Consider the following 144179-nt stretch of genomic DNA (forward strand, 5'->3'; position numbering starts at 1 on the left):
CCCATTCCCTTCCTAGTTCCTGTAAAATGGTAAAGACTTATACAGTGCATTTAAATTCTTGTAAAATGATAAAGACATATTCAGTGCGTGTGCACTTCATTTCATTTGTTAATGTATTCAGTTTTTGGAAAAAATGCTAAGACTTATACAGTGCCTGTGCACTTCATTTCATTTGTTAATATGATCAGTTGTCCTAAATATGCTAAAAAATTTTATAGTGCGTGTGCACTTAACTTCTTTTCTTATTGAATTCAGCACTTACAAAATGTTAAAAACTTTTATAGTGCATGTGCACTTTATTTCATTTGTTAATGTGATCAGTTCATGTAAAAATGCTAAAGACTTATGCAGTATGTGTGCACTTTATGTCATATGTTATATTTTGTACTCAGAGCGTATATACTTTGACATTTCTGAATATGTTTTGTACTCAGTGCATGTGCACTCTATTTAATTTCTTAATATGTTCTGCCCTTATCAATCATGTATATACTCTGTGCTGTAGCCTTAGTAAACTAAATAGATTATTAAAAAAATTGTTGCTCCTGGCCGGTCCAATTGACTCACCGTCGCTGCCAAATTTTTGCCCCCCAGTGGAGTGTTATGTAAGAGGTCCATGATTAAAGAATTTGTTGCTAGCGCACTCGAGCTGATGTAATTTCGATGTATTGCTTACGCGCTGCCTGCGACATGCGAGCTATACGAGATTCTTAGACCAAAGAGCAGTGTTGACTGCAGTAGGAACTGTGGCAGTAGGAGTAAGTTGTTATTTGCGAGCAGTCGTGTGTAAGGAGTTGGCTGGGCCGGTGCTGGGGAGCGATGGCAGAGCCTGAGCGTTGTAGGATAAGGTAAAAGCAGCCTCGCGCATATGTAGTATTGTTATATCAAGTCCCATGTAAATGTTTTTAAAAAATAGCTTAATAAGAATCTTTCTCATAAAAAGTAACTTTTGACAATCATTCATTTCAATTTAAAGAATTTACTAATTTCTCAGATCCTTGGTCATACCGATTATTGAAAAGAAAAATCAGTTCTTTCCTTTTATATAAGACAAATCTATCGGCCAGCATTGCACTTAGCTGCGCCAGAAAAATTTGTTGTAGGAGCAGATATATGCGCGTTATCCGGCGACCTAATTAAGGTAAGTATTTTCAGTTTATTCAGAATGATATATCAGGGCCATGACGCAGCACTGCTGACGTCCAAAATTTGCCAGGTTAAATTGACAGTCAATTATTGAAAGGTTATAAGTGAGTCGCAATTTTATTGAGAAATTAATCGCATTGCATTATTGGTAGGTTACGGAATTTATCTGTGGGAGGTTACGCTGAATGATATGAAGAATTATATTTCTTACTATTGGGAGATTAGGGAAATTATTTTGTGGGGATGTTATAAATTGCGAGAATCTGATTAGCAAAGTCAGCCATCTATCGGACTGCTTGTATAGGTATGTCCTGCTGGCTTTGGAATCTGATTGGACACATGTGTAGGCTATGTCTCTGTATTTTCTGCATGCCCGAAACCAGTCTGCGATGCGATCCCTCGAACGGATTTCCTAGGATTTTGCGGCATAATTCCAGAAACCGACCGGACATTTTTAGGCGTAGCTACCGTTTGTCTGGCGCCAACATTGCCCTCTAGTTCAAAAGCCACGCTGCCTGTCCGTTGGAGTTTGTCTAAGAGCTCGAGAATGGTTTTTTCATCGAGTCTTTTGGGGACATAAAACTGATTGTAAAATTGCGACTTATTCCTGTTGGACGGTTTTCTTGGCTGTAGTATTCCAGTACCAGAAAAACACGTTTTTGAGTCGAATACATGATTTCAACCTCTTTCTTTGGTACTCGAACCTCCTTTCGTGTATCAAATGTGCAAATGAGCTGAAGCGCACTATTTGTAGGTGTTAAGCCAAAAACCCGATACCGGCCAGATCACAAACTGGCCAAGGTTTGGTTACTTCAAAGAATCGGGGTAAATCTGACTTTGGCCAGCCATGTCACTAATTGGCCGGAAATTCCTGGCCAAAGCGCACTGTCACTGTATATACTTCGGGAGATCACTGGCTAAATGACACTGCGCACTGTGATGAGGCGACAATGTGCGGTAAGAAGCACTTCCCTCAATTCGAGTGTTAACTGTGCTGTTAACGTGGTAGCTGCTGCTATTCGGAGAAGGTCCTGTGGCTGGGCATTGTTTCTCTTCCTGCCAGTAGGACTGTGAATACAATTACGTTTTTTTACATTTTATTCTGTGAAAGTAGACGAGAAAATGATAACTGTCTAACCATAAGATTAACTATAACGAGTTTCACTAAACCGATGGTTTAGACAGCTGCAAAATGGCTTTCAACAATTGCGGTTGTTTTTAAATATCTTCTTCAAATAACTAAATACAAATTAGGCGGCGATACCAACTTCCATAATTCAACACTCACTCCATCGGGATTCGTGTGCTTTCCATATTTGCAACTGGATAAAACACTCTACAAAAATTAGCCCACACTAGTTAACTGAAAAATTCTGTATCTGTGTCATACATTTATTAAAACGTTAATAAAGACACTTTTAGTAGAGAAACTGTATTAAACTCTTTTTAAGGCGTGAAAATACCTTGCTTTAATAAATCAACCCTGAGTTGGACTTTAAACTTACGTTTATAACCGGAGAAGAGACCGAAAAAAAGGTTTATGAAAATAGTTGGCCCATTTCTTTTAAAAGATTCCCAAGAAGGGACTTTTTACTGATATAATGTGAAGTCACTGAAGCACATTATTGATATGAAAGACAAGATTGTCTGTTCCGCCTTCCGAGACTTAACGTTACGTACCCTCTCAGTTTCTACATTTATATGACACTAAGAGAATTCTTGTCAGTGAACTTGAGCTTAGTTTCGCTTGTCAAAAGATTAACATCTCGCTCTGGGGCGTTTGATTCGACTTGTCAACAAGCCAATTAATTTGGAAATTTGGGCCAAGGTCCTATGGGAACAAACTGCTGAGTTTTTCGGTCCCTAAGCTTATACACTACTTAATCTAACTTAAACTAACTTAGCTAAGGACAGCACACACACCCATGCCCGAGGGAGGACTCGAACCTACACCTGGGAGAACCACTCGAACCGTGAGAAGGTGCCCTTAAACCGCGCGTCTATCCCACGAGGCCAGGCCAATTAGTAGATACTTTATAAAAGTTTTTTATAATCTCATTTTAAACACAGTACCGTGTGAGTTGCAGATTATCACGACTCTTCCTCATTTAACGTGAGTGAATTCGGCAAAAATGAAAAGCAATTGCCTGGACATTTTGAATTCGCTGCCGCACGAAAAAGCGAATAATAGCATAAGAATCAAAAGAGACACTGCTCTTTTATAGAGGACGCAAACAAGCCAAAACAAAGTATACAAAAGAGAGTGTTGACTATCGTCGACTAAGAAAATATGACGTTATTGAAGTTAACGGAAAAGAAAAACTTATTGGCCAGTAACAGGACAGCGCTATTTTGTACTATGGTCATACAAAATAACTGTCCAAAATACTGCATGATACTCACTTGAAAATAGGACATGGTGGTCCCACATAGATGCAAAAGGAACTGCAGTTTAAGTAAAAGAAATGTCACCAAAGAGGTGACTGCTTTGTATCTTCGGTTTTGGAAACCATGTCAGACTAAATTTTCTAATCCAAAGAAAGATTTAGTTTCCAAATAATTTATATTTAAAGAATCTAGTTCAAGACGCCATGTAGATTTGATAGACATGCAAAGTAGCCCTGACGGAGACTACAAGTTCATACTCAGTTTCCAAGATGACTTAACCGAGTTCATATTACTGCGACCCCAGGAAAGGAAAGCACGAGAAGAAGCTGCTCACCGTTTCCTTTACATCTTTACCACTATAGGTGCTCCAAGTGTGTTGCAGTCAGATAATGGCAGAGAGTTTTCGAACCACGTTATAAATGAGCTAAAGAAGATGTGGTCTAAACTGAAATTGGTACATGGAAAACCCAGATGTAGCCAAAGACAAAGTTCCATCGAACGTGCCAACCAGGACGTGAAAAATGTGATAACGACATGGATGCATAAAAATTACTCAGCCCATGGGGCTACGAGTCTTAGGGGCATCCAGTTCACCAAAAATCGTACTTTTCATCATGGAATTCACAATCGCCATATGTGGCTCTGTTTGGCTGTACAAAAGTTGGGCTGAGTACTTCAAATCTGCCTAATGAAATTATTGATAACATAGTGACAGGGCCAGACCTGGAGAAAGTCGAATAAGAAATGGGGGATGCTGTAATCGTAGGACTACTCCCAACAATGAGACTGCTGCCCTGGAGGTCGAACCAGGGGAAAGTCGAGACCACTTACATGACAACGAGTTGGAAATTCATTGTGTAGCTTGTGAAGAGGAGTCTAATGCAGCTCACTGTTGTGTATGCTGCGGCAAAGATGTGCATGCAATTTGTGGAAGAAATAGTGAAGCAGATTAAGAATAAGAAGAAAAAATTATTTGCAAACTGTGTTATAATGAATACGAAATCAGAAGAGAGAAGGAGCGCACAACTCTTGGTAAGCACATGGTGTAACAATGCTTAACAATTAAGATGCAAAATTCTTTTCTGCAAAAGTTGGAGACATTGTTCCCATCCGTGTACCAGGTATTGACAGAGGTCGCAGAGATTGCAGAACCGTTGTTTCAGTTGTTATGAAGTTCTAATGCACTTTCTACAAGCTAGGAAAAGAACATCACGTTCTCACCAACTACATTCCAGAAACGAGTTATCTGTTCTGCACGATAAACAGCTCAATTTTCAATCCTTGGCCAAACAACAAAAATCACTAGGAACCGTATCACCTTTACAGTCACTGACCAGCGGCCAGGAATACAATCACTTTATTAAATGAGACACAAAACACTGCAAATGCAGATTTAATAAAGTATTGTGTAATTATAAATGTCATGAAAGTTTAACTTGTTGTAATAATTGAATATCATTTGTACTAAGAAAGACTGCTAAAGTGAATAGATAGTATAAAGTTTATATTTTTTATAGATTGCTTACTGCTTGAAACTCTACATATATACATATTCATTGACTCTCTATTTAAACTTCCGATTCTGAACGATCTGTCTAAGCTACTTCGCAAATTGGCCGGCCACACCCCGAACTCAAGAAAAGACCGGACACTTTCCGGTCAATTTACAGCGATGTTTGGAATTCCTGGTTTATACAACTTGAAATTGTTCTATCAGATCGGCTTTGTTTCTTTCTTCGGAGTTTGGCCGATCGTCCTAGCCACTTCGCGAACTGTCTGGCCGAAATCCGAAGTCAGAATGTGATCGGGCTTTGACCGGCTAATTTAAAGGGATATTGGCCACTTCGCGACTTGGCCGGTCAGCTCCTGCTATGACCGATTTCGGGATTTGGCCGTGTCATGTGCACAGCTGACCTGAAACCACTGAGGGCTCAATGCATTTTCCTTAGATATCTCTGTACTTGTCCACTGTAACGTCACCGCTTGCTTCCGATAACGGCCAAGTGTATCACTATCACGGGTGAGTGGTTCTTCCGCGTTTCTTAGAAGTAGGACTGTTGATAATTTTAAAATGTCGGTATTGCGATACATCGATATTTAAAGAAATGCCGTTATCGGTTTACGCTAAATCGAAATAAGTATCGATATAGTGGCAAGAAAAATATCGACGTATCTGCCTGCAAAAATATTGGCTGCGCATTGTAAATATATTGACCGTTTTAGAGTTGCATATTGAAGTACTGATTTATTAGTAGATCTTCCGTAAATTAACAACCCAGCAGCCAGCGTATCCCCCTTAGAGCAAGAATGTAAAGGAAAACGGTGGACGTTCATGTTTGGTGATAACCATTTGATAACTTTTTTTTTTTTTTTCAAACACAAGCGCCCAAGGAATTGTGGAGTCAAATTTCCATGGTGAAGCTAATGTTGCAGTTCCTGTGGATGGCACCGAGGATGATTACACCACCATTTCCCCTCTCACGTTTCCGCCCGACGCAACGACCAGTCTTTTCGTTTAGACCTTTATTCATAATTTTCTGCTACAGTTTTTGAAGAATGTTGATGTGAAGAAGTAGCATTTTATTTGGGTTAAAAATTTTAGTACAAACGGTGTGCTGTTTCTTCACATCGGAAATCTTATTATTCCATTCACTCTGAGATCCCCTCAGCGCAATCGGTGTTCTTCTCTTGTGCCACATATACTTGTTTGACACAGTGAAAGATTAAGGTTGAACTGACGAAAGCTTATAAAGTAGTAAGTCTTCCTTCACATATTGAAATTAAAATTATATCCCGGTACAATTTAGAAAGATCAACTGCAAATATTTTCCGAAAACACTGAATAAATATTATATAAAATATAAATATCGACACTCAATATTGCTGTCATGTAGTCGACATATGGAAGTAACGTGAGGAAAAGTTGGCTAGAATATTCGATATTCTTGTGGACAGAAATATCGATAAACGTAATAATCCAAGGAATAATGTAGATAGAGAGGTAAAAATTGACACACGTGCTTGGAATGGCATGAGGTTTTATTAGAACCCTAAAAAAAGAAACAAAGTTCACAACTGGTCCGTCAGATGGCGCTGGACAGCAAAACGTCAGTGACTGTGCATGACAATCGTGTATAAAAGGAGCTGTGATGAGAGAAAGAATTAGATGCGCCAGCAGTCGTAGCATGATACCTGAAAAGGCGCTTTTAGTGGAGCTGTATTATCAGAATGGGGAATGTGCTTGTTCAGCGTTATTTACTATTGCCAAAGGAAGGCGATTCGAACGCGTAAAGAACCGTTGACAAATGCAGCTGTGGCGAGAATGATTTCGAAGTTCGAAGCCACCGGTTGTTTAGACGATAGACCCCGTAGCGGCCGACCGAGCACAAGGCGTAATGCTGCTGAGACAGCGCAGGAAGAAATGGAGACTGTACCGGGTTCCTCTATGCACGGGGAAGTCAGCGTTCGTGCAGTCGCACGTCGCACCGGCATTCCATACACTACTGTTTGGTTGGCACTGTGGCGTACCCTCCGATGCCATCCGTACAAAATCCATCGCCATCATGAACTGATACCCGGCGATTTAATGAAGCATAGGGCATTTGTGATGTGGGCGTTTCAAAAGATGGCGGAAGATGACTGTTGGTTGAGTAACGTGTTGTGGGCAGACGTAGGCCTGTCAGCTCCCACAGCTGCAGAATCTGGGTTACCGAAAATCCTAGAACTGGCGTGGAAACTCCATTGCACGACGATAAAGTTACGGTATGGGTTTGATTTACCTTTTTCTTCAAGGAAAAGCGTGATTCTGGTTTTGTAACTGCTACCGTGACGGGTGAGAGTTACGCCGATATGTTAAAGAATCGCATCATCCCAAGTCTGGCTGATAAACACCTGCTGGAACGTACGATGTTTATGCAGGATGGTGCCCCACCCCATATTGCTAGACGCGTGAAAGATCTCTTGCGCGCGTCGTTTGGTGATGATCGTGTGCTCAGCCGCCACTTTCGTCATGCTTGGCCTCCCAGGTCCCCAGACCTCAGTCCGTGCGATTATTTGCTTTGGGGTTACCTGAAGTCGCAAGTGTATCGTGATCAACCGACATCTCTAGGGATGCTAAAAGACAACATCCGACGCCAATGCCTCACCATAACTCCGGACATGCTTTACAGTGCTGTTCACAACATTATTCCTCGACTACAGCTATTGGTGAGGAATGATGGTGGACATATTGAGCATTTCCTGTAAAGAACATCATCTTTGCTTTGTCTTACTTTGTTATGCTAATTATCTGATCAGATGAAGCACCATCTTTCGGACATTTTTTGAACATTTGTATTTTTCGGCTCTAATAAAACCCCATGTCATTCCAAGCGTGTGTGTCAATTTGTACCTCTCTATCTACATTATTCCGTGATTTATTCAGTTTTCAAATTTATACTGGCTTTTTGATCACCCGGTAGATAACAGGGGTATGTTTTATGCTGTGCGTTACGCTGAGATCGACTCGATGATAATATGGGGCAACCGCCTTACCGGCGCATTTAACTTGGACAGTCCAGACCAGCTAACCTGCAGTGATGTGAACAGCTGTAGTTAAAACGTAAAAAGAGACAACCAGAGAAAATTATAGCTTCGAATGTACGGTAGAACACAGGCAACACATTTGTTGAGGGACCAAAGGGAATGTGTAACATGAACGGATTCTTAGCTAACATACTATTGTAATCAACAACGAAAATAATGAAAATTTCTATCTTAAACGCAAAGTAATTTTTCACCCTGTAGTTTAATACTGATGCCAAGAGTTAGTCAGTCGTCAGCTATTCTCTGATATCCTCCCATATCCGAATCCCGGGAGTACATTACAGTACTGAAACCATCATCTACTTCGTTGATAATGAGGCATCAACAACAGAATCCACGAAGCCACCGAAGCAGATCATTTCCTCCGCGTCTTTTTGACGTGCTTTTCTGCACCCAGTCTGCGTTTGGCAGCGAAAAGTGACAAAGCTTCTTCGTGCATTAGCTCCAGTATATGTGGCCGCTTAAATGTTTAATTTCTTACTAAAATTCCTTTAATTTGGATCCAGAGCGGCTCTGTTGGATTCAGATTGCAATGGTACGGTACCAACTGCAAAAATGAAGCAATGTTCCGTGTGCCCGCTGAGGTTGAAATTGTTTTCCACGTTTCTACGACGTTTACCACCTTGGCTCGTATGAGCCTACAATTGTGGTGTAAAACAATGGACATAGTATTTTCTGTTAAAAATGTAATTCTGTATGTTTACTTATTGTAAGCAAAATATTAATAATCTTTTCTAAAATATTGATAGCTAAGAACTTATATCCACAATGAGAGCTGGAGTTTTTCTTACGATATATAATTAGAAACAGTAAGACGGGCATTTTTCATGCAGAATTATAACTAGATACACGTTGGGTAGCATATTTAATGAATTTTTATATTTAAGTGATACAAATATTTGAAATGTACGAAAATACGAAGAGACCACGGTAAGAACCGAACCAGTGATGCATAGAATAACCGAATACTGTTCTCCAAAGCTACTGATTGTTTAGAGAAACGTCTTTCTGGGCAAACTTCTAAGCCGATTTTTCTGCAAACCTGTGGAATCCTTAAGTATAATCCGTTTCTAGCTATTTTTAACCGTGTCCCAAGTGTGTGTTGCCCAAGAAGGAAGCAATACCTTCACGTATTTTAACAGCAGCTATTAACAGCGCGTCAGTCAAACCAACTACACCAGCCACATTCGAAATGATCTCAAACGGAATGATCAGATTACAAAAGTAACAGGTACGGCAAGCTCTAGATTGCGGTTTATTGGTAGAATCCTGAGGCGATGCAGTCCTTCAACAAAGGAAATAGCTTACAATACTTACGTTCGTCCAGTCTTAGAGTATTGTCCGTCGGTATGGGTCCTTTACCAGTTGGATCCAATTCAAGAGATTGAGAAGGTCCAAAGAAGAGTGGCAAGATTTGTCACTGGTACATTTAGACATAACGAGAGCGTTACAAATGTCATAGAAAGTTTGAAGTGGGACTCACTTGCGCGCTAAACGGAAGGGGCTGCTCTCTAAATTCCGAAATCCGATCTTCACAGGGGATGTAGAGCATATATTATTACCACGAACTTTCAAATCGCGCAACGATCACCATTCAAAGATAAGGGAAATTAGAGCTGTACTGAAGCGTTGACACAGTCGTTTTTCCCTCGCGCGATCCGAGAGTGGAACAGAGGGGGCGGGGGAGGGGGGAGGGGGGGAGGGAGGGAATATGACTTTGGCGCGAATTGTGCCCTCCGCCACACACCGCTTGATGGTTAGTAGAGTATATATCTAGACGTACCGTTACCTGTCAAAATCCTGGATAACCATCTTTTAAAACTCGGACTACTGCGAGACGTTCATGAAGAGTCAGTGATGTTCTGGAAGTTACCGACAGGGATGTGGTGCAATGCCGGCTCGTGTGCCGTGGCCAGTTGCTTTAGCCTTCGCGGTTGAGGACCCATAGCGCAACAACCTGGTCAAGATGGTGCCCCAGATTCTCAGTTGGGTTGAAATCCGAGGGAATGGAGGCCAGGGGAGTAGGATAAACTGATGGCGGTATTCATCGAACCACGTACTTACGCTGCGAGCTGTATGACACGTTGCATTGCCCTGCCGGTAGCTGCACCGTGCCGAGGACAAACAAGCTGCGTATAGGGACGGACAGGGTCTCCAAGGATAGACGGATTAATTGATACTGTAGCGGGTCAGCGCTTTGTGACTCTAGATATTGAGAGTCAGTGGCAGAAGAGAGCAAAGATCATAATTTTTCAAATGTGTGTGAAATCTTATGGTACTTGACAGCTAAGGTCATCAGTCCCTAAGATTACACACTACTTAACGTTAATTATCCTAAGGACAAACACACACACACCCATCCCCGAGGGAGGACTCGAACCTCCGTCGGAACCAGCAGCACAGTCCATGACTGCAGCGCCCTAGGCCGCTCGGCTAATTACGCACGACCCAGGCCATTATTTTGTCAGGGATGGCGGGAGGGAAGCGACACTTTGTAGGCGGTGAGGTGTGAGTGAAACATTGGTGGTTCCACTAATAGTCATTTATTGAGGCATAAGACTCTTTAAACAAATAGAGTAGTACATTGTAACTCACTCAATTCCTCGCGACTGTGGAGCGGCTGAGTCGTTGTGTGCAGATTCCGGCGACAGCTGAGGCTACGACGGCCCGTGTTGCAGCGGCGTGCCGACAGCATGATCTTCCCTCAGTACCATGCCCGTGAATCTCTGCGGCGGCGGCGCGGCCTCCTTCTTGTGAATTCGTTCGTCGCCTATCGAGAAGCGGCTACGGCGTCACTGGGAGTGCTCCGTCCCGGAACCGAACCAGCGACCCTCACGTTCTGCGTCTTCTGTTGTAGTTCATCAGCCTCTACGTTCACAGGTGACCCATTTGGCGAGGCCGCAGTCCCTTCATTCTCAGCAGCCATCTGGGTAGGTACCACACAAACTTCTTCTTCGTAACGTATCGGATGGCATCTTCTCCATTGACGTATTGATGCGGTACCGATATCTTCTTCTGTCGAGCAGCGTTGAGGCTATGTCGTTGTAGCGAAGTATGTCGTATGACTAACGATCGGTCCGTCCGTCCAGGCGAAGTTTCTTCGTGTCTTCTTTTTCCTCTCGAAGGGCCTTCCAAAGGACCACCTTAAAGGACCCCTTCACCCACGTTTGTCGAAGGTATTTATTCGTTGTTTTTGCCAATGTCGGTAAGTTTCTAGGGCGGCGACTGACACTTCGGTCGTTGATCTGTGCTTCTCACGTTGGGGCGAAACGTGACCAATGTCGACGCACGTGTCGGCTTTCCACTGTTTTGCATCATTGCTGTTGTGGATGGGCACTGACCTGTCGTACTCTCCCGCACCGCAAAGAAAAAAAAAACACTCTGAGCACTATGGGACTTAAATTCTGAGGTCATCAGTCCCCTAGAACTTAGAACTACTTAAACCTAACTAACCTAAGGACATCACATACATCCATGCCCGAGGCAGTATTCAAACCTGCGACCGTAGCGGTCACGTGGTTCCAGACTGAAGCGTCTACAACCGCATTGTCACACCGGCCGGCAAAAATGTTCACTTAATCTATACTAAGTCTTTACGTATTTTTCTGCTTTGAACAACGGTAAATAACACATAGTTATCATACACAATTATTACACACTTTTCAGTTCTTGTGTCGATCTATTGTACCTTGCACTATGACGAGATCATCCAGAGAATGCAACCAAAGTATTCCTCAGGATCTCACCTGTTAGCAGTGTGTTTGCTTCCAGACGTTCCACGTCGCACACGGCAATGGCCATCAGTCCGATGTAGCATAAATCGTGATTCATGGTAACGGCCACCTGTCACCACTCAGCTGATGCCTACCTACAGTACTGGCATGCAAATTCCATCCTTTGTCGTCGATGAACATCATTCATCATGGGTGTATGAAGCAGGTACCTGCTGCGGAGGCCCCTACATACCAACATTTTCTGGACGGTCATTAAGGACACAATCTTGGTAGCACCTGTTTCTTCTGAACAGTCAGCTGCTCAACAGTTGCTCGTCTATTCGCCCGAACACATCTCCTTAACCAACCATCACCCTTCTCATCTATGGCCTGTAACGTACCACAGATAAATCGGTGCTGGTTTTGGATAGCGCCTTTCGGCTATCCACAGTATACTTTAACCACGACGGAATGCCAACAGTTCACATGCTTAGCCGTTCTGGAAATGATTCCACCATTCATCCTCAAGCCATACTTTAACCACGACGGAATGCCAACAGTTCACATGCTTAGCCGTTTTGGAAATGATTCCACCATTCATCCTCAAGCCAATGATCATGTCCAATTTGAAGTCAGATAATTCGCTCCGAGTTACAACGACTGCACTGGTTTTCGTATCCCCCGAGACGCGTGATATACCCTACACAACTAGTGCTGCCAGTTGCTTTCTGTAGACGGTTACTGCACGTTGACGTCGAATGGTTGTGGTTATATTAATTTTTATCCACCATGTATAATAGTGTCTACAGAGACTGCGACTTTACACGATGTTTCAAATAAGAACTACGTGTCCAGAGAATTATTAAGAAGGACGTTTAGGGCTTTTATTAGAATAACTTAAAGTTTCAATTACAGTAGCATAGCAATGAGTTACCTAGTAGGACGTAACCCAAGACGGCCGCTCAGGCCGAGCGGTTCTCGGCACTTCAGTCTGGAAGCGCGCGACTTCTGCGGTCCCACGTTCGAATCCTGCCTCGGGCATGGATGTGTGTGATGTCCTTAGGTTAGTTGAGTCTTTAAGTAGTTCTAAGTTCTAGGGGGCTGATGACCTCAGATGTTAATTCCCATAGTGCTCAGAGCCATTTGAACGTTTTCTTTAAACCTAATCCAAAAGCGTAACAACAGTGGTGTATGTGTGCTACAGCTACCGAACATTTTTTGCGTTTTGCACTCGTATTTGAACACATTAGGTTTAGAGTTATGACAAAAGAATTACAGTGTCATGCCTATTCAATGACAATCGCTTTTAAACCCCTCAATAATTTCTGCTGTCCATCTCAGTTTAGGACCGAACGGTGCGGAGGGACTTGCATGCAATGGGCTGAGATGGCTCGCAAAATGTCCCTGCTCACAACTTCCCACAAAGCTGAACGCCTTCAGGCAACCAAACCGCACTGAAACGGGACAATGAGCAAACTGAAGGCATGTTATGTGCTCCGACGTATTGTGTTATTTTGCTTCTTTATAAATGTTCTAAGACGTCGAGTTTAAAGTGGCATAATGAGGCGCGTAATGTGCAGCTTGTCGAATGGGGAATACAGGTCGGATGTTCTGTGTCCTTTTTTTCTGTACTTAGGCCTGCCCTTTCAGGTTACCGTTATCACGAAGCACGACGTTTGTTTCAAAATTTTCGGTAACCGGAATTTTCCCTTTCTTCTACGCGTTCGTAATTGGTTTGCTGTTGACAGTTTCACTTCCAAGATGGCAAGCCCAATGTTCACACGTTACCTGGTTTGACGAACACTCAGGTACCCTGTGGCGTGATACATGAGCCAACTTTAATCCCATGGAAAATATCTGGGACTTCTCAGAACAGCAGCTAAAGCTTAGGAATCAACGTCGTTGTAAGATGGTAGCTGCCTCTACGTGATCCAATCTTTAGTGCAGAACTTACGTATGCCGAAAGAAGCTTGCAGACTGTCTCATCGCCGAATTGAGTCCTTTATCCTAGTAGAAGTAGAGTAATGTTGTGTTTGCGCCATCCTCCTGAGGATGACAAATGTTGTGTCCAGTTGTTTATCGACGTGGTAAGAAGCATTTGTCAAAAATACGGGCAAAATAAATTTTGATTATCAGAAATACTTCATTGCCACAGAATCATATTAATTCTTTTAGTTTTGAAGACATGACGAACAATACAAATTCCAGATTCCTACCTTGATTCTAAATACAACGTCATAATATTTTTTCCTCTAGTTAATATAAACGTGTTCACTGCATTCTGCTCTGCTACCGAGATTTTCATTTCGGTTTCGTGACTATTTATGCTCATAACAGTTGTTATTCACTAACTCCAGTCATGGTACATCACATGGAAGCTTATACAACCTAAATAAAACTTTATTTAAAAGTAATTTACGACTGAATACAATTCTACGACTGAAATAGTCGTAAAATTTTCTTTGCTGTTATACCGATACAAGCACAGATAACACACACTCCACAGTTTCGTGCCGACTACAAATGTCACTTTTTGCTTGTTTAGCCGAAATGATAGTATTTTATGTCCCTATATTGTGCCAAATATAAAGGAGAGTTAATAAGAGATTCTATGTTTTTTGGTTTTAGTTTTCTCACGAGACCAACGAAGTTAGGGGCAAAACTTTCAGGCACAGAACGTTCACTGCTTAGCTTAATGTGGTCATTTCCCTCTTCTTTCTCCTATTAGAGGTTAACCTTCCAGCAACAGGAAAATATTTACCAGTGTTGATGATTACTTAAAAGGAAGGTACAGTTTTCGGTTCATGTTTAGAAGAAAAGGAAGATTACATGATCAATACTTAATAGTTGATTTTGGAACCTTACCTTGAATTCGTATCGTCTGCCTCTAATAAATATAAGTATTGTTATTATATCGTTACAAAACGACTTTTATCTATGAAGTGCTAACGTTTACACGGAAATAAGTACTCTTAAAAGAAAATAATTCGTATCAGATCTTAGCTTATTTTTGCAATTAAGTGGTTTCACCTCGGGAAATTTTGCAATTCAGTAGTTTCGTCTCGGGAAATTTTGCCGTAATGTTGACAGTTTTCCAAAAGCCTTGATTGTGGAACAGAATATTATTCCCTTTCACACATTTTGGTCGTGCTACAGAGTGATGCAATCCGCTTCACCATTTAGGCCAAATGTTTACTGAAAATTTAATAAAACCTAAAAATGAACGTTTAGTCCATAAACCGCCTGCAACTAATATCTACTCGTCATCGTATCAAGATGTTGGTTTTCGTATTATGATGTCGTGTGGTCACTATCATCTTAACACGATGCGACTCGAATATGTGCATTTTGTGAGACTGCAAAGCAACGGTGAAATGTTTCACATCATCATTAGGTACATAACTACAGTGATTAAAGTTATATTGGAGAACAGCAAAATATTTAAAAATTCATGACAATTTCTCTAAGAAATCGGTAAAGACGGTATGTAGTGCATTCATTACTCGCAGCTATTAGTACGATTGTTACACTACTTATTAGTCGTAATGTGAACTCTTCACTGCACTATGTCGAAGCATATGAGACAGTATGCTGTAATGTTTTGATATTCTGTCACGAAGCAGTGATACAGGTTTTTTTTAATATAATGTACGTACAGATTTCAACGTCTTGGAACTTACTGTATATACGTATCAGAGTTGATCAACACGATTCTTTTATCCGATTCGACTAGTGCGATTCAATCTCACATTGCAAATCGGTTCCTTCGATTCATTCTAGACTGTGATGGCACAGTTCTTACAGAATGCAAAATGTTCTACAACTTACTCACACATCGAAGGACATGTCAGAAACTGTCAATGGGGTTAGAATGGAACTGTGTCTTGATAAGATATACCAGACATTGTTTATTTACGAGTAAACATGCATATGACGTTACAAGTGTCATTCTCGATTTACACATGTAATGCCTTAATTGATGAAAGGTCACGTTTGATTTGATAGCATCTATTGTTTTATTTCAGTTAGGGCCGTTTTCGAGATACGCGAAATATAAAACATAATCCAAGTGCTATTGCTCGTGTGTAAAGAAGGTGTGTGTATTTTGTATTGCATCTGCAACAAATAAGAGGCATGATTTATTCTTCATACTTGGATTTATCGATTTTAATAATGTGTATTGGGAGCTATGTACTCGCTGTATATCGTTTCTGTCATCATTAGTTCGTGTATTACTCGCGCAAACTTAGCTGACATCGCGAGGTGGCTGATGGTAGCGATAGTAAATGGGAAATGCCTTTACGCTCGATCCCTTTCAGCCACCGCCAATTGGCAGCTTGGTTTACACGAGTAATATCACTGCCCACGAACTTTGTTCGTTCCGAGCTTCCTTTGTTCACACGCATCTTCCACTTGACTGCCATTTGGCGGTCGTAATCATTCGGCACGACTAAACATGATTCGGAAGTAGCCTTCGAAGCATAGCGTACTAAGAATCGATGAATCGTTGGAACTTGGAATCGTCAAGACTCGGAAACACGCAATCGTTCTTACGATTCTTTTGAACGACGATTCGTCCAAATCCCCATTAGATTCTTACCACTCTTTATTTAGAGTCGTTCAAATGAACGACTCATTCACGAATCGCCACAGCTCTAATAAGTATGTCCATATAAACACAGATGAGGTGCGAAGGGCTAATCATATCGCAGAAAGTATGAAATTATCACTTCAGCGTCTTGGCGGTTTCGTATTTGCTGTTTTCGTGTCGTCTCGTGTCGTGTGAGGACAGTCATAGCGGAAGACAGAAGAACCACCACGAACGGCACTGGAGGTGGGAGAACACTGCAGAAACAACATATATGCTACTGTGATTCCCACATTCCGTTAGTATGGGTAATATAACCATCCTCCTAATTTTCATTCGCACAAAGGGAATCATTGTGGATAATAGGCACAATGACTATAGACTCACAAATAGCGCCAAATAATTCAAATACATAACAAAACATAACAGAAAAAATTTTGTGTTTCAAGATGTTCCGAACCGTTACTATAAATTCACCATACATCCCAGCCCGTCCTGTTCACCATTACTCTATCAGTGATATGTCAAACAGATTGCTTGCAATTATACCTACATCTAATTTATCTAATAACTGTCACTCTACCCCTTTTTATATTCAAAATGTTGTAGGCTTACTTGCGTTTCTTAATATGATTACTCTGCATGAACAGAGAAGCGTATGTTATACAAAAAATGTAATTTAACTGAATGATATTCACACATTTATTAATTTGAGTGTGAATAATATAGGCTGTTTGATTGTAAGTGCCGGCCGAAGTGGCCGTGCGGTTCTAGGCGCTGCAGTCTGGTACTGCGAGACCGCTACGGTCGCAGGTTCGAATCCTGCCTCGGGCATGGATGTGTGTGATGTCCTTAGGTTAGTTAGGTTTAACTAGTTCTACGTTCTAGGAGACTACTGACCTCAGAAGTTGAGTCCTATATTGCTCAGAACCATTTGAACCATTTTTCTTATTGTTTGTTTGTTGTTATGGTCGCCTTCAGTCCTGAGACTGGTTTGATGCTGCTCTCCATGCTACTCTATTCTGTGCAAACTTCTTCATCTCCCAGTACCTACTAAAACCTACATCCTTCCGAATCTGCTCAGTGTATTCATCTCTTCGTCTCCCTCTACGATTTCTAGCCTCCAAGCTGCCCTACAGTACTAAATTGGTCATCCCTTGATGTCTCAGAACGTGTCCTACCAACCAATCCCTTCTTCAAGTCAAGTTGTGCCACTAACTCCTCCTCAATTCTATTCAATACCTCCTCATTAGTTATGTGATCTACCCATCTAATCTTCAGCATTCTTCTGTATTACCACATTTCTAAAGCTTCTATTTTCTTCTTGTCTAAACTATTTATCGTCCGTGTTTCACTTCCATACACAGCTGCACTCCATACAAATACTTTCCCAAACGACTTCCTGACACTTAGATCTATACTGGATGTTAATAACTTTCTCTTCTTTGGCAACGCTTTCCTTGTTGCCATTGCCAGTCTACATCTTCTCTTCTTCGACCATAGTCAGTTATTTCGCTCCCCAAATAGCAAATCTCCTTTACTACTTTAAGAGTCTCATTTGCTAATCCAACTCCCTGAGCATCACCCCACTAAATTCGACTACATTCCATCGTCCCCGTTTAGCTTTTGTTGATGTTCATCTTACCTGTATACCCCCTTTTCAAGACACTGTCCATTCCGTTAAACAGCTCTTCCAAGTCCTTTGCTGTCTCTGACAGAATTACAATGTCATCGGCGAACCTCAAAGTTTTTATTTCTTCTCCATGGATTTTAATGCCTACTGCAAACTTTTCTTTTGTTTCCTTTTCTGCTTGCTCAATATACAGATTGAATAACATTGGGGAGAGGCTACAACCCTGTCTCACTCCCTGCCCAACCACTGCTTCCCTTTCATGTCCCTCGAGTCTTATAACTGCCACCTGGTTTCTGTACAAATTGTAAATAGCCTCTCGCTCCCTGTATTTTACCCCCGCGTCCTTCAGAATTTGAAAGAGAATATTCCAGTCAACATTGTCAAAGGATTTCTCTAAGTCTACAAACGCTATAAATGTAGGTTTGCGTTTCCTTTCTTCTAAGATAAGTCGTAGGGTCAGTATTGCCTCACGTGTTCCAACGGAATGCAAACTGATCTTCCCAGAGGTCGGCTTCTACCAGTTTCTTCATTCGTCTATAAAGAATTCGCGTTAGTATTTTGCAACTGTGACTTATTAAACTGATAGTTCGGCAATTTTCACATCTGTCAACACTTGCTTTATTTGGGATTGGAATTATTATATTCTTCTTGAAGTCTGAGGGAATTTCGCCTGTCTCATACATCTTGCTCACCAGATGGTAGAGTTTTGTCAGGACTGGCTGCCCCAAGGCTGTAAGTAATTCTAATGGAATGTTGTCTACTCCCGGGGCCTTGTTTCCACTTAGGTCTTTCAGTGCTCTGTCAAACTCTTCACACAGCATCATATCTCCCATTTTATCTTCATCTACATCCCCTTCCACTTCCATTAAATTGTCCTCAAGAACATCGCCCCTGTATAGACCTTCTATATACTCATTCCACCTTTTTGCTTTCCCTTCTTTGCTTAGAACTGGGTTTCCATCTAAGCTATTGATAATCATGCAAGCGGTTCTCTTTTCTCCAAAGGTCTCTTTAATTTTCCTGTAGGCAGTATCTATCTTACCCCTCGTGAGATAAGCCTCTACATCATTACATTTGTCCTCTAGCCATCCCTGCTTATCCATTTTTCTCTTCCTGTCGAACTCATTTTTGAGACGTTTGTATTCCTTTTTGCCTGCTTCATTTTCTGCATTTTTGTATTTCGTCCTTTTATCAGTTAAATTCAATATCTCTTCTGTTACCCAAGAATTTCTACTAGCACTCATCTTTTTATCTACTTGACCCTCTGCCGTCTTCACTATTTCATCCCTCAAAGCTACCCATTCTTCTTCTATTGTATTTCTTTCCTCCATTCCTGTCAATTGTTCCCTTATGCTCTCCCTGAAACTCTGTACAAACTCTGGTTCTTTCAGTTTATCCAGGTCCGATCACCTTAAATTCCAAAATTTTTTCAGTTTCTTCAGTTTTCATCTATAGTTCTTAACCAATAGATTGTGGTCAGAGTCCACATCTGCCCCTGGAAATGTCTTACAATTTAAAACCTGGTTCATAATCTCTGTCTTACCATTAGATAATCTATCTGAAACCTTCTGGTATCTCCACGGTTCTTCCATGTATACAACCGTCTTTCATGATTCTTGAACCAAGTGTTAGCGATGATTAAGTTATGCTCTGTGCAAAATTCTACCAGGCGGCTACGTCTTCCATTTATTAGCCCTAATCCATATTCTCCTACTACGGTTCGTCCCCTTCGTTTTCCTTCATCATCTGCAGAGCTAGTTGGCACATAAACTTGTACTACTGTAGTAGGCGTGGGCTTCGTGTCCATCTTGGCCACAATAATGCGTTCACTTGTACGGTTAGTGTTTATAAAGCAGATGTTACGCCATTTCGTAATAGGAGAGTCAGCTAGTAACGAAGCTTTATTTTCGGATATCTTAAGCTTCATGCTATTGCTTGTTAAAAAGATTTCGGCAGTCTTGAAAGTGTTTCACGTAGTGTTATGTTGTGTTTCAGTACCTGTGCCGAGCCCGAATCTCTTACGACACAGAGCGGAATGAAACATCGCTGTTTCGATACCATTCGTCCGTTCCTAGCACAGGTGGACTGAAACAGCCTTATTTTGAAACAATTATACACTTTCTGTGTCTGGCCCGAGGTCGAATCTGGTTAGGTTATCCGAAGCAGGGGCGGAATGAAACACCACTGTTTCGAAACAGTGAACCATAGCCATTCCGAAACACGGAAACAGTTCCACGTATCGATACACTGTATCGGAACATAGAAACAGTGGCCAAGTCTACTGGAAGGTATGAGTGGTGGCTGCTAACAGTTGTTCCGCAATATCAAGAGTCTTCTTATGAGCAGTACCTAGGAGGGGCATATTGTCCTTCGAAATTTTGAACGAATACTGAAGTTATTGTATCGTTGCCCTATATCACCACTGGCCTTTTCATTTTCTGTTCCACTCCCACATAGAGCGAGGGAAAAATTACTATCTATAAGACCCTGTACGAGCCCTACTCTCTCTAATCTTTATGGTATTTAGTTGAAGTGTACGTTGTCGGTAGTTGCATAACTCTAGAATCAGCATCAAACGCTGGTTCTCTAAATGTTCTCAATATTGCTCCTCGGAAAGAACGTCGCCTTCAAGCAACACAAAACTAATAGTGTATTCTAACAATATGGGTTAGTTTTTCCTACTTATCTGCGTTAATTTATATTATTCCACTCTTAGAGCTAGCTGCCATTCATAACACCAATTAGAAACCTTGTCTACAGTTGCTGAACAACGACAATACCTTCCCATACACAACAGCGCCCTCAGATCCGTAGACTTCCTAGCCTGTCCAACAGATCATTTACGTATATAGAAAGTAACAGCGCTCCTGTCATGCTTCCCTCATCTCTGATGAGAGAGAGGAACGTGTGACGAGGGCCTCCCGTAGGGGAGACCGTTCGCCTGGTGCAAGTCTCTCCATTTGACGCCACTTTGGCGACTTGCGCGTCGATGGGGATGAAATGATGATGATTAGGACAACACAACACCCAGCCGGGAATCGAACCAGGGCCCCTAGGATTGACAGTCTGTCGCGCTGACCACGCAGCTATCGGGGGCGGACATCTCTGATGAGAACTTGAAGTGGAGGACAACATACTGGGTTCCGTTATTTAAGAAGTCTTTGAGTCAATCACATCATTGGGGTCCTATTTTGTATACTTGTAACCTGTTTAAGAGTAGGCAGTATGGCACCGTGTAAAATGCCTTAAAGAAATCTAGGAATCTACCTGTCGTCGTTCATCCATGGTTCGAAGAATCTAATGTGAGCAAAGGTCAAGCTGATATTCGCACGAGAGGTGCTTTTTAAATCCGTTCCGGTTTGTGGACAGGAACTTTCCACTCTCAAGGAAATATTAACTGTGTTAACGGAAATTTCCTTTCATTCTTTGTTGTTATTCTCTGCAGTCAGATTGCGTACTATTATTATTCAGGGCCAACCGGTTACGAGACTGCGTAACCGCACAAACAGCAAGTAAAATTAAAATTATTTGCATTCTATTTAATTAAGCCCCAATGCCATATATTATATTCGAATTGAGAATATTTTCAAGAATTCTGCATCAAACCGATGTGAAGATACTAGTCTGTAATTTTGTGAGGCCGTAGTTTTTTTTTTTCGTATGTACAGGAGTCACTTGCGGTTTTTTCCAGTCGCTTGGGAATTTGCGTTGGGAGTGAGATTCGTGTGCGGTAGCGTTCTCGCGTCCCGCGCCCGGGTTCCCGGGTTCGATTCGCGGCGGTGTCAGGGATTTTCTCTGCCTCGTGATGGCAGGTTGTTGTGTGTTGTCCTTAGGTTAGTTAGGTTTAAGTAGTTCTAAGTTCTAAGGAACTGATGACCATAGATGTTAAGTCCCATAATGCTCAGAGCCATTTGAACCATTTTTTGAGATTCGTGATAAATGAAAGCTAAGTAAGGAGTCAGTACTCAATGTAAAAATGAACTGCGATTCCATCATGACTTGAAGACTTATTTGCTTGCACTGTTTCAGTTGTTTCTCTGCACCAATGATGTTCCTTCCATACGGGAGCTCGTGCAATGGTCAAACGATGGTACGTTTGTACCATTCTTCTCCATGAACAATTTCTTAAATTTGAAATTTAAAACATCGCTTTACGTTTGTTGTCTTGTACTGCCACACCAGAATAGTTAACGAGTCACTGGACAGAAGCCTTAGGCCCACGTAGCAATATTACTTGGGACCAGAATTTTCTCGGGTTGTAGGCAAGATCTATTGTTAGAGTATGACGGTGGCATTTCTTGTAAACTTCGCGCATCGATATCTTTACAGAGGCACAAATTTGCGCGCTCTGCTTGTACCCAGAGTGAAACAGCCTTTGTTTCCTATTTTTCGAATTTCTTTGTTGAGTCAAGGTGAGGTCTTATCTCCCTTCATCCACTTACTCGGCACGTACATTTCTAGAGTTTCATTTATGGTCTGTTTAAACTTCGCCCACAAATCTACTGTGCTTATCGTAATGGAACTAGCTGAAAACATGTGTCATACATTTACACTGTACAGCGAGAGATACAAGTATAGACATGCGTATTCAAATACAGACATACGTAAACAGGCAGAATATGGCGCTGCGGTCGGCAACGCCTGTCTAAGACAAGTGTCTGGCGGAGTTGTTGGATCGGTTACTACTGCTACAATGGCAGGTTATCACGATTTAAGTGAGTTTGAAAGTGGTGTTATAGTCGGGGGACGAGCGATGTGGCACAGCATCTCCGAAGTAATGATGAATTAGGGATGGTCCCGTACGGCCATTTCTCGAGTGAATCCGGTGAAATATCAAATCTCCGACATCGCTACGGTCGGAGAAAGATCCTCCAAGAATGGGATTAACGGCGATTGAAGAGAACTGTTAAATGTGACGTAAGTGAAACCCTTCCGCAAATTGCAGCATATTTCAGTGCTGGGCCAGAAAAAAGTGATAGCGTGCGAAACATACGACGAAACATCATCGATGTGGGCTTCCGTAGCCAAAGGCGCACTCGTGAGCCCTTGATGGTGGCACGATGCCAAACGTTTACGCCTCGCCTGGTCCCGTCAACACCGGCTCTGGACTGTTAGTGACGGGAAACATGTTTTCTGGTCAGACGAGTCTCGTTTCAAATTGTACCGAGCGGGTGGACGTGAACAGGTATGGAGACAACTTCATGTATCCATGAACGCTGCATGTCAGCAGGGGACTGCTGAAGCTGATGGAAGCTCTGTAACTGTGTGGGGCGTGTGCAGTTCGTGTGATATGGGATTCCGGAGACGTCTAGATTCAATTCTGGCAGATTACACGCACGTAAGCATCCTGTCTGATCACCTGCCTCTGTTAATGTCCATTGGGCATTTCGACGGACTTGAGCAATTCCAGCAGGATAAAACGACACCCCACACGTCCAGAACTGCCTCAGGGTGGCTCGAAGAACAGGTTTCTGAATTTATACACCCCGGGTGGCACCCACGTTCCCCAGAAATGAACATTATTGAACATATCGGGGATGCCTTGCAATGTGCTGTTCAGGCTAAATCTCCACGCGGTCATACCCTGCAGGATTCATGGAGTCATTTCCCTCCAGCATTACTTCAGACATTAGTCGAGTCCGTGCTGTGTTGCCGCAGTTACGTACGCTCACTGGGGATCTACACGGTATTAGAAGGTGTACCATTTTCTTTGGCTTTTCAGTGTATATAATGTGGTCATTCAACAACATACGATTGAGTTACTAATGATTCGTGCGGCAGTCCTAAAGGGGTTATTTCGGATCTTGACAGGTACATGACAGACACTATTTTACACAATCGTACTGACTTACTTGCAGCCAAAAAACATCCCAACCTAGTAGCGATTACATGAGGTTCAATAATCATACTTTATACTTAAAAAATAATAATTCTAGAAAATCTGCATGTGATATGACTTCAGCAATGTGTAAATTATACTAGCCTCATTTCGAGATATGGACCAGAAGTGTCCTAAAATCATGTTGATCAATCCTATCGAGGGTGCCCTCGTTTTGGTGTTTCAGAGTATAGGAACCCTAAATTGCAGTCAAAGGATCACCAACGACTGAATGGAACACAAAATGAAATAATGACAATTCAGATTTCTGAAATATCAATGGGAGAGCTAAATATATTTCCCCACCAGCATTAATCCTCGCAGTGATGGTAACGGTAATTAATAGGGGTAGTCTAACTAAGGCTGATATGCAGTCGTATGATAATCACAATAACACTGAAGAGGTATTGTGTAAAAAATTGAAGGAATGTGTTATTCAAGATAAGAAAGTCAAACTATTAAAATCTACATATATAACATGACAGTAAAATTATGTCAGATGCAGCAGGTGAGCTTATGAAAATACCACGTCTGTCAGTAAATAATTGTTAAGCTTCTATACAAAGTTGGCACCAGGTCTATGAAAGTCAAAATACAGGCATGTATGCCTCCAACTACCAAGTTACGTCTCTGGAGAACTGTTCGCCGTAGCTTTCAGACAAGAAAAATTATAGTGGCATTGTCAGGAGACCCGAGAGTACCGGGAGAGTACTGAGCCATGATATCGTGTACCAAATTATCAAATCCTTCTAAGTGTATTTTTCCGTTGTCAAGCACACAATACGTAAAAGTACCAACGAAACTGCGTGTTTTGAGCCGTAATATGTGGACGTGGCTTGTTTCTGAGCGAAGAATTCCCTTCTTTTACCTCCTAAAGGAACAGCAAATAACATATAAATCATAATAGTCATATTATACAGAATTAACAAACAAAGTAAAAAAAACTAATGAGACATGATAAAAGAGTTTTGAAATATGTTTGAGGTAGATGACACTATTGAAAGGAACAGAGAATTGTTTTTATAGGTTTTGAGATTATTCAAGGAAGGGATGACGATTTTGAGATTTGATTGATCTATTATGAGACGTTGTTATGGGGACGATGGGTATTATGATGTTGAGTTATGTTTATGATCAATGACATGATGCTATATGAGGAATTTTATTACGCTACATATTTATTATGATCAAATATTGAATAAGTGTCGACAAATATGTATATGTGTAATTAGGTAAGCAATAATGAGTAGTGGTTAGGGACTCTGGTTTGTGGGAAAAATGTTGGAAACCAAAAAATCGTACTTTAAGAGTTATGAAAAGTGTGAACTTTCGAGAATGTGAGTACCACTATGCCGACGAAATTTTTGGACACTGTTATTCATGAGATCTCGTTTCTACACACCTCCCACGTAAATATTAACCCGCTGAAATTTGTTTATTCTGTATCAAACTGTCACTGTATCTGAAATTGCTGTCATAAATATGTTGGTAAAAAAATGTATGTGAGCTTGACGCTACACTGAGCTGGTCTACGCGCTAATTGCCTTGAAACATACCTATTGTTGTGTGGACTTTCAACTTTCCTTATGCCACTTCAGCAACACTGAAGCTTGGCGCACTCTTGCAAGTGCCCCCATAGCTGCAGAAAAAAAGAGGCTGTGACCTCACTATTGACATTTCATTGCCGAATGCACCACAAACAAAACACACTATTACTTGAAAACATATGATTACACTTTGGAACTTGTACTGTGTGCTACTTTCTGTAATGCTTATGAATTGATGAGAAATATTCTTATGTCTGCACAACTGATTATAATTAGTATCTTTCTACGAAAGTTGAGAGAATATTTTTTTACGAAATGCCATATGGCTGATGAATGATGTTTTTATGCTTTGTTTGTACATATTTGCTTATTTTATTTGATGTCTTGTTCCTAGCTGCGATGTGGCATTGGTTTTATAAAATAAAAATTTAATACATATGGTAATGTGAACACTTTCTGTCAACAGATCCATTAAATGATAAATTTATGATACACGTTCTTGAAAAGAAAAAGAGTGCTTGGAAAGGAAAGATCTATAAGAAAAAGCACTGGAAAGGACTAGTAACAGGAATTTCATATATAATTTTCTTTTCAATGAGTTGGCAATTTTTTGATTGAATAAGTTGTTGTGATGCACCAGTTTAGTGATGAGATGTGACATAGACATCAAGATGTGAATATCTACATTGCTGTCTTTACTTTTATATTTTTTCTGCTTGTCCTTTCTAACGCTTACGAATAGAGTACTGCATTTGCTGCTGCTATTTGTCAGGCATTGCTCTACTGAATTTCGCTTTGTATTACTGTGCTAAGCCAATTTTACCACAGATTTACTTTTCTTGTTTGCTGCATATTGCTTTGTATTAGTTGTAATGTTGCATTTGCTTTTGCTAATTTAGAGATACTGCTGCTTGCTTTGCCAATTTGGATTGTTTGTCATTTTAATTGTTCTGAGCTGCTGCATTACCTCGTAGTTTGTGTATATGGGCTGAGTAGATTTAAGTTAGTTTAAGAGGGGGTTTGGTTTAAATGAAAAAGAGTTGTGACGAATTGGGAAGAAATGCATTGAGAAAATGTGTGAAAAAGGTTTCGTCAAAGAGTATTGCACAATGAGGAATGATAATTTTGAAAAAGGAAATGAACAGATGTAAGTAGGGAACAGTAGTTACAGGTTTAGGTACGATTTCCTTGGAATCAAATGATTAGGTGAGAAATATATGAAACCATAAATACAGATAAACAGGAATTTTTCTTTTTCTGCGAACAAGTGTTGAAATAAGAAGAGAAATCTGTGGGATTGGAAATGAAGAACCACGAGTACTGCAGTACTATATGTTACACTGAAAACAAACTCTGTCCTTTCCTTTTGTGTTACTTTGCTATGTGTTAATATGCACCCTTGTGCGTCTGTTTTCCTCCTGTCTTTGTGTGTTTACCTAAGAAGATAAATTTGGTACAATATACTTCTTCTTGTACTAATCTGCGATTACTATGATGAAGAATACTTTTATCCTCAAGTCTAACCTGCTTTTTACTTTGAAAAGATGCTCACATATTATGTATCCTGTTGTTTCCTTTTAATGCTCATGTGTGAAGATAATGTTTCTAAGAATATTCCTATTTTTCATTTATTTATGGATATCATTATTCCTGTAATACTCATGTATATGTTTATGCTACTCCTGTAGTAATGCCTGTATAACTACAAATGTTATCTGTTTTATCATGTTCTTTGCTGTAATGATGTTTTCTTTGCATTTGTAATTGTATTCTTATGCTGTAAAAATTGTAATTGTTTAGACACAACTTTTCCAAGTAAAGTAAATAGTAGGGATTAATATTACTGCATACTCCTGTTGGTTGCAGTATATGTATAAAATGTCAGGGGCGCAAAAGATTTGTGAGCGCGCAAGTGGTGGTTTACGGACTTGCTATATAATCTGCAAGACTCTTCAGTTGTGATTGCGCGCCCATACAGTCACAACAGATGGCTGCTGGCCATCTCTTCGAGGACTACAGTGGGTCTGCACCTTTTGTGGCCCATTACTGAGGTAATTTCTACAAGGCATACTGTGTGTCTGCTCTGTGGTGACCTACCTAACAATATTCTTCCAGACATTGATTGACTCTGCTGTGGGTTTGCTCTGTTGTGGCCCATTACCAGTCTTCCTGTCAGCAGCCAACACTTTGTTTCCACTGGGAGGACAACTTTACTTCTTTTAGACAGCATGGAGGTCCACTGCTTTTTTGTGTGCATTTTCTTTTACTGCTCAGACTTTGTGCATAAAACTGTCATAGTCTACCCTTTTGATGAATGATTAGCTGTTTAAGGAACCACTGGAAAATGCCCAGTGCTGAAGAGGCACTTGTACAATCTGAAAGGCGTGTTGATAACCAAGAGGATCAGGGAATCGGCATCCAAGGGCAACTGGTGTTACACCTCGGCCAGGTCGATCTTTGAAAAGTACTCTATCCGTGCAAGCTTGGCGAGGTCTTCATGTTGAGGAATGGGGTAAGTATCTATGAGAGACAGCGTCGACAGTAGCGCCGAAGTCTCCACAGAGCCAAAGGGACCCATTGGTTTTCCATATGACCACCAATGGTGTCGCACAGACACTGTATGTCGCAGGGTCCAGAACGCCAGCAGCCTGGAGCCGATCAAGTTCCTGTTTTAATGCTGGCCTTAAGGCCACCGGAAAGGGTCGGGCACGGAAAAGGCGAGGCTGCACATCTGGCCAAAGAGTGATAAGCGCCTGAAAATCTGAAACACAAACGAAATCCGTTGCAAACAACGACGCAAAAGCTGAGCACTGATCATCCCGAAAACAAACAGCAATAATAATGACCTTAACTGCATGAGACATTGAAAAGCCGAACAGTTGAAACGCATCCAGGCCAAAAATATTCGAAGCCAACGGATGCTCGAGGACACATAAGGTTAGGAGCCGGTGAACATGTTTATATATCGCCTGGATGATGAACTTCCCAAGAAGGGGATTCGAACCGTCTCCCTAGGCGACCAAACGCCGAGAGGGAGGTCACAACTCAGGAGGGCCCAGTCGGATGTATGTCGCCATATTAAAGGAAGTGGTGGACCTAGTGTCGACCAGAAAACTGACATCTTTAGCGAAAAGGCGGAGCGTGAGGGAAAGCTTCTCCACCGATGGGTCATCCAGTGGGACGGCTGATTGCAGAGCATGTACGGTGTCTTGAAGCCCAGGAGGTTTGGAAGTGGAGTGAGTCAGCGACCACGACACGTCACACAACTTACACGTTTTCCAGCAGTGGGGACAATTAGCTCAAGAATGTGTGGTAACAAGAATTATTATATTTCTCTTGAAGTCTGAGGGTATTTCGTCTGCGTGACATATCTTGCACACAAGGTGGAATATTTCTGCAACAGCTAAATTTTCTTCATTCGATCATCATGTTCATGTTCATGGTGTGGTGAGGCACTCCACAGTGCAAGGTGTCAGTGGGCCTCGTGACCGGCGACGAGGGCCACCGGAGCCGCCGATGCCATAGACACTTCCGACGAATAGGAGTCCCGACAGCGCTGGCCCCTGACGGCCGGCCAACATCAACGTCGCGATGGTGGAACCCGGCACGACGCATCGATCGCCGCTACTTCCAGCCGTGTCATTAGACGCTCGTTAACTGCCTGAGACATTTCAAATGAGTGGCCAATGAAGAGAATCTTTTCCAAGGAGGGTTATCGAGTGTCAACGCAGCAGTGCGGACCTCAGAATTGGGAGCCAGCTGAACCACCACATCCTGGATCAGGGAGTCCGCATACGATGCCTTACACTGCTGACTGGTGCACGTAAAATCGCATCGACAGCTGAGACCCTGCAAGTCCGTGACCCCAGGCTCTGGTACTGGTGGAACTCCTGCCGTGAGGTGACCACATGGTGGCGTTGTGAATAATAGTTTGTCACCAGAAGGCTTATCTCCTGGAAAGAGAGAGCCACAACAGTGCCAACTTGCAGAGATGAAGGCACGTGTCTGGAGAGACCCAAGACGGAAACAACGACCACTGCAAGGAGTCATCCGTGACTTGAAAAGTCGTGAAATGCTGTTACAGCCAATGTAAGAACGTTTCCCTGTCTACTTGAGCGTCATTAAATGGAGGAAACGACGGTGGACGTGGGAAAGCAAAGGACATCCGAGGAGCCGGAGCTGTTGCGGTAGTGTGTCCCTTACGTCAATTTTGTCCATTAGACACGGCAGCAACTGCTGTAAGATGACTAACTGGAGACGCTGCTGCTGCATGAGGTGCTGCTGTAGCTCCAGCAGACAGACCAACTTCGCCTCAATGTTAACAATTACCATCGTTTACCGCGTCGCCAAAAAGTTGTAACCGCGACCATTCTGGTGAAGGAAAGCGCAGCGGGACAGAACGGTAGCGGCCCGCGAACAAACAAGACGGACAAACGGAAAAGGATGACACGCACAACGAGAGACGACCGAGCAAGACACCATGCACAGCAACACCCAAGAAGCAACGGGGTCACAAGCGAAAACCTCACGAAATCAACAACATCCACTAGTACATGGGATTAACCAAAATACACACGATGTCTGTAAGTGAGATATCGAGAGACTCACGCGCATATCAGACTGCCCCATTGAGTTAGGGGCAGGCCCTTAAATACACTCCTGGAAATTGAAATAAGAACACCGTGAATTAATTGTCCCAGGAAGGGGAAACTTTATTGACACATTCCTGGGGTCAGATACAGCACATGATCACACTGACAGAACCACAGGCACATAGACACAGGCAACAGAGCATGCACAATGTCGGCTCTAGTACAGTGTATATCCACCTTTCGCAGCAATGCAGGCTGCTATTCTCCCATGGAGACCATCGTAGAGATGCTGGATGTAGTCCTGTGGAACGGCTTGCCATGCCATTTCCACCTGGCGCCTCAGTTGGATCAGCGTTCGTGCTACTAGCCGCTGGGACCACGTGCTCCACGGTGTCGCTCCCGCATTACATGCGGGCCAAGAGTGCGCGCAGCCATGGCTTACGGCGCGATACCTCTGGTGGAAAACAAGGCCAATGTCGACTGGTGCTCATTCTAAGCCTGCGGCACTTGGTACCAGAATAAGTCCAGACGAACTGTAGAGCTTTTTGTTGTGCAGTCATCAAGGGTACAGAACTGGGCCTTCCGCTCCGAAAGCCCATATCGATTACGCTTCGTTGAATGGTTCGCTTGCTGGCACTAGTTGATGACTGAGCAATGAAATGCACAGCAATTTGCGGAAGGTTGTGAAACGCCTGGTTAAATCCGCAGGAGAGAACAGGTAGTTGGAATTGTGGAAAGGTGCCTAAAATGAGTCTCTGTAAGTTACACTTGATCACGTATAACTTTATTTAGTTGCACAAACATTACAGCGAAAATTCAAATTTACGACGTTAACTCGCGACCGAATATGTCACACAAGCTTATGGATTAAGGGCACAACCTCTTTCATTTTTAAAATGGCTGAAGGCACATGATTTAAAATAAAACGCAACAAATTTTCAAAAGGCAGAAAGCGCAAGGTTTTATCCTTAAATATTTCCAATGAGGCTGAAGGCCCAAGCAATATAAGACTTGACAAGAAAGGAAGTTTAATTATGAAACAGCTGAAGGCCCATGATTTAAAAACACAACCACAATAAATTTTCAAAGGCAAAGGCCCAAAGCTTTATCCTTAAATAATTTTAAAAAAGGAGGCTGAAGGCCCAAACAATTTAAGATTTAGCAATAAGGAATTTTACATTTAAGACGGCTGAAGGCCCATGATTCAAAAGACAACTACAATAAATTTTTACAAAGCAGAATCCCCAAGGCTACGAGAAGACTTACCTCACCAAGGGGACAGGGGGAGTTCAGTATAGTGAAAAAAAACCTCACGTAACTAAAGGACTTCTCCAAAGGAGTCCGCAAATATAAAACTACAGCAAACCATTCTTGAGTTCTGTACGAGTGTTTGTGATTGTCTTCAGGTCGGGCTAGAGAAATATATCAAAACAATTTTTCAACAAGATTATGTTCACCAATTTACCGCTGTTGTGACCGAACATGCCATACAAAGTGTCGACATGTGGGTTTGGCCTACTACGTTATTAGTTTACGGTCTAACGGTATTTAAAGGTTTCGTTTTATAGGGCCATTTTAGAGATAATCTACCTTTAAATTCTTGAATTTCCTTAACAGATATAAATGGGAGCAAATAACTGATTTTAAAACAAAATTGCAGTTATAATGATAACAATGTACTCAGTAAAACTTCAGTGACTAACGTATGAGAACGTCCAGTTTATACGTTATGGAAGATTTGTGTTCACGTCGATGCAAAAATTGTGATTATGATTCCCAAAATAGTTTCAGCGATAACTCACTATCGTCAGTGAATCATTTTTACTCCAAGATACAGGTCGGACTAGAGAAATACATCAAAACAAATTTTCAACAAGATTATGCTCACCAACTTACCGCTTTTGTGACCCAACATGCCATACAGTGTCGACATGTGGGCTTGGCCTACTACATTACTAATTTATAAGAGTCCTACACAGTGGACTACGTTGATTTACAACTATTTTTTGTGGGTTTATGTTTATATTCTGTATATGGAAGTATAGTGAGCTAGGAACACATATTTTTTCCTGGTGTACATTTCAGTCTAGTGAGCAGTTGGAGAATGACATGAAGCGCAAGAGACTACCATAACCATTTTCCAGTATTGTCTACCGTTTTTGATGTTGTGAGAAATAAGGTGCGTTCTGTGCAGATTTTGGAAAAATTACTTATGTGCGTAGCTAAGCGATGTACAAAATATTATAGCTAATACTGTCAATTCTTCAGAGTGTTACCTTGAGTAAAATTCCGTGTATCTTTAAAAATAATTACATGTTACTTGTTAATCTACAGTTCGTCAGTCGTGCTCTATCATGTCTCTTTGAACGGAAGACCTCTTCGCAATGAAACACGTAATATGCTGATGAAATCTTCTCGGGCTTCCATCCGGGTAGCTGAGTCGAAAATGCGCAATATTTCGATGAGTGTCCTTCTCATCATCCTCTGGCACATGGCACTCGTCGAAATGTCGCGGAATTTCGACGCATCTACGTGGACGGAAGGCCGAGAAGATTTCATCAGCAGTATACACCGGGAAAACCTACATTCACCTTTGAAACAGGTGGTATATTTTAACAATTTTCCCTGTATCTAAAATGGAACTTTGAGGAAGTTGGCAACAGCAACTGTTCCGAACGAATTCCTCTCCCGTGCTAAGCTTTACATATCAGAGAAGCACTTGCATTATAAGTCCTCAGTTATTTCCTGGATATATTCCAATCTGTATATTCCTATACAGTTTTAGTCCTCTTCAGCTCCCTCTGCTGCCATGGAAGTTATTCCCTGCTGTCCCTTCTCTTTGTGAATGTTATCCATATATTCCTTTCCTCCCCGATTCCGCGGAGAACCTCCACATTCCTATCCTTATCACTACACATATGGTACGAGGTTCATTCAAGTTCTAAGGCCTCCGATTTTTTTTTCAAATTAACTACTCACCCGAAATCGATGAAACTGGCGTTACTTCTCGACGTAGTCGCCCTGCAGACGTACACATTTTTCACAACGCTGACGCCATGATTCCATGGCAGCTGCGAGGGCTTCTTTAGGAGTCTGTTTTGACCACTGGAAAATCGCTGAGGCAATAGCAGCATGGCTGGTGAATGTGCGGCCACGGAGTGTCTTTCATTGTTGGAAAAAGCCAAAAGTCACTAGGAGCCAGGTCATGTGAGTAGGGAGCATGAGGAATTACTTCAAAGTTGTTATCACGAAAAAACTGTTGCGTAACGTTAGCTCGATGTGCGGGTGCGTTGTCTTGGTGAAACAGCACACGCGCAGCCCTTCCCGGATGTGTTTGTTGCAGTGCAGGAAGGAATTAGTTCATCAAAACATTTTCGTAGGATGCCCCGGTTACCGTAGTGCCCTTTCAAACGCAATGGGCAAGGATTACGCCCTCACTGTCCCAGAAGACGGACACCATCATTTTTTCAGCACTGGCAGTTACCGGAAATTTTTTTGGTGGCGGTGAATCTGTGTGCTTCCATTGAGCTGACTGGCGCTTTGTTTCTGGATAACAAAATGGCATCCACGTCTCATCCATTGACACAACCAACGAAAAGAAAGTCCCATTCATGCTGTCGTTGCGCGTGAACATTGCTTGGCAACATGCCACACGAGCAGCCGTGTGGTCGTCCGTCAGCATTCGTGGCACCCACCTGGATAACACTTTTCGCATTTTCAGGTCGTCATGCAGGATTGTGTGCACAGATCCCACAGAAATGCCAACTCTAGAGGCGATCTGTTAAACAGTCATTCGGCGATCCCCCAAAACAGTTCTCTCCACTTTCTCGATCATATCGTCAGACCAGCTTGTGCGAGCCCGAGGTTGTTTCGGTTTGTTGTCACACGATGTTCTGCCTTCATTAAACTATCGCACCCACGAACGCACTTTCGACACATCCATGACCGCATCACCATATTTCTCCTTCAACTGTCGCTGCATTTCAATTGGTTTCACACCACCCTAATTCAGAAAACGAATGACTGCACGCCGTTCAAGTAAGGAAAACGTCGCCATTTTGAGTATTTAAAACAGTTCTCATACTCGCCGCTGGCGGTAAAAATTCCATCTGCCGTACGGCGCTGCCATCTCTGGGGCGTATTGGCAATGAATGTGGCCTCATTTTAAAAGAATGAGCATGTTTCTATAAGTTTCCAGTCCGGAGAAAAAAAATCGGAGCCCTTAGAACTTGAATGCACCTCGTATGTAACAGATTAATAATTTACCACGTAAACTACTGAATTTGAGTTGCATATTATTTTCCTAGGTACATGACAATGCTCTACCCTGCAACAGAATTTTACATTTAGAAAATCCACTTTCCGGGGTAATTTTTTGTAGTGACAGAAATAGATAGTAGCACAACTAAAGCAAATGCTATCATTTCAAAATGGGATCAGAAACTATGTTTAACACTATTCAGGAGCGGCTGGAGACGGGAGTCTGAAAAGTGTTTCCATTACTGTGCTCTTACTCTGACGTCTCCTGCGTATTACAAATGTGATTGTGTGTGTGCTCTCCTCAAGTGGTCTGAAAGATTAGCGTCTGTTGTTAGTGGTATTAAATTTTTAAATATACAGACGCGAATGGATAATTTTGCGAATCGTAAAAATAGATATCGTGTTTTAACTCACACCTGAAGCTGATATGCACGAACACAGTCACTAACGCAAAATACAGGCAGCCATTCAGTGACACAGTGCATAGAATCTTAAAGTTGGCGCTGTAGACAGAAGAAACCTAAAAGGAAAATGATATCCGTACACTCAGATATATCGCCGAAACTAGTTCGTATGACCGTTTCGCGGATCGTATATAAACTAAAGTGGGTATAATCGTTATAAAAAAATAGCTCATGAACATCGGGTAGCAATAAGTATCTGCAACATAGCGAGGCATTCGTTCCGAGAAACCTGCAAGCTCCTTTCAGTATTGAGACTGCTTTTCGTACTTCGAATATTTACATAGAGGAAAAGTGTCGGTCTAAATTTAGTATATTTGCGCAAGTATTGTACGTCATCCCATCACTCACATAATTGCAGCCACTCCTTCTTTCAGAACTACAAGTCTTAAGAGTTATTATTACAGAGCACTGTGACAGCTCGTTAGCATGCATGATAAGAAAACCGGTAATACCCTTGCTGTGAAGATGGTCATCAAGCAGGGAGTATGGCAGTATATAGGGGAAGGTCGGCGCAGGTCCACACAAGAGGTGTTCCAAACCAACCATCGTTAAGGTACGTCATGCATCACAGTCTCTCCAGTTGTGTTGCGTTTCCACTCTCTGACAGATAGTGAGGGAAACTAGTGTTTCAGCCCCTTCTCTGATAGAAATAAGTTATTGCTACAGGGAACATAGAGATTTCTGCTGTACTGTACCTGTTTGTCCAGCCATTGTGTGTTGCACGGCAAAAGATAGCTTGTACCACCGCTAGCCGTTTTTCTTTCCTGTTCCACAATCAAACAGAACGAAGGGAAAAGAAGCCCTCATTTCTCTTATCTGGGCGGTCCTTATACGAAAGTTGCGTCGGTGGCGGTAGGATCGTTGTGCAGTCAGCTTCAAATTGCGGTTCTCTGAATTTTCTCGGTAGTGTTACGAGAAACGAATGTCGTCTTCGCTCGAAAGAACCTCGTATGATTTCCGAAAACATTTTTGTAGCACTCACCTGATGATAGATTCTACTGGCAACTAATCTAGTAGCATGCTACTGAATTGTTTGGATGTACCGGGTAATCAAAAAGTTTGTATAAATTTGAAAACTCAATAAATCACGGAATAATGTAGATAGAGAGGTACAAATTGACAGACATGCTTGGAATGACATGGGCTTTTATTAGAACAAAAAAAAAAGTTCAAAAAATGTGCGACAGATGGCGCTTCATCTGATCAGAATAGCAATAATTAGCATAACAAAGTAAGACAAAGCTAAAATGATGTTCTTTGCAGGAAATGCTCAATATGTCCACCATCGTTCGTCAACAATAGCTGTAGTCGAGGAATAATGTTGTGAACAGCACAGTAAAGCATGTCCGGAGTTGGGGTGAGGCGTTGGCGTCGGCTGTTGTCTTTCAGCATCCCTAGAGATGTCGGTCGATCACGATACACTTGCGACCTCAGGTAGCCCCAAAGCCAATAATCGCACAGACTGAGGTCTGGGGCCCTGGGAGGCCAAGCATGACGAAAGTGGCGGCTGAGCACACGATTATCACCAAACGACGCGCGCAAGAGATCTTTCACGCGTCTAGCAATATGAGTTGGAACGCCGTCCTGCATAAACATCGTACGTTCCAGCAGGTGTTTATCAGCGAGGCTGGGTATGATGTGATTCTGTAACATATCGGGGTACCTCTCACCCGTCAATGTAGCAGTTACAAAACCAGAATCACGCATTTCCTTGAAGAAAAAAGGCCCGATAACGGCAAATGTGACTTTCTCGTCGTGCAGTAGAGTTTCCACGAGAGTTCTAGGTTTTTCGGTAGCCAAAATTCTGCAGTTGTGGGTGTTGACAGACCCTCGGAGCGTGAAATGAGCTTCGTCGGTGCACAACACGTTACTCAATCAATCGTCATCTTCCGCCATCTTTTGAAACGCCCACACCGCAAATGCCCTCCACTGCACTAAATCGCCAGGTAACAGTTCATGATGCCGATGGATTTTGTATGGACAGCATCGGAGGGTACGCTTCAGTGCCAACCAAACAGTAGTGTATGGAATGCCGGTGCGACGTGCGACTGCACGGTACATAGACGAACTCGCTACAGTTTTCATTTCTTCCTGAACTGTATCGGCATCATTACGCCTTGTGCTCGATCGGCCACTACTGGGTCTGTCATCTAAACAACCCGTGGCTTCAAACTCCGAAATCATTTTCGCCACAGGCTGTATTTGTCAACGGACCTTTACCCGTTCGAATCCCCTTTCTAAGGCGAGAGTATCGTAACACTGAACTTGTACATTCCCCATTTTCATAACACAGTTTCACTAAAAGCGCTATCTCAGGTTACGTCAACATGCTGCGACTGCTGGCGCATCTGATTCTCTCTCTTATTGCAGCTCCTTTTATACACGATTATCATGCGCAGTCACTGACGTTTTGCTGTCCAGCGCCATCTGTCGGACATTTTGTGATCTTTTTTTGTTCTAATAAAACCTCTTGTCATTCCAAGCATGTGTGTCATTCTTTACCTCTCTATCTACATTATTCAGTGGTTTATTAAGTTTTCAAATTCGAACTGACTTTTTGATCACCCGGTATTTCTGTAGTCCGACCTGGTGAGAATCACAAACACTCGTACAACACTCGGAATGGTTTGCCCTATTGTTATATTTGCTGACTCCTCTGGAGAAGTCCGTTAATTACGTGAGAGCTTTTTTCATGATCCTGAACTCCCCCTGTCCCCTTGGTGAGATGTGGTGAGAGGCGGTGGGACCTCCCCAACCCATGAAGTGACGTTTACCCCAAAATCTGGGTAAAAATCCGTGTAAATGAAATTTTTAAAATAAGTTGTAAACATGAATTAGATCACTTTAATAAAAACATGTATTATTTAGAAAGTACACAAACAGTGCTTATAATGCGTGATTAAAATCAATTTATCTTTAATATACCACCCCTAATTAGTATTCGAATGGAAAAATAGAAAAATTATTACAATTAGGCTTCAAGAAAACAGGAACAACTATTTTAAGGATCGCTGAAATATTGACATTTTGTTGTAATATTCTACTACACATCAGCTCTCATTGATCCCTTAGCTACTTTTCATATGAGAGGTAACATAGTTTTTACCTTGTTTTAATCTGTATGTTTCTGTAGCTTTTCAATATCTTGAATTGAACGATCTCTATGAAAATTCTGCCGGGCGGTGTGGCCGGGCGGTTGTAGGCGTTTCAGTGTGGAACCGTGCGTCCTTCCTCGGCCATGGATGTGTGTGCTGTCCTTAGGTTAGTTAGGTTAAAGTAGTTCTAATTTCTAAGGGACTGATGACCTCCGATGTTAAGTCCCATGGTGCTCAGAGCCATTTGAACCATTTTATGAAAATTCTTCTTGGTGACATCCAGCTTAGCCTTCTCCCACAAACGATCAACTTGCTAGCACGTGTGTTTCATCTCGTAGATATGGTCTTTAACAAACGCACTGTAAGAGTTGTGATACAAATGTTGAGTGCGATATTGAAAATTGACACTAAATAACAAAAAGTGTGATGTCATCCAGAAGAGGGCTAAAAGGAATCCGTTAAACTTCCGTTACACGATAAATCAGTCAAATCTAAAGGCTTGTAAACTGAACTAAATACCTATGAATTACAGTTACGAACAACTTAAATTAGAAGGGGCACATAGAAAATGTTGTTGGGAAAGCTTACCAGACTGCATTTTATCGACAGGACACATAGAAAATGTAACAGATGTACTAAAGAGAGTGTCTACACGATGCTTATCCGTCCTCTTTTAGAACAGTGCTGCGCGATGTGGGATTCTTACCAGATAGGATTGACGGAGTACATTGAAAAAGTTCACTTTTTGAATTATCGCGAAATAGGGAAGAGAGTGTCACTGAAATGATGCAGGATTTGGGATTGCCATCATTAAAACAAAGGCGCTTTTCGTTGCGAAGGTATCTTCTCACGAAATTCCAAACTTCCTCTTCTAAACGGGAAAATATTTTGTTAATGTCGACCTACACAGGGAGAAACGATCACCATGATAAACGAAGGGAAATCAGAGCGCGCACGGAAAGCTTTAGGTGTTCGTTCTTTCCGAGCGCTATACACGATTGGAACAATAGAGAATTGTGAAGATGGTTCGATGAATCCTCTGCCTGGCATTGAAGTGTGATTTGCAGAGCATTCATGAAGACGTAGATGTACAAATTCGTGTTGAACAGAATAACATCAGCTTTTTATGCGTTCCAGAATATCACGGCAGACTCACTGAGACGCATTCATTTCTACTGGCGCGGCAGGGAACTCCCCGGATGAAATCCGCCATTTGTACAGCACTTGTTTCAAAATGGGAAATGCCGGACATGCACACGTCCAAACCATTCAGTTCGTTTCAAAGAGGCCAAAAAAACTGGTGGTCACTGTTATATTGTCTATCTTAGGGATTAAATTTGTAAAACAAAATCTGATCCACTATATCAAGGTAAGTTCTATGAATTAAAACATTTTGAGATTTTAATTACCCCTCCCCCAACCCCCATCCTTTCAAACAAAATTTGGTGAGATTTTGCTGGACCTCTTCCCACCCTCCCACTCAGATTAATGGACGTGCCCATTTCAGATGAACCACACTTTCCTAAAATTCTGTCGATGAACCGAAGTCGATCATTCATCTTACCTACTATTGTCCATATTTGCTTTTTCCATTTCATATCGCTTTGCAACGTTGCAACCAGATATTTAATCAATATGCGTGCGTCAAGCAGTATTGACAGATTACTAATGCAGGATTCGTACACTATGTTATTATTTTGCCTACTCGTCAACAGTAAATTTCTTTTTCCGAAGTCAAAAGCAAGGTCTCTGTCATCTCACCAATTAGAATTTGGTCTAAGTCATCACGCATATTCAGTCAATGACATTACCCTTTCGTATACATAGAATCATCATCAAACAGCTGCAGAGTATTGTTCACCCTGTTTGACTGTTTGTGTACATTGAAAATAAGAGTGGTCCTATCACACTTCCCTGGTGCAGTCCTGACCGTACCTTCGTCTCTGATAAACACCTGCTGTCAAGGAAAACGTACTGGGTCATATTACTTAATACGTTTTCAAGCCTCTCACATTTCTGAGTACCTCTTCTCTATGCTCGCATGTTTGTTAATAGTCGGGGATACCGTGTCAAATGCTTTCCGGAAATCTAGGAATATGAAAGCTGCCTATTGCTCTCTATCCGTTACTCGTAGAAGATAATGTGAGGAAAGGGGCAAGCTGAGTTTTGCACGATCGATTCTTCTTAAATCTGCGCTAAATTGAGTATAGGAGGTTTTCTGTCTCAAGGAAAAATTATCACCTTCGAACTGAGAATCTGTTCAAATATTCTACTGCAAATCACTTTTAAGGATATTGATAGGTAATTTTGCTCGTCCGTCTTTTACGCTTTTCATGCACAAGGGTCACCTGTAGTTGGAACTTTACGCTGGGCGAGAAATTTGCAATAAATGCAATCTCAGTAAGGGGCCGCTGCCGTGAAGCAGTCTCTGCAAAACTGATTTGCGATTCCGTCTGGTCCTAGCAACTCATTTACTTTCAACTCTGTGACTTGCTTTCTGCGCCAGGTACGCCTATTACTATTTCCTCCACATGGGTGCCTTTGTGACGCGCAGACGATTGTACTTTTGTACGGTCCCTCTGTGTTAATGACTCTTCTTCTTAAACTTCAGCGCTCTTTTTGTTGTTTTATGTAGCCACACGCGTCTGGTTAACGAATGAGTGGACGGAAGCTTCGACCCGCTTAGCGATTTTACGTGAGACAAGAATTTTCTCGAGTTGTCGTAAAGAACTATTGCTAAGTTTTACAAGTGTACCAATTTCTATTAACTTTAACCTGTCGTCATTTGAGCATTCTTTTTTGAAACGAGAGTGCAGCAGTCATTGCTTCATCACCATTTTCCGAATTTTGTTATTAAACCGCAATGAATAAAACCATTATGCAGCGATACCGGCACTGTCGATAAGAGTGCATGTTTGTAGCTACAGTGTCTAAAATATTTCCGCTGCACGAGCGCCGCCGAACTGGCTGTTCATACAATTTTCGCGAAACGCTTTCAATAGCACTTAAGGAGACTACCTGTCTCAACAACCTGAAATTAATCCATAGACATCTCTGTCTATACTCAATAGGTTAAATTTGCCTCCAACTAATATTGCATCATCTTGGTATTTCTGCGTTAATAAGTGTAAACTTACTTTAAGTGATTCTTAAACTGTAGGCCGGCAAAATTATCTGATAACTGAGTGTACCAAGACCTGTTGCACGCATCCAGATGAACTCTCACTCAGGCTCAATTTCAAAATCATTAGACACAAATTTTTGTCGACTGAAACGCATTCTTCGCCTCCTGTCTATTCCATATACGTTGTATGCCTCCATAAACTTCTCACAGCATTTTACTCTACTGCTTTCTGCTACAGCGATGGATTATCAACAAGCAGTATCGGTTGATCAGTTTCACATAAATATTGATGGAACAAATATTTACTGAATTGTCGTCTCCGAAATTGTACTAGTACGTTTTGTCACCACGTTGATATTGAAATAAGTTAAGACTTTGTTGTTGTAGTTGTTGTTGTTGTCCTCAGTCCTGAGACTGGTTTGATGCAGCTCTCCATGCTTCTCTATCCTGTGCAAGCTTCTTCATCTCCCAGTACCTACTGCAACCTACATCCTTCTGAATCTGCTTAGTGTATTCATCTCTTGGTCTACCTCTACGATTTTTACCCTCCACGCTACCCTCCAGCGCTAAATTTGTGATCCCTTGATGCCTAAAAGCATGTCCTACCAACCGATCCATTCTTCTAGTCAAGTCTTCTTTTCGCCCCAATCCTATTTAATATCTCCTCATTAGTTACGTGATCTATCCACCTCATCTTCAGCATTCTTCTGTAGCACCACATTTCGAAAGCTTCTATTCTCTCCTTGTCCAAACTAGTTATCGTCCATGTTTCACATCCATACATGGCTACATTCCAAACAAATACTTTCAGAAACGACTTCCTGATACATAAATCTATATTCGATGTTAACAAATTTCTCATCTTCAGAAACGCTTTCCTTGCCATTGCCAGTCTACATTTTATATCCTCTCTAATTCGACCATCATCAGTTATTTTACTTCCTATATAGCAAAACTCCTTTACTACTTTAAGTGTCTCATATCCTAATCTAATTCCCTCAGCATCACTCGATTTAATTTGACTACATTCCATTATCCTCGTTTTGCTTTTGTTGATGTTCATCCTTTCAAGACACTGTCCATTCCGTTCAATTGCTCTTCCAAGTCCTGACAGAATTACAATGTCATCGGATAATCTCAAAGTTTTTACTTCTTCTCCATGAATTTAAAACCTAATCCAAATTTTTCGTTTCCTTTACTGCTTGCTCAATATACAGATTGAATAACATCGGGGAGAGGCTACAAACCTGTGTCACTCCTTTCCCAACCACTGCTTCCCTTTCATGCCCCTCGACTCTTATAACTGCCATCTGGTTTATGTACAAATTGTAAATAGCCTTTCGCTCCCTGTAATTTACCCCTGCCACCTTCAGAATTTGAAAGGGAGTATTCCAGTCAACATTGTCAAAAGCTTTCTCTAAGTCTACAAATGCTAGAAACGTAGCTTTGCCTTTTCTTAATCTTTCTTCTAAGATAAGTCGTAAGCTCAGTATTGCCTCATGTGTTCCCACATTTCTACGGAATCCAAACTGATCCTCCCCGAGGTCCGCATCTACCACTTTTTCCATTCGTCTGTAAAGAATTCGCGTTAGTATTTTGCAGCCGTGACTTATTAAACTGATAGTTCGGTAATTTTCACATGTGTCAGCACCTGATTTCTTTGGGATTGGAATTATTATATTCTTCTTGAAGTTGAGGGTATTTCTCCTCTCTCATACATTTTGCTCACCAGCTGGTAGAGTTTTGTCATGACGGGCATTCCCAAAGCCGTCAGTAGTTCTAATGGAATGTTGTCTAATCCGGGGGCCTTGTTTCGACTCAGGTCATTCAGTGCTCTGTCAAACTCGTCACGCAGTATCTTATCTCCCATTTCGTCTTCATCTACATCCTCTTCCATTTCCACAATATTGTCCTCAAGTACATCGCCCTTGTATAAACCTTCTATATACTCCTTCCACCTTTCTTCCTTCCTTTCTTTGCTTAGAACTGGGTTGTCATCTGAGCTCTTGATATTCATACACGTGGTTCTCTTCTCTCCAAAGGTCTCTTTAATTTTCCTGTAGGCAGTATCTGTTTTATCCCTAGTGAGATAAGCTTTTACATCCTTACATTTGTCCTCTAGCCATCCTTGCTTAGCCATTTTGCACTTCCTGTTGATGTCATTTTTGAGACGTTTGTATTCCTTTTTGCCTGCTTCATTTACTGCATTTTTATATTTTCTCCTTTCATCAATTAAATTCAATATTTCTTCTGTTACCCAAGGATTTCTAGCAGCCCTCGTCTTTTTACCTACTTTATCCTCTGCTGCCTTCACTACATCATCCCTCAGAGCTACTCCTTCTTCTTCTACAGTGTTTCTTTCCCCCATTCCTGTCAATTGTTCCCTTATGCTCTCCTTGAAACTCTGTACAACCTTTGGTTCTTTCAGCCTATCCAGATCCCATGTCCTTAAATCCCCACCTTTTTGCAGTTTCTTCAGTTTCAATCTACAGGTCATAACCAATAGATTGTGGTCAGAGTCCACATCTGCCCCTGGAAATTTCCTACAATTTAAAACCTGATTCCTAAATCTCTGTCTTACTATTATATAATCTATCTGATACCTTAAAGACTTTGTATCAGAATTTATTTCTTTGGGTTGTAAATTTTACTTTCTAGCTCCTTACGTCTCATAAGAGTAAAAAATACCAACTACTAATCTCAAACTTTGGTTTTAAGAATAATCCAGTAATATTTTGAAAGTTACCCGATTCCAATCGGGAAAGCTGGGAAATTTCTTTTCCCTGTGTCAAATATCATCGTACTTATTAAATTTCACCAAAATACATAATGAAACGTGGACACATGTAAGTTAGATGTCAGCAAGTTTTTGAGACTTTGGGCTGTGTTCTAAATCACTTTCGGAATCTGTTTCCAGAGGTAGTATACCAATACGTTTTCATCACACTGTCACTGGCGGCGATATTCAAATTCGTGTATGCCTTTACAAGGGTTCACTTTGCGCTTCCGACAACGACACTATGTTTTCTAGATGAGCGTTAGTAAGATGCACCCTGGAAGAAACCTAGCGTCTCACAACATCAATGTTCTTCACAGTAACCTTGAAAGGTACCACATAGTTCTCGCCCTTATAATTGCCCAAACTACGACGACAAGGTAATTTCCAACAACTTTCTCCTTCTCGCTCAGCGCCCTTGGAAATTTCCTCTGTCGCAAGGACTCATTTATCTATTGTGCCACAAAAAAATCGGCTTTGAACTTTGCCTCAGTTTGAAAAAGACCCCCAGGATGTATTTGAAGGCCGCCGACGCCTGGGTATGGCCTCCAATAAACTGCTTCATCATGCCCAAATTTATGTGTGGCGGTTTCATCAACAGTTCCTTCGGATCTACCAGTGGTTTCCACTTGACATTATTCTTTCATACGCAAAATTTATTTCTCGCTGGTCAGTCTCTGCCCTCCCAAAACAAAGAAACCAGACAAACGCAGCAAAACCACGGTTGAGGCCAATCACAATTCTCACCATTGATTCCCAGCCATAGTGATCATATTTGCTAGAGTCTATTCGTTAAAATAAAATAAATGAGCCTTAAAAAGAGATTAAGAACTAAAACAACTCTCAGGCTCTGTGATGAGTTGTCAACGAACAGGCGCCACTAGTTTGGACTGAAATTTAGTTTGACCAAGTCAAACAAAACAGTCACGTCGTGTCAGAAGCGAGGAAAAAAAGCTGGAAAATGCTTTGAGATGCTGTTTCTGTTCCAAAACTAGCACTCTTTCATCTACGAGTCCCACTGATTCATCTCGATGTCAGAAGCTCAGCATCAGACATGGTAGGACCAAAGTCTCTGATCAAGTCCTTACAATCTTCCTACTTAGGATGGCAAGGTTGTCCCTCCTCAGTTGAAAAATCGGAATCTACAACTTCTCTTTCAGCGTGTGAACTCTGTTATGAATATAACCGATGCACGGCACTTTACAGGTGGCCAAAGTGCGTTTTACAGTGCTATACAGATCTTACGAGATGCTCGAACGGAGTACATTTTTGCCCTCATCTTCCTAAAATGTCCGCACTGGTAGCAAAATCCATCTCGAAACATCAGGGGGATTTCATATTTTAATAATCCAGCTAAGCGTGTGAAGGGAACGAGATAAACTGAACTAGTGACTTTAAAGGCAGACTATATTATCAGAAATGTACTGAAAAATAAAAAAGTAAAATAAATTACTAAATGTCAACGTTTTCAAACGATATGTAGGACAATGTGGGTCTGGTGAGATACTGTTAATGCGAAATGAAAACTACAGCTGACCAAGGACCAAACGTCACTGTTTGCTTTGAGGGTATTTTTCGTAATGAATCCACCCTTAGTCGAACGGAACGTTGATGCAGAAGATGTCAAACCACACCAGTGCACTGAGAAACTTTTCTGCTCCTTTTTCAAATATAAGATACTGAAATCAACACTGTCAAGGCTTTGATGCAATGAAGAATTTTTACATTGTTTCGTGTCTGTCAATGTTCTTCGGTAGCTTTAATTATTGTACAGCTCGTAGTGTGTCTCCCGATACCCAATTCATATGAATCGTGGTTGAAATAGATCGTTAAGTAGTTCTTGATTTGATCACGCCTCCTTATGCGCATTCAGTGGTGCCTATGCGATGAGGATGACACGGCGATTGGTGGGAATAGTTGAGCCTTTAAGGCCTCTTATTGGGGAGTTTCCGTTTGTACGTGAGTGTAGATGACTTTTATTTTAGCAGACATTGTATCACTAGGGTCATCAGAAGAAAGTTCCAGCCTTTACCTCCTAGCCCCCTTCCTCCTTACAAAAACAAGTCGCCAGCTATCCAGAAAAAAAGATTTACAAAGTTTCAGCTAATGTTGATAACGTAATTCCATGCCCCATGGATTAGATATTTGGGTTCTTTCTAGGATACACCTACAGTCTCTCCTCGAAATATGGAAAGCACTCGATCTGCAGACGTAATCATGCATTCATTCACAGAATATTTTGTTACGTAGAAGTTTTTATCGAACAAGCGTTTGCTGAACCTTTTAGGTTTAGTGATACTTGAGGTGCTTGACACACTACCCCCCCCACCCCCACCCCCACCCCAGTAATCAACTTATTCTTTCTCTTTATTCATGAATATTGCGACCGATGTCTTTTCTTTAAAAGTTCAGTTTTAACTTCTTATCAGGCAAAGAGAACGTTCTCTTATTTTTTTTGCAATGGCTTAATTATTCTGGTATTAAAGACACTTTATATTACTGACAATATACCACGTCTCATTACTTCTGTAGGGAGGTTACATCAACTAGACAATAGTTTCTCTTGCTAAACGATTCCTTTCGTCACAGTTAAATTAGTATCCAACTCTCCCATGTCGGCAATCACCAAATTTCTCTAGAATTCCTTCTGGTGTCAGTAACTTTGCTTGTTTCTTGTACGCTTCTTGCTCCAGAACTTTGCTTTTTCGACTGCCTTGTTTCCAGAATTCGTGAACTACGTTACCAACTTTTCTTTCATTCGCTGCAACTGTTGTGGTTGGCGTGTTTATTCTTCAGCTATCTCCGTCACAGCGATTGTTGCCTCTTGCTAGAGAGCGTAGTGTTTTCGTGTATCCACGTACAGTACCAATTGTCATTTTCATTCCAGTATTTTGTACTAGAACCTGGGTTTCCTGTTTGAGTATAGTCATTGTACATCGATGTCAGCGTTTATTGTCTCATGATCCATCGGGATATCCTACTATAGTGTAATCCCTCACCACAGCGACAAAATTGTAAGACTAAAGAGAATTTGAAGAAACTCCTGATTGTTCATTGCGCTTCATAATGACAGGTAATTTATCGTAGCTTACTAATTGCAGTTAGCATAGCGTTTTAGCGAACATAAGGGGATTACTTTTATTTGCTTTATAGACATTATCAAAATAAAAAATAAGTAATGTTGAATGTATCACATTAGTTTAATTTTCATCTTCCTGATACATTTTACTGCATGTTAACATAGTATAAACAGCCCGACCAACAAAAACTAATAAATGATAAAAGTTCAATATACATAAATGGTGGAGAAAACTAAATCATACGTCACGGGTTGAGAGGGTAAGTGATGGCTTACTACATCGAGACAAATTTACAAAATAGCCCAATTACCAGCTGGACCTCCTTCGTCCTGGATACATATAATTATTTCCTTAATATGAGTGTCATATAACCGATGTGTGCTGAGGGAAGCTGGGCTACGACGGCCCTAGATATCCTGGATACTGATTGCAGAAGCGAGTTAACGAGCCGTCTGGTACCAGACAGATTTTGGGATCTTGCTGGCAACAGGAGTATCTCAACATCGCACAGTGAATAGACATGTGCCATGTCTGGACGGACATTATAATGCTGAGAATTGACATACGGACGCAGGAAGTTAGTAACGTACACTTGTGGAATCAAAGTTCCCTCATCACTGCCAGGGATGTCCTAAAGACATACCAGAACGATTAACATAGCAAGATGGCAGCAGAAACACACAAGCACCACCTCAAAACATTGGCAAGGCAGCAAGTTTTTCCAGGTTGCCTCCATACTCGTCTACGAATATCATCTGGGACACTGCACAAACTCGATTCATAGTAGAACAAATTCCATCTGCAGTTCACACATAACCCTCCCAACTCCACTCCGAGTATTTCCATTTGTCTTGTGGTGTTAAGAGCAGCCTACGCAAGCGACAGTAATTCTCTAGCCTGGCTGGTGCTAATCCTCACCAGTGTTGCACAAATAAAAAAACACTGTTCGAACGGTCCTTGAAGGTACCGACCGATAGCCGCTTGAACCTCAGCCCTCGGACGCAGACACAGTGAGGCATGTAGTCACTAAACTGCTCTCCCCGCCATCTTCGTGACACTCTCTGCGACAAGGTTGAAGTTGGATCATCGATTGGTGAGTTACGAGTGGCTCACACACATCTAATTTCTTGCCAAGGTCATTCAAAACATAGCAGTGAAGCGTTAAAATATGGACCTGGAATGTGAAGCCCAATGAGTGTCGAACTAGGAGATATAGATGTACATAATTTATAGTTTTGTCGACCAGTAACCCGCTCACGAAAGGAGTGCCATAGATTGCGCTTGTTCGACCGATTCCTCAGATCTGTTCATAAGTCGGGGACTCCCACGAGATGTGATGCTTCATATTTTGTTTGCTTTCACTTCCCCTGTGCTTCAGTTACGTCGTAATCGAATGTCATAAATATATTGGATGTGTGCACTTAAATGGCCCACAACGACGAGTTACTAGATCAGCCCTGGGCAGAGTCTAAACTCAGAAATGAACAAGTTCCTAGGAAACGACCAATCTGGGCCACGCTTCCGACAGAAAAATATGTCGGGAGGTTTGGTAGTAGAAAAAATCGTAAACATCGTCTAAAGGTGTCATGAACTATAAAGCTGGAGAGCAACGTTCTGCTCAAATAAATGTCCTAGCTCTTCGGGCTATTGTCTTACCAGTTAGTCCCCATCAATTCCACTGGAACAACACAGTAGACTATTCCACAAGGCTAGTCATTCTTCACGTGACACCAAAGTTCTGCTCCTTTGAATAACAAATATCTGTAAGCTTTGAAGAAGATCGAAATGAGTGGATAGAAATGTTGAGTAAATGTAAAATACTCATTGACCAGAGCTTATCGTTAACAGAACTGTAGAGGTACTGCTATGAGCGTTTATTCCTTCCGAAGGAGCGATTAATAAAGGTTACAGAAAAGGGCTGAAATATTCCAAGGAAGTGATTTTCAGGTACAGGGTGCTGCAACTGCAGATAAAGGAAATCTGAATGAAAATTAATTTGCAATTTATCAATTGATGTCGATATAATGATATGAGAAAGTAAATAGAATAAACAATTAAAGCAAATGGTAACGATCGGGTTACAAGGACGAATCAAGAACATAAAGTTAAATATAACATGTCAGTACTGACTACGCTGACATACGTTTGTATAATGAAACCTTATAAAAATATTTTTTCCTGTACAGTAGAATAAAATATCAAAAGATGTCATATCTATGTACAAGGGACAGAATAATTCGAATACCTTACACAGTATATCAGTGAAGTATTGTTTCTAGGTTATCTCTTGTGTCTTTAGTTTCACCCATGACGAATTACAACTCTTTCAGTCTCTCGCACTTAACATTTACCGTGGTAGTTTTTCCGCTTTTGCCATGTTTCCTCTTCTGTCTACAGGAACTACACTATTGGCCATTAAAATTGCTACACCTAGAAGAAATGCAGATCATATGCTAGTATTCATTGCACAAATATATTATACTAGGACTGAGATGTGATTACATTTTCACGCAATTTGAGTGCATAGAACCAGAGAAATCAGTACCCAGAACAACCACCTCTGGCCGTATTAACGGCCTTGATACGCCTGGTCATTGAGTCAAACAGAGCTTGGATGGTGTGTACAGGTAGAGCTGCCCATGCTGCTTCAATACGATGCCACAGTTCATCAAGAATAGTGACTGTAATATTGTGACGAGCCAGTCCCTCGGCCACCATTGACCAGACGTTTACAATTGGTAAGAGATCTGGAGAATGTGCTGGCCACGGCGGCAGTCGAACATTTTCTGTATCAGGCGGTCGTGCATTATCCTGCTGAAATGTAGGGTTTCGCAGGGATCGAATGAAGGGTAGAGCTACGGGTTGTAACACATCTGAAATGTAACGTCCACTCTTCAATGTGCCGTCAATGCGAACCAGAGGTGACCGAGATGAGTAACCAAAGGCATCTCATACCATCACGCCAGGTGATACGCCAGTATGGCGATGAAGAATACACGTTTCCAATGTACGTTCACCGCGATGTCGCCAAACACGGATACCATCATGATGCTGTAAACAGAACCTGGATTCATCCGAAAAATGACGTTTTGCCATTTATGTACCCAAGTTCTTCGTTGAGTACACCATCCCACGCGCTCCTGCCTTTGATGCGGCGTCAAGGGTAACCACAGCCATGGTCTCCGAACTGATAGTCCATGCTGCTGCAAACGTCGTCGAACTGTTTGTGCTGATGGTTGTTGTCTTGCTAACGTCCTCATCTGTTGACTCAGGGATCGAGACGTGACTGCACGATCCGTTACAGCCATGCCGATAAGATGGCTGTCATCTCCACTGCTATTGATACGAGGCCGTTGGGATCCAGCACGGTGTTTCGTATTACCCTCCTGAACCCACCGATTCCATATTCTGCTAACAGTCATTGGATCTCGACCAACGCGAGCAGCAATGTCGCGATACGATAGACCGCAATCGCGATAGGCTACAATCCGACCTTTATCAAAGACAGAAACGTTTTGATAGGCATTTCTCCTCCTTACACGAGGCATCGCAACAGTGTTTCACCGGGCAACGCCTATCAACTCCTCTCTGTGTATGAGAAATCGGTTGGAAACTTTCCCCATGTCAGCACGTTGTAGGTGTCTCCACCGGCTCCAACCTTGTGTGAGTGCTCTGAAAAGCTAATCATTTGCATATCACAGCATCTTCATCCTGTGGGTTAAATTTTGCCACTGTATCACGTCATATTCGTGGTGTAGCAATTTTAATGGCCAATAGAATACACATTAGTTATCGGACAGACATTTATTGGTTGTCGTGCTTTGTCATGTAGCATTTGGCAATCTGTGTCGCATTTGATGGCTTCACTAATTAGGTCTACCTGTGTACCATAGTTCCCAAGGGCGGGCATAACAATTTCGTTATCTATAATGTCACGTCAAATTTTAGCCACATCGAACAAGCATATTCTATTTTTTCTCTAGTGTCATCATTTTCAGCTAATAAATTCTGGAAATTCACAGACACAATTCATTAAACGTTTTAAGAGGCAGTAGCATGCGAATGTGTGTAAACGAAATTATTGAGGCAAGGGAGCTACTGTATAATAATAAACTAATAAACTTACAGAGCCACCTTGGGTGGAAAAAAATATTATTTTTGAAATACTTGTCAACTGTACATTATCATTCTTTGTCTTTATACAACCAGTTCCAATCAGATTTTCGCCCATCTTCAGACATATGAAGCGAATAACAGTTCGGCAATATTATGTTTAGGTACTCTAGAATCTCACTTCCTTTCGCTAATATTAGACACACTTCCGAGATACATGTTTACTTCCAGAATGAGATTTTCACTCTGCAGCAGAGTGTGCGCTGATATGAAACTTCCTGGTAGATTAAAACTGTCTGCCCGACCGAGACTCGATCTCGGGACCTTTGCCTTTCGCGGGCAAGTGCTCTACCATCTGAGCTACCGAAGCACGACTCATGCCCGGTACTCACAGCTTTACTTCTGCCAGTATCTCGTCTCCTACCTTCCAAACTTTACAGAAGCTCTTCTGCCAAACTTGCAGAACTAGCACTCCTGAAAGAAAGGAAATAGCGGAGACATGGTTTAGCCACAGCCTGGGGGATGTTTCCAGAATGAGATTTTCACTCTGCAGCGGAGTGTGCGCTGATATGAAACTTTCTGGCAGATTAAAACTGTGTGCCCGACCGAGACTCGAACTCGGGACCTTTGCCTTTCGCGGGCAAGTGCTCTTGCCCGCGAAAGGCATAGGTCCCGAGTTCGAGTCTCGGTCGGGCACACAGTTTTAATGTGCGAGGAAGTTACATGTTTACTTGATTGGACTCATGTCGTAATTTTACCGAAGTAACATACACGCCTGAATACCAGATCTGAGTATTACTTATATGATTGGCTTCTTTACTCTTATTCGTGGTTTCGTTCTGCCGGTTAGTGTGTTGTTTTAACTGCGCTTCCCGTGCCTAGTGGTGTTTCGTATTCGTTACTGAGTAGACTCCCGAACTTAGTACAGGCAGCTAAAATCTGTCTCCATGAGCATTGTATGCGTGGCGGCAAACTTACAGGCTTTCCCAAACATCTTATAACAATTACTGCGACACAAGATGCCAATGCTCTTATTGTAAGAGTGAATAGGAATCACACAGTCACAAAAGTATCGTAACTCTGTTCTGAAACTGTAACCACAGCCTAAATTACACATGTACAAGAATCTTGCTTTATCACATCCATTTATGCCAGTGGTTCCTACCCCTTTTCCCAGCAGGGACCACCTTGATTTCTTTTGTTATTAGCAAGGACTACAAGGTTGAAATCCGAGTACCCGTGGTCTAGGGATAGAGTCGGCCTTTGGCTGTGGAGCGGTGCGGTACGTCCCGGCCGCTCCGTGTCGCGTTTCCGGGTGTGTTGTTGTTTACCGCGCCGGCGCGCTAGTGTTACGTATTGCCGTCACGTTCCTGACACACGATGGCTCTTTCGTATCGGAAAGCCACGATCAAGCTGCAGTTCGACACAACGTACTCTAGACTCAAGGCCCACGAAGTAGAGCGTTTTTTACGCGATGTGGTACATGTTGATCCTAACGAGCTGATCGGTATCCACTTATCTGTTGTCTCCAGCGTCGTGTATCTTAAGTTCACTGACGACGAAGCATGTGACAAACTTCTCAGACGCTCGACGGCAGGTTATCGGTTCTGCCACTCAGACGGAAACGTGGGTGTGGTGACGCTTGAACGTGCTGGATTGGGAATCCAAAATGTGCGCGTGTTTGAGCTCCCTTTTGAAGTTCCAGCGGATTTGGTCACCCTTGCTCTTCGACCCTATGGAACAGTTCTCGGCCACACGGCCGAAAAATGGAAGACCTTCGACACCTACCCTGTCCTTAACGGGGTGCGACAAGTCCGTATTGACCTGCATCGCCATATTCCTTCGTATCTCACGATCGCTGGTTGCAGGGCAATAATTATTTACGACGGTCAGCCGAGAACCTGCTCCGGTTGTGGCCAGACGGGACACATGCGTACCGAATGCCTGCAACGCCGTCTCGTGCAGACACCCTCGACCGACCAGATTCGTCCGTCGACACCGACCTCTCTGCCGATTACGTATGTTGCGGCGGCGAGACGGGAGACGCCAGCTGTATATGACGACCACACTGTATTGGTGCGAGTTTTGGAGGACCCTGCAGTAGCTTCCACGGAGCCCCAAGCGTCTTTCAGTGCTGATGCTACTGATGTCCTTTCGTCGGACCCCGGCGCACCGTCACAACGGCTCGCCGACGGTGCGATGGAAGTTGAAGCACAGGATGCAGCGTCCTCCCCTTGCCCTACGTCGGAAACAGAGGCGCGGCAGCGTAAGCAGAAATCACCCAAGCGTCATAAGAAGCAGCGCAAGACAACCGACGACGTAGAACAGCCCGAGGCGACACCGCTGGATGACGAGGTGCCTCAACCGCTCCACCGCGCCGACACAGGCGACCCTACCGTCTCACACGGTTCGACGTCTTCTCCCACTACCGCTGGGTCTGGACCACATGGGGATGCGGGAGATCACCGCAGCTCCGACACCGGGGATGCACCCTTGCCTCCGTCTGCCTCTCGAGATCCAGTGGTGTCAACGTCCCTGGGCGACTGGGCGCAGGAGATGGAGTTGCAGGATGCGTTTCAGGACCAAGACGATGCACCGATGCCGATGGCAGCGTCTACGCGGCCGGCGACAGACGCCTAGGGCGGCATGAGCACCTCTCGTCGCTGCCTAGCACTTCGCAAGACCGGCGCTCCACGTCACGACTACTGCCCTCCTGTCATACCATGGTCACCTCCCGAGACTTGATGGACCAGGCATACCGCCTCGCCACGATCAACGTCAATGGCATTACATCTGATGTCAAGACCCGTATGCTGAAGGATACGTTACGCGCTGCGGATCTGGACGTTGTTTTCCTTCAAGAAGTCCGATCAGGACTCTGTCTCGATGCCTACGGATATTACGCCTACACTATGCCTGCAGATGTGGGCGGCGGAGGTACGGCGATTCTACTGCGGGAAGGGATAATGGCCACTGATGTCTCCTATTTACCGTCGGCCCGGGGGGTCGCACTCACGATTGGTACAGTACGTCTGGTGAACTTATATGCTCCTTCAGGCACTGGCAAAAGGAGAGAACGACGCACCTTTTTTGCCGAAGATATAGCCCCGCTCTTCCAGGGCAATACCGACCACTTGGTAGTAGGCGGCGATTTTAATTGTGTGCTCCGCCCATCCGACCAGGAGCCACACTATACCACCTGCCCGGCACTCCAGGCACTTGTACAGGACTTGGCCTTGTTGGACACCTGGATCATCCAACACGGCGACCGTCGAGCACACACCTACTTTACTAGTCACTCCGCGAGCCGTTTGGATCGAGTCTACGTCACCCGCGGCCTACGATCGGCCGTTGTCGACGCTGAGATGTGGCCGCAGCGTTCACGGATCACCTCGCATATGTGTGTACTCTCACCCTTCCCCGCCAGCGCGTCCGCCGAAGTAGGGGTCCGTGGCGCCTCAATGTGGCCCTTCTTGATGAGATAAATTGCAGACGCGCAGTCGAGTCCACATGTAGCAATTGCCACCGGCGTTTACCCGCCTACCGTTCTGTACTTCAATGGTGGTTACGGTGTGCAAAACCCGCACTGTGCCGAACATCAGTCAGCTATGGACGCGACCGAGCGCGCTGGTATACTGCGACTACTGATTTTTACTGTACTGCGCTCCGTGAACTGGCTGTACAACCGCCGTCGCCAGAGCGACAATCAGCAGTACAACGCGTCAAGGCACAATTGTTTCGTATTAACGCCGTACGTCTTGCGGGTGTGCGGGTGCGAGCGAGGACGACTGATGATGTTCGTGGTGAACGACCTTCCCTCCACCATATCATTCAAGAACGCCGAAGACGCAAGAGGCAGCTCATTACCGAGGTTGAGACGGAGGATGGGCGACGCGTTGACGCACAAATGGATATCGTCCGAGCGTTCACACAGTCATATAAACTTCTTTACGAGAGGGAGTCCCACATGAATGTAGGGGTCAGGGAAGTCCTATCTGACCTACCAGTCTCTCGGAACCTACAAGATGATGCTACGCTCTTGTCGGCGGTGACTTTGGAAGAACTGCGAGAGGCTCTGTAGCGTGGCTCTCCCAACAAAACGCCTGGCCCTGACGGCCTCCCTCTTGAATTTTACAAGCGGTTCTTTGATCTCATGGGCCCAATGTGGGTCAGGATGTACAGTGAACTCCTGGACGCCGATTTTCAGGTGCCATCTGACTTTACTGAGGGTCTCTTGATCCCTGTGCCCAAACCCGGCGGAGGCCGCCACCCTCTTGATTTTCGCCCGTTGACAATGCTAAACACTGACTATAAGCTGTTGACACGCATGCTCCGTGAGAGGCTCAAACCTACGGTAATGGCGGCCATTCACACTGATCAAACCTGCCTCGGGGGCGACACTAATGTGTTTACGACTTTAAGCACCTATAGAGACATGGTGGCGCTCATGCAAGCTTGCCGCCTCCAAGGCGCTCTTGTTGCGCTGGACTTCGACCATGCTTTCGACCGCGTTAACCATGGTTTCTTGCGTGCTGTTATGGAACACATCGGTGTCCCGCGTCTGACGACGTCTGTTGTGCTTCGATTGATCCATGGGGCTGTCACGAGGATTATGATCAACGGCTGTCGGTCCGCCCCCGTCCGTGTCAACAGGTCCGTCAGGCAGGGTTGTCCTCTTTCTGCCATGCTCTTCGCCGTTGCCCTCGAACCAGCTCTTCACGGACTACGGCGACGCTTAGAAGGACTTACCCTCCGTTCCGTAACCTTTCGATGTGGTGCATACGCCGACGATGTGATGTTCTTAGCACGGTCTGGTGACGAAATACACACGGCGTTTTCCTGGCTCCACCAGTACGGGGCGGTGGCAGGCAGTGTGCTCAACCTTCGGAAATCACGCTACATGGAGGTAGGACGAGGAATGCCTGCAGGTCTGGCCGTACCTCTGACAAAGGTCCCGATGCTCAAGTGTTTAGGGATATCACTCCATCGACAAATACAACGCACGGCGGCCTTTACGTATCGTATGGTCTTACGACGACTCCGTTTAGAGACTCGTCTCAATAAATTCAGATCATTGAACATTTTGCAACGCGCCCAATACGTCAATGTGTACATGGCTTCTCACCTTAACCATTACGCCCATGTACTGCCGATAACGGACACGATGGCTTCCAGGATACAGGCAGTGTTTGGACACGTGGTGAACGATGGTGCTGTTTTCAAGATCCGTTTTGTTACGCTTACTTTACCCTTCGACAAAGGCGGTGTTGGACTCACTCACGTCAAGCACAGAGTGCTGGCACTGTATCTCCGTTCCATGAGGCGACTCTGGCTTTCACCAACAGCCAGTCTCCCCGGCCTACTGATTGAAGAAGTGGCCCCACGTACGGTGTACCCACCGGTACCAGTTGGACATTTATCGCCCTCGCTGTCACATATTAGAACGTTTTTCGTAGAGCATAGCTATGTGTTGCGGGTTATATCGGAGACACGGAATCCGACAGCGAAGACTTATTATAGTGCTCTCCAGCACTGGACCCCGGATAACGACATTGTACGGCGCCACCCTACGGTCGACTGGCCACGGGTATGGCAAGCCATCCACGCGCCGTTCCTGTCTACTTTCGTGCGGTCGACGTGGTATGTGGTCGTTAACGAGAAACTTCCAACCCGACAACGGCTGCATGCCATTCACCTAATTGACGACCCTGTGTGCCTCCGTTGCACGACGTTAGACACGGACGAACATAGACTGAACTGTGGCCCCGCGCGTGAGTGCTGGAAACTGATCCGCCAGATCCTGGCTTTCCTGCTCCGCCGCCCCTACGTTTCGATTTTACCCCAAGAACTCTTTCATCCCGACGCGGTCTATTTCCCTATGACCCGGATGAATGCGGTTAATTGGGTACGAGGAATGGCTATACACTACATATACCGCGATGGAGACAAAGACGTCCTCGATTTATGGTACTATATGATCGACGAGTTTCTGGTCTTAACGAACAGTCAAGATTACCGGAACCTTTTTGCGAACTATTTGGGTTCGTCATTCATGGACCCACCACCCAGCTGGGGTGTGCCGGGTGTGAGAAGACATTTACTTGTAGATGTGATCTTTCCACGATTCCCCTATGGTAACAGAAACAGTCTCTGACTGTGTGCAGCGGCCCCGGGCGCTCCAACGATTGGTGGCTGGTGATGTCCAATGTAATGACGACCGCCCGTTCCTGGCCGTTCCTGGCGGCGAGCAAGATGGCCCTTTTTAGTTCACTTTATTGGCAACTTTTTGCGCATGGCTGCCTTGTTTTTTTTATGCATTCTCAAAAAAAATGGATAAGGCATCGGTAAAAAAAAAAAAAGTGGTTAAGGAATTGGACTCGAAATCCAATGGGGTCTCCCCGCACAGGTTCGAATCCTGTCCGCAGCGAATATTTTCACACGTTATAAGGGACACGATTCCATGTCTACTACATAATCCAAACATTGTACGTGGTGGTACATTCTGTTGTAGTTGTAAATCAGTTAGAAATACCGAAAACGTAATACAACATATTGGACGTTCGTAATCCAGCTTCAAAATCTGTTAAATAACTCAGAATTGTAAAATACTTAATGTAGCTCACCATAGAATTAACTAGTAACGCAGCGAGGATTTAACGAAAAAAAAAAATACGATAGTTCTCGCTGTGATCGTCGCCAATCCGTTGTATTACAGAATGCCGCCAACCCACGTCTGGAAATATTTTTACATAGTATAACGTTTCATTTGCTTCAAACGATTAAAGATTTGTCTGCCATTTCTATGAAATAGTAAAAGAAGAAGGAAATTATAGTAACAGTAATAAATTAAAGACGTAACAACAGTTGATAGTTATCAATTGAAAAAAAAGGGATAGCGTCTTTGATTCATAATCAAAAACGTCTTCACTCCCGGGTTCGATACCCGCCACTGCCTAAATTTTGAAAAATAATCAGCATTGTTCCGGCATAAGAAATCAGCTTTATTCTGCCAACGGCCTTGTCAAAGAGGGCGGAGGAGCGGATAGAGGTTCAGGGCACTCTCTTGTCCTACGGGTGGGAAATTGCCCCTAAAGGCGGAAGAATCAGCAATGATCAACGACATGAGGATGCAGAAGGCAATGGAAACCTCTGCATTAAAGACACGTAACGTGTATCCGCAGGACATGTGGCCTGTAGTTGAAGAAGTGTCGTGATGATCTCTCCATTGGCAAAATATTCCGGTATAGTCCCCCATTCGGATCTCTGGGAGGGGACTGCCAAGGGGGACGTTACCATGAGAAAAATATTGAATAATCAACGAAAGGATAATTTTCTACGAGTCGGGGCGTGGAATGTCAGAAGCTTGAACGTGGTAGGGAAACTAGAAAATCTGAAAAGGGAAATGCAAAGGCTCAATCTAGATATAGTAGGGGTCAATGAAGTGAAGTGGAAGGAAGACAAGGATTTCTGGTCAGATGAGTATCGGGTAATATCAGCAGCAGCAGAAAATGGTATAACAGGTGTAGGATTCGTTATGAATAGGAAGGTAGGGCAGAGGGTGTGTTACTGTGAACAGTTCAGTGACCGGGTTGTTCTAATCCGAATCGACAGCAGACCAACACCGACAACGATAGTTCAGGTATACATGCCGACGTCGCAATTTATGACACAAGGCGCTGTTAATGCCGAAGGATTGTTTTGTCATGACGTCCCTATATCGGAGTGTGATCGTAACATATTTCGAGGGCTATCCGTACAGAAACTGACGAGCTTTCCACTGATTACTTTTTATTCCGTTTTGTAGTACCTAGCTGTGATTAACAGAGTCTGATATAGGAACATGTTCACTTACTTCTTTTGCATAAGACATAAATTGATAGGAATGTTGAGGGCTAATGGACAGATAAACAACTGATGCCGTCAAACCACTAAGTTGCCAAATAGAATTACTGACACCTCCGAGAAAGACAAATGAAAGCGTTCAGTTGACTGACTCATGCTGTGCCGTGACGTCAAACGCTTGCCCTTCCCCGGAACGCACACGCAATATTCACTGGGCCCGTCGCATTGCGCCGCCCGTGTAACAAGCGACTCGTCATTTAAAACGAATAAAAGTTTGAAATTTTAAATCTTTTTCAGACCGTATTTTAGCTCATGTGGACCACTCTTGGTCTGTGATCACTGGCATCAGTAATCGGAACGAAGCAGGATAAATAGCAACATACTATAGAAATGCAGGAGAAACCAGCAGTATTGACATTTCATTAACAAATATGGAGTCCGTAACATGTGTCAACTAATAGGGAGTAATAAATAATGCCAAAGACAGTGACCGTAACACCATGTTCTTCCACACACACACACACACACACACACACACACACACACACACACACAAGCGCACCCAGACATGGGCAAATACGAACACCCACATTTGACAACAACAAAAACAACGACTTCTTCTAAAGAAGACTGATCGGCAAAAATTAAGGGATATTTTTGAGGAAATTCCCCTGCGTACAGGCAATGTTAGCGTAGACTATAAAGCATACACACTGACGGATATGCTTCAAAGAACACAACTGTCCTAACGACCAACCTTGCACTTAAACAGAAAATTCACTGATCCGCCAGCTTGACAAGGCTAAGGAAAGAGGCTAGAGACAAAAGGAAACATGAACAGAAAACAAAAACAGCACAAGAAAGGGAAGTAAGAGTGGATTTTTATCGTGACACAAAGCAAAAGTACAAGTACTAGCCATCCAATATCAGACAGGATTACTGGAGCAGTTGCACTAAAATTTTATTAAAAAACAGTGTATCGGTGGAAACTATTTTACCTACAACACATAGAAAGTACGGACGCCGGCAACATTGTCAACTCTTCGGACTGAGACGACACTATTACAAGGGGCTGGAGATCTTCAGTACAATACCTGCCGAACAAGCTTCTCCCTGAAGACGAAACGTCGAATGACCATGAGCATCACACAGAATTACGCAGACAAATGCGTGTCACCTACACAACAAATACCTCCGTTATTTCCCTATTTGACCAAGAAGATGCAGCGTTAGCAATCAAACCACTAAAGAATAAGAAAACTCCCAATCCAGATCGCATAAACTCAGAAACACTCAAAAATAGTGTTGCGTTGATCACCTCTTTCCTAACAGAGGTAATGAATGAAATTGTACTGCAAGGTAGGGCTCCTGACATAACTGTGAACGTAGTAATCATCTAAATAGCACAGGATCGCGACCCACCAGACCGAAAGACTTCCAGGCCCATCCACGTCTTGAACACTTTGACTAAGGTGCAGAAGATTTTCCTGTGTGATCGACTGTAGTCACAAAGGAAGCTGTTCGGTCTAAGTACACATCATTATGGTTTTAGACGATGCAGTTAACCGCGCACTAGAAATAATACAGGACATAGAAGAGAAATGCGCAACAGCTGGTGACTTCGACATGTTTGCAAAGCTAAGAGAGATGCAGTCAGTATTAAAGGGAATAAATTTGTTTTTTTAGCAGCAGAAACGTATTACACTGTCAATGCTACCGGTAGTAATTCGTAATGTTATTACTACAGCCACAGTTACAAATGATTTAATTGAAGATGACCACATTCAGCTTGTAATCCACAGCATGTAAGTGCCATCTCCACCGCTCAGGCAAGGCTGCCTTACTGCTGTTACATGGTATCACTTACTGGACATGGTATTATGTAAGAGCACCCCATCTTCAGGCCACGAGTGGCTTACCGGGACCATCCGACTGCCGTGTCATCCTCAAGGGAGGATGCGGATAGGAGGGGCGTGGGGTGAGCACACCGCTCTTCCGGTCGTTATGATGGTATTCCTGACGCCACTTCTATTCTGTCGAGTAACTCCTCAATTGGCACCAGGAGACGGAGTGCACCCCGAAAAATTGCAACAGCGCATGGCAGTTGGATGTTCGAAGCGGCGGCCAAGCCCAACAGCGCTTAACTACGGTGATCTCACGGTAACCGGTGCACCCATTGCGCCAAGGCCGTTGCCTGTGGTATTATGTATTCAATGTTTTCTATTTTCTGAAGCCGGTATTATGGCGTGAAGTACCTTTTTCTGACATTTGCAAGTCAGCTGTGGCGTCTTTTCTAGTTAAATAGCTTGTATGACATGTGAAGTTGTCACAATATTTTTCGACTGTGAAGATGATCGGTGATCGAAACCGGTTGTGAATAAATATATTTGTTAGTGTGCACCATACATTTCTCCAAGTGTATGGATGCTGTTGATAGCCTAATGAAAAAATTTTTTATTCTTCGGTTGGCTGGGAATGATAACTTTACCTCACATAATTTACTCACTACGTCAGCGTCTTCAATCATACATTACTTTACTTGCTATTCAGCAGAATTCCTTCATGATATGTCGATGTGCTCCTCTGTAATGTTATACGTATTACTTCTACATATTTTCGTGGCTCTATGGTTTTATTTCACTACATATTTTCTGCTCATTTGGAACTAGGAAATAAGACTTCACGGGATAATCAATAAGTCTGCCACACATGCACTATGTCGTAAGCGAACATGAGACATTTCGATATCGGTGAAGTATAGTAGTTCTTGTTTTCACTCTCCACGATCTATTCGTACTCTTTGACTGCCATTCACAGATAAGCATAAGAGCGCAGCTCGGTATGAGGCTATTTCTGTAATATACAGGAATATACTTTGTTTTTACTTTCCTTCTTCTCTGTTTTTCCTACTTTTCATTAACTGATTGCTATAGTATCACTAAGTATGATTCACTCACTCAAGTCCGTTGATACACACAATACAAAAGGAGTGTGTTGCAACGATCTATGGAAACATGTTTAAACTATTATTCATTGCGTTTTCCTATTGGAATTATATATTGCCTCCCGTGATGGTCGTGCGGTTCTAGGCGCTGCAGTCGGAACCGCGGAACTGCTACGGTCGTAGGTTCGAATCCTGCCTCGGGCATGGATGTGTGTGATGTCCTTAGGTTAGTTAGGTTTAAGTAGCTCTAAGTTCTAGGGGACTGATGACCGAAGACGTTAAGTCCCATAGTGCTCAGAGCCATTTGAACCATTTGAAATTATATTGACATCAACCTTTGTAGATGTTATTATGCATGGCACACGAATGAAAATTTGAGTGTTTGCTGAAGAGTTTGTGTAAAGGCACAAATGTGCTACTAACATCGTTTCAACTGGTCTTCTTGGGCAACTAAGTTAGCACTTAATGATGACTGATTTCTGTTTCTGAAATCAGAACATCACAATTTGAAGCACATTGCCAATCTCAACTATGAAATTATGGTAGTGCATACAGAAATACACCACTGCTGCAGTTTTGACTCTCCTTTCCCTGCGTAGGAAACAGTGGCGTGACACAACTGCAAACCTTCTAGCGTTATGGTATTCCTGTCAACTGACACCAGTAGCGAAAATGATTGCCGAAGATGAACAGACATTCCTCCTGCTGGACCGCTCAAAATATTCCCTGCATCTCGTTTGTCCACAAGGTACCGTCGCAGACATGCATCATATGTGCCCGGTGGATGCATCGGGCCTCCAAAGCTGCCCTGTGGGGTCCGGGGCGTTCGGAATGCTCTTTACCGGAATGGTGACCTCCGTGCTGCAGTCGGCGTGGAATCTCACGAATGAACCGCTGACATATCCTCCGGAGCCGAAGTTGCCCATCACCACAGACTACGACTTCATCATCATAGGTGCTGGCTCTGCCGGGTCAGTTATGGCCAGTCGACTGTCAGAGGTCGCTGGCTGGAATGTGCTCCTTCTCGAAGCTGGTGGTGATCCCTCAATCACAACGGAGGTATGTAACCTAAGGCAGTTGCGTTATTCATTCCTTAAGCCTCGAATCCTTCTTACGTAGCCAAAGCTCTGCACGGTCTATAACTGACACATGAATTACAGAAATTTAGGTGCCAAGTTACCTGTATGTACAGTCATTATGAAGTGAAATTTGTGACTGAAGGGACGAACGCGGATACTCCCTACTCCCGATGGTTCTCTCGATTATGAAATAACTTTTCCTTCAACCAAAGTGGACCGCGCTGGGTAACCGTTGTAGCGTAAGTTAGTTTAAGTTAGATATAATAGAGTGTTAGCTTAGGGAACGATGACCTCAATAGTTGTGACCTATAAGGCCTTACCAAAAATTTCCGATTTTTTTCAACAAAAGTCGTTCGATAACGCACGTTGAAAGGCAAACTTAACGACTGCATGCCCATTTACATTTACCGCACACTTAAATTTTTGAATTTACCATCCTTTTTTCTACATAGATTAAGTATTCTGTCTCGCAGTTGTCTATAATGTTTACAAAGTATACGTGGTATGTTTCCGCCACATTTGGTTTCCCTTACCTTTTTCCCCCCATACAGGAAACTACTTTTTTCAGATATTATACTTTTTCCTGGGAAAGCATTTCCACAAAAAGTGGAATTTCGCGTCATATTTACGAATACCTAATGACCTATTTCTGTTTTCTCGGTTCTTCATATACAGAGAACCCAAACTCCACCAACAAAATTGTGGTGGTAGTCCGTGGTTATCTTCTCAGTGTAAGGAATGCTTGATCTCGGCTGCCTCATTCAGAGCAAGTGTATGTGGTTTCATTTCTTACCTTCTTACACCTTCGTATCTGTATCACACTGAAAGTATCTGCACAACTGTGCAAATGGCGACAGCATGTTCTGTGCGTTTAATTTGAAGGAAACGTGCTCCTTTTGATCAAAGTAGTTGCAGGTCACAGATCTTTGCCTCAAGATTGCATTCAGTATTGCTCGTTCCTGTCTCACGGTTACTTCCAGGGAGTGTTAGTTGCACTTTAACAGTGATACACAGGGCGATGGACAGGTTTAATAATAAAGAGATAGCCGATATGTAACCCCTGCATGGATTCACCGAAACCAATGGAAGATCTCCTCAACTAAGGTCTTCCCGCAGATTACGCATGTGTCCGTACACTGATAGCTGCGTGTGAAGGGATTCTCCGGCGATAGAATGGAAGGTACTGATCGTGAGAGCTATACCAGAACGTCTGATCTGAGTGAGGACCGAGGTCGAACATATAATAATATAATTATTCTGAAACGAGCCACCGGGGACCATAAGTCCATTATACCAGAATACTCAGTAAACGTTCCTCAAAAATCTTCGAAATTGTAATGTTGGTTTCTGAGCCTATCCTGTGTAGCTTACATGGGATTTTACCTTCATGATTACACATTTCGTCTGAGATGGAAGTTGGGAGCAACTGCAGTATCGCCAGAAGCAGTGTTTCGGGAGCGCTAACTGTAACTAAAAAATAGAATGTTACTTCGACAGGTATCTTGAGGACCACTTTAGAGTATGAAACATCGTACTGCGGTTAATTGAAAAAATACTCATAGCTATTAGTTAAGGGTGAACTTAACCCTTGATCAAACTGCTTTTTGAAGCAGAAAATATATACTAAAGCAATAGGCAATGAGAGATTTTTTGTTTCGTGACTAAATATGCTTTTGTCCAAAACTTCCACCTCTAACATTAGCTCTTTATGTCCCTCGTGGCTACATAGACAGGCATCATGAAGCCTAAGAAACTGCTTGTTTATTGTGTGTGTAAGATGATTCTAACATTTTTAAGTCGTCACTATATCGACGGATTTGATACTATTCCCAACTTCACGTTAATTATTTTCGGATATAAAATAGGCTGTGAAGATCGGTTGACTAGAATGAAATGTATACTCAGTACAAAGCATGCATTAAGTGTTAATAAAGAAAATTAGAAGGTGAAGAAATGTAGCAGAGTAGGCAACAAGGAAATATTTCAAATCACAATTCAAACTTGCGAATATGATAGTAGTGAGAGGAGTGAAAGGATTCTTCTTTCTAGGTAACAAGATAACACAGAACGACCAAATAAAAGAGAATCAGCTAATATTCGCAATAGGATGGAATACATAATCAAAAAATGAGTTATAATGTTGTGAGATAAAAGTTCAGAAATGAGGAAGAAGCTCCCAAAATACCCACCTGGAGGACATAATTGGACGGAAGTGAGATATCGACTGCTGTAAATCAACAGAAAGAGAAACTGGAAGCATTTCTAATCCCTTTCTGTCGAATAATTTATAAAATTAAATGAACGAATAAAGTAGAAGGTGTAATGAATACTTACTATAGTACGTGAGGAAAGAACTGGATGGAATATCCTCTATCATGTTTCGTGCATGTTCTGTTGTTGATGTTTCTATCCCATATTTACAACCTATTACTTTTTACAGCTGTAATGAAGCTAATCATAGCGTGTAGGCATTCACGGGCGGCGTCTTTAGTAATTAAAACTTCAATGATAAGAGGCCGTGGTCCAATAGTAGAAATACTTCTCCCTGACGTTTCGTCAGTCGTAGACTCACCTCAGATGATGTTGCCCGCAGCTAGCAACGAAACGTCAGGTACAAGTATTTCTACTATTGGACCACGGCCTCTTAGCCCGGAAGTTTTAATTACTGTAATTAAACTATTCGTAGCTGCTATTGCAGGAGTCCTGAGAACCTGCCAGTTCTTTCCTCACTTACTCGGGGTTGGTATGTGTTGCTTCTTATTCTGTATTAGTACACTCAGTTTTAGAAATTATGCGACAGAAACACATCTGAAATGTTTCCAGATTCTCCTTATGTTGCTTTACAGCAGTCCAGGTCTCCCTTCCTTGCAAAATTGTACCCTAAATGTATTCTTTCTGGAGCGTCTTCCTCATTTCCTTATCTTTATCACACACAATTATAGCTCATTTTATTGATGTTACATTCTATCCGCTTGCGAATATTAGCTGATTCATCATCCCTTTTGTTTCTGCCGTTTTGTGTTATCTTGGTTCCTACAAGGAAGAATCCTTCAACTCCTAACTCTACTGTCACATTTGCAAGTTTGATCTGAAGCAATTCGTTGTTGCTCTCTCTACGAGATTTATTCACCTTTTATTTTTCCTTGTTAACACTTAATTCATGCTTTGTACTGATTATACAGTTCATTCCTCTCAGTTGCTCTCCAGTTGATGATCGGACGACACTTGATTTACGCCTCTCCTGGGACCGTCAACACCGGTATTGGACTTTTGATTACTGGAACCAAGTTGCATGGTCGCACGAGTCTCGTTTGAAAGTGCATCGAGGGGATGTACGTGTTCCTGTATCGAGACAATCTCAGGAATTCATGGACCCTGTTTGTCAGTAGGGAACTGCTCAACCTGTAGGAGGCTCTGTAATGGTGTTGAGCGTGTAGAGTTGGAGTGATATGGGACCTCTGAAAAGTGTAGATATGACTTTTCATCCATTCGTGTCCATTGTGCATTTTGACGGAGTTGGGAACTTCCAGCAGGAAATTGCGACACTCCACACGTCCAGAATTGCTACAGAGTGGCTCCAGGAAGACTCTTTTTATTTAAATATGTCCGCTTTCCACCAAACTCCCCAGACATGAACATTATTGTGCATATCTGCGATGCTTGAAACGTGTGTTCAGAAGAGATCTCCACCCCTCTTCATCATACGGATTTATGGAAAGCCCTGCAGGACTTATGGTGTGAGTTCCCTCTAGGACTACTTCAGACATTATTCGAGTCTATGCGGCAGTTCTGCGTGCTCATGGAGTCCCTACACTACATTAGTCAGGTATACCAGTTTCTTTGGCTCTTCAGTGTATTATCATTTGAAGGCACTCGTTACGATAATGAATTCAAGATTTAAATGACACTATTATTTATTATTAAAAACGTTTGAATATCAGTGCATTAAAATACAATTCGATGACAAGAACGTTACAAAGATGTTCCCCACAATACATATTCGCAACAAACGCGCTGAGTAGGATACGTTACCGAAAGAGGATGAGTTGTATCTGATCTAGGATCTAATTATGTGAGACAGGTACAGCAGCCTGAGTGTAGTGGTCGCGATGACAGTTTGTCTGGAACCAACACCCAAAGATCCTACAGAAGTGACGAAGCGCTGGTAAATGAGCCAGTGGTAATTACGTCGTAAATGTAGCTAACACTGTCAGGTTCCATGACATGCAAGAGCTGTAAGCGATGCTTACCATAACTTCTATGACCTGTGAACAGAATGGAGACACGTTATTCCAGCGACCAGAGAGATCTGGCCGCAATCTAGCCTCCACATCTCTCAATCGACTCCTCTCTTCCACATCCCAGACGCGACTGTCCTTGTCCATGTCTTCCCATCGACACCCTCTGGCCTCGTCTTCCCATCGACTTTGTGTTACGCGCCTCTAAAAATTAAGCTCTCAGTGGTCTTCCCGCCAACGTAATGGACCCACAAATCCTCGAAAAAGTTGCTAGTTCCGTCCAAGAGCGTATTGGTTTCATAAGCATGATTTCGCGCCAACCATCCAATTAATCGCATCTACTCCCCTTTTCTAAAAACATTGCTACCATGTGTTACTTCCACATGATGTCACAACTGATAGGCCAATCGGTGCTTATTCTGCCATCAACTCGCCTCACTTTACGGGTTCCTTGATAACATAAAGAGCTCGCAACGTGGCTGGTAGGTGACGATGGTACAGAATCCATTTGTAAAGTAAGTCACAGCTGTTTTCAAGATTTTTAGGTGCTTCAGGAGATGTTTATGTCCCTAACTATACCACTTCACAAGCTCCAAAGACCTGTCGTCCACTGGCAGAGTTCCATATCTTGACCACTCGCTGACCATCATTAATGGACAACGGCTTGTCCACCAGCGCTCCGTCTTCCGAAGTCCCCCTACTTCTGTGAAGCGCCGTTCCGCTAGGCCTCGCAATGTGACAGGTTGTAGCATCGCGCCTTAGTACCTGAATAGTGTAAATTCGCGTAGTCGTCTGTCTTCTGTTTTTGTTTTGAACAGCCAGTGTCGGTTGGTCACAGCCATTGTGCTCCCTGCCGCCGTTGGATAAGCAGCTGCAGCAGCAAGTCGTATAACCCTACCTTACTTATTTGTTAGATAGTTTAATTAATTTCTTTGCGTGTTTTTGGGTACTTGCATTGTTTAATTCATATATTTCGGGCGTATTATAGTATTTGAGAGTTGTAGCATCGCGCTTTAGTGTTTACTTCGTAGATTCTTATTTAAATTGCGTGTGAGTTTCGTATAGGAGGTGCAATTTCAAGTTTTAATTACTGTAATCGTAAATTCAGTAGATTGTAGCGCAGTCGTTAGGCATTTGTGCAGGTTAGTTGATACATTCTTTGCGTGTTTCGCTTGCGTTATGAAGGCACGGACTCGTGTTTCAGTAACTGTTGTTCAACATCGATTAGAATGGACAGGAACGGCGATTGCTGTGTTTGGATGAGGGCTGACTTGGCATCCCTTCGCTCACAGCTGCAATCGGCTCTGACTTCGGTCGCGCAGCTTGAGGCTGTTGCCAATGGGCACCACTGTGGGGAGCCGGACTTGGGTATCACGGGGATGTCAACCTCGTCCCATCTGTCCCCAGATCGGTCTGCCGCTGTGGTTGCCCCGGTTGCTGCCCGCAGTGGGGCTGAGCCCTCGCCTGTGGTTGATTGGGAGGTCGTTCCAAGGCGTGGCAGGCAGCGAAAAGCGTCCCCGGAGGTTGATCAGAAAGCCTCCCCGGTGCGTCTGACAAACCGCTTTCAGTCACTGTCTCTGGCTGAGCCAGATGCAGCTACCTGCCCTGTTTCAGAGGATCATTCTCAGCCTTCAAGGTCCGGGCAATCGCAGAGGGTGGGCTTAATGGTAGTTGGGAGCTCCAATGTTAGGCGCGTAATGGGGCCCCTTTGGGATACGGCGGCTAAGGAGGGGAAGAAATCCAGTGTGCGTGTGCATTCTGGGAGGAGTCATTCCTGATGTGGAAAGGGTCCTTCCGGATGCCATGAATTGCACAGGGTGCAGCCAGCTGCAGGTGGTGGCACATGTCGGCACTAATGACGTGTGTCGCTTTGGATCTGAGGAAATTCTCACTGGATTCCAGCGGTTATCTGATTTGGTGAAGTCTGCCGGTCTTGCTTACGAGATGAAGGCAGAGCTCACCATCTGCAGCTTCGTTGACAGAACCGACTGCGGACCTTTGGTGCAGAGCCGGGTGGAGGGTCTGAATCAGAGGCTCAGACGGTTTTGCGACCGTATTGGCTGCAGATTCCTTGACTTGCGCCATAGGGTGGTGGGGTTTCGGGTTCCGCTGAATAGGTCAGGAGTTCACTACACTCAGCTGGCGGCTACACGGGTAGCTGAGGCTGTGAGGCGTGGACTGGGCGGTTTTTTAGGTTGGCCTCGGGAAAGTGCGGGATGGGCTGAAATGTCAATGGGTGCTTGGCAATTACAGGACGCGCTTGGATCAAGGAACAGCCGGAATTATAGTTGTAAATTGTTGTAGTTGCGCTGGAAAAGTCCCTGAGCTTCAAGCGCTAATAGAAAGCACAGAGCTGATATCGTTATAGGTACAGAAAGCTGGCTAAAGCCTGAAATAAGTTCTGCATAAATTTTTACGAAATCTCAGACGGTGTTCAGGAAAGATAGATTAGGCAGAATTGGTGGTGGAGTGTTTGTGTCTGTCAGTAGTGGTTTATCTTGTAGTCAAGTAGAAGTAGATACTCCGTGCGAATTGGTGTGGGTGGACGTTATACTTAACAGCCGAATTAAGTTAATAATTTGAAACGTCCCCCTTCATACAAGACTGTGCTTAAACTGACACACAATATTTTTAGCGCAACGTAATCTGACTTTCAAAAATCCCTACGAAAGAATGGCCCTGACTAACATTAACCTATACGTTTCACAAATCACTTACCTCACAAAAATCTTCGTTACTCAAGCTACTGCAATACAGCGAGCACCACTACTGCAAGCTAAATAAAATATTCAAACTACTGAAGGCACTAACTACTGACAGGCATAGTTAGCAAATGAAAGATTTTAATACAGAACAGACAATGTATTTACCTTAATAGTCATAATATATAAATCAGTTCGTGACACCAATTCCTACAAATTTCAAAACTCCGCCATCTCTCTACCCACGTCCACCACTGCTGGCGGCTCGCCTCCAACTGCGCAACGCTACGCGCTGTTAGCATCCAGCTGCCGCTGCTCAACACTACAATGGCAGACAACAATGCAAACCAGCCACAGACTGCGCACAGCACAGCCATTGATTTTTCATACAGAGCGCTATGTGGCATTACCAATAAGAAAACCTAAACAGCCTACTTACATAGCCCCCATGCCCCCCACAAAAAATTTTTACAAATTGTTTTGGGCAGTGGCCAATAATGATTTGATAAAATTTTTCATAATTACTATAACTAAGATATCAAATGCACACACTTATTGATACAATGTTGGTCAGAAGCTAAAATTTTCTCACAGTCCATAAAGACAGTCCTGATCGTTCATCACAGTAAAATTGCTGTGTTTTTTTCAAAGTCTGAGCAATACAAGAAATTGCACTTGGATGTAGTGGATTTCTATGCAATCTTGAAGAAGTAATGTTGTCCTTCCCACGGAAAGACAGTGCTGACTCTTGACATGCAGACAGGTAATGGGCCACAACAGAGCAAGCCCACAGCAGAGTCAGTCGACGTTTTAAAGAATATTGGTAGGTAGGTCGTCACAGAGTAGACCCATTGTAGTCCTGGTAGAGATTACGGTATTGGTGGGCCACCAGAGGTGCAGCCCCACTGCAGTCCTTGTAGAAATAATGGTATTGGTGGGTCATCAAAGGTGCAGACCCACTGTAGTCCTTGTATAGATAGCCAGTAGCCTTATGTTGCGACTGTGCAGGAGCAAAATCACCATTGAAGAGTCTTGCAGATAATATAGCAAGTCCATAACCACCACTTGTGCACTCAAAAAAATTGTTTTTGAAATGTCCTTACAACCAGCAATACTGTTATCCAGTCCCTTACTGAATTATTAACACACGTGCAATAACTATCAGTCCCTACTTCTCACATATTGTCCATATACTATGACCAACAGAGGCGTGTGCAGTGAAATGTAATTTACAAGTTACTTAATTTGATGAACTGGTGTCAATTACAATTTTATAACATAAGAACACAATAACAAAGGTACAAAATACATCTTTAAACAACATAACAATACAGAGAACATTTGCAGTAGTACAGGCTTTACAAAAGAATCGAAATAACAAATTCATCGGTGTTGCAAAAATTATGACATAAGTACATACATAAAAGATCAGAATAATTATTGAAACATCAACTTCACACATTAGCATTAAAATAAAACAGAATAAATAATGTGTAAACATCTTTACGAAGTAAATAATATGTTATTAATGCAAATTATATTTGAGGATAACAGTATATCTCATCATAGTGAATGTAGTTTAGTATTAGAAGAGAAAAAAATCTATGAAACCGTACACAGAGACAGGAAGAAAATAAATACACAAGAGTACACAAACACATAGTGGGATAACACAAAGAAAGGGCAGGGTTTGTTTTACTGCAGTATTTTGCAAACAAAACTTTCTTTACTTCTCAGAGATCTCCCTTCATTCTTCATTATTTCCAAAAAGTCATATCGAAGCCTGTTTTCTGTATTATGCTCACATCCTCTTTCAAAAATAGTTTTTCTCCACTATACACTACTTTTTTGGCCAAACCATTTTCTTATAGCTTCTCAATAATTTTCTTCCAATTCATCATAGTTAGATTCTTATATAGTCTACCCCCTCTTAAGCTGACTTAAAGCTACTGAGTTCAGATGCTAAACTAAGGGACGAGGCAATGCAGCAGCACAAAAGAATTAACACAAACAGCAATGATAAAAAATGGAAATTGAAAAAAAAGAGGCAGCAATATTACAACTAATATAAGGCAATGAGCAGCAAACAAGAAAAATAAATCAGTAATAAAATTAGCTTAACCTAGTAATACAAAGTGACATTCAGTAGCACTATGCATGGTACACAGCAGCAGCAAATACAATAACTTATATCTAAACATGACAAAGCTCGAGCAGAAATAATATTACACTAAAGACAACAATGCAGATAAGGGAAATGTATATTCACATCTTAATGTCTATATAATTAAAGTGGTGCACCACAAAAGCTAATTCTACAAAAAATTACCAAGTAGTTGAAAAGAAAATTAAGTATGCAGTGACTGTTATTAATCCCTTCTTATTGTTCTTTCCTTTCGAAGTGCCACTTTTTCGAAGAACGTGGATCATAAAATGATTATTTAATAGATCTGTTGACAGAAAGTGTTCACATTAGCAAATGCATTTAATTTTATTTTATAAAACCAATGCTGCAACACAGCTGGAAACCAGATATCAAATGAAATAAGCAACTATGAAAGGCAAAGCATAAAAATATCATTCAATAGTCATGTGACATTTCATAAGTTAGTACAAATACTCTCAACTCTCGTAGAAAGACGCTTGTCATTATCAGGTGTGCAGAAGTAAATAAGTATCTTTTCCAAGTAATGAGCGTATCGTTTTTGCGATGCTTTCTACGAAGGAATGTCAATAGCGAGGATAATGGCCATTTTTTTTTTTTTTTTTAGGGAACAAACAATGTATTTACCTTTATAGTCATAAAATAATCTTCAGTGCTACAGCACCACGTTTCGCATGTCACATTCACATCCTTTCGCTGATAAACTGTAGAAAACTGCCGTTTGAGGTCAGGCAATTTAATATCAGCATAGTTAATATAAAAAAGTTTCATTCAGTTGTAAGACTTGTAGTAGTCACCACGTTTACACCGGTGTGTTTGAGAGAGTTGATATAGGGAAACCTACACAGACGCAGAGAAAAAAAGCTTTATAATGCTGTACAAATTCACTTTGGAAAAGTACTGAAAAATTTCTGTCTTTGTCAGGTTGTTTTGAGAATTTATTCACCGGATATGTCGATGCCTTGGTAGAGCAATACTTACATATTCCGATACTCTTGACGGAGCAAATTGAAACCACCGCATTCATATCTCTGGCGAAGATTTTTATGTGAAAGTATTTTGTAACCACAATATAGTGTACTTTGCGTCACTTTACTTTTATTGACAGACATCTAGTTAGTTTATTTACGAAAAATTCTTCGTTCACTTTATCCACTTCTGTAAAATATAATATTATTCGGTTACAAAGCAGTACTACAAACTCCATCTAATTACGTTATTCTCAATAAACACTATTTAAACAAACTCGTATGCAGTTGAACTGAAAAAAAATTACTTAGAAGTAAACCCAATTCAGAGGTGCTGATAACATATAATTACAATGTTCTTTCCCATTTTTCCTGTCGTAACAATTTCCGCCGAAGATGCTACTGTCGAACGTCAATCTTCTGCCAATCGCTGACTCTAGCCAAGCAGGTTACTACACCCAGTTCTGTGTTGTAGCATGAGATTGCTCTGGATGGACATCGCTAGGTTGCAGTTTGTCACAGTGTACATGAAACATAAAACAAAGTACCATAAATCAGTCCTTATGCTAAACACACGATTTAAATGATTCAGTTAACCTATTTTCTTTGCTAACCGATTGTGGTTAAAGTACTAAATTATGTATGAGATTTAAGTCTTTGTGATACTACAACATTCTTCATCTGAGTAGTTGATCCTTCCACTTTTATTATTCTCTCTAGATTCTGGTACATCTCCCATATTTTCCACCTTTCCCTACAGTGTACTCCGATTTATCTCAGTATTTTGAACATCGTGAACCATTTTGTCCTATCGAATGTTTTTTAGAAATCTACAGAACCTTTAAATGTGTCTTAATGTTTCTTAAACCTTTCTCCCATTTTCAAGTGCCACTCCAAGACCGCGTCATTGTCGTTTTTACCTTTCCTAAAGCCAAACTGAACGTCTTCTAACAGAACCTTAATTTTCATTTCAGTTCCTCTCTATTGCATTCTCATTAGCGTCTTATCTATGCCTTCCGTCTTACTTGGTCTCATGTATTCCAAATGTCTTTTCAACTCTGACTCTAATACTGCAACCTTTATGTCTTACATATCGACTCCCATTTCATCTATCACATGATCAGACTAGTCTTTCCCTTATAGAACTCTTCAATTTACTCATTTCACCAGCCTGCCCTCTCCACTGTAATTCACTTTGCAGTGTTGGTGTCGATAACCTTGACTTCCGCTGAACGTTGTTTTGAGTTTTCTATATACTCAAACAGCTCTCCTGAAAACTTTTTCTTTTTAGGTTCTTTCCACTCATCTCCTGCAGTCATTTTGCATTGGTCTTCCTTCAAATCCACTTTATTTCATTCCTGTGACTCGTAGAGTCTTATAGTGGTGGTCGAGACTTGTTGTTACGGTTCCGTTTAATTATTTTTGTAGAAGTAAGTTGCAGAGATAAGTTAAGGAACAGTACTTTACAATGTAGCATCATTGTTATACATTCACAGCATTTAATAATTTTCTTTATGCTCTCCTATCAAGAATATCGCTTATCTGACACTATTTCCGGTCATGCAAATCGCAACGCTGTGCCCCCAATGGGGAATGTTGTTACAGGGACAGAGTAGTTTGTTACATTATGTCCGTCCCATAGAGCATTAATTAAAATTATAGTTTGGTATTATTTATTTTTTTGTTTCTAGGTCGTGAAATTTGTTATCAATATTATCGAAAAATCTGTTTCATTCTTCTCAAATTACTGGTAATCTGATATTACATTTTTCTGCTTTCTGTATGTTTACGTTTCTTTGGGCGCTGTGCTTGTGTTGTGTTCTTTTTGTATTATCTCATATTGCCTTCACAAATGACGTACGTAATAAGAAGCTACACATGACATGATGCAGTTATCGCACCGAAACAGCTAGCCCCAATGAAATTATAGGAAACTAACCAATACCCCATCATTTCATATACGGTTGCAAGTAACTATCCGATTTCAGCTGCAGGGGAATTTTAAACATATTATCATTCATATGAAGTTAAGAAATCCACATGATACAAAATTTGCACTGATCTACAAAAGAAAGAGTTGCAGAAAAAGCAACTGGGAACTGATGGAGAAACGTTTTCTTTCCCAGTCCCCCTAACATTCAGAGCCCGCTTTCCAGTGATCAGCAGGTGAAATGTACTATCAGCTGCTAGAGTCAACTGAAAGGAATGTCCGTTGCAACCAGTGATTAATCCAAAGTCGTATGTAACACGCTGCCCTATGTAAAAACTTCCCTACCTGTTTTCCGTGAACGTTTTTGTACTTCTGTCGTTCCTCAACCAACTGAAATATTTTATCAGTTACCTGAGATTTCTTTGCGGTTACCTTCCACTTTTTTCTGTGCAATTTCTGTGACTGCCATTTTTAGACACGTCCACTCCTGACCACCTGAATTGCCTTTATGGTATTCATTATCATGTGCCCTTAGCCTCAGAAAACTTCAAACCTACCTCATCCTCTCTCAGAACTCAAATATGTCGTTCCTTTGCACATTTTCCCTTCTTGATTACATTTAATCATTATTTAATTGTGGTCCGAGTCCACAGCTGCTCGTGGGTAGGACCTACATTCCAATATTTTATTCCAGGATCCGAGCCCTACCATGCTGTAATGCGATTGAGATTTTCCCGTGTCTCCTCTTCCGATATTGGGACACTATTATGCCCATTCCTAAGGAAGCTATATGTCGAAATTCAGATTTTCTCCTCTCTAACTCCTAACATCAAGCCCATATCCTCCCATAGTTCTACAAATCCCGTGGGATTATGAGATAACAATGGTCCTTAATGTAATTACCCACTCTATATTGTTATTGTATACTTCCTTTACGTCTTCGTCATCTTCTTGTGGCATCGGCATTGTACCTAGACATTGTTGTGGGAGTTGGTTTGCCATCGTTTATAATGACAACAATTGTATCTCCGATCTGTTGAGTGTTACTCAGTGAATACGATATGTTCTTTCTCATGACGAATCCTACACTCATTATATAAAGTGAACACAAATTAAAACAAGAGAGATGGAGAAAAAGTATGTAAACTATTATTTCAAAAGTAATCGCCGTAACTGTTAAGACATTTATCCGACTGTGAGGTAAGACGGTCAATGGCTTTATGGAGAAAATTTTGCTGTTCCCTATGGAATGGTAATAGTACCCACGCGTGCACCTCCTTGCCCGAAGTAAACTGACGGCCGCGAAAGTCCTTCTTCAGGGCTTCAGAAATATGGAGATCTCATGACGAGGGACCGGGCCCCTGCACGTCTTTGCCAAAGTTGTTTCGACTATGCTGCAGCAGTTTCGCTGGGAAGCCCTAACACATCCTCCATGGAGTCACGATGTCTCCCTACGCTAATATACTGTAGGTGCCCTGGAGGAAGATATTCGTGGCCATTGGGACGAAGGGGTGCGCGCCTGGTTACAATCTTGATTCCATAGGCAAAGGCAAACATTTTTCCACGGCGACGACAATTTTGTCTCACAGTACGACACGTTTATTAATGTTTATGGAACATATTTTGGAACTAATCAACACTTAACTACTCTTACGAAACGACGTGTAATTCACGATACTGCCGCAATGGCTGACAATGGAGACTGACGACACAGCAATGATCGGCATTTGTGTTACTTTTTCATGAAACAAAAAGCCTTGTTGTTACTCAGAGGCGCTTTCGACAACAGTTTAACACACGATGGATCCCTTTCAAGAAGACCGTCCACAGGTTGTACGATAAATTTGTACAGGAAGGAACAGTATTGGAAGCGAAGCGACCTCGGCCAAAGCCTGTTTGTTCGCCGGAGAATATTGAAGCGGTACGAGTTGCTGTACAGAGAAGTCCCAGGAAATCGTGTAGAAAGGCAGCAGTGCAACTGTGTATATCCATACACTCCGTTCAACGCATTCTCAAAGGTGACCTCCATATGTACCCATACACTATGACCTGTGCACAGAAGCTAACTGAAGAACACAAGCAGCAGAGACTACTGTTTGCTCAGTGGGCGGAGGATAGGGAAGAAACTCTCAACCACGTTTGGTTTTCAGACGAGGCGCATTTTCATATAGACGGGGTAGTTAAGAAACATAATGTACACTTTTGGGCCACTGAAAACCCACAAGTGCTTCATGAATGACAACAGTATCTTCCTAGGATTGCAGCGCGGGCAGCAATTTCCAGTCACGGACTTATTGGACCATTTTTCTTTGAAGAAACTGTGAACAGCGAGCTTTATTTGAGCATACTTCGCAATAGCTTCATTCCACAGCTTCTTGCTACTGCCTTGCCTCTCAACACGCAGTAGTTCAAGCAAGATGGAGCAAGGCCACACATTGCAAACGCTGTTGGAATTTTTACACCAGCATTTCGACACGCGAATCCTTTCACTCAGGTTTCCAGGTCACTTCAATGACTAACAAAATTGACCCCCCAGTAGTCCAGACCTCGATCCATGTGACATTTTTCTTTGGGGGTACCTAAAGGAAAAAGTTTTCCCGAAACGTCAACGTGATTTAAAGGAGCTCAGAAGACTTATTCTTCAAGCTTGCAGTGAAATTACGGAAGACATGTGCCGTAGGGTAATCACTAACTTCAGTCTTCATTTGAAGAAAGTTAGGAAACGATATGATGGACATATTGAGCATGTGCTGAGTTAGAACAAATCTCCATGGACGGCTCTTCATTGTAGTATATGGTCCTTTCAGATTCTATTGACAATAAAGTTTATATTGAAAAACAAAATGATAACACATTTCAGCACCCTTAAGCCGTTGATCGAAGGCGACTAGTCTGCTTTTAAGGCACAATTTTCCATCACAAGGGCAAATGGGTTCCCTGAAACTCATTTCGCTGCTCCGTCCTCTCTGACAAAGCCATTAAATATCATTTTCTGTATAGTATCCTACAAGTAGCACACTTTCTGATCTCGTCATCATATCTTAGATTCCAAACTCTTTCCTTTGCAGGTACCAGCTCTGCAGAGTAGAGTGGAGCGTACTTATGAAGACTGGCAGTTTGTCACAGAGGAGCAACAACAGGCCTGTCTCGGGTTTGAGCATCCTGGGAGGTGCCTCTGGCCTAGAGGGAAGATGGTGGGTGGGTCCAGTAACCTCTACGGCCTGGTCTACGTGCGAGGCAATAAATGTGACTACGATGGCTGGGCGCGACAGGGTCTCACCGACTGGAGCTACGACAACGTGAGTACCATAAGAAGACACTAACCATCTGGCTTCTCGAAATGCCACGTTTCCGACTATTCACATCACACGCACTGAGAAACGAGCATTCAAATTACGTTTCTTTTACAAAACACGTTCTATGTTCCAGGTGCTGCCATACTTCAAGAAATCGGAGGACCTACGTTCGGATTTAATAGCATCAGAACCAGACGTCCACAAGTACCACGGCTTTGGAGGCTACTACACTGTCAGCCAAATAAAGGCCAACTTGAGCGTCTATGAAACAATGAAGGAAGCTGTCAGAGAGACTGGCCACGAATTCGTAGTCGACCTTGTCGCGGACAAATTCCTCGTATTCTCAGAGTCTTTGGGGGACATAAGAGACGGCGAAAGGTGCAGCAATGCGAAGGCTTTTCTGAGTCCTGCGGGGCGCAGGTCAAATCTACATCTGCTGAGGCACGCTTTCGTAACGAAAATTCTTATCGATCCGGAAACCAAAAGGGCGTATGGAGTTGAATTTATGCATGGCGGCAAGAAAATGGTGGCTAACGTTACAAAGGACGTCATTATGTCTGCAGGGACTGTGCAGTCTCCACAAATTCTGATGTTGTCTGGAGTGGGTCCTGAAGATGAACTAAAATCCTTGGGTATAACAACGATTGTAGCGAATGATAATGTCGGAGCTAATCTCCAGGATCATTTCAAGTCGCCAATAATCACATTCTGCATAAACAACGAAAAGTACCGCAGAGATCAGTCGGAGTTAACCAGTGACGACGAAACTTACCAGTACCTTAAAGGAAGAACGGGTCCGCTTGCAACACTGTCTTGTAACAATTTCTTAGGTTTCATCAGGACAAATTCTACACCAGATGAGTACTGCCCAGAAGGATACCCAGACATCGAGATGCAACTGTCCTGTGTGAACAAAACGGATGGCGGTGGACGTCAGGCCTTCCTGGATAAAGCAGCCTTCGGAGAAGACGCCAGGCGTGGATACAATGAGATATTTGACAGCTGTGACATGACTATGATTCCGTACATGACGCTACTACACCCGCGAAGCGTCGGTAAAATCTCTCTGAACAGCCCTGATCCGCGTGACCCACCCAAAATCGACCCGCAATATTTGACTAGAGACGAAGACATTCAGGCGTTTCTGGGCGGTGACGAGTACGCCATAAAGTTTGGCAACACTGAAGCTATGAAGAACATTGGAACCGAGGTAACATCACAACATCTAAATGTAGAGGCCCATAATTATGAAAAAATTAACTGATTCCCTCTACAACCTGATCTCTATTCCTGTGATTACCGTCCTAGCGATTTAGATTTACTTAGTAGCAATGATTCTTGTACTGAAAAGTTAGGCTGAAGACTAGGTGCAATAAACATGTCTCCACTTCCTCTGCTGATTTGCAATCGAAAGTGTCCTTATACATTCAGAATAAATCATATGCTTCCAAACAGAGGGTGAAATCAGTGACTAATGTTTTATTAGTACAAACGATAAGGTGACACAATTACGGGATATATCCTACGTGTCTTCCTTGTAGGCTGACACAAAATGACCGTTGGCAAGCGCTTGATAATATTTCTCCTCTTATTTGCTGATAAGTTAAAGTAATTCTTCTTTAAAGATGGTCCACATTATAGATTTTCTCATGATACGAATCTGTTTAAAGTCGCCGCAGATGTAGATCTACTGGTACGAGGACAGGTGACATAGGTTGTCATTCTACTGGACATAGACCGAGCCCATATACAGCCAACTGCTGGGACAACTATGGGCGCACTTCAGTGCTGTAATGCTGAGTAGCCTCGTTTTTCTGTAAGAAAGAACGGAAATAGCAACGTTCGTCCAGGAGTGACACGAAGGTTTCATGTTTCAGAATGTCGAGATAGACCATCGCCTTGTGGCCCCTTCAGTGTCTTTCTAGGCAGACTGACATTTACAGTCTGACATCCAGTGTGGATCGTTACCCATCCAATACCTAAAATTTTCAGAATGAGATTTTTACTCTGTAGCGGAGTTTGTGCTGATATGAAACTTCCTGGCAGATCAGAACTGAGTGCGGGACCCAGACTCGAACCCGGGACCTTTGCTTTTCGCGGGCAAGTGTTCTACCAACTGAGCTACCCAAGCACGACTCACGCCCCGTCAAAGTTTTACTTCTGTCAGTACCCCCGTCTCCTACCTTCCAAACTTAATAGAAGCTCTCCTGTGAAACTTGCAGAACTAGCACTCCTGAAAGAAAGGATATTGTGGAGACATGGCTTAGCCACAACCTTGGGGATGTTTCCAGAATGAGATTTTCACACTGCAGCGGAGTGTGAACTGATATGAAACTTTCTTTTAGGAATGCTAGTTCTGCAAGTTTCACAGGAGAGCTTCTATTAAGTTTGGAAGGTAGGAGACGGGGTACTGGCAGAAGTAAAGCTGTGAGGACGGGGCGTGAGTCGTGCTTGGGTAGCTTAGTTGGTAGAGCACTTGCCAGCGAAAGGCAAAGCTCCCGAGTTCGAGTCTCGGTCCGGCATACGGTTTTAATCTGCTGGAAAGTTTCACCTGAAGTTTTGCTTCTCACTTCGCCATTGACATATAAATTTGCCTCGTCTGGAAATAAAAGAACGGAATCAACAAAACTAGGAGGAATCTCGTGCCTATTCAGAGCACACTCAGAGAACTGTACCCGGCGATCAGGATTATCCACTGTCAAGTATTGCAGCTTCCGTAGGTCGTGTGGTTGACACATTTCAGCGCTAAACGCGCATGACACTACCTTGGCTGGTTCCCACTTGTGCCGAGACGCAATGGGCCCCTTCTGTCGGACTCCTGACTGGCTGCTCGCCTCTCTCCTTACGTTCCTTGATCTGTTGGCGTCTTCGGTCATCCACATTTACTTGCATTCGCAACGGAACTTGTCCTTTCGAATTTGTTGATACGTTTTGCCACGGTGTCATGAGTTATCTGCATACTGTGCCAGACAACGGAATATGTTACTCCGTTCTTCCTCCAGTAATGGGATTTCTTTTTGGTTCCCCACTTTGGAAACGATAAGGTAGTATTGGAGGGCAGCGTAAAGGGTAAAAATAGTAGAGGGAGACCAAGAGATGACTACACTAAGCAGATTCAGAAGGATGTAGGTTGCAGTGGGTTCTGGGAGATGAAGAGGCTTGCACAGGATAGAGTAGCATGGAGAGCTGCATCAAACCAGTCTCAGGACTGAAGATCCCAACAACATCAAGGAAATAAGTCACCACATTCACCATGTGTTTGTTTACTTACAGTATGACTCACACTGTATAACAGAAAAGAAGGTCATAATCGGACTGAACTGTAACATTTGGTGTAGTACTTCGGTTAACGATGTCATTGTAGAATGTGAGATTTCAAGCAGCAACGAAAGCAGGTTTCCAATAGATAGTCTTTATAGTTCCTCTACAGTTTACTTCGTTGCCCAAGATGGAGACCGAAATTTTGTAAATTGAGGCCAAAGAAGTAACACTTAATAGCACATTACAAGTAACTGCCCACCACAGATTCTTTAACAACTACTTTCAAAGGACTGTGTCTCACGCATCTTTAATATCTACGACGACATATCCCATGAACTCTGATTTGTAATGTGATATAATTTTACAAGTACATTCAGTGCGAGATGCCGAAGTTTTTAAAATTATTTTAGTGTCTGAGACCCATTACCGGGCTATTAGCGTGACTGCCTTTCTCGCCGCGGCATTAGGCTGGGGCGGGTGGCAAACATAGGTCACCGTCACTTTCGACCTGGAGGAAAGGACTCCGGCACTCGTCTGATAGCAGACTGAGTGGATCTGGGCGCTCCACGCAAAAAATGGAACGAAAAAATTCCCCACTCATATAAGTGACTGAACCCGGCACCTCCAAGGCTGGAGATAATGGCTCTACCCACTACATAATGACGACCTGACCTGTTGCGATAAAACCTTAGGTTACGTTTATACCTGTTGATTAGCTGATCATGACAGTATCAACCGATAGATGCACGAAACAGTGATGAACATATATCTGTTGCTCTTCGGTATCGTTTGTCAGAGAATCTGCAACAGAGATAAGAGGTCGGCCTCGGTGACCGAGCGGTTCTAGACGCTTCAGTCCGGAACCACGCGGCTGCTACGGTCGCAGATTCGAATCCTGCCTCGAGTATGGATGTGTGTAATGGCCTTAGGTTAATTAGGTTTACTTAGTTCTAAGTCTAGGGGACTGCTGACCCACATAGTCCCATAGTGCTTGGAACCATTTGAACAGAGATAAGAGTGACTATCTCAATCGTTTAGTAATGTACAGGGTGTCCCGGAAATGTTGCGATAAACTGCGACGGGCTTCACAGGATGTCTTTAGGGACATATCAAGGACAGCAACCCGTGTCCAGAAACATTGTCGAACGATGCTAAAGAGCGTCGAAGGTAAAGACACCGGCGCTATGTTGTTCATTTTTCAGTAATCGCTACTGACTGCCACTGTGGTGACGATAGAGCAAGTTGCTGCGTTAGAAAGGCCTTGTCTCCTATGAATGCCATGCTCTGTTATCTCAATGGATGGTGGTTTCCATCTGCAGTTTATTTTCCTCCTGGAGTTCTCTAAAATCATCATTGTTTTTCGGTATACAAGAGAAAAAGAAAAGAGAGGTGGAAATCCATGTCTGAAACAATCATTCACCAAGACAAACAGTGGAGTTCGTCCAGAGGAGACGAGGCTTCTCTAAGCAGTAGCCAATTCCACCCTCTCCACTGGTCATCGTGGCAATCAGACACAGTTCCAGAATACAAACAACATTGCTAGATGTTCGGCCTATGGTCCGTCAGCCTATGAAGATACGTTTGCTGCTTAACAGGTTATCCAGTTGTAGGAACTGGCGCCTATAATCTTGACAATCTGCAACGCCGTCAGATGACATTTCTGGACACGGGTTCCTATCCTCGAGGTCTTCCTTAAGACACCCTCTAGTTCCTCGAAGTTTGTTGCAACATTGCTGGGACAACCCGTATATTAGTAAACGATTAAGATGGTCCCACTACTTCGGATGCAGTTTCTTTGACCAACAACTCCAAAGAGCAACAAATATTTGTTCATCAGTGTTTCATGTAGCTTTTGGTTGAAGTCAGAAATAGAAGTTGCTGTCGTGATCCTCTCAACAATCCCTTGAAGCTTGCCGCAACATTTCTGTGATACATCTGCACTTACATATATACTCCACATATACAGATATACATATATACTCCATTACATATACACTCCGCTAGCCACGAAGCATTGTGTGGCGGAGGGCACAATTCGAGCCAGAGTCATATTTCCCCCACCCCTCCCCGCCTCTATTCCACTGGCGGATCGCGCAAAGGAAAAATGACTGTCTCAACGCCTCATTACGTGCTCTAATTTCCCTTACCTAGGAATTGTGATCATTGCCCGATTTGAAAGCCAGTGGTAATTATATATGCTCTACATCCTCTGTGAAGATCGGATTTCGGAATTTTATGAGCAGCCCCTTCCGTTTAGAGCGCCCTGTAGATTACTCATCCTTAGCGATCCAGGTTCCGAAGGTTAAGACACATAACTTTGATTCAGATCTGTGCTTCAAATGTCTGTCTGGCTACCGAGATATTAGCGTCCAGAGGTTTCCCTTCCCTTGGTTACGTAGATCTCCTGCCTCATGCTTTTGCATCCCATATCACCAATAGCTTGTTGTCGACAGAACGATATAAACTCCTGGAAATTGAAATAAGAACACCGTGAATTCATTGTCCCAGGAAGGGGAAACTTTATTGACACATTCCTGGGGTCAGATACATCACATGATCACACTGACAGAACCACAGGCACATATGACACAGGCAACAGAGCATGCACAATGTCGGCAGTAGTACAGTGTATATCCACCTTTCGCAGTAATGCAGGCTGCTATTCTCCCATGGAGACGATCGTACAGATGCTGGATGTAGTCTTGTGGAACGGCTTGCCATTCCATTTCCACATGGCGCCTCAGTTGGACCAGCGTTCGTGCTGGACGTGCAGACCGCGTGAGACGACGCTTCATCCAGTCCCAAACATGCTCAATGGGGGACAGATCCAAAGATCTTGCTGGCCAGGGTAGTTGACTTACACCTTCTAGAGCACGTTGGGTGGTACGGGATACATGCGGACGTGCATTGTCCTGTTGGAACAGCAAGTTCCCTTGCCGGTCTAGGAATGGTAGAACGATGGGTTCGATGACGGTTTGGATGTACCGTGCACTACTCAGTGTCCCCTCGACGATCACCAGAGGTGTACAGCCAGTGTAGGAGATCGCTCCCCACACCATGATGCCGGGTGTAGGCCCTGTGTGCCTCGGTCGTATGCAGTCCTGATTGTGGCGCTCACCTGCACGGCGCCAAACACGCATACGACCATCATTGGCACCAAGGCAGAAGCGACTCTCATCGCTGAAGACGACACGTCTCCATTCGTCCCTCCATTCACGCCTGTCGCGACACCACTGGAGGCGGGCTGCACCATGTTGGGGCGTGAGCGGAAGACGGCCTAACGGTGTGCGGGACCGTAGCCCAGCTTCATGGAGACGGTTGCGAATGGCCCTCGCCGATACCCCAGGAGCAACAGTGTCTCTAATTTGCTGGGAAGTGGCGATGCGGTCCCCTACGGCACTGCGTAGGATCCTACGGTCTTGGCGTGCATCCTTGCGTCGCTGCGGTCCGGTCCCAGGTCGACGGGCACGTGCACCTTCCGCCGACCACTGGCTGTGGAGACCTCACGCCCCACGTGTTGATCAATTCGGCGGTACGTCCACCCGGCCTCCCGCATGCCCACTATACGCCCTCGCTCAAAGTCCGTCAACTGCACATACGGTTCACGTCCACGCTGTCGCGGCATGCTACCAGTGTTAAAGACTGCGATGGAGCTCCGTATGCCACGGCAAACTGGCTGACACTGACGGCGGCGGTGCACAAATGCTGCGCAGCTAGCGCCATTCGACGGCCAACACCGCGGTTCCTGGTGTGTCCGCTGCGCCGTGCGTGTGATCATTACTTGTACAGCCCTCTAGCAGTGTCCGGAGCAAGTATGGTGGGTCTGACACACCGGTGTCAATGTGTTCTTTTTTCTATTTCCAGGAGTGCAGAATAGTCTAGATACATCAGACTAATTTAAAAATTTGGACATTTCATGTAATTTTATATGAAAATTTATTATAAAATGTATGACTGCACAGAAAGTTTTTCAGGCAAACACAGAAAGCGGCTGTTTATTACTGCGTCATTGTATTTCTGATAATCGTTAATTTTAAGTATAATTGTAGAATGAAATATAATTGGTGACTGAAAGTTCTTTTCCACGGCCATACAATCCAGTACAGGTATTCCAGTAGGTACCTTGCGTTTCCAATGCCGAACAAAAAGATAAACGAATAAATGGTTTGTTAAAGTACCTGACGAGTTTCAATTTTGAAGAATACGCTCAATAAACGCGTTGCCTTCAAAATTGAAACTCGTCAGGCGCTTTAACAAACCGTTTATTTGTTTATCTTTTTGTTCGGCATTGGAAACGCAAGGCACCTACTGGTGGCAGACGTTACGATATCCTAATTCCTGCTGGATAATGTGTTGCACGCTACCGAAGCTAATGTCGCGATCCTTGGCTAGTGAAGAAACGGTCATGTACCGACGTACCCTAACCGCATCATCAGCAGTCCGCTTGTTCCCGTTAATGGACCCTGGCCTCCCAGACAGACGGTGTCTTGCATCGAACGGCGACCAACACGAACTTGCCACACTGTTCCACAATGGTGCTTTCCGACAGACATGCTGCCCCACACACATTCTTCATTCTTCGATATATGTCTATCGCTGTTGAAGCCAAGAAAAGAATAACATCATGTTGGTGCTGTTTGGTAGCATTTGGAAATAGCGTCGCCATAGTTCGGTTTTCCACATTTACCGCACGCACGTCGGAAAGACACCACCGCTACGCTAATCCCTTGCCTACATGTGTGTGCTTGCATGGCTACATCGAAGTCACGCTGGGTAGCATATACGCGGCAGCATGGCTTCAGATGACAACTTTTTGATCGTCCCTTGTACAAATTGTCTCTAATACCATATTAAATTACAGACGGAATACCGAAATCTGCTGTCAGTTACCACCAGCGGAAGCTTTTGGTTGCACTTACACGTGTAGAAAATTAGATAGAATCGGTTTCGAGTTTTAATATTGTTGATGATATTAGTTTCTGGTGAAACCCAGGCTCCAATTCGACACAGCAGGAAATCGGTAGGTGCTATTACAAAGCATCAACGTTATCGATACATTTTGTAAATTTCGTCAGACGTATACCTGGATATCTGGACGACTATGTCATACAAATGGTTTACAGAATGATAAACATCTTTTAAGTTGTAGGATTTATATTTCAACTTTTTTTTTTTTTGACAGGTAAAAATTCTTACTCTGGAGGCATGCTCAGAGTACGAGAAGACGAGCAAAGAGTATTGGGAGTGTGGTGTAAGACAAGTGGGCTACACCATATACCACCCCGTGGGTACCTGCAAGATGGGCGTCTCCAACGACAGTACGGCCGTTGTAGACCCAACGCTCAAGGTAAGCCACAAGGTAAACAATGTACCTCTCAGATTATTCGTCTGTTGATTTAAACTAATTTTCTGCCGTCAGGCCCGCAAATATTTTCTGGTGCATGAGCATTTCTGCTCGTGAGAGCTGTATCTGTTAGTACAACATGACTTCCGTGTGCATTATGTGTGCATGTATAAAAACAATTAGAAGTCTTTGGGGCAGCTTACTTCTTTTAGAAAAAGGGCAATAAATTAAAGACGGATCAATGGCGGATATTAATGTGTCGTTTCTATCATTATCGTTATCTCCAGAGTTCGGCAATACCAAAGGTGTATCTTACTTTAACAAATATGTACCGAATGAGGCAACTGGGGGATGAGGTACACAACCATATTAGTAGTCTACGTTTGCTGCCAAGATGAGTTGTTGCTTAGTGCCTGCATAATTTCACTTCCCTGATGCAATACAGGACAAAGGGGCAATTTATTAGGAGGACGTAATATAAGAAGTTATTGCGTTTGCAGGAGGTAGTGGAGGTAAGGAGAATAGCAAAATTGTAGAGACACGCCTGCAGGAGCTTTCTCCAGCTTAAGAAATCTACTGGTATTAAACACTGACACGGCGTGAAGGAAGTTATTCCTTGAAGTGCCCGTCTAGGAGTTGGGCGTTAGGATATGCTGTATGGAAAACACAGAATAAGGGATACCGACATCATTTCACATGTAGAGGTATAGAAGAAAATAAATCACACTAGACACATCTTGGAAGAAATAAAAATGGTATGGTGAGAGATAGGTGAGAGAACAAAAGCAAAACCCTGTGTGGACCCTTACATAGGAAATAGGACAGGTTAAAAACACACCCATCAAGCCATATCGTGATAGATCAACTATGAAAGGGAAAAAAATGAAACCTACGGCTGTAGAAAAATAGTAGACGGTACAAAGATGATTCGAGACGTGGTACATGTTACCTGTGCTTTTAATCCAAAAAGATTTGTATATGATGAGCTTCGGTACTGTACTAAATCTATCGAAGAAGTGTTGATTTGCAGGAAGTGGAAAAGGAGACATGTTCGCAGAAAATGGGCGCAACAAGTTTGATTCTTCAAATAAGATCTTTTGGAGGTATTGCTTGCCTTATTTGCAATTTAGTACAATACTGAATATCCTAAAATGTTATCATTGTACTGATAATTTTATTACGTACTTGTTCTGCGACTGGTCGGTATGCATTTACTCTCCTAGCACGACCATTATTGACCATTATAACGACCATTATTGAAGATACTCATCATATTTCCAACACTTTCAGCACTTTCCAACGAATTAATTATGGGGTCCCGTATTCGATTAACGGCAGACCGAAAGATAAGTGGTTTATTATGACAATAATATCAGTGAGTTGGAAACTCATGCAAATACCTAAGTGGAACACTTTGTAGCGATACGAAATCGAATGATCACATTGACGCAGCCATGGTTAAAGTAAGCAGTAGACTTCGGTTTATTGGTAGAATTCAGGGGAAATGCAATTTGTCTATAAAGGAATTTGTTTAGAAATCAGATGTGAGCCCTATTCTAGAATACTGCTCTTGTGTGTGGACGAGTACCAAATAGAACTAACACAGGTTATTTAACGTATACACAGAAGAGCAACACGTGTAGTCACAGGCTTGTTTGACGCGTGAGAGGGTGTCACAGAAATGCTGAAGAAACTAAACTGACAGACTCATGAAGATAAACTATGCTGAGAAAGATTTTATCAAACGGTTTTATATGACGACTGTGTGGGTATGCTACCACCTCTTACGTATCGCGCACGGGAGAAACGAACACTTCAGCCAGTACGAGCTCTGATATCTCTTTTTTTTATTATGATAATCATTCCTTCCTATAAAGATTGGCCTCAACAGAATATTTACGCATTCTTAGGAGAAAATTAGTGGCTGAAATTTCGTGAGATGTCCCTATCACAACGAAGAATACCGCAATTCGTATATCATATCCGTTTCATGCACTCCCATATTTCGCGAAAATACAAAACGAGTTGTCCTTCTTTATACTTCTTCGATGCCCTCCGTCAAACCTAGTTGATGCAGAACCCACACCGCACAGCTGCGCTATAGTAAAGGGCAGACGATCGTTCTCTCCGTTCTTCATAAGTGAACAGAACGGGAAGGAACTCTAACAACACAGGGACGTTCTCTCCGCCATGCAGTTTATTGTGGTTCGAAGAATATACAGGGTGTTTCAAAAATGACCGGTATATTTCAAACGGCAATAAAAACTAAACGAGCAGCTATATAAATACACCGTCTGTTGCAATATGCTTGGGACAACAGTACATTTTCAGGCGGGCAAACTTTCGAAATTACAGTAGTTACAATTTTCAACAACAGATGGCGCTGCAAGTGATGTGAAAGATATAGAAGACAACGCAGTCTGTGGGTGCGCCATTCTGTATGTCGTCTTTCTGCTGTAAGCGTGTGCTGTTCACAACGTGCAAGTGTGCTCTGGACAACATGGTTTATTCCTTAGAACAGAGGATTTTTCTGGTGTTGGAATTCCACCGCCTAGAACACAGTGTTGTTGCAACAAGACGAAGTTTTCAACGGAGGTTTAATGTAACCAAAGGACCGAAAAGCGATCTGTTTGAAAAATTTCAACGGACTGGGAATGTGACGGATGAACGTGCTGGAAAGGTAGGGCAACCGCGTACGGCAACCACAGAGGGCAACGCGCAGCTAGTGCAGCAGGTGATCCAACAGCGGCCTCGGGTTTCCGTTCGCTGTGTTGCAGCTGCGGTCCAAATGACGCCAACGTCCACGTATCGTCTCATGCGGCAAAGTTTACACCTCTATCCATATAAAATTCAAACGCGGTAACCCCTCAGCGCCACTACCATTGCTGCACGAGAGACATTCGCTAACGATATAGTGCACAGGATTGATGACGGCGATATGCATGTGGGCAGCATTTGGTTTACTGACGAAGCTTATTTTTACCTGGACGGCTTCGTCAATAAACAGAACTGGTGCATATGGGGAACCGAAAAGCCCCATATTGCAGTCCCATCGTCCCTGCATCCTCAAAAAGTACTGGTCTGGGCCGCCATTTCTTCCAAAGGAATGAGTGGCCTATTTTTCAGATCCGAAACGATTACTGCATCACGCTATCTGGACATTCTTCGTGAATTTGTGGCGGTACAAACTGCCTTAGACGACTCTGCGAACACCTCGTGGTTTATGCAAGATGGTGCCCGGCCACATCGCACGGCCGACGTCTTTAATTTCCTGAATGAATATTTCGATGATCGTGTGATTGCTTTGGGCTATCCGAAACATACAGGAGGCGGCGTGGATTGGCCTCCCTATTCGCCAGACATTAACCGCTGTGACTTCTTTCTGTGGGGACACTTGAAAGACCAGGTGTACCGCCAGAATCCAGAAACAATTGTACAGCTGAAGCAGTACATCTCATCTGCATGTGAAGCCATTACGCCAGACACGTTGTCAAAGGTTTCGGGTCATTTCATTCAGAGACTACGCCATATTATTGCTAGGCATGGTGGATATGTGGAAAATATCGTACTATAGAGTTTCCCAGACCGCAGCGCCATCTGTTGTTGACAATAGTAACTACTGTAATTTCGAAAGTTTGTCTGCCTGAAAATGTACTGTTGTCCCAAGCATATTGCAACAAACGGTGTATTTCGATCGCTGCTCCTTTAGTTTGTATTGCCGTTTCAAACATACCGGTAATTTTTGAAATACCCTGTAGATGGAGCTGTAGTTGTAGATGTAGACCTGCATCAGGTGGCGGAACAAGTCCAGACTGACGTCTACCGGCCAGTAAATCATAATGATCATTTCATTTGTCCTCGTTGGAGTGCGATAGAGAAACGCCCCGTCGGGTAGCATCTTATCTTCGTAGTTCGTCAGCAATATGTTCATTGGCGGTAGTAAACTCGTTCTGCTCTTAACTGAAAAAGCTTGTTCTGTATATTTTCTCAGCAATGTTCCTCCAGTGATTCATATTTGAGTTCACGAAGCAACTTTGATCGAACATACCAATAACAAATCTAGCAGCACACTTCTGATTTGCTTGAATGTTCACTTTAAACCGACATGGTGAGGATCCCAAAGATTAGAAATGTAATCAGGAATTGGTCGCACAAGTGTTCTAAACAGTCTCTTTTGTTGGCCACATGATACCGTTCATATCGCTTTGCGACATTGTGTCCTGAAATTTTTCACGGTGACCGTGTGAATCAGTACACCACTAGTACTGTAATCGATGTTACAGAATAATTTTTGTTACACCTCTGCGCTCTGAACATTTAGATTAACCTATCGCTCACATACCAAATAGAAATTCTAAGTCATCTAATATCCTTCCACAGTCATTCAATAACGATATCTTCCCGTACATTACAGCCTCATCAGCAAAGAGTCGCAGAGTGCTGCTGATTCTATCCGTCAAACTGTTTACATACAAAGAGAAAAGGACGGTAATATCACTGTTTCCTGGGGCAATACTGGCGATACCTTTTTCTTTAATGAAAATTCGCCGTCACGGACAACATACCAGGTTCTGTTACTTATAACGTCCCCGAGCCACGCACATGTTTGGGAACTTACTACGTACACTCGGAACTACGTTAACAGTCTCAAGCAGGACACCGTATCTAAAGCCTCCCGAACATCTAGGACTGTGGAATCCGCCCGTTGCTCTTCGTCCATGGTCCGGACGATATTAAGTAAGGAACGGACAGCTGAGTTTCGCGTGAGTAATGCTTCAAAAACCGTTCTGATTTGTGAACACAAACGTTTCCGTGTCAAGGAAATCTATCATATTCGAAGTTAGGATATGTTCCTCAATTCAGCAGCATGCTGATGTTAAGTAGACGGCTCTGTAATTTTACGGGTTCGTTCTTTTATGCACCTAATATCTAAGTGTCGCATTCGCTTTTTTCCTGCCGTTTGCGACTTTGAGCTTGGAGAGAGATTCGCTATAAATGCGAGCTAAATAAGTGGCCAATGCCATAAAGTACATTCTGTAAAACCGAACTACGATTTTGTCCGAACCTGGCGACTTACTTGTTTTCAACTCTTTCAGTTGTTTCTCAACGCAAATTGAAGTGTCTTTCGGTTGGCTCAAAGAGCTACGCCAACTAAGCATTATATGAAAACTCTATGTTTTGGTTTACTTTGAAAACGTTTATGTAATCTAATTAAGCAAATGCCACATAGACAATATTCAAAAATTCCTCTGTACATTAACAGTTGTCAGACATAAATAATTTCAGTTCTTTCAGTGTTAATAAGCAGATTTAATTTTTTATATTGGTCAGATTTTGTTGTAATGGCGTAGTTTCGTTCCCATTTTCTCCGCAAAAGGAACTTTAATTTGTTGCTAGTGGATATCGCATTCGTAATTACTCTTACTCTCTTATTTTTCTTAAATGCTTGGTCATGAGAATCTTCTTAAGAGAATAACTGTATTGTGTCGCTGTTATTAGTTAGCCTAATTTTAACAGTTGTTATCCTGATATTCACGGATGCACCCTAGACTTGATCGTAATGACAAGTTTCCGTGCAACGAAAAATTTCCTGCCTTTATGTGTATTTGCCAATAAAGTAATTTCTTACGATAAAAAGGAACAGAGGCATGGATTTTTGCTACAGTTCCAACACCTGAATCACTATAGTAAAAAATTACACGTAAGGGCTTGTGAAATCAAGCATTTGGTAGTAAATATAATATTTGACTTTCTAGTCAAGTTATTATACCGGTATGTATTCTTAAACAGATATTTTATTACGGTTAATATGTTTACTTTCTCCCAGGTGCTACTGATTTTTTCTTTTTTGAGTTTCTATGTTCTGCCGTGTATAAACTTTAATGAAATATGTATTATTAGTGCTTTACATCTACTGAACACCATACAGTATTTTGTTTTCAAAGTATTTCGTTTATTGTTCCTTCAGATATGACGTCTACTATACTTTATTATCTATTTATGTCACGGGGAAAGATATCTTCTTTTAAAGTGTATACAACAAACAAATGAATAAAATTTTCTCCACCAATTACGACGTCGGTCGTTAATACCTCCAGATGTATCGTTTGTCATAATGTATTTTCGTAATCTTTCAATTTGCTTAAATACATGCTGTTGAACACATTAGACCAATCACAATAAGAAATTTTCTGTAGACAGAATCGTAAATTGTATCACACATCACCCAAATTTACTCATTATCAGAGACAGTGCGACCCAAGAGTCAAGATATACGATATCCCATTCCCGATTCCTTACTTTATTTTAGTTTACTTGAGTTATCTGTTTTCTGTCTGGTTTGGTTTCGTTCGTCTTTGCTTTCCTACAAGGTGTCCCATCAACCTGTCCTTTCTCCTTGCCAGTGTTTTCAATAAGTTCCTTTCCTCGCTAATTCTCAGGAGAATCTCTTCATTCCTTATCTATTCAGTCCACCTAATCTTCAACATTCTTCTGTAGCACCACATCTGAAAACTTGGATCCTCTTCTTTTCCACGTCTCCCGCAGTTTATGTTTCCTACCTTACAATGTGGCGCTCCCAAACTACATTTTATCCTTAGATTAATTGACTTCTCTTGCCCAGGAATACCTTTAAGCCTAATCTGCTTTTTATGTCCGTCATGGGTTATTTTGCTCCCTAGGCAGCAGATTTCCTTAACTTCATCTACTTCGTTATCACCGATGCTGATGTTAAGTTTCTACTGCCATTACATTCGTCTCTCAACCCATATTATGTATCAATAAACTGTTCATTCCATTCAACAAATCCTGTACTACTACTTCACTTTTACGGAGAATAGCAACGTCATCAGCGAATCTTATCACTGATACACTTTCAACCTGAATGTTAGCCTCATTCTACAAGCTTTTGCGTGGTTTAGTCTCCAGATATATATCTGAACACTACACAAGTGAGGTGGGTACAACGTGAAGACTTAATAGGAGAAAGTGTGTGTAGAAGGTAGCGTACGAGGAAACCACGTTGCTTTTTGGTCGGTAAAATTTATAACCAGATGAAGGAATGCACAACTAGAAACCGTCTTAATTAATTCCCGCCATGGTGTATAGTTTTTGGAGTTTCAGAGAAGATTTTTTTCCTCCACCATATGTGGATATTTCGCTTTCCGTGCTTATGAACTGTATTATGTATTAAAGCTATCTGAAGTATATTCTTTATAGTTCAGGTACAGAATTTTATAGTGAGGAAAATCTTATCGAAATTGGAATTTGGTGTTAGTTTGCAGCAGTTTCTGTTTCAAAATGCATTCAACTTGGATGTTGGTTTTTGTAATAGTTTCACTAAATTTGTTGTTTCTCGCTGATAATTTTCGCATATTGCTGTAATATTGTTTGAGACCATTGAATACTGTGTTGACAATATTTTATCGATAGATAGGCTTTTAAATTTCAGTTGAATATTTGTTCCTAGGTGCATGACCATATTGTCCCTTGGAATATGCTTTCAAATTTGAAAAAAAAACCATTAATTTTCCTGAATATTTCTTTATAATTTCAGAGAAAGACTGCAGCACATGGAAAAGTACAATAACGAAATATATTAAACTTATATTACCGGAATGGGTAGTAGCGAAAGTCTGGACAGTGTACCAAGACAACACACTGTTCCGCATATGTGCCAGAATGCTACGGAAACTGAGCGCCGAAGGAATCTATTTCCATTAAAACTTAGAGCTTGAATGTAAACACTCATTTACTTTTTGCTTAAATGATTTACAACTTTGTCCTTGCATAAAACATTATTGAATGTCGAATTGCGTTGGCTTAGCCTTAAATCACTGTTCTAATGGATCGTGGACACCTTGTAAAGGTGAGGAGCTTTGAACCACTGGAGTTTAGGTTTCTGAAGCGGGCCTGTCGTGTCACGCAGGTCCTGGGCGTGGAAGGCCTACGTGTTGTAGACGCGTCGGTGATTCCCAGTAGCATTAGCGGCAACATCCACGCCGCTGTCACGATGGTCGCCGAGAAGGCCGCCGACTACGTGAAGAGCGACTGGAGCGGCCAGCAGGGCACGAGCTCCGCCAGCCCGTCGCGGAGTCGACAGGGAAGAAATCAGCAGAATCGCCAGCGGAAACGACAGGAAAAACAGCACGGAAAGAGGCGGGGAAAACACCGGGGGAGTCGAATTTGACTTTTCACAACAACAGAGACGTTGGGACGATGCTCAATTTCGGTATGACATAACATAGCTATTACTCTAATGGGAACAGCGAAAATAAAAATTATTCAACATACGAAACACATTCTGTTTACTGATTTGTTCCAGCTGGATGAGAGAATGGTAAAATGATTTTTGTCCTTTAACAGTGTTTCGAAATTGTAAGGTCTGCTCGTTTCCAGGAAGTCTTTGGGAAAAGTCTGGGGAGTTTTCATTTCGTTATTTTCGTCTCAGGTCTAACGTGGATGTCTTCGATACTGTCAATAAAAATGCTTGCAAGGCTAAACCTGTAGTATTTGTGGTATGTTGGTAAACACCGTTCCCACATACACTCCCTCCTGCTAACAGCATCTTTTTCCACTGTGTAATTTCATATATATGTATGTGTATGGGTATGTGCATGTGTGTGTTCATCCTACTCTATTTCTCCTTGGAAAAAACTCTCGCTCTCTCTCTCTCTTTCACACAAACACACAGACAGTGCACACGTCCTTATTCATTCTTCCTGGAAAGTACACTCTGGATTAATATTGATACGTGGTACATACTGAAATTAAGGAAAACGTGGAAGGGAGTACCCACCAATATAGCTTTCTTTAACACTACCTGTTTATTGAACAATATATACACCGTGTTTTACAGATAACCGAAACATTTAACCATCAAATTTTCCTTAACTATATGAAAAATATTTGCAAAATTCTTTTGACCTTCAACCTTAACTTGAATAAGCTTTTCATCTTTGCAAAAGAAACCTGAAGTGCTGTATTGCAAAAACACCAAACAATATGACAATGATTACAAGACGGCCAGACCGGCAGCCCGCCCGTTATTGGACGAAATAGCGCTGTTTTCTACCGCGCTAGTCACAGTCTGTCTTATTAAGTGCCATTCTGCAACACATATATATAAGCTCTATTGATTCCAAACGTGATTCAGTTAATCAAAACAGATGACTTAACCTTTAATTTGAATGCTGTATGTCGAAAGGCTCGGGGTTAAGATGCGCACCTGGGTTTAAAGGTTAAACAGATTAGCAAACAACATGACACTGATCATCTTGTGGTGCAGTTCTTGGTATGTCCGTGCTTGCTCCGAAAATAAGCCTAGGAATTCCACCTTATGTAATACACCTTTTATCTCTTTTGTTTTACCCCAACAGAATAACCATACTCAACATAAAATTTAACGGACTATTTTTGGCTTCTAAAATAGTACCCAACTATGTAACCATAACTGTAAACAACATGTCATCAGCAGCACAGCAAAAAAACGTATGGCTGAAATCATGTTGGTAAAGCAAGAAATACGGTCTTTGTATTCCAAAAACCAGTCTCTGAATATTGAACTATACATATTGCATACAGAATTAGCAAATCACGAACTATCCACCAGTTTTGATGAATTAATGTACAAGGTAAAAACATACGCAGGTACCATAATAGGCAGAAAACAGACAATCCAACAATAGAAACTCACCAAAATAATAAACCACACAAACACCTACCAATCCCACCACGAATACAACAAACACATCTTTCACAAAAGGGTGATTAATCTAACAGACAAAATTATTAGAACAAGAAAGCAGCCTACTTGAGGAGGGTCCCAAACATGATACAAACACAATGGTGTCACACAGTAGAAAATGTCAAACAGAGACTGAACACATCTTTAAGAAACAAGTAAATCTAAACCCATGTGAATTCAATGCAAATCTAACCAGATAACTAGTTGCTGAGCAAATAAGAAACATAATCAAATAAAAACTGGGTCTGAGCACTATGGGATTTAACTTCTTAGGTCATCAGTCCCCTAGAACTTAGAACTACTTAAATCTAACTAACCTAAGGACATCACACACATCCATGCCCGTGGCAGGATTAGAACCTGCGACCACAGCGGTCGCGCGGTTCCCGACTGTAGCACCTAGAACCGCTCGGCCACCCCGGCCAGCCATAAGCAAAGAGAAGAAAACCACCATAAAAGAAAGCAGAAGGACTGCTGAAGAAAAAACCTACTGAAAACTTCAGAATAAATTAACACAGGCAAATGCCATCATCACTAAACCCGACTACGGTAATTCAACATTAGTCATAAACAAACAGGAATACATTTACCAAACATTAGTATTCTACCAAAGCAACAAGGTCACAGAAGTAAGAAGTGATGCAACAAACCAATACCAAAGTAAGTTACAGAAAACCCTGAAAAACATACAAATGATTGTCAGAGAAACACAGATTACAAGAATGATACAGAAAAATCCCAAGGCCCCCAACCAAAAATTATTGCCTAAGTTTACAAACGCAGAATACCTATGGGTCCATTGGTAAAAAACAAACACGTGGGCCGTAGTTGTGTCCGGCTCTTCGAAAAGGGGGCCAGGCGGAGTACTTTCGCTTCTCGTGTAGCTTGGCGGTGGCGCTTTCGGTTTGGTGCGCCGTTTGGATCGCTACCGCCCTCTGGCGGGAGGTGGAGCAAGTGTACGGTTACGTGACGATCGAGGAGTACGTACTGGGCGGTGACCGAGAGAGGTGATGGCGCGTGCGGGACCCTGCAGATGGGGATCGTCAACTGCTCGCCACGTGCTTTGGTCGACCTCTTGGCTGTCAGGGGCTAAGTCTGCCTTACCCGCATGCACGTGGCTTATGAAGCTTAGAAGCCGTGGTGCAGGAGATCAGGGCGTGGGGCCGCATGTCTTCTTATCGGCCTTTGAAACCACTGGCAGTGGTTGGCTCTGACGAGCATTTGGAAGTGCGATGCGTTCCGGGCACTGGGGTGGAGTGTGAGAAGATGAGTACCGTTTTTATCTAACAGAAATATATATTCTTAGACAAGCTAGCTACTTAAAGTTTTTTTTGGAATGATTTTCAAGTGAAGTGTATGAGTTTCTTCACCAGTGCTTTTGTTGGGGTCGTCCCACCACAGTTTTCGTTTGCCTGTCCGCTGGAATGTGGTACTTGCTTCTGGGTCGGGCCATTTTCATTCACACCTCGGTTGGGTGATTTAGGGTCGGTGTGGCGGCTGTATGTGGTTCGGAATCTGTGCAGGCACCGCCCTTGCTACATCATCTGGTTTTGAGTAACTCTGGAAGCTGGTGGGTTGTAATGGAAGTTTTGGGGCTGATGTGCTATGGCCCTGCAGACCACCAGTAACTATTCTGCCTATTGAGATTTGGGCCCCGTTACATGTGTCACTCCCTCACTGAACTAAGGAATTTTTTTTTTGCATACTGCCTTTAATGTGACGTTTTGTGTGCTGGCTTACTCACATTTATCTTGAAACTAATATAAGTTATGTAAGTGGCGAAAGACAACTATTTTTGCTTAGTTCAAGCTAGCTACTTAGTTTTTTTGGAAATGTTCCCTTATTGATATAACATGATTTAAATCTTCTTATTGTTAACGTCAAACCTTGTAATATCCTTTACATAGAGCTATTTTTAAAAGAGTTTTTTAACTGTTGAAGTTAAAATCTCATTATTGGCAAGTTATTAATGTCATACCTCGTAATCTCCTTTTCATAATGGAAATTGTCAACCAATTTGAAATTGTTTTGAAGGAATGCCAGACTTAAAAATTTATTACTGAGAAAGCCTTTTAAAATAAAAGATAACCTTATCAATGAGTATTTTTTCACCAGCGCCTCCTGGCCCCTATTTCCATAATAACGTTTTTGGAATAACATGTGTACTTAAGTTATTGTTTGTGAATTGCCCTAATTAACGGTTCAATCAACATACTACTTAGCAAAATACAATGCATTCTGATACAGACAATGTACAAATACACTGAAAACAGAAATCTAATGAAATCAAGTGACTTAACAGAAAAAAATTAATGAAAACATACCGCAACACAGCAACATTGATTCCATCTTACATAATTTCCATGTACATGCACATCCCAAGAGAAGAAAGCGTCAACACTATAGAAAGAAACCTGCAACTACAAGGAAACCTACCCACAACAAACTTACAAGAAGTATCAGCCATACTGTTGCTCATCACGGGGCAAGACTACTTCACATTCAACAATAGATTTTACTCTCAGCAAGATCGACTAGCCATTGGCTCCCCAATCTCTAGCCTCCTAGCTGAAATTTTCCTCAATCTGGTAGAAAACAAAATTTTTTGACAAAATAGTAATGCCAAAACAGGAAAAAGAATATTATGGTACAGATATGTAGATGACATAGTTTGCTTAATAGCTGAACCACAGCCTCCCATAAAAGAATTTCATGACAACATAAATTCCATCCACCCACAAGTGCAGTTTACTATTGAACCACAAACAGATGAAAAACTTAATTTCTTAGATCTAACCATACATAAGAGAAATAACAAACATGAATTCACAATATAAAGAAAACAGAATCACCATCGCAATTATTCATATCCAGTCCAATCACCCCATAATTCGAAAAGAAGCCAGCTTCAGCAATTTACTACACATACTGAACAAAATACCGATAAACAAACATGATTACACAAAAGAACTAAACACAACAAATCGCACAGGACAATGGATATGATGCAAAGGAAGTAGACAAAATAAACTACATAATACAAAAACAAACAGCACATAACCAGGAAACACACACTCAAACAACACAACACACAACAAATCATCAGACAGTAACTAACAAACGGCACATAATGACTTACAACATCAACGTCACACACAGGGTGGTTATATATACTAAAGAAACAAGGGTTTAACATAGCATACAGAACCAACAACACAATACAAAGCAGTCTGAGAAGAAATACCACCAACACTGACAAATACAGCCAACCTGGTATATACCAACCTACTTGCGATTGCTGTCAGTCTATACATGTGGGCCAAACATTCAGGAATTTCAGAACCAGGTATACAGAACAAGTCAGAGCACTGAAAAGCAATAGCTCAGACTCAACACTTGCAGACCACATGATATCACACAATCACCACAAAACCAACATTGAAACTGCCTTACACATACTTAAAACTAGTATCAGCTTACAACAAAAATTAACTTTGGAAGAAAACTATGACATCCAAAAATTAATTGCCCAAGGAAAGGAAGTACTCAATGAATGCACATCACTGTGCAATAAAACCTCCTTCGCCAAAATAGAAGAACTGTACAAATATCACTCAACCCAAAACCACTTATGGAACAAAAATTCAAAAAATTCATGCTCTCTCCCACTCCCCCACCCTCTCTCTCTCTCTCTCTCTCTCTCTCTTTCTCTCCAGCCAAACATGCTATGAAACAAATGAATACTACACAGCCACAACAACACGTAATGGCGGTGAAAACTCTGCGTATGTTTCGAAAAATTTGGTGAAAGAGCAGTGTCAGGAGAACATAGGTCACAAAATCAGACTATTCACTTCACAATCGACATATGATAAAGCACCACTATATCCGAACCGTAAGTTACATATTAACACCGTGATATATACTCCGTTTGCAAAAGCATAATAAACAGAAAATTAAAAATGACGCTTTGATGTTTGCAGATGAGAACTTTTAGATTGTGTAGCAGAAGATCTATCAAAATAAAAGTTCAATAGTATCAATAAGATATGTAAACTAATGCATACATCCACTCTGTTTGGCAGTTAAGCTATAATTAGAACTTTGACATAATATTATAAACGACACAAAGTGCATCAGGGCGTTAATAGATATCTCAACTGCAAACTATGAACAATATGTAGAATATTTTACAACAATGATTCATTCACAATTCTAAATATTATGCACCAAAAGTTTCGCTGAATGTTTATATTCAAAAACAATTTTACAGTCATATAAAAAATAACACACTAAAGATAGGAAGAAAAGTGCTGAAATATGTTTGGGTGAAACAACAGAAAAAAGGTGTATTGCACAAGGCAGAATTCCTCGTCCTATTAACATGACAATGATAAGGCGTACTACAAAGCAACGAATCTCATAATTTCAGTCAGCAACGAAGATGAGACTGGATCCAAACCCGTCCCTTCTGACAATTTACCTACAGCCCTGGTGAAAGTTGGCTGTCAATATTTTCACAGTTAAACTGATTGTTAGACCGCTCTGAGGGAACGTTTTAAAATATTTCTTGTGATCACTTATTACAAGAGAACTCACTCAGTGGAACCACGAGATCCAACTAAAATACATCAATAATGACCCTTCCTTTCAAATACAGAAAAGAACAGCTTAGTGCAAAAGGTTTTTCTGATTATAACTAATGATTCATAATTGCAATTACAATCAAAGCACTGAAGTGGTTAACAGCTAACCCTAACAGCAAAGTCCCTCTTTTCTCTAACGGCGACCTATGCCTTAGTACAATTGTTCCGGATGTATTTATGACCAAGAGCTGATTAAATAGAACACTAACGATAGGGTACAAACCAGAAACGAAAGGCATATAATAGCGGGACAAATTTTCAAACGACAACTAGTGTCTTAGTACAACACTACTGCCTGTATTTACGACCAAAGAGCCGACCGAGTAAGACTCTAAGGGTCAGGTACAAAGCAGAAAAAAATAAGGAGGGTAGTAGACCAAGAAACAAATCACCACGAGGATTACAGAACGTTACTCCCCTTAGTCAGCTTGCAGTTCCCTGGATTTACAGTGCGTTGCAGCGGTTACTGAGTGGTGCCGATGGAAGCCAGGTAGATGATAGCAGCCAGGCCACGAGCGGTCGTCCAACTCGAATGTTGCCAACCAACCGACGAGATGTGGGCCTGCTGCTTGTAATCGACGCCGACCTCGGTGAAGTACTCCGGTATCTTCGCTTTGCGCAGGCCCTCCTTGCGCAGCTCGTGGCTTCAGTCGCTCGGATCACGTAACTACGTCTTGTCGCGACGCTACCGATAACTCCTAAACTTTGTGGATCCTTGTGGGGCCAGTGAACCCCATATACATATCAGCAAGCAAATACTTCCTAAGGGTACAACCCACAGATACCAACTCTTCCTCACAGATATGCAAAGGGGCTGCAAGAGGGATATTCGATATGAGCCAGTGGCACCAGAGACAATGGTCTACTAACACAATGGCGCCACGACTTTACCGGACCCACTTAAACTGGAACAAGCCTCATATGGGGCTAAGAACACCTCACTCAACTGCAGTGTTTGATCTGCCTGAGATGAACCCTTATGAGCTTTCTCTTTCCTGGTTTCGTGACAAAAAGATTGACCAGGCTTAAAATTTTAACAATGGAATATGGACCCTAGAAAAAGAGGGACAAGTTTCCCTAAGCGTATATTCCACGATCTTCGTCCGGGAACATTCCTGAAGTTGAAAAGACACCAAATCTTCCTTTCAATGGGGCGCTTTTTTTCATTATAGCGACAGACTTGGCGATAGTGAGCCTTCCTAATGTTAGCGTCAGCTCACCCCCATTTCTCCCTAACAACCTCCAGAGTGATGGATGAAGGTAAATGATCATTTATCTCCCATAAATTGGAGAGCGGAGAATTCATGGGATATACGAGCAATAGGCTATCTAGGGTGGCCTGGGATGCTTTATGCCGCACGGAGTTAAACGGTAAGTTTAACAAGGACAAGTTGGTATACCACTTCTTGGGCGATTTCTGGTGGTAAATAATCAACACTGATTCCAAGTTTCGGTTAATGCTTTCGGCGAAGGAAGCCTGAGGATAATGAAGTGTGGTGGTAAGTTTTTTTGTAGCACTGACAAAACAAAGTTGTCTAAACGACCTTGCCTGCGAGGCAGGAATGTTATCCGTAACCAATGCCTGCGGTGGCCCGAGGCACCTGGATATATTAGTAAGATGAGAGATGGTGATAAGAGCGGTCACACCCCGGCTATCCTGGAGAAGGCGTCCACCACTACGAGCATATACAAATTGCCTTTTCCCGTCCGGGAAGTGGGTCCATATGATCAACAAGTAGTTCTAAGCTCTATGGGACTGATGACCTTAAAGGTTAAGTCCCATAGTGCTCAGAGCCATTTGAAACTTTTTTTTTAATCCACTAGCCAGGGAGTTACTTGGTTTCCTTTTCTTACAATCTCGGCATACTTTGACTAAACCTCTAATGTATAAAGTTATAGCCATATCAGCTGCAAGTCTGTCGGTGGCCATTCATGCAGGCAGACAGGTTAATGGTTGTCACATCTACATATAATACAACACAGTGGTTGCAGCTTAGCTTGTAAATCACTACTGGTTTCACAGGTAGACTTGCCTTTGATGGGATAGGTGAGGTTAGTGGTCGGACTGGAGTGGGTAGTGGTAAGAGTATGTATGGGTCAGGGCTTCCATCTAGGTCTATTATAGGGTTATGAGCCATGAGGTAAGGGATTGGGAGCAGGGGTTGTGTAAGGAAGGCCGAATACCTCTCCTTTCCGCTACTTAACCCCTCTCCTCTCCGCACCTTCTCTCTTTGTCGAGCCACGGTGAGTATTTTCAATCCTTCCTCCACCCACTCGTCACTTTCTTCTCCAAAGTATACTTTACACTCTGTTTAAACTTTGCACACAATCCCCTTAATGTCTATCATAATGGCACTAGATGGCAGCATAATATGTGTCACACATATATGTAATACAGACATTTTATAAAAATTGGATTACTAATGATCGATTCGGCAGTCCTAAAAGGATTATTTCGGATCTCGACAGGTACATGACAGTCACTAATTTACGCTATCGTACCGTCGTCCTTGCAGCCAAAAAGCATCCCAACATAGAACCGATTACATAGGGTACAGAACTCTGAGAATGTAAAACAAGTTTTACTATAAATGTAATATTTATTTAGTTACATTGTGTATGTTTATTACACTGACCGGGTACTAAGGTATGTTTTAGAAACAAGTAGGGGGAAATGATAAGGACATGACAAAGTATTCAAAATTTCTGAATAACTTGCATGGGGAAAAAAATCTTTTACCCCTACTGACATAAAACTTTGGGGGAGGGGTGGGGGGCTGTACAGTTAGGATTGACTGTGGCGCTCCAGGGTCGTACCACAATCCCGAATTGGACGAGGTCGTTCTTAGTCACATAGAAGAGAACTTGGTGACAAGGACTCAAAATATCGTCCATGCCAGGGTCTCATTGTTCGTTCCGTGAAAATGGTAAATTATTTTGAAAGCGATCCAATATTCAAACGTATTTTGAATGAAAACTATACATTGCGGGACATGACTTCCAATTCGATACTTTATTGGCTAAGTCCCATCTAGAAACCCTACAAGACTGAACTAAGAATTGTGAAACGTGTTGTATCTTATTTTCGTCTTCTATTTCACTTATCATTCTGTCAAATATTTTCAATCACTATTGGTCAAACAGTCTTGATTCAGTTCTCGGATAGAACAAATCGTAAATTTGCATGATCGCATACCTCAGTCATTTTCTTGTCCGTTTGTCTGTCCATCCGACTATTGAGACCCCTTTTTCTCAAAAACAGATAGAGGTATGAAGTTGAAATTTATATCAGGTATTAAAGTCTATGATTGCTTGACAATGTATAAATATAAGCTTCTATCCTGTTGTTATAAAAAGATACCGCCTTTTATATAATATACCGGGTGATCAAAAAGTCAGTATAAATTTTAAAACTTAATAATCCACGGAATAATGTAGATTGAGAGGTAAAAATTTAATGGCATGGGGTTGTAGATATAGAGGTAAAAATTTAATGACATGGGGTTTTGACGCCAATGCCTCACCATAACTCCGCACATGCTTTACAGTGCTGTTCACAACGTTATTCCTCGACTACAGCTATTGTTGAGGAATGACGATGGGCATATTGAGCATTTCCTGTAAAGAGCATCATCTTTGCTTTGTCTTACTTTGTTCTGGTAATTATTGCTATTCTGAAAAGATGAAGCGGCATCTATCGGACTTTTTTTGAACGTTTGTATTTTTTTGGTTCTAATAAAACCCCTTGTCATTCCAAGCATGTGTGCCAATTTGTACCTCTTTATCTACATTATTCTGTGATTTATTCAGTTTTCAAATTTATACAAATTTTTTGATCGCCCGATATTTGGACAACGGCAAACTCCCTCATCAAAACATATAGGTTACTTCCAATCGACTAAGAATCATAAAATTTAGCAGTAAACAAGGTTTCAAAGTAAAAGTGAAGAAAAAATCAGATAACTGTTTATTTATAATTACTTGGATGTGTGGGAAAAAATAGCTCCGAACTTGATATGTAAAAAATAAATAAAGCAAACGTTATTAACTCCTACATCTTTATTCTTCATTTCTGCATATCTGAAGCCCTCTTCCACTGGTAGGCTCAGTACTGTAGCGTGCAACATGTCGATGTTAACGTAAGTATGTCGGCACGGGAGGAAGAGAGTGCTGTAATCGAGTTTCGTATTCGAATACTTCGTCAGTGGGCACCCTCTTCATCATCATGGTGACGGAAGACCACACACGAGCGCTGAGACATCCGCAGCAATCCGACGCCTTGGGTTCACTGTAATCGTTCATCCATCATACAGTCCCAACTTCGCCCCAACCGTCTTTCATAAGTTTCCAGAATTTAAAGATCGTCTGAGAAAAATTCAGTTTCATAGTGATGAAGCTGTGCAGGCAGAGGTGAGTCTGTGCCTCCGCTAACAAAATCGAACATTCTGCAGCGACGGTATAACCAACTGGTATCTCTTTCTGGCAACTGTATTCATCGTCTGAGAAATAATTTGTAGACATGAAGATATAGAGCGTTAACGGCGTTTATTTAAAAAGATTTAAGTGTTTTCCCATAGACAATTCGGAGGCGATACTTTCCAGCATACCCTCGTATTTCACATGGAAAATTTTCTTTTTCCATTTGTTGTCCTTTCATCTGCCTTTCACTGTGTTAAGACCGTTTTTCTCTGGTACGGGCAAAGGAAACAGCTGGATATTGGCCTCAAATACTGTGGTCTACGGTTCCTTGGCTGTGTAAATAATTAAAGATTCTAAGTCAATGCAGCCAAAAAAAAAAAGAAGAGAAATGTCACATGTTCCCAATACTCCCAAACTCACTCATCAAATATTTGGATGAACTGTCTATACACGGTGGTCAGAAACATTCTGTAACGCTTCTAAGGGTGCGGCTCAGGTTGTCCTGAGAAATAATTATTAAGACAAAAATTCCATACTTTCTGCCGTTTCCGAGTTAATTAGAATTGAAGTTAGTCAATCAGGCCGTTGCGCCCGCAAATTCAAGCGGCCTCCAGATATGGTGTCGCCAAACCGAATAAGAGGGCGATACAAAAATTGGTGGAGCGGTAGTAAGAATCGAACCCGGGAAAAAGGCTGAGAAGTCACGTGCGCTGTAATCTACGCCATGAGAACATTGACACTAACTATATCTGGCCGGCAACTTGAATTTGCGCCCAACGGTCTATTTGGCAAACTTCATTTATAATTTATTCGTAAACAGTGCAATGTCGCCAATTTTTTCTCAGCACATCCTAACCTGTAACACCCCTACAAGTCTTTGATATCGTTTCTTAGCACCCTGTGTGGCGAGTGGTATACACAGTGTTTGGAAACCGCAAGCACGCGAGATCTTATCCCCACCGTGCCAAGGATATTTTCATCTTCGTTCTAACAAAACCTCTACCTCTCAAAGATGTGTAAAGTCAGTAGATACAAGATGAGGTTCGGATTCCGCGTTAAACGGCAGGTGTTCTTTCCCCGGCAAGATGAGTAGGGTGGGCTACACAAGTTTTTAACATGATCGAGTGCTTTCTATATGAATCTAGGTTGAGTAAATGACACTATAGACAAGACGCTGTGAGTTATGGTTCAAATGGTTCAAATGGCTCTGAGCACTATGGGACTCATCTGCTGTGGTATTAGTCCCCTAGAACTTAGAACTACTTAAACCTAACTAACCTAAGGACATCACACACATCCATGCCCGAGGCGGGATTCGAACCTGCGACCGTAGCAGTCGCACGGTTCCGGACTGCGCGCCTAGAACCGCGAGACCACCTAGGCCGGCTGTGAGTTATAGTTGCGGACCGAGGGCCATACTTCTTTTCGTAGTCAGAAGACAGGAACAGGATGGGTAAAAGATCTACCGTACCTTTCTCGGGAAATTCGCAAATCGTCTTTCTAGATTGGTTTTCGTTTCTGGTCACTGTTTGCTTCTTTTCGGGATTGTCCCATCTCGCCATGCCATAGGTGCATTCCCCCATAAAAGTCCAATCAAAGAAGGAAAATTAGGGGAAAAATATAGTGCAGTTGTAAAATTTTGAATTGTGATAGGAGAGAAGGTCGTGAACAACACACAAAGAATCCCCACTCGCGGTGTATGGTGGTGGTGGTGGTTAGTGTTTAACGTCCCGTCGACAACGAGGTCATTAGAGACGGAGCGCAAGCTCGGGTAATGGAAGGATTGGGAAGGAAATCGGCCGTGCCCTTTCAAAGGAACTATTCTGGCATTTGCCTGAAAGAATTTAGGGAAATCACGGTAAACCTAAATCAGGATGGCCGGAGACGGGATTGAACCGTCGTCCTTCCGAATGCGAGTCCAGTGCGCGTGGTATGAAAGTCGCGGCTGGTGGGGATGGGGGTTTTAGGTCACTTTTTATTGTTTTTCTTGGATAACTCGACAATTCCAGCCTCTAGCGGTAATGTATCTCAGTGCAAAATTAAACTACATTAAATTCCTACAAAACATGTTCTAATCATTCCTACAAAACATGTTCTATTCGTATTATCTCTAGCACTAACATTTCTGTGTTGAGGGGCAATGTAAAAAGAGCAGATTATTAAAAATAGCATTTATGGAAGGTGACTATCAACAGCCGTCAAGTAATATCAGCTCCTTTTATTTTAATTCGAAATGTCGACCGGTTTCAGTTACGGACCATATTCACGGATAAAGGTTAAAACGGTTTAAGCCGAAGCATCATATCTGTCTTACTTAAATACTCTGTAGGACATGTCATTAATTACAGTATACACAGGACTTTTAGAAGCAAATATACGAATACCAAGAGTGAACAGAGCAGTACTGAAGTAATGGCAGGTGTGATATTGTGACTTAAGCCATTTCAACACTTATCCTCAAGATGGTCCATGACCGAAAACGGTCGATATTTGTGTTTAAAATTAAAGCAGCTGATGGTCAAACATGCACTTTCAACATAAGAAACTGGATTTCAAGGGTATAAAATTAATTCTTGTTAGTAAATGAAGTCAGTTATGAACAAGTACTAAATGTGTTTGCCACGTCTTAGTGCAGTAGAGCCATATTAAACGATAAAATGTTTCTGGGTGTGTGGAAGTGGGTGGAGGGGGAGAGGTGGGGTTGGATGATACGAGAGCGAGGGAAGCACAGATCGCCGGATTGTTGTATTGCACTTGTGTTCTTTACAGGTCTGCAAACAGAAGAGTATGTAGTTGGTTTCCCATTGCATCTACCCCTCTTCGAAATAAGAAGTAAATACTGAGTGTTCCATAAAGTTATACCGAGCCTTCGCAGCGGAGGAGACACTGCGCACACATGTCCGGTGGGGGGGGGGGGGGGGGGGGGAGGGGGGGCACTCTGGCACTCTGCACAGTGTTCCGCATTAATTCATAGTCAACCTGTACGACAGCTGTAGCATTCCTGCTGGAAAGTCAATCAAACACGAGCGTTACTCGCCTTCGTTATGCAGCAACTGTACATCCCCAACATTTCCAGTCCAGTTCTCTTATGTGAGCTGACTGAGTACCTTCACAGAGCTGGTGTTTATATACTCGAGCTATTTTCTTTTTGTTAAATGATCCCCTAGCTGCAGTTCTTTAGTGAAATCTGATCTAAAATATGTTCTGATAAAACGGCTGGAAACGTAATTTGTAAGTGCGATGTTATCAGTGAGCATTGTAGGTGCTTAGAGTTGGTGGGAAAGGAATTGGGTTCGTAAGTGTGGCACCCTGCAGTTGTCTGTCGCTGACAGCATGTTGTGAATGCTGAAAAGCGTCTACTTGGGTACAATTATATGTGGCGCCCTGCAGTTGTCTGTCGCTGACAGCATGTTGTGAAGGCTGAAAAGCGTCTACTTGGGCACAATTATACGTGGTGCCCGAGTATTTTAACAATACTAATGTAAACTAAAATGAGACCATTGTATTATAAATGATGTATATCTCTGATGGGCTCTATAAAGCGGATCCCTGACTGCACCACCGCAACGCCAAAGATGCTTCCGGTCGGAAGAGAGCGCACTGTGAGCGAAAGAGGATGGGGTAGGTAGTTTTTGTGGTGTGCTCTGTAAAGTCACCAAGTGTTAGACTATAATGCAGGAATTACGAGTACATGTATTACTGGAAACGCAACTGTGGAAGCAGAAGTGTTCTCGCAAGCAAAGTCAATATGTAAAATATTTATTACATTCGTTTTTTCCAGGGCGTTAATGTAGATGAGTAGGCTGATAATCGACCATTCTCGAGAAGCCCCAGAATATTCGTAAACAGATTTGATGTAAAAGCTAATTGTTGATATTTCCCCTTTGTAATGTTTGTAAGATTTCTTAACACAGTTATACATTATTTGATGATTTGTCTTTATGCTTCTTTAGTGAGGTTAGATAATACTTGCATTATGAATCACATGATTTGTGACACAATTAGTGAAAACAATGTAGTTTTTCTAAGTAATATATTTAGAGTTGTCAGATACTTTGGGAAGTCAAAGTTAACTATGAAAAGATTTTCACTATCGAAAAGGTCGGTGTTATTAATTCAACCAAATCAGTACCGTCTCCCTGACCAGGTCACACGTTTTTCAAAGACATTGAATTTCCCTTAAATGTTTTCATTTATCAGTCAAAGAATGTCATGTACTTATCAAAGTAATGCTGCCAGCATTGCACACTGCTGAGTTTGTAGTAAGTTTTTTTTTTCTTCTTAATGATAGTCAAGAAAATACCCCGATTCACAGTTCTTGCTTTAGAGGTAAGACCATTTTGTTTGTTTGTTATGTGCACAGAGACCATTTCTGAAGAGGGCTAGAAGATTCAGTGCCTAAGAGGCTGAATGTATTTTGCAGTGACTGCATTTCTATATTGGTATTGGGAGTTTCGTCCCCCAGTCACATTGTATATTTTTTTGCTAACACTAACGATGAGTAGGTACACCACTTGCAGATACAACACGCTATACGATAACACCAATTTTGTATGAATTCCCAGTTCAGGCCTTCATCGAGTGAATTGTAAAGAAGATTTTTTAAAGAATGTTACAATTATTGCATTCGATGTACAGACAATGTAGATCATTTAAGGAACGTAACAAGTCGTGGAATTATTTGGTGACTTCAAGTCTTGGCAGAAAATTACTGAACTTACCTTGTCATTAATTGTGTAGACAGCATAAATCGCTTCCATTTAGGAATTACTGGTACTTGTGGGCTATGTCTATAGCATACCTCCTACAGGAGGTGTGAATATGGATCATGGAATTAGCCTTATTGATCAAGTGTACAAGAGTAATCTGCTGTATCGCATTGCTTGAGTAATTCTAAACAATACGACTTTTCATAACACCTAGGTGAGCTACAGTGAGCTGATGAAAGTCATAGAATACCTCCCAATATCGTATCGGACATGCTTTTGCACGGCTTAGAGCAGCACCTCGACGCGGCATGGATGCAACAGGTCACTGGAATTCACCTGCAGAAGTATTCACCCATGATGCCTCTATCCATAACTGCGAAAACGTTGCAGGTGCTGGATTCGATGCACGAACTGATCTCACGATTATGTCACATGAATGTTCGATGGGATTCATACCAGGCGATCTAGAGGGCCAAATCATTTGATGGAGCTTTCGAGAATGTTCTTGAAAAGAATTCTGGCCCGGTGACAATTCAACTGTTTTTGAGAATGTGAAGTCTATGAATGGGCACAAATGGTCTCCAAGAAGCCGGCCATAACAAGAGGACAAAATCCATTCCATGTAAACACAGCCCACATCATTAAAGAGATACCACCAGCTTCCACAGTGTTCATTGACGACTTAGGTCCATAGCTTCGGGACTCATCTGATCAGGTCACAATTTTCCAATCGTCTAGCGTCCGACTGATATGCTTACTATTCCATCGAGTGCAAGCGATGTCGTGTTCTTAGCAACTGCTCTCACGTCGGTCATCTGCTACCGTAATCCATTAACGCCAGATTTCGCCTACTGTGCTAACGGATATGTTGGTCGTAGGTCCCACATTGATTTCTGCTCTTATTTCAAACAGTGCTGCTCGTCTGCTGGCACTGACAGTTCTTCTCAAATGCTACTGCTCTCGGTCGTTAACTGAAGACCGTCGGCCACTGCGTTGTCCTTACTGAGAGGTAATGCCTGAAATTTGGTGTTCTCAGTACACTCTGGACGCTGTTGATCTCGGAATATCGAAATCCCTAACAATTTCCGAAATGGAATGTAGCATGCATCTAGCTCCAACTACCATTCTGCGTTCAAAGTCTGTTAATCCCCGTCGTGCGGCCATAACCACATCAGAAACCATTTCACCTGAATCACCTGAGTACATATTAGAGTTCCGCCAAGGCACTGTCCTTTTATAACTCGAGTACTGCAAATGACTGCAGTCTGTGTATGTGCATGTCCCTCAATGTCTTTCGTTTGCAGAGAGAGATATATAAAACCTCTGTGCCATCTCAGAGCTGAGACTGGAGTAATACATTTGATACATTCATGCTGTGAAAAGTATTCCCGCCGGCGATAGCGGAGACAGTGAAACAGGCATTGCTCAATACATATTGACAAGAGGATACACTTTTGACAGGCTTTTCCGCGTGGTAGACAGTTGACTGTTCCACCTGTTGGACTTTTTTACATACCAATTAACATCTTCTTGTTGTTGTTGTTGTCGTTGTGGTCTTCAGTCCTGAGACTGGTTTGATGCAGCTCTCCATGGTACTCTATCCTGTGCAAGCTTCTTCATCTCCCAGTACTTGCTGCAACCAACATCCTTCTGAATCTGTTTAGTGTATTCATCTCTTGCTCTCCTTCTACGATTTTTACCCTCCACGCTGCCCTCCAATGCTAAATTTGTGATCCCTTGATGCCTCAAAACATGTCCTACCAACCGGTCCCTTCTTCTGGTGAAGTTGTGCCACAAATGCCTCTTCTCCCCAATTCTGTTCAATACCTCCTCATTAGTTATGTGATGTACCCATCTAATCTTCAGCATTCTTCTGTAGCACCACATTTCGAAAGCTTCTATTCTCTTCCTGTCCAAACTAGTTATTGTCCATTTTTCACTTCCATACATGGCTACACTCCATACAAATACTTTCAGAAACGACTTCTTCACATTTAAATCTATACTCGATGTTAACAAATTTCTCTTCTTCAGAAACGCTTTCCTTGCCATTGCCAGTCTACATTTTATATCCTCTCTACTTCGACCATTATCAGTTATTTTACTCACTAAATAGCAAAACTCCTTTACTACTTTAAGTGTCTCATTTCTTAATCTAATTCCCTCAGCATCATCCGATTTAATTAGACTACATTCCATTATCCTGTTTTGCTTTTGTTGATGTTCATCTTATATCCTCCTTTCAAGAAACTGTCCATTCCGTTCAACTGCTCTTCCAAGTCCTTTGCTGTCTCTGACACAATTACAGTGTCATCGGCGAACCTCAAAGTTTTTATTTCTTCTCTGTGAATTTTAATACCTACTCCAAATATTTCTTTTGTTTCCTTTACTGCTTGCTCAATATACAGATTGAATAACATCGGGGAGAGGCTACAACCCTGTCTCACTCCCTTCCCAACCACTGCTTCCCTTTCATGCCCCTCGACTCTTATAACTGCCATCTGGTATATGTACAAATTGTAAATAGCCTTTCGCTCCCTGTATTTTACCCCTGCCACCTTCAGAATTTGAAAGAGAGTATTCCAGTCAAGATTGTCAAAAGCTTTCTCTAAGTCTACAAATGCTAGAAACGTAGGTTTGCCTTTTCTTAATCTTTCTTCTAAGATAAGTCGTAGGGTTAGTATTGCCTCACGTGTTACAACATTTTTGCGGAATCCAAACTGATCTTCCCCAAGGTCCGCTCCTACCAGTTTTTCCATTCGTCTGTAAAGAATTCGTGTTAGTATTTTGCAGCTGTGACTTATTAAACTGATAGTTCGGTAATTTTCACAACTGTCAACACCTGCTTTCTTTGGGATTGGAATTAATATATTCTTCTTCAAGTCTAAGGGTATTTCGCCTGTCTCATACATCTTGCTCACCAGATGGTAGTGTTTTGTCATGACTGGCTTCCCAATGCCGTCAGTAGTTCTAATGGAAAGTTGTCTACTCCCGGGGCCTTGTTTCGACTCAGGTCTTTCAGTGCTCTGTCAAACTCTTCCCGCAGTATCGTATCTCCCATTTCATCTTCATCTGCATCCTCTTCCACTTCCAGTACATCGCCCTTGTATAAACTTTCTATATACTCCTTCCACCTTTCCGCATTCCCTTCTTTGCTTAGAACTGGGTTTCCATCTGAGTTCTTGATATTCATACTAGTGGCTCTCTTTTCACCAAAGGTCTCTTTAATTGTCCTGTAGGCAGTACCTATCTTACCCCTAGTGAGATAAGCCTCTACATCCATACATTTGTCCTCTAGCCATCCCTGCTTAGCCATTTTGCACTTCCTCTCGATCTCATTTTTGAGACGTTTGTATTCCTTTTTGCCTGCTTCATTTACAGCATTTTTATATTTTCTCCTTTCATCAATTAAGTTCAATATTTCTTCTGTTACCCACGGATTTCTATTAGCCCTCGTCTTTTACCTCCTTTATCTTCTGCTGCCTTCACTACTTCATTCCATAGAGCTACCCATTCTTCTTCTTCAACTAACATATCAACTACAAACAACACTCATTTCAGAAACCTAAAATAATTCCACAATATAAACAAGGGCTCAGCGAATTTTTCTCTGCACGTAACAGAATTAGTCAGTAATGCTGCAAAATATAAAGCGAGAAATGCTGCAAAATATAAAGCTAGAAATGCTCGCAGAGGTGGATAGTACCATATGGTTCACTTCACGGCAGTCGCAGAAGCTTTTTTGACATTTCATGTCACCCGCGTGCTTGCGCCGGCTAGTGTAATACCGATAATCTGTTGGAATATCGATAAAGCGACTGTAACTGCGCACAACGTCCCCACACACTATATTCCCAGGATTTACGCTGAGGGTAAAACGAAGTTTGCTTTGGCTTTCTGCAGCTCTAGCGAAGCTTGCCTAGGTCAGCTACCACGCAGTAAATATTTAGGACAACCCCTCAGTTTTCCGAAGCCGAATAAGTTAAAATTTAATATTTAACCAAATAAATTTATTGAGTTAAAACGTTCCCTATCGAACACCTTCCACACAGTGATCACAAACCCTTACAATGAGCTTCCAGCCTATGGCCTTCTGCACGTCAGCGTGTCATGGAGACCACCTATGATTTAACATAACGCTCCTTAATTCAGACTGAAACACACTACCCCTTCTTTAGGACAGGTCTCAAACATAGGAGATGGTGATGAATCGTAAATAAGCGAGGACAGAGGACGTTTTGTAGAATAGCTAGCACTTAATAGGCTACGTCATTAAACTTACGGCAACAGTCCTTAACTCGACGTAGTCATGTAGAGTCTGAGGAAAAAAAAGGAAATAGTAACGGGTTCTGTGACTTTAGTATATATCTGGTGTTCGAGTTACATTTTTATCAATTTTTCTTTCAGATGTAAGAGGATGTTATTTTAGCTGGTATTGTGGTTTAGTTGAAGAGATGAATCGTAAACACGTAAATGCAAATTGCAAGACTCAATTTAACATTGAAAAAGAGTATTTTATGTGAAAAGCGAAGTAAATTACAATACAGTTTCAAACGACGGCAGCCACTGCGCCATCCCTGAATAAACTTACGAACAACCACCGGCAGTCCGCTCCAATATTGGCTACGCTTCAGGTGCGACAGGGCAGAGATAGCAGAACTCGATCCGTCGGACGCAGCTAACTACTGATTATAATTCTCACAGCCGTCAGTTGCTTGAGAAAGCTGCGCCAGGCAGGAGCTATGCTATTTGCGCCGCTGAGCTGGGAAATATTTCGATTTTAATGATTCAGAAGGTTGATATAATTAAAAGTTTCCAGTTACAATTATGTGCTGTGAATCGTAAGTTACATTACAGTTACACACACACTTGTCTCATCCGGAAATTGTTATCGTCAAATGGCACATAGTTTCATCGTTGTTTTCTGTATGGCCGGATCATTCATTCTTCGAGTCGTATTTATAACAGAGATTGCGTCACTTCCTAGAAAAGTGAATGGATTTACATTAATAATGGCGTTTAATTATGTTACTCTTTTAAAATCTGTAAAAGGGTTTTAAGTTTAAAAAAAATTATTTGGCTGATCTAGATTCCATAATTACTGAAGAAAAACTTGATTTCTACAGTTCTTTATATAGATCCTTCTAATAATTTCCGGGTATGCAGCCGGATTCCCTCGACATTCTGCCACGATATTTCGGCCCAGAGACGTCCGGCCATCATCAGGTGAGTACACAACTACTGAAGAGCCCAGGTGCAGTCGCAGTATTTATGCCGATTCTCGCGCATGTGCCATATATAATTATTTATTAACACTCTCAATAGTTACTCCATTTAAAGTTTCATTCTTTTTAATATGTAGGTTAGGCACTTATGATTGAATCAATATATCAAAGTTTTTCTACCTATATTGACCAACAGGGATTTCTATGGCTTCTGCATTACAATATAATTTATTTACTTGTGGTGTAATATTCAGTGTTAAAAAGCTGCATAAAAAATGCCAAGTGCCACATTTTTATAAGTATCTCTTACATGAACAGTTAATCTGTTTTTGAGACTCAGCCAAAAAATACAATTCTTTTAATTTATAAAAATTACTGTAAATAAATGGAACATAAATGAAATGCTAGACTGGCAATAGCAAGAAAAGAGAGTCTGAAGAAGAGAAATACGTTGACATCCAGTACAGATTTAAGTGTCAGGAAGTCCTTTCTGAAAGTATTTGTATTGAGTCCAGCCATGTATGGAACTGACACATGGATGATAAACAGTTTAGACAGGAAGAGAATAGAAGCTTTTGAAATGTGGTGCTACACAATAATGCTGAAGATTAGGTGGGTTGATCATGTAAATAATGAGGAGGCACTGAAGAGGATTGTGGACAAGGAAAATTTGTGGTACAACCTGACCTAAGCAAGGGATTGGTTTGTAGGACATATTCTGAGGCATCAAGGTATCACCAATTTAGTACCAGAGGGAGGAATGGGGTGGAGGGCTGGGGAAAAAAATGTAGGTGGAGACCAAGGGATGTCTACAGTAAGCAGATTCAGAGGGATGTAGGTTGCAGTAGTTGCTCAGAGATAACGAGGCCTGCACAGGATAGAGTAGCATGTAGATCTCCATCAAATCAATCTTTCGACTGAAGAGCACAATCATAACAAATGAAATGCAGCCAATACTGCTCTTCCAGCTGCAAACCAGAATGGGAATCGATAATAAGAGTTCCAGAGAAGAGACCAAAAAATAAACATGGCAAGCCTTTGCCAAATTCTATTTCATGTATGATAATTGGTCAAGGAATGTGTGGAAATGATCATCAACGATAATTTGGCTTCTGGTTGGTTGGGTTAGAATAAAATTAATCATTGTATTTTTATTCTAAAAGTTTACATATACCAAAATATCAAAAATTTATAGAAAGGTGTGAACAAACTGAAGATAATTACAATGAGACGATTCCTACAATTATTAAAAACAGCTATGAAATTATTCCATTAGATGAATGTGAGTGTAACTCAGTTAATTTACTTAATTATTTACTTATTGATAATCTAGATGTAGGTAGATAATATTTTACTAGAGGAAGATGAAAAGTAATACATTGTTTTTATTTAGCTCAGAGACACTATTGTTGTGGTCTTAAGTCCAAAGACTATTTGATGCAGCTCCTCATGCAATTCTAACCTCAGAGATCAACTCAATTTATTAAATATTTTTAGACAGTATGACAAATATCATATTTGTCACAAGTTTGTGGAAGGTAGTTTAATATTTGATGATTTTAAAGAAATGCATAGAAAATGCCAGAATAATGGTGAATTTCGATTCATTACAGAAGATATCCGGTAAATACAGACATAACATTGAATTTTTTGTAATACGTAGATGTGAATATAAAGATTTAGTGAGAACATGAAACAAGAATCTTAAATATGTACTTTAAACAAGAATGTTGAGCAAGGACATTAATAGTTAAACAAGACACAAGAATATTAAGCAGAATATGAATTGTAAATATTAATTGTTTCTTATTCTTAGTAAATGTTTGCGAAATATCACTCAAAGGTGCTTAAAAAACTACAAAGGGAAAGAATAATTAAAGGGGAAATTAAAAAAATAACCAGGAACAGAAGATGAAAAATTTTGAAAAGTAGATCAACCCATTATCGAAGGAACTCTGCAAGTTAAACAAGGAATTGAAAGGTGAGGTACTAACATGTTACAAGCAATTCAAGGATATAGAGAAGCTGAAAAAATGGTTCCTTGTTGCCATTAAAATTATGATGGTATGTTTTCAACCCCATCAGCACCATCTTAACCATGATTTGAAAAGAGATTATTTCCAATTGATGACAATGACTTAGTACCAGCAACAACAAAGAAGCATTTGGAGAGGATATCAGAAAAAATTGAACAACAGGAAAAAGAAAAAATGATGAAAAAGGCAGTTAAAAATTCCAAATACCGATTACATTGAGCCAAATTTAAACAATTATGATGAATGCTAAAGGTATCAGTTTTGGAATTACATCTGTTAGATGATTAATACCTTGGAAATGCCAAAGTTACACTTGTTTGTGATGACTTAATTATTGAAGATAGGAAATACATTGGTGCAGATAGATTATTGAAACTGTTAACATTAAAAGAATTGAATGATCCTGATTATACACAATACTAATTATGCATAGTACTGATTATACACAATGTGATCTAGATAAGTATAAAGAAAAAGCAATAAACAGAAATTTATATGTTTGGATGAATGATGTCTGTCAATTAATCGACAGAGCGGCAGTAATCCCTGGTGAAGAGTTGGCAAACAATACAAATTACTGCAATGGAAGAGATGTTGATGAAATGTTGAAAAATAAATTACACTGGTTTATTAATAATAATTTATAAGTAATTCAGCATTGCATTAGATATTGGGATAGTCTTCCTCACACGTTTTGGGAATGAAAAAAATATGGAAAAGAACTAGTTAACCTCTTCAAGGACAAACTTTTTTAATAATTTCAATTATGACATTAATTTTAAACAATTTTTGAGATGTGAGAAAGTCATGACAAATATATTTTTTCAACAAATGCTTTAATTTACTGTTCAACAATGAAAATAGGAAATGACCACATTAGTGTGCATGAGAGCAAACATGGTGAAAACATAAAGAAACTAAAAAATGTGATAAATAATGGAAAAATTCAAGTAACAAGAACTTCTTCAGATCTTGTATTGTGGAAGAACTCCATACATACTGGGCAATCAGGAATCTTCCATTTTTAGCAAATGTATCTTGTTCTTCTCTTGCAGTTTTTATCTCTGTACCTAGGAGAATTGTCACGTTTCTTTTTTCCGACTAATGGGCTATTCCTCCACTCTTATGTCCATAGAACTCACAGTCTGTTGCATTTTCTTCAAGTGAGCGTGGTCAGGGATGTTTGATGGTCTGGCATGCTTCCTTTGGAAGCTTCCTAGCTCCATAACTATTGTAGCAACAGAGGCCTTGAATTTTCAGAAATGAAATATTTCTTTAGTGTCTCTTTTTAAAGAACACGTGCATTTACTAGTACAGTATTCTAAAAGTGGAAAAATATTCTCAAATAAAATTTCGTGCTCTTCATTGTGTGAGGGTAGACTGTAACCATCTGGTCGGTCAAGTCTCATAAGCCCATGAATTTGTTGTAGCATTCTACAGCAATGGTCTCTCTATATCTATGGGAACATGGTGCTTCACAACCCAACTTTTGACAGTATCTGTTGGTGTCCCTCCAGCAAAGGTAGATACCGTGTGGTCAATATTTCTATCCACCCATCACACAAACAGTAATATTGTCATTAGAAGTAGCAATAGACATTGGACCTGATTTCACTAGAGCTTTGCTGTTGGTCAATTTACTCTCTGCATCCTTCAGTCTGTTCGACCTTATGGATCCCAGTAGATGAATTTTCTTTTGCTTCAGATATGAAAGCAATGGGATTGTTGTGACTAAATTGTCAACAATTATCTTCTGATTCCTTCTTTCTAGCTCTTGGCACAATCTTCAACAGTGTTCTAAATAGAACCTAAGTTAGTGCATATTGTGTGTCTGTCTTTTTCCTTGGTACATCTCAAAAAAGTCATGTATCGATCTGAGCTAGAGCTTACCCATGCCTTGCTTCCCCACATTTTGAATTAGGTATCTGTATACTGTTTTGCCCTGCTTCTACCCTTGCAGGGGATAATAATTTCATCTGAAAATTTCTCTTTCAGTATGTCCAAAATGGGATCCTCCTTCACAAATATGTCAGTTTTGTTTTCAGGGATTTCGTCATTGTCCACAAAATGTAAATACGTTCTTATTTTCTCAAATCTCCTTAGTGACATAATATCAGGAATAAGATCCATTCTCAAAGCTGAGTTACTTGACCAATACATACAATATTTAGGCTACTACTTATATATGTCATAATCAAATTAACCGCAAAGAAGCAATGAATTTCACTTACTGAGTAGAAAAGTTGCATTCACTATTTGAAAAAGCATACCACATTGTCTCTCTATATATATCACGTCCAGTGATTCAGTAATGAACATGTCACAGTAGTAATAGTATGGTGTCACTTCTACTAAAGGATCACTGTTACTTTTGTAAATGCCACAGAATGCTGGAATGTTACCAACGAACTCATTGTCCTTATTTGAATACCATACAATACGTAAAGGTGTTGGAGAATTGGAAACTGTGGAATTTGTACTTGTATTGCACTATTGATTTATACTGTTATTGACTGAATTGCTCTATCAACAGCTATAACACCACTAGCAACAGTGTCATCACTGACAACACTATCACAATCAGAATCGTCATCAGGAATATCACTGTCTTCATCACTTGCAATTACATCCAAATCAGAACAATTGGCATCTTCAACAGACTGTAAAACGATTAAAATTTCCTTTGGCTCAATGTTTTCCTTCGATTCATTTTTAACAATGTTGGGAGAGAAACAGTAAAATAAATGAATTAAAGAAATGACAAAAATTGTATTTTATAGTTGATACATTGGTGGTTACGTTGTATTTCAAGTTATGTTACCTATTGCACTGTGCCCACTGTTTGATTCATTTTCAATAATGTTGAGAGAGAAACTGTAAAATAAATGAAAGTAAAGAAATGACAGAAACAGTATTTTGTAATTGAGACACTGGTGGTTACGTTACGTTGTATTTCAAGTTATGTTACCTATTGAACAGTGTACACAAATGTGTACATTAGTAAACAGTCGATTTATACAAAATAGTGCCCAGATATCACTGTTTCAGCAGTAACACTATAATAAATATTAAAAGTGAAACGTCCCCTTAGAAAAATTAGTTAATTACTGTGCTGATAAACCTCTCACGTTATTTGATTTTCAAGCAGCTGAGCAAACCTGAATGTACTCAGACATTTCCCTCTTTACTTATTCTCATCATCACTAAACTGACATACAATATTTTTAGCGCAACGCAATCTGACTTTCAATACTCCCTACAAAAGAATGGCCCTGACTAACAGTAACCTATACCTTTGATGAATCACTTAGCTCACAAAAATCTTCATTGCTCGAACTACTGTAATACAGCGAGTGCCACTACTGCACAGCTAAGTAAAATAATCTAACTACTAAAGGCACTAACTACTGATAGGCATAGTTAGCTAATGAAAGATTTTGATAAAGAACAAATAATGTATTTACCTTAATAATGTTCAAAAGTCATTATATATATATATATATATATATATATATATATATATATATATATATATCAGTTCATAATATCCAGTAATACATTTTACTCTTTCTATTGGACACATGTCCAGATCATCTACTATCAAAACTCCACCATCTCTCTCCCCACATCCAGCAGTGCACAATGCTATGTGCTGTTCACATCCAACTGCCCAACACTACAATAGCAGCATTGAAACAATGCAGACCAGCCACACACTTCACACAGCAGTTAGTGATTTTCATATGCTCCATGGCGTTACCGACATAAAAACCTAAACAACCTACTTACATAGCCCCCATGCTCCCCACAAAAATTACACAAATTGTTTTGGGCAGTGGCCAATAATGATTAGATAAAATTTTTCATAATTACAATAACAAAGATATCAAATGCACCCACTTTTTGATACAATGTTGGTCAAAAGCAAAAACTTTTCTCATAAAGACAGTCTAGATCGTTTATCACAAAAGTAATTACAGTTTTTTTCCCAAAGTCTCATTAGTAAAAGAAAATGCACATGGAAGTAGTGTTTTTCCATACAGTATTGAAGAAGTAGTGTAGTCCTTGCAACAGAAACACAGAGCTAACTCTTAACATGCAGACAGGTACTGGGCCACAACAGAGCAAACCCACAGCAGTCAGTCGAAGATGAACAGTATTGGTAGGTAAGTCATCACAGAGCAGACCCAATGTAGTCCTTGTAGAGATTAAGGTATTGGTGGGCCATCAGAGGTGCAGACCCATTGCAGTCCTTGTAGAGATGGCCAGCAGCCATCTGTTGTGACTGTGTAGGTGCACAATCACCGCTGAAGAGTCTTGCTTACAATATAGCAAGTCTATAAACCACCATTTGTGCACTCACAAAGTTTCTGGAATTGTCCTTAGAACCACCAATGCTGTTAACCAATCCCTTGTTGAAATATTAACACATGTGCAAACACTAACAGTCCTTTCTTTTCTCTCACGTTCTGTGTGTACTATGACGAACAAAAACGTTTGTAGTGAAATGAAACTTAATTTGAAGAACTGGTGACTATACAATTACAAATTTACAACGTAAGAATAGAATTGCAAAGGTACAAAATACACCATTAAAGAACGTAACAATACAGATAACATTCGTAGAAGTACAGGCGTTACAAAAGAATAGAAATAAACAGATACATCAGTGTTACAGGATTTATGACATAAGCAAATAAATCAAATAATGAGAATAGTTTTCGAGACATTAACTTAATGCATGAGCATTGAAACGGAACAGAACTAATAAAGTCTAAACATCTTTGCAAAGTAAATAACATCATCATCATCATCATCATCATCATCATCATCGTTTAAGGCTGATTACGTCTATCAGCGTTCAGTCTGGAGCATAGCCCCCTTATCAAATTCTTCCGTGATCCCCTATTCAGTGCTAACATTGGCGCCTCTGCAGATGTTAAACCTATTAGTTCAAAATCATTTTTAACTGAATCCAGGTACCTTCTCCTTATTCTGCCCTGACTCCTCCTACCCTCCACTGCTGAACCCATGAGTCTCTTGGGTAACCTTGCTTCTCCCACACGTGTAACATGACCACACCATCTGAGCCTATTCGGGCCTGACTGCAACCTCTATAGAGTTCATTCCCAGTATTTCTTTGATTTCCTCATTGTGGACACCCTCTGGCCACTGTTCCCATCTACTAGTATCTGCAATCATCCTACCTACTTTCATATCCGTAACTTCAACCTTGCTGACAAGGTAACCTGAATGTACCCAGCTTTCACTCCCATACAACAAAGTCCCCCCACCCGCATGAACCATGGACCTTGTTGTTGGTGAGGTGGCTTGCATGTCTCAGTGATACAGATAGCCGTACCGTAGGTACAACCACAATGGACGGGTATCTGTTGAGAGGCCAGACAAACATGTGGTTCCTGAAGAGGGGCAGCCGCCTTTTCAGTTGTTACAAGGGCAACAGTCTGAATGATTGACTGATCTGGCCTTGTAACAATAATCAAAACGGCCTTGCTGTGCTGGTACTGCGAACGTCTGAAACTACAGCTGTAATTTTTCCCGGGGCATACAGCATTACTGTACAACTAAATGATGATGGCGTCCTATTGGGTAAAATATTCCGGAGGTAAAATAGTCCCCCATTTGGATCTCCAAGCGGGGACTACTCAAGAGGATGCCGTTATCAGGAGAAAGAAAACTGGCATTCTACGGATCAGAGCGTGGAATGTCAGGTCCCTTAATCAGGCAGGTAGGTTAGAAAATTTAAAAAGGGAAATGGATAGGTTAAAGTTAGATATAGTGGGAATTAGTGAAGTTCGGTGGCAGGTGACTACATGGTTATAAACACAAAATCAAATATGGGTAATGCAGAAGTAGGTTTAATAATGAATAGGGAAATAGGAATGTGGGTAAGCTATTACAAACAGCATACTGAACGCATTATTGTGGCCAAGACAGATACGAAGCCCACATCTACTACAGTAGTACAAGTTTATATGCCAACTAGCTCTGTAGATGACGAAGAAATTGAAGAAATGTATGATGAAATAAAAGAAATTATTCAGATAGTGAAGGGATACGAAGATTTAATAGTCATGGGTGACTGGGATTCGTCAGTAGGAAACGGGAGAGAAGGAAACGTAGTAGGTGAACATGGATTGGGGCCAATAAATGAAAGAGGAAGCCGCCTGGTTGAATTTTGCACAGAGCACAACTTAATCATAGCTTTCACTTGGTTTCAGAATCATGAAAGGAGGTTGTATACATGGAAGAACCCTGGAAATACTAAAAGGTATCAGATAGATTAAATAATGGTAAGACAGAGATTTGGGAACCAGGTTTTAAATTGTAAGACATTTCCAGGGGCAGATGTGAACTCTGACCACAATCTATTGGTCATGTACTGTAGATTAAAACTGAAGAAACTGCAAAAAGGTGGGAATTAAGGAGATGGGACTTGGATAAACTGAAAGAGCCAGAGGTTGTACAGAGTTTCAGGCAGAGCATAAGGGAACAATTGACAGAAATTGGGGAAAGAAATACAGTAGAAGAAGAATGGGTAGCTTTGAGGGATGAAGTAGTGAAGGCAGCAGAGGATAAAGTAGGTAAAAAGACGAGGGCTGCTAGAAATCCTTGGGTAACAGAAGAAATATTGAATTTAATTGATGAAAGGAGAAAATATAAAAATGCGGTAAATGAAGGAGGCAAAGAGGAATACAAACGTCTCAAAAATGGTATCGACAGGAAGTGCGAAATGGCTAAGCAGGAATGGCTAGAGGACAAATGTAAAGATGTAGAGGCTTATCTTACTAGGGGTAAGGTAGATACTGCCTACAGGAAAGTTAAATAGACCTTTGGAGATAAGAGAAGCACTTGTATGAATATCAAGAGCTCAGATGGAAACCCAGTTCGATGCAAAGAAGGCAAAGCAGAAAGGTGGAAGTAGTATATAGAGGGTCTATACAAGGGTGATGTAATTGAGGATAATATTGTGGAAATGAAAGAGGATGTAAATGAAAATGAAATGGGAGATATGATATTGCGTGAAGAGTTTGACAGAGCACTGAAAGACCTGAGTCGTAACAAGGCCCCCGGAGTAGACAACATTCCATTGGAACTACTGACGGCCTTGGGAGAGCCAGTCCTGACAAAACTGTACCATCTGGTGGGCAAGATCTATGAAACAGGTGAAATGCCCTCAGACTTCAAGAACAATATAATAATTCCAATCCCAAAGAAAGCAGGTGTTGCCAGATGTGAAAATTACCTAACAATCAGTTGAATAAGCCACAGCTGCAAAATACTAACACGAATTCATTACAGACGAATGGAAAAACTAGTAGAAGCCGACCTCGGGGAAGATCAGTTTGGATTCCGTAGTAATACTGGAACACGTGAGGCAATACTGACCTTACGACTTATCTTAGAAGAAAGATTAAGAAAAGGCAAACCTACGTTTCTAGCATTTGTAGACATAGAGAAAGCTTTTGACAATGTTGACTGGAATACTCTCTTTCAAATTCTAAAGGTGCCAGGGGTAAAATACCGGGAGTGAAAGGCTATTAACTATTTGTACAGAAACCAGATGGCAGTTGTAAGAGTCGAGGGACATGAAAGGGAAGCAGTGGTTGGGAAGGGAGTAAGACAGAGTTGCAGCCTCTCCCCAATGTTATTCAGTCTGTATATTGAGCAAGCAGTAAATGAAACAAAAGAAAAATTCGGAGTAGGTATTAAGATCTATGGAGAAGAAATCAAAACTTTGAGGTTCGCCGATTACATTGTAATTCTGTGAGAGACAGCAAAGGACTTGGACAGTGTCCTTAAAGGAGGATATAAGATGAGCATCAACAAAAGCAAAACGAGAATAATGGAATGTAGTCAAATTTAATCTGGTGATGCTGAAGGAATTAGATGAGGAAATGAGACACTTTAAACTAGTAAAGGAGTTTTGCTATTTTGGGGAGCAAAATAACTGATGATGGTCGAAGTAGAGAGGATATAAAATGTAGACTGGCAATGGCAAGGAAAGAATTTCTGAAGAAGAGAAATTTGTTAACATCGAGTATAGATTTCTGTGTCAGGAAGTCATTTCTGAAAGTATTTGTATGGAGTGTAGCCATGTATGGAAGTGAAACATGGACCATAAATAGTTTGGACAAGAAGAGAATAGAAGCTTTCGAAATATGGTTCTACAGAAGAATGCTGAAGATTAGACGGGTAGATCACATAACTTATGAGGAAGTATTGAATAGGATTGGGGAGAAGAGAAGTTTGTGGCACAACTTGACTAGAAGAAGGGATCAGTTGGTAGGACATGTTCTGAGACATCGAGGGATCATCAATTTAGTATTGGAGGGTAGCGTGGAGGGTGAAAATCGTAGAGGGAGACCAAGAGTCGAATACACTAAGCAGATTCAGAAGGATGTAGGTTTCAGTAGGTACTGGGAGATGAAGAAGTTTGCACAGGATAGACGAGCATGGACAGCTGCATCAAACCAGTCTCAGGACTGAAGACAACAACAACAATAACAAAGTTGGTCGAAAGATTGAGTGGTGGACAGATAACTTAGTCTTGGTACTGACTTCCTTCTTGCAGAAGGGAGTGGATCGTAGCTGAGCACTCACTGCATTAGGTTTGCTACACCTCACTTCCCATTCTTTCACTATGTTGCCATCCTGCGAGAATATGCATCCTAAGTACTTGAAACCGTCCACCTGTTCTAACTTTGTTCCTCCTATTTGGCACTAAATCCGTTTATATTTCTTTCCTACTGACATTACTTTTGTTTTGGAGATGCTAATTTTCATACCACAGTCGTTACATTTCTGACCTAGCTCTGAAATATTACTTTGCAAACTTTCAATCCAATCTGCCATTACTACTAAGTCATCCGCATTTTCAGGACTGCTTATTTTGAGTTCACATATCTTGATCTCACCGAGCCAGTCTATTTTTTTCAACAAATGATCCATAAATAATATGAACAACAGTGGAGACAGGTTGCAGCCTTGTCTTAACCCTGAAACTACTCTGAACCATGAACTCAATTTACCATCAACTTTAACTGCTGCCTGACTATCCATGTAATGACCTTTAATTGCTTGCAAAAGTTTGCCTCCTCTTCCATAATCTCGTAGAACAGACAATAACTTCCTCCTAAGAACCCGGTCATATGCCTTTTCTAGATCTATAAAGCATAGATACAATTCCCTTTTCCACTCATAACACTTCTCCATTATTTGCCGTAAGCTAAAGATCTCCTCCTGACAACCTCTAAGAGGCTCAAACCCACACTGAGTTTCATCCAATTGGTCCTCAACTAATACTCGCACTTTCCTTTAAACAATACCTGAGAAGAATCTACCCACAACTCTGATTAAAGAGATAGCTCTGTAGTTGTTACAATCTTTACTATTTCCATGTTTAAAGATTGGTGTGATTACTGCTTTTGTCCAGTCTCATGGAACTAGTCCCGACTCCCAAGCCATTTCAATTATCCTGTGTATCTATTTAAGACCTGACATTCAACCGTATTTGATGAGTTCCGACTTAATTTTATCCACCACAGCTGCTTTATTGCACTGTAATCGACTGACCATTTTCTCCAATTCCTCAAATGTGGTCCTATTTCCATCATCATTCCTATCCCATTCTACCTCGAAATCTGAAACATTGCTGATCGTATTTTCACCTACATTCAGCAACTCTCCAAAATATTCCCTCCATCTGCCCAAGGCATCCACAGCTGTCCATTTCCTTCTTACCTCCCTTTTGAAGACTGCTAATCACACTCCAGAAGGGTTTTCCAGCAGCTTGATCCATAGTCTCCAACCTGTTTACAAAGTCTTCCCAAGATTTCTTCTTGGATGCTGCAATTATCTGTTTGGCTTTGTTTCTTTAATCAAGATAACTTTCTCTGTCTACCTTTGTTCTAGTATGTAGCCATTTTTGGTACACCTTCTTTTTCCTTTTACAGACTGCCTTGACTGTATCATTCCACCAAGCTGTTTGCTTCATCCTACTTTTACACACTACTGTTCCAAGATATTCTTTAGCCACTTCTAGTACTTTGTTCCTGTACCTTGTCCATTCCTTTTGCAATGACTGTAACTGACTACATTCAACTAACTGGTACCTTTCTGAGATCGCTGTTATGTACTTGTGCCTGATTTCCTTATCCTGAAGTTTCTCCCCTTTTATCCTTCTACATATGGACCTGACCTTATGCACTTTTGGCCTCACAATCCCAATTTCACTGCAGATTAAATGATGATCAGTGTCATCAGAGTATCCCCTGAATACACGTGTGTCCCTCACAGCCTTCCTGAATTCCTGATCTGTTATTATATAGTCAATGACAGATCTGGTTCCCCTGCCTTCCCAAGTATACCGGTGAATGTTCTTATGTTTAAAAAAGGAGTTTGTGATTATTAAGCCCGTACTGGCACAGAAATGCAAGAGTTGTTTCCCGTTCCTGTTGGCCTCCATTTCGTCTCCAAATTTACCCATAACTTTTTCATACCCTTCTGTTCGATTTCCAATCCTGGCATTAAAATCACCCATGAGCAGAACATTGTCCTTGGCCTTTACTCTAACAACCACATCACTTTTTGCCTCATAAAAACTATCCATCTTATCTTGATCTGTCTCTTCACAATGCAAATATACTGACACAATCCTAATTTTCTTGCTAGACACTATCAAATCTATCCACGTCAGTCGTTCATTTACATACCTTACTGCCAATATGCTGAGTTCCATTTCTTTTCTGATGTAAAGCCCTACACCTTGTAAATAAATAACATAGCATTAAAAAATTCTACAACGTATTTATTGTCAGATAAACATATAAAAACAGGAAGAACACAAATACACAAGGGTACACAAACACATAGCAGATAACACAAAAGGAAAGAACAGGGTTTGTTATCAGTGAGATGTATGGTACTGCCCATTTTTGTCACATAATTCTCAATGCATTCTTTCCCTATTCTTAGTACTTAGTTTCTTATATAGTCTACCCCCTCTCAAGCTAACTTAAATCTACTGAGCTCATATATATATTAAGGGACGAGGCAATGCACCAACATACACAAGTTTAACACAAACATCAATGACAAAAAATGGAAATTGGTAAAGCAAGCAACAGTATATCCAAATTAGCAAAGCAAATGCAATATTACAACTAATATTAGCCAATATGCAGCAACAAGAAAAATAAATCAGTAGTAAAACTGGCTTGACAGAGTAATATAAAGTAAAATTTAGTAGCACTATGCCTGGCAAAGAGCTGCAGCAAGTGCTATAACTTATACCTAAACATGACAAAGCTCAAGCAGAAAAAATATTTCAGTAAACATGGCCATGTCTAATACCTATTTCACATCTTTACACTTACTCTGCAAAACAGTTAACAAATCGTTAAAAAATTATGTACACAATAACTCTTAAGGATAAAATCTTTTTGTGCTCTCTCTGCTAAGAAAGTACATCATAAAATTATTCTTTGTTGAGTCTGTAGACAGAAAAGAGTGATATTAGTACATGTACTAAATTATCTTTTAACCAATGCTGCAGTGAAACTAGATATTAAACAAAAGGAGCACACACACACAAATACATACATACATATATATATATATATATATAACAAGGCTTGATACATCATTCACTAGACAAATTTCGTCTCCAAAGGCAGTAAAAAAATTTATCAAATAGATACACAGTAGTCATAATCAGGTACATAGACATAAAATATTTCTCATCATTTCATTAGGCATTCCAGTAAAAACCAGAAAGCATGAGCTCAAAACTGTAATCATATGTTTCAAGTATGAGTGTGTCTTATTTGAAATGCTTTCTGCAAAGAAATGTCAATAGTGAGATTAATGGCTTCTTCTTTTTTTCTTAATGGCTTTTTATCCAGACTACTGGCACAGCTGGGCATCCACAACACATTACGTCAAGGTCACTTAGTTTTCTTACCTAAATATTTACCACAGCAGTTTGCAGTACAGTGATAGTCTCATATGAAAAATTTCATAGGTCGAGAATTTGCGTTACAAATGCGTAGAAACTAAATCCTATAAATATAACAGTGACCAAAAAATTTTAGCCGCCATTCTGAAACATTCACACATGGACACACATTTCATAGCTCTTAAAGTACAATTCTTAGTTTCCAACATCCGTTTTCAGAAATCAGATTTCCTAACCACTATTCATTATTCCTTACCTTATTACACATATACATATTCATCAACACTTCTTCAATATTTCCTAATTATAAATATGTAGCATAATCAAATTCCTCATATAGCATCAGCTTATTGATCATAAACATACCTCAACAGCATAATACATATCGTCGTAATAATAATATCATTACACCTCAGCCAAATCTCAAAAATGTCGTAGCTTTCTGCAATAATTTCAAAACCTAAAAAAATTCTCTGCTCATTTCAATAGCTTCATCTACATCAAACGTACTTTGACAATCATGATCCCATACCAAATACGACATTCAAAGCACTCATGGTATCACACTGGTTCTGAAAAAATATGAAGAGTTCACAAAGTACAGACAAAATACCATTTCATAAGTGTGAATACATCCAACTGTGTAATTATGTAAACATGTCTCACTGATGTAGTAAAAAAAGTGTTTGTCTCTCGCAGTTAAATGATCAGATAGCTGTGTAATTCTATGTTAGAAAACGTGGTACTAATGTGTAAAGTTGTGTAAGCAAATACCAAATTAGCTAGGGCTAATAGCGCTTGCCAAGCTTTGTACACAAAGTAAGCCTGTATCCCTGTGAGGATTAAAGTAATTATACCCTAAGGTGTTACAGATTACAGCAATGGAATAAAATGTATCATGGAAAAACAATGTATCTTTATAAATCAAAAATCCTTAAAAATAAATGTTTTAAGTACAAAATTAATCACTCAAATACTTGTCACTCATTAGTAGTGTGGTGATATAATCGTGTAGCTGTCAAAGAAACCAAATGCTAAGACATCTTTAATTTCACAGAATGCACCTCAAATAAAGAATGTTTGTTCTAGTAAACCAAAACGTTGAATTAAAATCGCATTAGCAGTATATGTTCTAACTATGTAAGCCTTATAGTTGTTATGTAATTAAGCAACGAACAAGAAAGAATGTACACACAACAACAATGTGTTGTTTGTTCGCTATAAAAATGCATTCGTAATTACTGTCTGAATAAGTTGCCTAGGTTCTTGACTGGATAGTTAACTTCAAACATTGTTGCATGTTAACAGTTTCTAAGTGCAACAACTAGTACTAGTATCATGAAGTGAAAAATTTTATGGCAAAGACTAAGTTACAAAGCAGATCATTTTTCAATAAACGGTTTTACATGTGAAATATAGTGTAAACCTATACTCTCCCTAATACACAGAGTTTCAATTTCAACACAATTATCATGTGGTATACGGCAGATCTTGTAAGGTCCATTGTAAAATAGAAAGAATTTTTGACTCAGTTCTTTCTTCTTATGTGACAATGAATGAGCTTTAACGAAAACTTTCTGACCAATATATAATTTCTTTGCATTTGCTTTCCCGTGTAGTTTTCTCCTTTTGTCTGCTTCAGAATTTATATTTTTAATGCCCAATCAATCATGTATTTTTGTCGAAGTTTACGTGTATTGGGAGAAGGTACCAATTCTTTGATGCTGTTCAATGGTTCTTCATTCTTCAGTACAAGAATAGGTGGTAAAGCAGTGGAGTCACGAGGCATTTCATGCAACATGTTTTGAAATAAGTGTAAATATCCATCCCAATATTGATGCTTTCTGTGACAATAAAATCTGCAAAGCTTATTGATTTCTTTCATAATCCGTTCACCATGTGGTGAGTACAATCAAATAAAACCAGGTTTGATTTTATGATTCCGAAGCATGCATGACCAAACAGCAGATATGTTATCTGAAATGACTTTAGCGATGTGGCCAACTTCACGTAAGAAATTTTTAACGAAGGCGTTGGATACAGACCGCCCAGTGGCTTTACCTAACGGAGTGAAAGAAACAAATTTTGAAGGAAGTTCAACAGCTACAACAACGTACGAAAATCCATTCAGTGTTCTGACAAGGGGTCCCAAGAGATCAACAGCAACAAATTCTTTTAATTTAGAAGGAATGACAGGAAACAACAGAGCACGATGTGAGATAGTAGATAGTTTAGTTTTTTGACAAAGTTTACAAATGGACAAGACTCTTCGAATTTTCTTTTCCATATTGTGGAAATAACAATTCGTCCGAAGCATATGATAACATTTTCGTGGACGAAAATGAGCATAGCTGAAATGAATGTACCAAATGAGCTTATTAAGAAAATCGTCAGGAATGCAAAGTACCCATAGCTTGTTATTAACAGTGCAGCGTTTGAACAGTATGTTGTTTCTAACCAGATAATAATGCCGAACCTTTGAGTGTGTCTTTTCATGCCATTTGCTTTTTATGTCTTTCCAAATCGGATCTTTATTTTGTTCATGAGCAATGTCCTTTAAACATGTGGTAATGAAGTTTTCAAAGGCGACTTTCTGAATGTAAAGAATACTGAAATTTTTCTCGAGGTTGCCTTCAGTGTTACTTTTCTCAAGCACAGCCGGTGCACATGACAGTGCATCCGCAACAATGTTCTCCTTGCCGGGAATGTAGACTTGTGAAGTGGAATTCTTGCAGAAACCTGTTATGATTTAATTTTTAAGACATAAGAAATTGTAATGCACGATGATCACTGTATACTTTCACGTGCTTACCAGAAAGAAAGAAACGGAACATGTTAAATGCCCAAACGATAGCTAAAGCTTCTAATTCAGTAACGGAATAAATTTTTTCAGATTTTGTTAGCACTCGGCTAGCAAAAGCAATGGTTTTCTGAACAGTAGCGTCATTTTCAATGGCTTCTTGAAATAAATGGGCTCCTAGAGCGACTGTAGAAAAATCCGTGCTAAGGCAGATCTGGGTGAGCTAATATTGGTGCGTTAAGTAGCGATTCTTTCAAAGAATTGAATTCCAACTGTGCCTGTTCGTCCCAGTTCCAAATAGTATTTTTTCCAGTGAGATAACAAAGTTTTGGTGTAATTAGAATTTGCATATTTAGAAAATGACGATAAAAATTTGCGAGAGCTAGAAAACTACGGACTTGTTTTTTTGTGGATGGAGCTGGCTCTGATTGCTTGTAACTTTTCAGGATCCGTCTGAATGCCTTGAGAAGAAATAATGGTTCACAGAAACTTTGTCCTACCGAATTCAGACTTTCACAAGTTAACTGTAATTCCAGATTCTGCAAAAATATGTAACACGCTGTTGAGGATGCGATTATGTAGTCCCCATGAGGCTTCTGCTATCAAAATATCATGGACGTATAAGGTGATGTGTCGTTTTAAGAACTCAGGTAATAAGGAATTTTGCCCACGAATGAAAGCTGCGGAAGAAATGTTCAAACCAAGAGCCGGATCTCAGATCAATGGAAGACAAAACTTTTGCACCACTAAAATTTTGAAGAAGTTCTTTCAAAGTTTGCGGCCTGTTTGTTTCAGGAATGATGATAGTATTGATTTGTCTCGAATCTAGGACAAGCATGATCAATCCATTTTTCTTCTCAACAACATGTAATGGATTGTTGTATGAGCTTACTGCAGACTCAATAATGCCCTCGTCAAGCATAGATTGTGTTTCTATTCTAAGACGTTCCCTATAATGTGCCGGAATTACGTACGGGCTAACGCAAAATGAAATGTCATTACGAGCACGAAATTGGTATTGAAATCTCTTGATTCTTAATGTTTTGTGAGTAAGAACTATGGAATGTGCTTGTACAATCTCAATAAGGTCCTGCGTATCAGTGTCATTACAATTCTCAACTGTTTTAATTTTATTATGAATTAACTGAATAGTATCAAAAACGCCGTCGATATCATCTCTATCAATTCTTGCTGAGTGATTGTTAGTGTCAAGTTCAGTCGAAAACTCCGAATTGTTGTCTAACAGGAGGTGAAGCCGATTAACTTCCTCGTCATGGTTTGAGAGCCAGTCTTCAAATTTCAGAGCTATTGACTTACCTTCATTCTGTAAACCTATTTCAGCATCGTGAAAGTTTAAGATTGCTTTGTATTTATTCAAAACGTCTATTCCCAATATAATTTATGTTGACAATAATGGAACGATAAGGAAGTTCATAGAGAAGCTGTAGCTTTGACAACAGAATTCTAAGTTGGTTGTTGGCGTACATCTTCACTTTTTCCAGCGATTGCACCTTGTAATTTAATCTTACGTAACGGATGTGTGGGGCAATCGTTCGATTTATTATATTTGCTAAAGGCTGTTTCCCTAATAACTGAAATGAGACTGACAGAGTCAAGTACTGCAATAAATTTTACGTCATTTGCTGTAATGTGAATTACAGGATATGCAATGTTGTTATGTTTTACGTCGTGTTCCTGTAGTAAGATATCCCTAATGTCTTCCATTTTTACATAATTACTAGCCACGGCAGCTACGTCATTAGCTTCCTAAGTACGTTTTGTGGCTGCCAGCGGTATGAGTCATTGCCTATTGTGTCTTTGTTGGCGAGCGTCGTTATTGGGATTTGGATATCTAACTTCTGCCAATTCACCTTGTCGAGAGGGTCCTGCCCTGTTTGAATCCTGCCAGTTCTGATGAAATTCAGGTATGTCGTTTTCTTTGTAGTTAACATAGTTACTTTTTTTTCGGTCATGTGGTGCAGTATTTCTCCCAGTATCGTAACTGCATGATGGACCGTTGCGTCTGAAGTTATTTTGTCTCCCTTGATAATAATTCTTTTGGTTTCAATATATTCTGTTTCTCTGATTGTCTCTGTGATAGTCATTACTGTGGAGAGGTGATCTTTCCCTGTAATTATTATTACTCTGTCAATGGTTGTCATAGGGGTGGTTTCTGTTTTGGTCTCGATTCATGTTGTAAGAATAGCCTTGTCGTGTCCAATTATTATTTCTTTCATCGCGGAATTGTGACGGATGTGACCTGTAATTGTTGTGTTCCTTTTCTCGCGTCCTGCGATTGTCAGTGTCAGTTTACATTTCTTGCAACTCTACCTGAAAAGCTTCAATGTCGTCTTTGGAACGTCATGTCAAAATAATATGTCGTAAACGTTCAGGCAATTTGCTTAAGCAAATGCGGATGAGTTCTGAAGGGCTGTATGGTTTCACAGGTACTGATTCTTGTGCAACATATTTCACAAGAGTGGAAAATTCAGATTGTTCGAAATGTTTCATCATTATGATGCAATGTTTTACTCGGTCTTGTATAGCTTGAGACAAATATGCTGAGAGGAAGGCATGATAAAATTCTCCTTCACTGTGACAATCGTGAATGAGTGATCGGATCCATACAGCTGGTTCATTCTCTAAGTAGCGACACATAAATTGTAATCTATGCCCCAATGACCAGTTTTGGAGAAAACAATGAGAGAATTGATGAAGCCACGCTTGTGGATGAATGGCGTTGCCAGAATTCTTAAATGTTTTGAATTTACTTGTAGTAATGAACAGCTTATAGTCAAAAACATCACATCTGTGAGTCGCAAATCGGTCATTGTTACTTCTTTTCGGCGGTTCCATCTCAAAATTCGGTGTACCTTGCCAATATCTTTCATTATTTCCTTAGTGCCATGTGTTATTATTTTGTGGCTGTAATTCTATGTCCCTCTTCCCGTATTGGAGCGCGAGTGTCCTCTGAAATATGTAATTCTTGTATTATATGTGCCAACTGATCTTGTAATTCCCGGATTTCACTTTTGTACTGTTTACTGATTTGATTTTGATTTTGTTTGAATTTTCTAATTTGTTCATACTCTTCTGTGTCAGTGAAGGCTACAGATCTTGTGTCATTCAGATCATCATCTACCTTTGTAGATAAGTTATTTAACTGATCCGAAAGCTCGACTACTTTCTCTGATAATGAAGTAATTTCCTCCATGTGTCCTTCCGAACCAATTTTCAGAGGATCTACTGTGTCCTTTAAGTTTAATCTGAGTTTTTGCAAGTTGCGTAACCCAATCGTAGATGCAGCTGAGTCAGTTTCATCTCACAAGGTGGCGTGATTTTCATGAACAATAGTTTGGAGTTCATTTATGGCTGCTTTGTGATTCTACAATGCATTTTCATGATGCGAAAGAATATGTAGAAAATGCTCACAAAATTGTGTTTTTACGTCATTACAGACCTTTTGACACTTCTATTCATTTTAAGTAAGTCAGCAGTTAACCCTTCACATGTTTGTTCAAGAGTTTATTCCTTTGAGTCTAACTTTTTAATTTGTTGCTTTGTTTGTTTTTGATTTTGTTCCATTGCATCTAACTGTTGCTGTGCTTCTCTGCTCTCGTTCCATTGTGTCTAACTTTTGAAGATTTTGTTCAATTGTATCTCTGATTCATTTGTTGCATTTATTGCAATAATAATGTATTAGTGTCTGGAATCTATTCCTCTATGTTTTTCGGCACTGTATTTGCACCGGAAACATTCACATTTTGACAATCAGAAAGTGAGTCTTGACTTATTTGAAAAAACGGTGAGGATCTACAGTATTTGCAAGATTGTGTCCTGTCATTTCGGATTCCTTAGGCGAGCTGTTGACGACCGATCAATCGATAATGCTTCACTGTTCCCTAATTGTTTCACTGTCTACACCATTATTTGTCACCCGCTCCCTTTCCCTATGCATAACTACCAAATTACTACGTTGAATGTCTGTTAATTCATTACACGATGGTGCTGATAAGCTAAAATCGTCGTCACTATCGTTTCACAATTTACTTTGGAGCTTAGTGTTACGTTTTCCACACGCCATAATCACCATGTATTTCACATGATAACAAGAAAAGCACAATTTGAAACCAAAAACAAGAAAACAGATTTGCATAGCACTGAAAATTACATTTCGTTAATTGCAAGAGCAGCTAAGAAATACTTGGTGCAAATCTACATGCATGCCACAACTGTTTTACTGTACAACAATGAAAAACTACAACTGCAAAGGAAATTATCTCAATAATTACACGCTAGCAATAAACAATAGCTACACTAATTACACAAACTACAAGAAAAAATCAGAAGATTCCAGTGTGGTATCCTTGACTAAGGGCCAACACATGATACGTCCCCTTAGAAAAATTAATGAATTACTGTACTGTTAAACCTCTTATGTTATTTGATTTTCAAACAGCTGACCAAAACTGAACGTTCTCAGACATTTCTCTCTTCACTTATTCTCATCATTAGTAAACTTGCATACAACATTTTCAGCGCAATGCAGTCTGACTTTCAATAATCCCTACAAAAGAATGGTCCTGACTAACAATAACTTATACCTTTCATGAATCACTTGCCTCACAAAAATCTTCATTACTCGAACTACTGTAATACAGTGTGCACTACTACTGCCAGCTAAGTAAAAGATTCTAACTACTGAAGGCACTAACTGCTGATAGGCATAGTTAGCAAATGAAAGATTTTGATAAAGAACAAACAATGTATTTACCTTAATAAAGTTCAAAAGTCATTATATATATATATATATATATATATATATATATATATATATATATATATATATATATATATATATATATATGGTATCCCATAATAAAAATTTACTCTTTCTAATGGAAACACGTCCAGATCATCGACTCTCAAAACTCCATCATCTCTCTCCCCACATCCATCACTCCTGGCGACTCACCTCCAACTGTGCAACTCTATGCATTGTTCACATCCAACTGCCCAACACTACAATAGCAATATTGCAACAATGCAGACCAGCCACAGACTTAACACAGCACAGTTAGTGATTTTCATATAGAGCGCTACATGGCGTTACCAACATAAAAACGTAAACAACCTATTTACAAAAGCACAAAATAAAAATAGTAGGCGATAAATTCGCCTGCAATAAAGTGTAAATTATGATTTCAAATGCACGCACTGAACAACAAGCAGCCGCTGACTATCCACAGATATAAAAACATCTCGTTCTGTAACAGTTAGAGATAATAAACTATGGGCAAGTTAACCAACTTATGGGAACAAATGTAACCACTGCCCATTACAGGACCTCATTTTCTTCACTATATTTAGCATAAGGGTAATGGCCACATATGAGCCTATATCCCTGAAGGGGTTAATACTTTAATTCATAAATTGGTTTTTTAAATGCATCTACCTAGTTGCATATATGGTGGTTCAGGAACAAAATTAGAAGAAAGATTATCATGTGGTGATCAAACAATTAATCTATTAGATGATGTGTATAAAAACATGATATTGCCTACAGATATAATAAAGGTTTTGGAAAAAGACACAAGGCCTGTAAAGAACTTTAATTAGCTGCAAAAGGAGGAATGCATGCTGATGATGCTTCATTTCGTGAAAAAGTATCGGCAACTGCGGTTAGAGGGATAGTGTATGGAAAGTAAACATTTTGAATGAATATTGAAACTGATGAAAATTGATAGGGCTTATAAAAATACTTTATTAATTTTTTATGTATATAAACAACAACTTTAGCATTGATTATACTTTGCAACCTAATGGGAAGATAAATCTGAAGGCAATTAAAATTAAACTGAGTACTGACCAGTTGCAGATTATTGACAATTTATATCTGAAGCTAAAAAGTAGAAAGAGAGAGAAAATTATCCGAATTCACTAATATAATTAGGTATTACTATTGTGAAAAAAATTATTCAACATATAATGAAAAGGAGAGAAGGTAAGGGGATAACAACACATGAATATTGTTTTCTTATTGTGGGCATTCAAAGCAATTTGTTCATTATATGGTGGTGATGTTGATATTGTGTCATCTGTTCACAAAAAGCAAAAAGCTAATAAAGAATTATAGGATCAAAGACACATAACACAGCAGTGTAGAAGAAATGCAACTGATTGAAAAAAGTTAAAAATATCGAAGAAATACTCTATTTGTATCCTAATGCATTATGTAATTTTTATATGGAGAAGCTTGTTAAGGAGTTAAGACTTAAACACTTTTGTGATGTATTCATGACTGGTGAACTGCCTGTTCGAGTCAGAGAATATGAACTTGAGGTAGTTATTATTATTATTTACTTTATGGCCTTCATTGGACCACAGTAGTCAGAAATACAAAATTGTAAACAAGTTTTTACACAGGAATACAACTTCGCTCAACAATAACTAAATATGATATTTAGGTAATACAATTATTAGAGTCTATTTTTATATGAAAGGTGTTTTTCTCTTGTGTCTGAACAATATTTCTTCATTCTTTCAGATATTTTCTTTCTTTCTTCATCTGAGACCACTCTTCCTGTACTCCTTTTATTGATTTTCATTTGTAGTCTAGTTTGCAGGTCTTGCAGTATTCTGGTTTTCTCTGTCTTGGTTTTTGCGTCATCTACTATAATTTGGAGTTCTTTTTTATCCTCCTTAACTTCTGTGTTCCATTTAATGCCACCCTTGCTATTCCACAATGTTTGAATTATTTGTTTTATTAATTCTGTTTTCTGGAGTTTTCACCATATGTCCTAAGAAGGAGATGCATTTCTTCCTGATCGTGCTCATGGCTGGTTCTATTTTCTTATATACTGCTCCATTTGAGGCTATTCTCCAATGTCCATTTATTTTATACTGTTTATTTATACATGTTCTAATTATTCTTCTTTCTATTTTTAGTATTATGTCAATTTCTGCTGTATTAGTTGCTTTGAAGACAGTTTCAGCTGCATGCATTATTTCTGGTTGTTTAACTGTTTTATAGTGTTTCAATTTTGCATCTATAGATAGGATTTCTTTGTTGTATGTAGTTTTGGCAATGTAATTTGCGTAGTTCAGTTTTTTGACTCTATTCTTGAGCTAGTTAATTTAGATATATCTGATAATGACAGTACTCACTTAAATTCGTTTTTGATCAATTTGAATGAAATGTACTGGAAGAATTAATTAATTATTTAGGCAAATGCGACTTACAATGTAATGGAGAAGGATTACAGTATTTTTAAGATTTTATTTTGGTCATTTATGTTTATTCATATTAAAATTATTATCAGATTACAACTTTAATGAAATTTTGTGGATAAGATAATGAATGAAGAATTAATATCAGTTATCACTGATTGTAATCTGTGAATTTTTCAGTCATTAGCGTCAACTAAAATAGACTTCACATCTGTTGCTACAGATTGAAGTTAGCGACTTAGTCAGAAATTAAGTCAGCAATAAGAAATATTAGAATCAAATTTCAATAAAGAATTAGCATTAGTTAAAGGAGACTTAACATCTGTTACGACAACTTCTACAGCCACTACAATCTGTAAAATAGGACTTTGCAACAGCTACAGACAACATTTCTCTCTCAGTTAGGAAGGGAGTAGAACCAAATGTTAATGAATGAGTACATCCATTAGAACTAAGTCTTATTGAACAAATGGAATCAAATATTGATGAATGATTAAATTCATTTAATTCTGGTATTAATAAACATAGATCCAGAAATAGAAAATATGATTAAACAAATTCAAAATGAATTAGGTAAGCTTTTCAAAGTCACTCAGACTAAATTTCTTTTAGAGATAGATGATTTGTAGCAGTAAGTGATCAAGTAGTGGCATTGATGCTATTACTAAACAATTCAGTAATTATGTCCCTACAGCACATTTTAATGAAATAAGAACTTAATAAATCTAATAGCAACAACTTAATAAAACTAATCTAACTAATTACTGTTCAAAGCAAGAAGATTTTAAAAGTATTCTCAGACCTTTCTCAGTGGCACATTTGACACTATAACTTAGTAAATCAAGCGATCTTCAAAGAAGAATGTATGGCGAACTCAATCTAAAATTACATTTTGGTAGGAGTATTGAAATACTTGAAGACACATTTGAATACACGGTAAATGTCAATGGAATTACTTTAAGTGTATCCAATACAGATGTTGACCTGTCGATTTATGATTTTAAAATAGATAAAAAGACATAATATCATTGATAAATAAATTTTACATTGAACACAAATATTACATCTGACATAGTTAAGTATTCCATTACTTGGAATGAGAACATAAGATAAAATATTAATATGCCTAAATGAATCTTTTAAAACTGAACCTACTCCAAGAGAATTGCTCATGTTTGCCAAACTGATCTTACGATCAAGTGATGATAATCGAATGATACAATAATTATTTAATTTTTAATCCACGTAAATGGACAGTCTGCCAGTCCCTCATGACTATAGCACAAGATGTTTGAAATGCAGAAAATTTAATAAGACACAAAATACTTGAACAACTAAAAATGGTACACAAAGAACTTAAGGTCTTTGCAGATTACGTAAAACTAAAGAAAGTAAATTCGCTAAGACATTTTGTAGGTGGTGGCCTGAAGACTTTTAGTTTTCGAGAAGAAATTACGAGCGTCGTTTCGAACGCAGTGCCTTACTTTTTATTCATGGAAACTGCATGAGATACATAAATCGAAACAGTACATCTAAATAGAGAAGTATTTCAGCCATAGACCTGAATTTTTCCACATTGTCACCATCAAACGTTATGCACTTTTGCCAATGATGAACTGGAGCCTGCATGCCACAGTTGTAAAAATCCGAATCAGCTGTGGTTGACCACTTCCTTACATTTTTGACAACAGAATTAAAGTCTAGAAAATGTTTGCGACGTAGTCCATCTTTCAGAGGCCCAAAGAGATGCAGGTCGGAAATCGCTAAATCGGAACAGTATAGTGGATATGGTAAGACAGTCCAGCCGAATTTCACAAAGAGTTCTGTTGTCGAAAAACCTATGTGAGGCCTGACGTTATCATGTCTCATGTATCGTCTTGTTGCGTTTTGAATCGACAGTTTCTCCAGTCTCCAGGATACGCAAAAGTACCACACCCTGTGCAGCTCAGAAGACACTCTACATCACTTTGCCTGCAGATGGCTGTGACTTGAATTTGTTCTTTGACAGAGGATTCTCATGTCACCCTTCCACACATTGTCTTTTGCTTTTTGGCTCGCAGTGGCGACACCATGTGTCATCTCTGGTGACAATACTATTTAGAAAATATTCCCTTCAGCTTCAGATTGGTCCAGCGGGTCCGGACCTCGCCCAGCCTTCGCGATGTTTCAACATTGTTTCCAAGACATTAAAACCGACATTCAACTTTTCATCACAATTCTCTGGTCGTTATCCAGCGATCATCACCGATGCTTTGAACAAGATGCTGTTCATTGCGAGCGATGACACCTGTGCAGCATTGACCAGGCTGTGGTTTGTCATTCACACACATTCCACCACCTTTAAAATGCCTTGCCCATAGCCTCACATTGCTCAAGTTTATTGTGTCGTCTCTGTACAGCTTTATCAAGAGTCAATATATTATAGTCGCTGCAGTTTCTTCAGCAGCGAAGAATTCAATCACACATCGCTGTTTTATGCCTGTGTCCACATTAGACTCCACTTTGGAACACTCCTCTCTTGGCGCCAACTACTACAGCACAACGGAACCACTCGTAAATGAAAGAGTAAAGTTGAAACATCAGCGCTACACCAAAGACATCTGGCACAGACATCCATAGTCATCACAAAAAATAGGAGACACTACATTTGGCATGACCACTGTATTGGTTGGTTGGTTTCAAGATTAAAGGGACCAAACTGCAAAGGTCATCGGCCCCTTGTTTCATAAAAACACAGAGCATGTTGATACCATCCATCAGTCAGGCTAAGCACTAAAATAAAAAACCCAGGGGAAGAAACGCCCCAAGGTCGATGGTAAGGCAATATGGAAAATGGAGCACCACAACAAAAACAGCATATCGAAGATAGGCAGAAAGAAATAAATCCGTACAGCACAGGACCGTGGCTGGCTGATCACGAAAAGAAAAGATGAGCCAGCCACTCTGCAACACGTTAAAACCACCAGCCTAAAAGATTAGGGTGCAGTCGAATTACAACACAAAACTAAGTAAAACATTAATCACAAAAGAGGGTGACACAATAAAATTAGAGGGACCTATAAAAGCCGCTTTCGCGAATAAAACTTAAAACCCGATCTGCCATAGAGACATTGTCACCTAAAAAAGATGATAAATCACCCAGGAGATTAAAAGTTCCCCTGAGGGTGGTTAAAAGAGGACATTCCCACGACATATGGTCCACTGTCATGTTTGCAACACCGCGACAATAAGGGGGTTCCTCTCGACGCAGTAGATGACCATGCGCCAGCCAAGAGTGACCAATGTGGAGCCTACAAAGAACAACAGAATCCCAGCGAGAGGCCCGCATGGAGGAACCCCACACAGTCGTCGACTCCTTTACTCGCCACAGCTTGCTAGGTGCAGACAGAGTGCTCCATTCGTCTCCCCACATCGCAAAGACCCGATGGCGCAACACCGATCGGAGATCAGTTGCCGGGAGGCCGATCTCCAGCGTCAGTTTGCGGGTAGCCTCTTTGGCTAACTTGTCGGCCAGTTCATTTCCCGCTATCCCAACGTGACCCGGGGTCCATATGAACACCACCGAACTTCCATGCAGTTCAAGAGCGTGAAAGGCCTCCTGGATGGCAACAACTATGGGATGGCGTGGACAGCACTGGTCAAGAGCCTGCAGACTACTGACAGAGTCACTGCATATGATGAAGGACGTACAAATACGCTCAAGGACACAAAAAATGGGTGTTAGTTCTGCGGTGTAAACACTGCAGCCTTCTGGCAAGGAGTGCTGGTCTACATAGTCCTCATGAGCATAAGCGTACACCACATGGCCATCAACTATTGAGCCATCGGTATAGATAACCTCCGAGTCACAGTTTGAGCCTAGGAGAGCAAGAAATTGGCGGCGCAAAACTGCAGGAGGAACTGAAGCTTTTTGCCATCCCGAAACTTCCAGCCAAAGCTGCGGCCAACGAATACACCAAGGTGTTGTAGGTGGGCGGACCTGGAAAGCAGGTGGAAGAGGCAAAGACTCGAGTCCACTAAGGAGCGACCAAACACGGATTACAATTGTATGGCCTGAACGGGGTCCGGCAGTTGCAACGCCGAGGGCGATGCTCAGCCACACGCTGCCACACTCCCATAATCGAGTCGGGACAGCATGAGGACAGTGTAGAGCTGCAGCAGAGTATTACGATCTGTACCCTAAGTTGTGTTTCTGAGGCAGCGGAGGGCATTCAGATGCTGCCAGCACTGACGCTTTAGCTCACGAATATGTGGAACCCATGTAAGACAGGAATCGAAGAGCAATCCTAGAAAACGGTGTCAACAACCATGAGCATGGCATCCTGAAGATAGATCTCAAGGTGGGGATGGACAGTTCGCCGCCGACAAAAGTGCTTGACACAAGTCTTTGCAGGAGAAAAGTGAACCCATTGGCAAGGGCCCACGCCTGCGCCTTGCCTATGGCTCCCTGTAACCTACATTCTGCAACACTAATGGTGGAGGAGCTGAAAAAGATGCAGATATCGTCGGCATATAACATGAGTGAGACAGACGACATTACTGCTGCTGCAAGCCCATTAATGGCCACAAGGAAAAGTGGCCCGCTCAATACAGAGCCCTGTTATACGCCGTTTTCCTGGGCATGAAGTGAACTGTGGGAT

The 144179-nt window shown here is 41.2% G+C and overlaps 1 protein-coding gene across 2 annotated transcripts; it reads left to right on the plus strand.

The window, feature by feature from the left end:
• Positions 1 to 35171: 35171 nt before the first annotated feature.
• LOC126267543 (glucose dehydrogenase [FAD, quinone]-like) lies at positions 35172 to 96357 on the plus strand. Of its 2 annotated transcripts, none has more exons than XM_049972847.1 (6): positions 35172 to 35346; positions 62516 to 62826; positions 77917 to 78147; positions 78278 to 79354; positions 86588 to 86752; positions 94677 to 96357. In XM_049972847.1, exons 2-6 carry the CDS (start codon positions 62530 to 62532, stop codon positions 94935 to 94937), a joined length of 2031 nt encoding a protein of 676 aa, XP_049828804.1. In that variant the 5' UTR covers positions 35172 to 35346; positions 62516 to 62529; the 3' UTR covers positions 94938 to 96357. The 2 variants fall into 2 exon arrangements, with proteins under 2 accessions (XP_049828804.1, XP_049828805.1); XM_049972848.1 differs by having other exon boundaries at positions 35284 to 35346; positions 94305 to 96357.
• The last annotated feature ends 47822 nt before the right edge of the window (positions 96358 to 144179 follow it).

The sequence above is a fragment of the Schistocerca gregaria genome, chromosome 4 (assembly GCF_023897955.1).
Source record: "Schistocerca gregaria isolate iqSchGreg1 chromosome 4, iqSchGreg1.2, whole genome shotgun sequence".
NCBI lineage: Eukaryota > Metazoa > Arthropoda > Insecta > Orthoptera > Acrididae > Schistocerca > Schistocerca gregaria.

Excerpts from the sequence above, each read along its gene's own strand:
- LOC126267543 (XM_049972847.1), top strand. The coding sequence starts at position 62,530 with ATGCATCATATGTGCCCGGTGGATGCATCGGGCCTCCAAAGCTGCCCT. Across the intron at positions 62,827-77,916 it reads ATCCCTCAATCACAACGGAG|GTACCAGCTCTGCAGAGTAG; the intron begins GTATGTAACCTA and ends TTTCCTTTGCAG. Across the intron at positions 78,148-78,277 it reads CCGACTGGAGCTACGACAAC|GTGCTGCCATACTTCAAGAA; the intron begins GTGAGTACCATA and ends TCTATGTTCCAG.